This window comes from Antechinus flavipes, chromosome 5 (genome assembly GCF_016432865.1).
Source record: "Antechinus flavipes isolate AdamAnt ecotype Samford, QLD, Australia chromosome 5, AdamAnt_v2, whole genome shotgun sequence".
Taxonomy (NCBI): Eukaryota; Metazoa; Chordata; class Mammalia; order Dasyuromorphia; family Dasyuridae; genus Antechinus; species Antechinus flavipes.
Window position 1 is genome coordinate 53,182,181 of NC_067402.1, and position 144,179 is coordinate 53,326,359.

The following is a 144,179-nucleotide window of genomic DNA, read 5'->3' on the forward strand; positions in this document are numbered from 1 at the left end:
GCGCGAGACGGCCCCGCTTCTGCTTCGCGGCCGCGTGCGCGCCCCGGGACTGCAGCTGCCGTGCAGATTTTGCTGCTGACGGTCGGTATTTTCGGGGACGGTTTTCCAAAGTAAGGAGAAGGCCATTTTAATGAACTCTAAGCTGATGTTTTTGCTCCCGGGAAAACCAAGGGGGAAGCGGGAGCCAAGTCAGGATCGGAAAAGCTCTCTTCCAGCTCAGCCGCCACCGCTGTCTGCGGGAGGCGAGGGCGGGGGAGGGGCGTATTTACACATTCCAATGGTAACGGGGATGTTGAGCTTTCTTTTAAAAAACGAGCGAGGCCGCGGGCAGTGTCTGAGGCCGCCGGCTTCCAGGGCTGCTGGGCTAGTGCTGAGCTGCCCGGCCGCCCCTAAGTTTCTAACATTGAAGAGAAAGGAACACGCAAACCAGGTCCCTTCTGGAGTAAAACCCCTGCGGAGTGAATTTCTTGAACAAAGGGTGTTTGGGGCGACCGGGAGGTCTCTGACAGGGTCTTTGGGGCTTTCTCCACCCAATATGGCCCATGAGGGTGAGTGGAAGTCACACCTTAAGTGGATGGAGATGGAAATGGTCCAGGGACCACCGGGGACAAAATCAGTTGTCATTCCCACCCCCACCCCCAAAAGGAGAGAGGGCTGATAGATAAACTACATACAACTGTGTGTGTGAGTATATGTGTGCATTTATTTGATCATGTCAGTCCTGTCCAACCTTTGTGACCCCATTTGAGGTTTACTGGACAAAGACACTGGAGTGGCTTTCCATTTCCTTCTCCAGCTCATTTAACAAATAAGGAAACTGAGGCAAACAGAGTTAAGTGACTTGGCCAGGTTCGCACTATCAGTCTAAGTGTCTCAGGCCAGATTTTATCTCACAAAGATGAGTCTGACTACTCCAGTGTTCTAGCCCCTGCAAAACCTAAGCGCCCCTCTATATACATACACACTGTGACCCTGTCTAAGAAAAAAATGTTTGGGGAAATGAATCCGTTTTAGATCCCTTTGCCTGTGCAGTGCATTTGTTGATGCATCATGAACAAGGTGTGATGGGATTGAGCATCCACTGGACAACTGATGCCTTTACCAGGAAAGCTTCCACACAATCTCAATTTTATTGGATATACAGGTGTTAGTTACCATGCCATTCCACAAGTTAGGTACATTAACCAATGATGACCAGCAGGGAAGGAGTGAAGTGAGTCAGGAAGAGCAGAACATTCACGGAGGGCGAGGGGACCCTCAGGGAGGTCCTAGGACATCCTCACCGACGCGATACACATCAGTCACAACACAGCACCCCCACATGGAAGCAGTGAGCCGCAGCGGGATAAATAAGCAGCTATCATCGAGTGCACGGAATGTGCTGTCCCAAGCAGAGAGGACACGGAAAAACTAAACAAAACACGCAAAAAGGCCGCTGGAAATCGGCTTCGGACAACGCGGAGCTGTGGGCCACTAAGGAGTCACGGTGGCAGATGGACCAACATGGAATGGAGGGAAATTTACCTCTTTGGGTCTAAAATTAAGAGTTTACAAGCAAGTTCTTTGGATAGCAGGGGCAGATGCCAAATAAGGGACAGTCTTGGGGTGTGCTGCCGTGGAATAATGTTTCCCCATCCCAGCCCTCCTCAATTTGGGCTTATGCTGATTTGGGGATCTTCAGCTACCATCTTATCATTTGGTAACCAAGTGTACACGTGGTGACTGTAATAACAGTAACAGTCATTACTTAAATAATAAGTGATTCTGAAAATTACAAAAAGCCAGTGCAAATCCATTGTGGAACCAAGTCCCAGCCACTTTTACCCTAAAACTCCAAAAAGAAATTTTAAGTTAAAATAGCCACTGCAACCAAATAGGAAAAACTGCAGCCAGCTTTAAAATATTCCAATGTGGTAGTGTTATTTTAAAATAAACTTACATATGCCATTTTCCAAGTTCTTTAGATAATGATTTACTCTAGTGTGTTCTCTTGCTTCAATTATCCCAATTTTAGTGAAGAAAAATTGATGTTCTAGATGGCTAGTAAACATCTTTTGGGAAATGCTTGAGTAAATATACCTTCTTGGGAAAAGAAGGTCTAAATATCTAGGATCTACTCAATCTTCCATCAGCAAAGTAGTCCACCCCATAGAAATACCAGCAGCCGATTTCGAAAAGCACCAACAAAATCAACCAAAAGCAAAATGAAACAAAGCTGGGCTCTTATAAATGAACAGTCTCAGGCACCTCAAAGAGGCAATTAAAGAAAATGAGTTTGATGCAATATGAAGTCATTTTCCTTTTTTTTTTTTTTTTTTTTTTTTTTTTTGTAAAAGCTCATTACTTAAGTGAACTTTATTGGATCACCTCACACAGCTAATGGAGGCTTCTCTTTTGTGCTATAAACGAAAACCCATTTATGTGTCAAAAATACATTAAAATGAAAATAATCAAAAGAGAACCACACAGGCTGTGAACCATGTGAATATGACCAAGCTGAGATTGTGCTTAATCAAAATGAGTCCATCAGAGCTTTTGGAAAAAGGAACTTTTAGTAAGACATAATGGACTGGTTGAGGCTAAAATTTAAAGGTGATATAGATAAATTCAGCATGCTGACTCAGTCCTTTCTTTCCTTAACTACTTCCATTTAAGTAGACAAGGAGATAAGCTAGAGATTGGGGACGTAGATTTGTTTGCTTAATATTTTTAGATATGCTTACAACTTACATAAATAAGTATAATTAGAAAGCAGAACATGAGGTCAGCATTCAAACCAAAAGGCATTTAATGGCCCAACACAAACATAAGCCTTTTTCTCTGTGGCTTTTAAGTTAGTCTCATTTCTGATATAACCACCCATCTTTTCCATAAGGATGTAAACTTTTGCTATCCAAAAGAGATGGTCTCATTTTAATAAAACATTCAAACACGAACAATTCAACTCAGTGACACAGTTAACTCTTCAGGAAAGGAACTACTTCGTGTATTTTGAAGAATGTCCAAATCCTTTGTGTAGCTAATCAAATACAAACGATATCTTGATGTAATGCGGCTTAGTATTCACAAAAACAACATCAAGTCAAACCATGAGTGTTGACACAGAGAAAATCCTCCCATGGAAGTCACCACCTGAAATGGAAGGGAAAAAAAAGTTACTCATACTTCTGAACTTAAAATAGCCAATTTTGCTCTGGCGCCCCTTTCACAATTCCTGGTTTTTGTTTGCACACTTTTAGAAAATGGAATTTATTTAACATCTTGCTCCTGAACTCTTTGTGATATACAACGAGCCTCTTGGCTGGCCATGGCACAGGACCATGTTATAAAATGAGAATTCTAGAATTGGAGAGTTGCCCTCAAGGCTCAAATTGTCCTTTTTGTAACTTCTAACCACTTTCCCTAATTCTGCTCTGCATAATTCCCAAATCTCTGCATAAAGAGAACAAATTTTATCTCTTTTCCACACAACAGGCCTTAAATATAGGAGAACAAAGAACTGGTCCCTCCTGAGTCTTCTCAAGGTTTAACATTTCCACTTCCTTTAAGCAATCTCCAAATATCACAGACTTAAAACCTTCCACCATCTCACTTCCCTTTCTCTGAACACTGTCCAGCTTACCATTTTCCTTCAATTGTGGTGCTCAGAACAGAACACAAGACTCCACCCAATGTCTGATAATGTGAGGTTCTGATAGAGTCCTAATAGGAAACACTTCTCATGAATAAACAAGTTTTCTTTGGTGGAGTCCATGTCCAGCTGGCAATATGTGAGGTCCATGACATACAGTGGCTCCAGGGCTGAGAGGATGAGAAGCTTTTAGAGGATGGGTTTATGTAAGTTAGAGGTGACAATAAAGAAATTTTATGTAGAATATATAAAAATAAATAAAATATTATTCATTATTTACATATGTGCATATATATGTATATATAAAAGAATAAAATATTTCCCTACAACACCAAAAAATTGCCATTCATGACTTTGCTATTCTCAGCAATAGAATGACCAAGACTACTCTGAAAGACTTACGATGAAAAATACTAACCAGAGAAAGAACTGATTGTTTATTTTTCTTGAGGGTTTTTTTTGGGGGGGAGGGGGGAGAATCTTTTGCAACATGACTTTTATGGAAATGTTTTATATAATGTCCTATGCACCTTTTCCATGGAGGATGGGATGGGAAAGAAGGAAGAGAATCTGGAATTCAAGTTTTAAAAAATAAATGTAAAACAATTGTTTTATATGTTACTGGGGAAAATTTTTTAAAATTAAATAAATTGAAAATTGCCATTCATTTACTATTTTAAAGATATTAACATTGGGGCAGTTAGGTGGGCAGTGGATAGAGTACCAATCCTGAAATCAGGAAGACCTGAGTTCAAATCTGGTCTCAGACACTTAAGACTACCTAGCTATGTGACCATGAGCAAGTCACTTAATCCCAATTGCCTCAGGAAAAAAAAGATACTTTTGTGAAAATGCTGAAAAATAAATGTTACTAATACTGTTTTTGAATGTTTTAAAATTCTTCTTCAGAAAACAGGTAAATTCATAAATTAATTTTAGATGCTAAAGTTTTGGTTCTTTTAAAAATCAAACTGAATGTAAAATTGATATATTTAATTAATAAATTAAAATTAATTAAAAGAAAAAAGTATCTCCAAAATAAAAAGAAAAGAAATTGTGACAAGTATGTGATGTAAATTTACTTAAAATTTAGATTTTAGATTAATGATAATATTCAAAAGTCAAGTCAAGGGATCAAAGGAGGAAATAGAATGATTAATAATCACATGAAAATCCATTCTAATTTTTTAAGTAATTGGAAAAACGCAAATCAAAATTTTCATGAGGTATTTTCTGCACCAAAGAGATTAACTAAAACAGCTAAAAATAAAATAATACAAAATAATATAATACATAAAAATAAATTCAATAATGATGGCTCTGAGAAGAATCCATACATATGGTTAATGAAGTTTTAAATCACTAAAAGCTTTTGGAAATACAATCTGGAAATATACAATGTCACAAAACTAACCATGCTGTTAAGTTTAGCTATTACATGTCTGAGATTATATCCCAAGAATATTATTAAAAGAAAAAAAGGACACGTATACAAAAACATAGCAAAAGAATGGGAACAATCTATATGTCCAATAATTGGGGAATAGAAAAAAAAAGTGAAAGAATGTACATTTAGCAGAATGCTATTCTCTATAAAAATGTTTCAAGACTACAAAGAATTGTGTAATGCTTCATATAAAATATCGTTATTGTTGTTTGTCTTTGTTCTAGAAGATGACCATGACATCAGGAGGTGGTGCCATGACATGCAAGTGAATTGGATTTAAGTGAGGGAGGGCCGGGCAAGGCCATTTGCCTCACTCCAGAGCCATCTGAGTCCAATAGGCAAAATACAGATCAAGGCAATTGGAGATGGCCCTGCAAAGTAATGCAAAATGAGGAAGAAAAAGAATACACATTCATCACAACTGTGTTTTAAAAATACCAAACACAAAACTTTTAAGCAGAGAGAAAAGCTATGCTATTGTTCTAATTTTGTTTACAATGTTGTTTTAACCAAAATGTAATTTAAATTTATTCTGTGCAGATTTACTTTTTTAAGATTATTTGTATTTATTGAGAATCTATTTTAGTTTATAATAAAAGAAAAATTAAATTAAAAAATTATTCAATGGGACACTAAATGCATTGTTGGTAGAGTTGTGAAGTGATCCAACATTCTTGAGAGCAATTTGGAACTACGCCCAAAGAACTTTAAAACCATGATCTCGTGATCCAATAAATTACACTGCTAGTTCTATTTCCCAAAGACATCCAAAAAAGGAAAAATGACCCATTTGTACAAAAATATTTATAGAAGCTCTTTTTCTGATGGTAAAGGCCTTTAGAAACAGAGGGGATGCTCAACAATTGGGAAATGGCTGAACAAGCTGCGGTATATGATTGTAAGGAAATATTATTGTGCTATAAGAAATGACAATCAGGATGATTTCAGAAAACCAAATATCTCCAAAATAAAAATAAACTGATGTACAGTGAAGTGAACAGAACCAGGAGAACGTTGTACATGGCAACAGCAATAATTTTTGATGAAAAATTGTGAATGACTTAGCTATTCTTAGCAATAGAATGATCCAAGTTAATCCCAAAGGGCTTTCTACCTCTAGAGAACAAACTGATATTGTTTGAGAACAGTCTGAAGCATGCAATTTTTTACTTCCATTTTTTATTTGAGTCTTCTTGTACAAAATGTTTTAAATAAATGTACATGTATAAGCTATATTTGATTGCTTAACATCAGGGAGGGGAGGAGGGAAATAAAGAAGGGAGGGGTAGAATTTGGAACTCAAAACTTTAAATAAAAATATTTAAAAGTTGTAAAAAATTGCCCCATGTTAATTCAAATCCATCATTTGGGGTTCCTTACCAAAAACTTTGCACTTACCCTATAGTATTAGTAGTAGTAATAATTAGTAAATTACTAGTGATTAGTAAAATGGTCAAAAACATATTGGACATGGTGAGGAGGTTTTTTTTGTGTGTGTGTGTGTAGATATTATCCTAAAAGATCGTGTATGTTAACATTAAAGAAATACTCATTTTCTTTATTTCACAATATTTATGTTTAAATAAGTAAAACAAAATGGGTTGAGTAAATATACTACTACTCAGAATATAATAATGATCAGAGTCTGAAAAAGAAATTTCCCTCAGTGGCTACTTTCGGCTATTGGTGCAATTGTTACTGTACTTCTATCAGATATAAAGCATTATACTAAATATTGAACAATGTTGAATCAGGAAAATTTAGAATAAATTTATTTGAGTACATATGGCTGTTGAGGTAGGGTAGGTAAGCAGTCAGTAGACAGGCACTCATTAAGTGTCAAGCACTGCACTAAATCTAGGACCAGAAACGTATGCCTTGCCTTAGAAAACTGAACCTGTACCCCTGGGGAGATAATACACAGGTCTGGAAAGACAGTGCTCTAGAGGTTCAGTTTGACCAAGGGGATACAGAAGGAGTACGTGGTCCATCTCTTCTCAGTCCACTGGTAGCATTCTGAAGGGTCCTTTCTTCAAACTGCTGTAGCCTGCTCTTGAAATACTATTTTAAGAAAAGAATTCCTCTCACTTCAGAGAAAGACTGTGGAAGCCATACTCACTCCAAAAGGAGAGTATCCAAAAAACATTAGGCAAGGTGCTTAGAGCCATATCCTCTCTGCTGATGTTTTTTTTCATTAAAGGCAATATGTATAAAGGCAATATGAACAACATTTGAAAATTTCATTTTACTTAGGTAGTGATATCCAACTGGATGGTAGGAAATGATATTAAGAGAAAGATCTGGTTCAGATCACCAGCTTAATCTATTACCTTGGTACTACTGATATTGATTGACATCAATAGATATAAATATCTAAATATTTATATGTATATATTAATATATATCTAAATTTTATATTTATATCTACAAATATATAAACATTTATATATAAATATCTACAAATATCAAAATACTTATATTTATATAAATATAATTTAAATATTGAGATATATAAATAATCTAAATATTTATGTATGTATATATCTAAATAGATATATACTATATATCTAAATATTTACATATAAAATCAATTTTTGTATATATATATATATATATATATATATATATATATATATATATATATCAGTAGTACCAAGGTAATAGATTAAGCTGGTGATCTGAACCAGATCTTTCTCTTAATATCATTTCCTACCATCCAGTTGGATATCACTACCTAAGTAAAATGAAATTTTCAAATGTTGTTCATATTTGTGTCCCAAAATAAAATCCTCATCTGTTTCCCAAAACCTATTCTCCATCTAATCTTCCATCATTTAACTGATCCAACTTGGGTAATTTATTTGATGACCTCATTATTCTTCCATCATATTCTTCCAGTCCGTTTGTCCTTTTGTTTTTGAAGAGGACCAATGACATCATGGGGTGAAGAACTGGGTTTAAATGAGTCAGAGAGGCGCAACATCATCAACCTCCCTCTTCCAACTCCAGGGGCAGACCAAAGTCAGGATGACTGGCAATGGCCCCTAACCATGGCATCTTCAGTGTCTGGCCCAGCTCCAAGGGCTCCTGGTGCCTGCTTTATCTGTCTTTATTGCCACTGCATCCCCCTCTCATCATTGGTCACCCTTAGCCCAGGTTAGCCCACTGGCTGAGATGGGCCACAGCTACTTGGAGCCACAAGCCAGAATGGGGAGATGGATGCTGTTCCTGAGCTTTTACCAGATGTAAAACATTATACTAGATGTAGAATAAACTTATCATTAGGAAAATTGGGGATAAATTCATTTGAGTATATATGGGTATTGAGGTAGGGTAGGTAAGCAGTCAGTAGGCTCATTAAGTATCCATGTGCACACCTGCTCCATCTTGCATTATTTATTTATACATTCATTTGTTTATTTTTATTTTTTTGTTTTTATTTTTTTCATCTCGTATTATTTAGCAAATCTAGCTAAGGAACATTAAGAGTTCCCTCATTTTCAGCTTGGTCACCAATCTCATAGTCATTTTTGGTTCCCTCCCTCCTCGCTAACCCTCCACACGTAACCTGACCATTCTACCTCGGCGATGTTTCTCACATGGCAGCCACCTTAATACGGGTGCTCATTACTTCTCCCTCAGGATATTGTCATACCTAACTCATTGATTTTCCTTTTTCTAACCTCTCTCCTCCACAGCCCAATAAATCTTCCTAATGATCCACGTGGATGACTTTACTCTCCTGCTCAAAAAACCTTCACCGATTCCCCTACCAGGCTGGAGGCTAAAAAAATGAACCACTTAAAAGGGCAATTAATTAAGGCTCTCCATCTCCGGATTCCTTAATTTTTTAACCACATCCCATACTTTTCTTTCAAGTACAGGACATTTCAGTTGTACTAGCAGTTGATACCTCCCTATGTCTGCCCTGGGAAGCTTCTGTTCTTCTTCCAAGAGCCAGCTGAGATGCTCTCCACTCCATGACACCTCCTTGGATGCTTCTAGCTTCCTCCTGAAATCTCCACCTTATTCTATCCTCTGATTAATTGTTCCCATATCCTTCAGGGTCGATCCACTGCTCTGGAGAATGGATAACCCTGCTGAAGCACTGCTAGTCTTTGTATCCTGTGGGCAGCATCTCAGGACTGGGAATCTGGCTTGAATTAATCGGATTGCTTAGTCCAGGCTAAGGCTCGATGCGTTTCTATTTCCCAGGGAAAACAAAGGCTGCCTAAAAGCCAGATTTACCTACTGATCACAAGAATAAGAGAGACTTCTTACATTAACACTGACATCAGAGATACCCAGAATGGCTGCAAAGTGGGGGTCTGAAGTCAGTACTTCCTCATTGATAATTCAAATCCCAGGAAGTTTTTCAGACCTTAGTTAAGATTACTTATTCATCTAACTATTATTTAACAGCAAGGAAGTTTGATTCCAGTTGTGATGAAAATGGTGAGCATCTAAGAGTATTTTTGAGAATTAATTCTTTTTAGAAAATTAACACACAATTTTTTATTGCCCAATCTCTTTGGTTTATTAAAATCTGAAAGAATTAGTATACCACAAAATTACTACACCAGAGAAAATTATTTTCCTGCTCATTTTTTTGGCATGATATACTTGCACATACTTAAATCTCTGACCCCCTAGGGTACTGATAGTACTAGGTCCAAATGATGGAAGATGCCCAAAGAGATTATAAACATTGGACACTGGTCCTGGTTCAATTATATCTGTTCCAAATGCTTTCCCAGAAAATGTCACATGGGTAGAATAAATCACTGATTCATAATGTGAAAAAAATTAGAGAATTCACTTATCAAAACACTTTGATCAAAACTCTTTTACAAAGGCCAATTTTTTTTCTTTTCTGGCTTAGCTTTGGGCTACATTGTTAATTTGTCAATTTTAGTCCCATAGTCTGCCTCCAGATTCTCCAGGATTGTAATTTTCAGTTAAAAGACTAATACAGCCTTTCTAAAAAGAATTTTTCTGTGGTTATAATCTCTTGAAATCCCCATTTATCTAGTGAATGCATGTGTGTGTGTGTGTGTGTGTGTGTGTGTGTGTATAAAACTGGTACTTTTCCTCTTCCCCTCCATGAGATCAAAAACTATCTTCTTTCTACATGAAAGTTTTTCTAATCCTTCCAAATGCTAGTCTTCTCTCCCTAACCTATCTTGTTTCTATCTTATAATTAATTGTGTGTATATTGATTTTGTATAGACATATATTTGTACTCATATGAGTAGGATAACCTGATATCCTATCTCTGGCACATACTGGCTATAGAACCCAGACTAAGTGATTGAGCCATTCAGTAACTGTAAATTATGGATTTTAAAAATGTAGTCTAACATCTCAGTCAATGGGTTTCTGATTAACAGCAATAACCACAAAAGTAGTAACTTTTGATAAAGGACTGCTCTGATGCTTCCTGGTGGTGGGGAGGTGACCCTGCATTCTAAAGGGTCATACAAATGAAACACAAGCTTTTGAAGTGAGAATTATTTTTACTGAGGCTTGGCAATGGATTGTGTATAGGTCATCCAAGGAGAGACTCATTAAGAAATAGCGAGTCACACTTCTCAGTTCATTGCCAATTGGTGATAATCAAATTTCGGAGACCACCTTCAATTTATCTGGAGATTACTTCCTATCCCTACCTTTAGGCTGTAGAATTAATACATTTACTAGATTCCTTTAGAATTCAGTTTGCTTAGTAATGGCGTCATGTTACTTTCAATAAACTTTGCCTCTTGACTAGGATAATTAAAAAAAAAAGAAAGAAAAGAAAAAAAAACTTAATCACAAAGTGATGAGGTTTTGCAGGCCATAAAAATTCATGGAACTATCGACCCAGGTATGGGAAGAATATTCACACCAATGAAATCAAGGATATTTACAAGCATTAATAAGCTTTTAAAATTTGTATAGGCTTTAAAATTCACTTTTTGATCAAACAGCTTGTTTTGTTCTCAAAATTTCTTATGGGCTATTTAGAACATGGAAGAGCAGATATGGAGGCTCTGGCCACACTATTAAGTTCAGAGATCCATTTGAGTATTTGAGGGATGTTTCTATAAGGAAGATAGGACAAGTGTTATTATAACTCTATTTCACAGATGAAGAAATGGGAGATAGAGAGGTCACTCTGTAGACAACTTTTATCAAAAATTTCCTAGACGATGAGCACAAATTTAAAATATTCAAAATGAAGCAAAACAAGCATATATCCAAAAGGACAATTTGCAATTTAAAAGATAATTTTTTTTTTCTCTTTTTAAGCATTCCACTTAAGTGGGCGAAATTTCCTTAGTGCGGAAAGAGTGGATCTCACGAGTACAGAGAATGCTCTCACTTAAATATTGACTTGGGTTCGAGCTCTTCCTATCCCAAAGGGGTAGTTGGGTGAGACAGTGGATAAACCTACCTGGCTCAAGCTGCCTCGCATTTACTAAACTGTAGCTTGAGGACGCCTTTCCCATGAAGCTGGAGAATTTCTCTGTACTCTATGGGCATTGCGTGGAAGCCGGGCTTGGGCAACTCATTGTCGTAGTAGTGATGGTTGATGGGCATGTCGTTGGTGGTCTTAGAGAAAGGCCAAAATCCGTACAGCTTCACGTTCTCACACAGCTCGATGGCCGCACTCGTGATCATTAAGCCCGAGGACAGGCGGAAGGCGTGCACACCTTTAGTTCTCCAGAACTGGGCGAGGCTTTTCAGGTACTTGGGGTGAAAAAATATCGCCTTCTGTTTGGCTTTGAATCCATGCAGGGTGTGGTACACATCCAGAGAGATGTCAGTGTTCCTTCTGAAGGAAAAAGCCGGCAGGATGAGGAACGCCTCTCCGTAGGTGGCAATGCTGTTCACAAACGCCGATTTATTCCCATTTAACTCACCATACCTGAGCAAAGTGAAACAAAGCGTGATTGTTAAGACTGGCTATTTAAGTCACACTTTAGACTTTTTTTTTCATCAACTTAGACACTGAACATTTATATTAATGAATAAGAAATGAGGCATATAATAGATTTAAAGAAAATTAATTAGAATCAATTGCCTGCTCACTGTCAAAAGCAAGGATATCATCCGTCCACGCCAGAATTCTTAGGCTTTTCACTCTATTTCCTCAGCTGACTTCTAAGTAATTCTAGGAAAAGCACTTTCTACCTCTTCCCCACTCCCAACTCTCTTACTGTTTCCTACCTGAACGTGGATGAGCCGGACCTGTAATTTCAAAGTACAAGGCACTCCTTGTTAGGTCAGCACCTGGAGAGAGTAGAGGGCCTAGAACCTGGAAGATCCGGGTTCGAATATAGCCTCGACACTTCTTAGTTGTGTGACTCTAGGCAAGTCACTCTAACATCTCAGATTCTTGCTTGTTTCAGAACTCAAGATCCCAGAGAACAAATAGCATAACGTTATTTGTTCCTTTCAGTTCTTGTTCAAACTTAATTAATAAAGGGGATTAAATGAAAAGAAGGACCTCCCAGAAGTCATTGGGTATTACAAGGCTGTAACATTAAAAACCATGAATGATTAAAAAGGGAAGATGGACAGGTAGTGATCCAAGAAGCCTTTTGGTTATACAGATGGAATGGTCAACTACTGAGAGTGAGAAAAAAACAACAGAAAAGTTGTATGTTCCACTGATATCCTTGTCATATCAAGAAAAGGTGAGGTAGGTCCCCATCACATTAGGTGGGTATCCTGTGGCCAAGATTCACACACACAATGTGGAGCCACATCTTTGAAAATAATGTCAACATTCAATTATAGATCCAACAGAGTATTAAATATGGAGAGATAATAGAGAGTAAAAGTTTATTTTACAAAGCTTTCTCTCTACTTTGTATTTTAGTCGATCAATCAACGCTATTTTCCTCATATTTTAGTCAATCAATCAACAACATTTTCTAGCAGTTAAACTCTATAGGAAATCATGGAAATTGTTTCAAAGTATAAACAAATTCAAGAGAAAGCTGGGATTTGTTTTGCCCAGTTCTCCCAAGGCTCATTCTCTGGCTATAAGGTGTTACTATGTTTAGCTTGTGACAGCATCAGTGTGCAACACAGTCTCCTGATGGTCTAAAATCAGAGTTAATGCCATCTCTAAAGGCACCTAATTGATGAGCAAAGAACGGAATTGCCCAGCCACTGGGAGAATTAGCTTGAGTAAGAGGCTCGCGTAATTTTTGATGAATAGCTCACCCTATTTTAGACCCACAATGGTCATTGAAAATAATGGTTCATATGAAGTGTCTGTGTTTTAATTTAAACAGATTTTCTTATTTTTCCAGGTAAAAAAGTAAGGAGCTAATGGGAAAAAATAACAAAATCAGAGGGAAAAGAAGGGAAGAAAAAAGCTTAAAAACATGAACAAAAATTTTAGTAATATAACAATAATAGCATTATTATTATATAATATGTTGTACATTAATATTATTTATAATAATAATATAACATAATAGTATCTAAATATTGTGTCTCAGAACTAAATGAGGCTTTTAAATGAAATTTTGTGAATGGGAGGAGCATTAAAAGGATTTGTCATTTTGGTCAGCCTGTGGATTTCCCATTTATGCCTTTTTTTTTTTCTTTTTTGCTGAGGCAGTTGGAGTTAAGTGACTTGCCCAAGGTCACACAGCCAGGAAGGGTTAAGTGTCTGAGGCCAGATTTGAACTCAGGTCCTCATGACTTCAGGGCTGGTGCTCTATTCATTGTACCAATTAGTTGCCCCTCTATTTTTGTCTTAATGGATCTGTCATGGGGTTGAGACAAGATCTGAGAGAAATAAGGTTAAATGACTTGCTCAAAATTGTATAATTCACAATAGAAATCAGAGGTAGGATATGATCCATGTTCTTCCAACACCAAACCCAGAACTGTATCAGACTGCCTCTAGAGAAAGCGTTTACAAGATAAAAAGTAGTTTAACCTATATTGGATTACTTGCTGTCTAGGGGAGGAGGGGAAGGGGAAAGAAGGGAGAAAAATTGGAACATGAGGTTTTGCAAGGGTGAATATTGAAAAGCATCTTTGTATGTAGTTTGAAAATAAAAAGCTATTATTAAATTTTTTAAAAAGGAAAAGTAGTGCTAAAAGTACATAAAATTCATGACACTAGTATTATACCACCATTATTAAATGAATGAATTAATTTTCATTTGCATAAGCAACCTTTAATCATAAGGTCACATATTTGAGAGTTGGAAGAGGTCTCTTACATTCATTGCCTAGTCCAACTCTGTAATTTTATGGATGAGAAAACTAAGGCCCTGAAAAAGTCAGTGATTTGCCAAATATCACACAAAAAGGATGTGGAAAAAATGACTTTTGAACTCAGGTCCTTTGACTCTCAAATCATCTCTCTCCTTCTTACTCCCCCTAGGCTATAAATATAAAAATGCTTCTAGAACTTTTAAGAAAAAAGTGAATCACATCAAAAAGTCTTAGTTGTTTTTGTCCGTATTCAGAAAGGGCCACTGGGGCATTACCAAAAATTTATGTAAGAGGCCATGAAAAAAATTTTTCTTAAAAAATTACATAACTCTTATGAAGGCTTTGGTGAGAGGGAGAGAAAAGAAATGCTGATAAAAATGATAAAATATTTAAATAGGAAAAAATTGCGTAATTATAATGGTACTTACTTCCGTCCAATGATGCTGGGATTAACAGTAACCAGATTGGTTTTGTTGCCAACGTCTCTGCTAATGTTTCCTGTGATTGGGGGGAGATTACATCTGAAATTTAGGGGGAAAATTATTTTTAAAACATTATAAGATAGGAAATCTATAATAACTTTATTTTTCTCACAAAAGAGTATCTTTCCCTTATGGGGCTCCACCAAACTGTTCTTAAATTAGAAATTCTTTTAAGAGCAATTTTCCATTAGACTATCAAGTGACTTATAAATAGTTATTTTTATTTATAGCAAACATAACGTGTGAAGTAAAAGGAATAAGCAAAATGGAAAGAGATAAGGGTGAAGGGAGAAAAATGGGAATGACTAAAAAAAATGGGGATAACATTCATATGGTGACTATTCCAAACACTGTTTTGGGGAGAATGGATATCCCTGGATGTACGATGACCATTCACAATGTAATCTCACTGCTGGTCATCGCTAAAGCTTTAATTTTCTCCATTTCTGATCAGGGTTAAGCAAGACCTAACCCACGGATGCCAGACTTAATGAGGATAATAAAGTTGACTTTAGTCCCACTTAGAAGTCCTGAATTCAAGAAAGCCACCAGCCTCAGTTTCTCCAGTAACAAGGGTAGAAGTGTACTACTATGTCCTAAGGCTTGAAATACTTTCGTCAGCAATCTTATTTGCTTTCATCAGATTCTTTGTTTTGTTTTTTTCCCTCAAAAAATTAATTCTAAGTCACAATGAACTGGTGCTCTCATTCATATTTCATTGATGTGAATAGATAGGTCCACTCATTGTGTTATTTATAATGAATTGTTCAAGAAGTGGCAGAAAAGAAATGGGCTGATTACAAGTAGAAAATGTGAAAGAAAGAACAGATAGAAAGCCTAAAGATTCTGTTTGTACCTACAGGGTATTAAATAAATCAGAAATGCACTGGATAGATCCTCTCATAAAAAAACAAGGATAAGATTTTCATGAGGAATGGATGAACTGTGGCCTCCATTAACAGAGAGAACATCTACCAGAAACCCACAAAAATTGAAAGAAAAAAATTAAAATTTTTACCTTCCAGTTAATTTTATCTTTTCCACAGTCCAGCTCATGTTTTCAGTTGAGTAAGGGACATTTAATACTGTTTATTGATTTCCAAGTATAACATATCTTGAACTTTTACTTAATGGATACAGAAGGACTTACTAACCTTGGACATTGCTGTTTGAATTTTAAACATCTTTAACCATATTATATTTGAGACTACTATCATCATCCTCCCATATTTATGAAACTCTAGCACAAATGATAGCTAACTTGAATGTAAACTCTTTGAGAGCCAGGACTCTTTCATTTTCTGTTTCTTAGCCTAAGATGAGATACACAGTAGGTGCTTAATAAATGCCCAGTGAATTCTAAGAGGTAAGGATTATTAAAAGCACAAGCCTTTAAGACTTTGCTGCAGGAAGAGTGGACTTCAGGCACACATCTGTTACTCCTCGCTCTTTGTGATTTCAGCAGCTGGCCAGCTCTTGGCAGGTCTGCCTGACAGTGGTACTTCTGGCAACTGTCAAAATGCCACGGCAATAAAATGGGACACCTTAGGGAAAGGGGAGTTTTAGTAATGGATGGCAGGGATGGTAATGGACCTGGCTAGCACATCTCTTGAAGAAAATCTACTACTCACTGCTGGTCCAAATTCTTGTGGAAAGATCAAGACCTGTTTCCAACCTGGTAGAGTGCCAGGATGTTCCAGAAAATCCCTATGCTAGTGATTCATTATGGCACAAAGGTGACCTTGGGTTCCCAGGGGCCATTTATTCAGAATGCAAGCTCTGGCTGGGGAAGTTTTAAGTAGGGATCTAGCAAAAGGAAGCCTGTGTTCTTTAAACCTCATCCAAAAGGAGTGCAGGGAATTTTCTTTCTAGGAGACTTAGCCACTCTGTTATTGTTTGGTCAAAATTACACAGGAAATTGATAAAAACACAAAACACTCAGCTCGGTGTAGACCCTTCCTGCTTTTGTTACAGCAATGGTAAAGTCAATGAAAAGGATAGTAAAAATCACTGAGTTCTTGGACTTTGTACATGCATTAATTTAACTATTGGCAGCCTTCATGTGCAAGTCTGTACAAGAACAAACAGGTTGATACACCACTTGGAGAAACTGGATGATATTCATTTTGGCATTTTTACAATAAACGAAATCAGGAGACACAAATCCATTTCAGCTAGATGAAAGGAAGAGTCATAAGTTCTCTTTGGAGGGGCAAAGAAATGATGAATTCATGGAATTAGTTTCACCTTGGACCCAAAGACACCAAAAAGCAGCAATTTATCAGAGATTTCGTCAAATACACATAATATGTATAAGCAATCTGGCTACCACACACAATCTCAGGATGGTAGCTTATGTTCCAAAAGCTGCTGTAGAGGGTTAAGGAAAGGAAAGCTATTAAAGACTATGATCTAAATGAATGTCACATATACTCTGATACTGAGTGACTTCAAAGCAAAGGTGGGCATCGAGGAGGTGGGCCAAAATATACTAATAGACCAGTTCCAGTGATCTTGTGATGAAGAGAGCCATCTACACAGAGAGAGGGCTGTGGGAACTGAGTGTGGTTCACAACATAGTATTTTCACTCTTGTTGTGGTTGTTTGCTTGCATTTTGTTTTCTTTCTCATTTTTTCCTTTTTGATCTTATTTTCTTGTGCAGCAAAATAATTGTATAAATATGTGTGCATATATTGGATTTAACACATAATTCTACCATGTTTAGCATATATTGGACTACTTGCCATCTAGGGGAGGGGGTGGGGGAAGGAGGAAAATTGGAACACAAGGTTTTGCAAGGGTTAATGTTGAAGAATTATCCATGCATATGTTTTGAAAATTTAAAAAATATACTGATAAATATATTACAGGGTTAAGAGAACCAAGGCTTTCAAACTATTCAGAAGCTTTACTCCCGTAAAACATAAATATTGTAAAAAGAAACAAACAAAATGGTAGACACACAATAAGCAAGAAAAATAAAAATATGGTTGAGTCATTCATTGGTTAGAATGAATATCCAAAGCAACATTAAACTAGAAGAATGAAGAGAAGATGACATTGTGTACAATTACAGTACTGTCTTAAATAAACTGTTAACTCTGAAAAGTGACAGATGAACAATGGACATTGATTATATCACTATTCCTTAAAGACGTTTAAGTGATGCAAAATATTGTACCACAACACAGAGGATAAAAGAATCCAGAAAATATCTTAGCTAGCAAATAGCTGATCTCTTTGAGAAGCAGAGAGACATGGCAGTCAAAGCCCTCACTGGTTCAGAATACAAGCACTTTTGTGGGAGATGGAAAAGGATGAGTACTATTGCTTCAAAAACCATTGGACATTTGTTGAGGAAAAAAGAAGTTTTCAGAGTTTTTGGTCTGAGACTCAGCCAGGCCAAATTAACATAGGAACATTGGTAGATTAATTCCTAAGGAGGCAACAAAGAAAAAGAAATGGAATAGATTTGCTTCCATGACTATTTAGAGAGTGGAACTGAAATACAGTAAGCACTTAATAATAAATATTTGATAAGTTGACTTGGATACCATCATTTCAGTACTATTATATTTAATGAGAAAATATCAATGGCATTTTAAAGAAGATGACTTCAGGAAGAAGATACAGATTAGACCAAGTGCAGTTTTGATCAGTTTTGAAGGAATGTGAGAAAAAAAATTAAGATACATTAATGAAGGGGGCACTCCAAAAGAATAAAAAAGAGTATAAGTGGTATTTTTAGAAAAAAATTATAAAAATATCAGTAATTATTGACACAGCTAACCACTTTTTCGGCTCTCTAAAATATTTTTAAGAATAGTCTATGAATGAATTAAGAAAGTACTAGAAACATATTAAAAGTGGCCTTTTGCAGATGACTTTTACTGTAGGTTACATCTTCATGGTAATATGATTGGCTATGAATTATCGAGGACACAAAATGTGACTATGTTTGCTTTTGAATTCAATAATAATTGACTCAATAAAACAAAGTATGACACAAAACCCTCTTCTCAAAGGATTCATCCATGCATCCATAACATACAAAGCCCCATGACAGATTTAGCCATGTAAATTCTTTGGCCAACAATTTACTGAGCTTTAAGAACAAGTGACAAATAAGGAGTCGCATGTGCTACAAGTTGCTCTTCATTCTTGCACAAATTATGAAGAATCCCTTATTAGTGAATTTAATATTTATAGGTGATATGCTGGCTGCACAATGCCTTATGCACAATAGGCATTTATTTAACAAATGCCTGTTTAATTCAAGTTAATTAAATTCTAGAAAACTGTAAGAAACCTTAAAACTTTCTGAGCTCTATAAAGAGATCAGCTTAGTAACTCACACTAGAAGAACAAAGTGGAATAACAATATGTGTGTGTGTGTGTGTGTAATATGATATATGTATATCCCAGATTGTGACAAAATGTGAATAGGTAGTCCAACTTGGACAGTTACTAGAGATAGACAAGAATGCAGGTATTTAACTGAATGGAAGGCCGAGACAGGACTGGACCACATTTGGAAAACGATGTAAGACTTTCAATGACTGGAATTTATTTCCCAGTGAACACCATAAACACCAATTTTTTCCCAATCATGTAATAAGGCTATGCATAACTGAATACCATTATCTAGGAAGATTCAAAAAGCAGGGGATACTTGGTGAGTATAATTAAACTCTGCATATTACAGATGAAAATTTGCATTTAAGTAATAGTGGAAAGAAGTTTTGTCATGGAATTAGAATGATCTGAATTTATGTCTTGCCCATGACATGCTAACTATATGACCATAGGTATATTTTTTCACCTTTCAATGCCACATGCAATTCTCTGAGACTCCAACTAAAAAAATAAATTGCTCATCTGTTACATTAGGAGTTTCCAAATACCAGAAAATTTCCATATTGATGAAATCATAGATATGAACAAAAAAAGTCAGAAAAGAAACTTATATGCCTGCTTGGAAAAGGAGGCAATTTAGTCATGATGAAAGGGCAAGAGATAACATGGTGCAGTGCCAAGTGCTACAAGGATGTCCCCAAATATCTAAAAAACCATAGAATGGCTTTCAGTATTGGGTAAACCATTTAGGAAGGATATTCAGAAAGACAGACAAAAGTCAAACAGGATTAGCAGGTATGGATGGGGTAAAGCTTCTTAAACTATGAGTTGCAGCCCCATATAGGATCACATACCTGAATGTGAAGATTGCAAATTTGTGATTTATTATCAGCAAATATTTGATTTGTAAATCTATTTTTATGTGCCTACATACTCGGGACTGGGTCAGAATTTCTCAGGTGAAAAGGGGTCACAAGTGGAATAAGTTTAAGAAGCTCTGATCTACATATTAAAGGGATTACAGATCTAATGAATTACTTAAATAATGGTATTCCTGAAGTAAAAGCAAGTAAATTGATAGACAATAGGATAAACTCAATGATTTTGATGGGCAATTAAAGGGGAAAGCTCTACTATAATCTTAGCATCCATCTAACAAGTCCGATTTTCTTATGTTACTGAGGAAACCAAGACCTGGAGAGGCTAATTGATTATCCAAAGATCACTGGACCTAAATAGATTGGTTGGTAGTGCTGAATTGATTCCTAACCACCTGCAATTTGAAATAAAAAGAGGGTAAATAATTTTCAGACTGCTCTATAAATTTATCCTGGGCCAAATTAGATCTTCATATCTCTAATACTTTCAACTGCTGATCTTAAGAGACCTTTCAAAAGAAAAAAAAAAAAAAACTAGCAGAATTTCAGCAGCCTTTATTCTAGTTCTCATTATCACTCCATGGAGCTGTCCAGGGCTCAGAGCCATTGCTAACTTCAAAGAGAGCGGTGTGCTCAGATTGACTTCAGAGGCAGTCTAAGTGGATTAGAGAAACAAGACTCCTTTACCTTTGATTTGTTTTTTAAAAATTGAGAAATGATCATTAACTTTATTCTAAAATGTCTTTATTTCCAAAGTATACTGTAAAATAAAATGAAAATTTTAAAAAGAAGTTTTCCTCAATTATGTCATGAGAATTGTCAAAAAGTCTTCAGTAAGAGTAATTATTTTTCTTTATTATAGGTTTTCTTTCATGTGAAATGTTTTGGGTTAGTAGGGCAAAGCTATGACTGTTCCAGCTGGAGGCTGGAAGAAGAATCCTTGGTTCATTTTAGAGCAGAGCTCTGTTTTTAAAGACTTTCAGTTTTATTGCTGTGTTTTGTTTTCACATTGCATACACTTACAGATTACTCCTGCTTAGTGAGAGGTCTCTTGGAACAAAATAAAACAGTAAAAAAAAAACCTAATAACGTAGTGACCTCAACTAAAAGTTCAGGCAACACAGGGGCAAGTTCAAAGCCCGTTTTTAATGGAGTAACCTGACTAGGAAAGAAGGGCAATGAGGATAAGTTTATTGATGAAGGAGATGCAGAAACTGTCACTAGAAAATACTAGTTGGAGTTCAAGGAATTGAGAGGTTAACAACATATGGCAGCAAGATGTGGAGCTGGCAAGGCCATTCAACGGGAATTAATCATTTGAATAACTGCTGCCTGCAGGTTGTCCTTGTGCCTGGTAACTGCCTGGTGTCTTTTATATTACTGTAAATTCCAAAGAAATGTGGCAGCGGGCCCAGACACCTTCCACCCACCAGGACTGTGCCCTGGTCAGACCACTGTGTCCTGTTTGGCCCATCATATTTCATAAAGAAAATTGACAATCTAGACTGTATCAAGAAGGTGAACAGTATGATGGTAGGAAAGGAGCCTGTGACCCATTGGTATCGACTGCAAAAAATAAGGATGTTTAAGTCTGGAAAAGGTTGAGAGGGGATGTGATAACAGGCTGCAAGTATTTTAAGAGCTATCAAGTGGAAAATACTTGTTTTTCTTAACCTGAGGGGACAGAAACTACAGCTAGGTACAGAAGTTGCAAGGAGACAGGCTGATATAAGGGAAAACTTTTTGACAATTACAGCTATATATAAGGGCTGCTCTGTACAAACTCAATTGATTACTGTTATCCTCCTCAAGTCCAGCCATCTTTTACAAACCTCATTCCTGGATCTTCTCTCTGAACTCCTCCTTGCCTTTCTTTTCTCTTCCCACTTCTTTCCCAAATATCACCTCTTTTGAGCTTTCCTTAATTTGTTGTCTTTCACTCATGGAATATAATAAGCTCTTTGAGGATAGAGATTGTCATGCTTGCTTGCATTTATATTCCCAGAACTTTGAATAGTGCCTGCAGGCACATAATAAGTATTTAATAAGTGTTCTGTCTATCTACCTATCATTTATCCATTTATCCATCCATCCATCTTGTCTGTCTATCTATTTATCTATTCTTTCATCCTATCTATCCATCCTTCCTTCTATCTCTCTATCTATCCATTTGTCCATCCATTTGTCTATCTGCCTATCCATCCATCCTTCTATGTAGTTATCCATTCATCTATCTATCTATCTGTCCATTTGTCCATCTGTTTATCTATTTATCCATCCATCCTTCTATGTAGCTATCCATTCATCTATCTATCTATCTATTTGTCCATTTGTCCTTCTGTTTATCTATTTATCCATCCATCCTTCTATGTAGCTATCCATTCATCTAGCTATCTATCTGTCTGTCTGTCTATCTATCCATCCATCCATCTTTCTATTTATCCATTCATCCATCTATTTATCATCTAATGAGCTGCCTTCAGAAGAAATAGCAGAGAAATGATATAGAGAATGCACAGTTTCACAAACCTAAAAAGTGTTATATCAATGCCAGTTATTACTTAATAAAAATACTAGATTCTTCCTCATTGAAAGTCCTTAAACAGAAGCTGAATGAGCACTTGGAAGACATGTTAAAAAAAAAAAAAAAAAAAGGATTTCTCAGCTACAGAGAGGTTGGACTAGACACCCTAGATCTAACATTTAACATTCTGTGACTTGTATTCCCGTGAGCTGTCCAGTGAAGCAGGGGTGCTGAAAAGGGGAATCTAGGAATAGTCACCAGAGAAAATAAGCCGGACTTCAAATGACAGAAAGAAGAATGCAGTGGAAGAACAAGATGTGCAGTTAGTAGAGGACAGGAAGAAGTAATCACGTTTTGTCTCCATATTCTGTAAATGTTCCCCAAATGTTGTGGATCCAATGATCATGGAGTGAATACCCCTTACTAAGAACTGAGGAGTGAACTCAACTTGAAGAAGTCAGATCAGCAGTCTTTAGACCCAATCTGCTAAAGCTCCCCTTTTTGTCTTGTAATGTGTCTGGGCTCTTGAGAAGATCAAGGGAAACATCCAGGGAACAGCAGACACCCTTTTAATTGCTTCAGATATACCTCTAACAAAGACATGAGAAGAAAGACCCAAAACACTGTCCCTAGGCAGTTGTACCATCCTGGTGTACCTCCATTGGCTTTTGCTGCTAAACCTTTTGTAGCCATAGTTCTAGCTAGTCTCCTTGGTTGCTACTCTTGTGTAGTTACTCTCCCTCATATAGGCTAGATGCAGACATAAGCAGGCTGGGTTCACCTTTGTTGCTAGGCCTCCAGCTATATTTGTCCGCTCCCTCCTCCATCAAGCATTTAGAAATTATAATTACATCATTAATATACTGGCCATTAATCATAAAAAAACTCATTCAGTAATTGTAGGCTGTCAGGTATATCGACAACGCCTTTGGTGCAAGATTTATAAATAAGATTTAAAATCACAGGGGACATGCTTATGGGAAACCATCTAGTTTTCATTTGCTTGAAAGAGGTGTATCAAATTGATAAGCTTACAATAACTCTTATAATACCCTAAAAGTATTCATTTAAAAATGACATGATTGATAAGAAAAATATAGCTTTCTCCTTATTCTAGAAAAAGTTGATAATTTAGTCAAAATAAGGTCTCCCCAGATGGATGAGCTGCCACCTCAACATATGCAGGGAAGTGCAGTATTTTGTAGCATATCCTATCAGAATGATGAGCACATCTTACAGGCTCATTTTGGGTTTTGCAGGAAAATTTTGAGTCTTATGGTTACAGAATCCTCATGTACATTTATCAAGACTGACCTAGTCAGAGAAAGCAAAGGATAATGTCACGTGAGTGCAAAATATCTGGATCTTTTTAGAACTGAAAATTAAAGTATGGTACACACCAAACAAATTTCAGGCTGTATCATATTGATGCTGCCCTGTAGAAAATAAACATTTAAACATACGTGTGTGTATGTACGCACATGGATGTATCTATCGATGGGTGTATGTATACAGATATATATACATACACACACACACATATATGTGCCCATTTTACATATATATATGTGTGTGTCTTATATACATATTTTTTATTCAAAGACTGAGATAAAGAAGCTCTTACCTGAAAACAAAGTCAGATTTATCTATTTCAGCTCCACAGATAGAGTCTCTCAGGATTCCCCCATTTCCAACCACTGCACACTGATTAAAGGGACGCCCCACAAACGGTTGTGACTGTTAAAAGGAAGTTACAAAGAAGAACATTTTTTTCACACATAGACTCACAAATGTCATCAGTTCAGTGCTTGTAGCTTAACTCCATAGGAGGTTAATGGAATATGGTATGCAGAATGAGCTAATGGTTGTGAGAAAATACCAACTAGCTTGGAGAGTTAAGAAGTACCACAGCTTTGGATGAATGGATTTTTCTTGAGAGAAATAAGATTTGGCATTATTTATGACTATGCAAATAGACCAGGAAGGGAGAAAACTTTTTTCCTAAGCTCCAAAAAATGCTAAGAGAGGATAATAAATAAAATATATTAAACAATCTTCTACTTCCAGACAAAAAATTGATTTTCTTATCTAGTAAAAGGTAGGTATAATTCCTGAATGAGGTCTTCAGGCTCAATTACACCATCAGTTATATAAATAAATGCTCATCTTGTAAAAAAAAGTTTCAAGGCTAAAAACAATTACGTGCTGAACTATTTTAAATTAATTTTTCAAGTCCTAATTTTGTTTTTTTTGTATAAACAACTTTCTTTTTTATTCTTTTCTTGGCTCCCCCATCAATTCACCCCAGATTTGCTCCTCCTCTCATCCTGCACCCACACTTAGAAAACAATTCTCTTGGAAAGGAACAGTTCTTCAGTTTCCTTAGAAATAATTTTCCTCTTTGGCAATAAGGAATACCATAGGTCCTCTATTAATGAACCACTCACACTATCTGAAAATGGCTATTTTTATTTATTTGCACATTGAGTGGGAGATAGCTGTTAAGTTCTCTGTTCCTCCTCTCATTTCCTACTTCCCATTTACCAACATGTCATGTGGTCAGGTTTTGGAGCCTTTCCCTAACCCTGAGTTATTTCTGTTTTGGATATTTGCAATATTTTTCTTTTTTCTAAGGAGCAGCAAGTAGGTTCTGAGAAAAATAGAATTTGCTTCAAAGGCTTTGAAGTTGGTAAACTGACTCTTAACTTTCTTGGACTGGCATAAAGTAGCCTCAGACTCGGTTTGCCAAAGATTTGTAGTTTTTGGTACTAGGAAAAAGTGAGATGGATCTCTAGAGTTATGGTGTGTGTGTGTATGCATGTCTCTGCATATTATGTTCATGTTATCCCTTCCAAAAACACATAAGCTCGATCAGGACAGAAATCAATTTTTTATACCTAGGGCAGAGTCGCTGCTAGATAGCTTGTGTGTTTGATTGTGTGTATACTGGCAGTAGAACAGAATGTTTGCTAAAACAAACTTCCTCCCTGTTGAAAAAGATAAGTTTGGATCTAAATCTGAATTTACGGTTTCTTGCAACCTATCGTCTGTGTATGTGTATTGGCAGTAGAACAGAATGTTTGCTAAGACAAACTTCCTCCCTATTGAAAAGATAAGTTTGGGTCTAAATCTGAATTTATAGTTTCTTGTAATCTATTACCTGGGTGTGTGTGTATTGGCAGTAAAACAGGATGCTTTCTAAGACAAACTTCCTCCCTATTGAAAAGATAAGTTTGGGTCTAAATCTGAATTTACATTTTCTTGCAACCTATTATCTGGAAGGACAGCCTGTTAAGAAAGTGATAATTTGATAATCATCCACTGAGAGTGGCCAAGTTTTCCAACTTCACTTTCCAGAATAAAATTACGACAGAGACTAGAAATCTGTAGTTCTCTGGGCAAGGTGTGATTTGCTCCCAGCATAGGAAGTAGGGAGAAGCTCATTTCAGATTTTAAAAGGCCACTTTCAGCATATAAGACAGTGACCCAAAGATCAACGAGTTGTGAGGGAAGTCCCAGCTGATCCATTTTATTCAAGAGTGATGAGGCAGTAAGACTGGAGGTTAGGGGAAACTCAGAATTATTTAAGCTACATAAAAAGTGTTTCCAACCTATCCACAGAACATTAAAAACTGCTTTTAAAAAATGGTCCCTCTCAAATCTAGCAGGCAATACTATTACTCATATAGGATTACTCATTTAGTTTAAGCTCTGACTTAATGTTTTAAAACATTCCATCCTTGTATTATATTGTCCCAAACAACCCATTAACCGACTTCACTTACCACCGGCAGCATTCGAAAAATGCCCTTTTCAATAGGGAAGCTGGCCCTCTCTGCTTCATAACTTATGTTACTCCCAAGTGGAGTGTTATTTTGAGAAATGACAAGGTTGTGTGTAGCATCACAGCAAGAAACAAGTTTTGACCTGCAGAGGATAAAGGAAAAAAAAAACATGAAATAATGGTAGTCCAAAGGGGATAATCATCACGGCGACTTTCAGGAGGGAAAATCGCCTTCCCCCCATTGCCTTTCATCTCCATAGTTCCAATGAGCTCTTGAGGAGGAAACGGTGGACAAAACGGACTAAAGATGGTAACGAGATTAGGGGGTCGGATAGATCCCCTTGTTCCCTGATATACTGAAGCAGGTCCCAGGTAAGTGCTAGCTTGAAGTGGAAGCCACTTTTTCACTGTATTTTCCCTGGTAGCTCCTGTTTTTACATCACCTTCATTTTATTTGTCAAAAAACTTGGGGATGTCTAGCTCGGAGCAGAGAAGACTCTGGGGAGACAAAGCTGTCTTCCAGTATCTGAAGGACTGTCATGTAGAAGGCGAAGAGCCTTCCATTTGACCTCAGAGGACAGAACCAGGAGCAATAGGTTAGAGCTGCACATTTAGACTCCATGTCAGGGAAAAATCACAGCCCCTGCAGTCGTCCAAAAAGAGAATGGCAGCAATTTCTCCCTTTTATGAGTCCTTCATGCCAGGGAAAAAAGGCTGCTTGTCAGGTAGATTATGGTAGGCTTTCATGTATAGGTTGGGGTAGCTAGATAGATAAAAATTATATATAACACGAGGGTTTACAACACTTTATGTTGTTATTTGATCCCCCAAATAGTCCTGGGAGGTGGGTGCTATTATCTCATTTTAGCCTATTTATGTCCCATAAAAGAGCCTATTTTAGAGTTAAGGAAACCAAGCCTGAGTGAGATAAGTGACTCGCCAGTGTCATATAGTGAGTACCTGAGGCAGGATTTGAAGTCAACTCTCTTTCGGAGTCTTAATGTGCCCCTTATATGTCCAGCTAAAAGCTACTGAGGTTCCCTCCATCTCTCAAAATCTTGGATTTTGTAATTCTTAATATACCCCCCCCTCCAAATTACCTATTGAGCCTTCCTTTGTAATAAATATTTGAAGAGAAAGGGGGGGGGAATCCCCATTCAACAAAACCAATTCTTATGATGCCATTGTATTCTATTATATTAAGACCACAATTTATTCTATCATTTTTCAATTGACATCTACTTTGTACACATGATGTTTCTATAACATTATTTTTACTTTAAGGGAAGAGAGAAAATGGAATATTTCTCTTATAATGTAGAAATAGCATTTGAAATCAAATGAGAAATAAGAAAATAACCAAAAGAATATTTAACTATTTAATAACCCCTTGAAAATAAGCCATATTACACATTTTCAAATGGACTATCTTGAATAACTGAAATAGAATTTCAATAAACTATTGGTATTTGGGAACATGTAGTCAATTCAGTATTGTACTGAGATCAATGGGTCCTCGTCTTTGTCTCTGACAGATGAATATATGAACCATCCAAGAGAGACACCTGATATTAAAGGTCAGCAGGACCAAAGACTCCATAACCTTCCTTGGCAATCTATACCTGACAGGTAAGTTTTTCCTTACGTGGCCCTGAAAAGTCTCTTGTTTTAGGTTAGTAGTTTTGTCTGGTTCCAGTTTTGTAGAGAATAGAGAATTGATCAGCAATATATATATATATATATACACCCTTCTATACTCAAAGCCAATAATCAAGTCGCTCCTTAGTCTTCAAACAATTATTCATCCCTCCAATCAACTTTGTTGCCTGCTATTATTTTCACGTCCTTTGAAAGAGTACAGTAAGTAAAATAGGACAAAATAATCTGAGACTGAACAGAGTATGAGAGAGAGAATGAAATACAAGGTGATTTCCTGGCCCTTTTGTTCAAATGTGCCTTTTAACATATTCTATTATCATGTTGACTTTTAAAAAATAATTATACATTGCTAGCTCACAATAAGCTTGTGGTCAGTGACCCTCAGATGCTTTCCTACATATACTACATAGCCAGTTCTCCTGCAACCATTTAGAATCATAGATTAATATGGCTGTGAGGAACTTTATCAACTGAATTCACTTCCTCATTTTAGAGCTGAGGAAATTATCTATTTGTTGGGGAAAAGGTTACACTTAAGTGGGTAACTCTTGTATTCTTTCATAGTTTCATCCCATTTTAAGGGTCCATTTCCAATTTTTAGGGCATTTTGAACTTTACTTCTCTCATAAAGTATCAATAATCATTACAAAATTAATAGACTGTGTTGTGGAGCTCGGGAAAAGTATATTATTTGAATGCAATGGTAGGTGTTTAGAACTTTGGGTATGCTATGATAATGTCAATGTTATCTGGTGAATTGTGATTTGAAGAAAAGTACGTTTTACTCATCAAATATCATCATCTGCTTCATAACATCTTTCCAAATTCTGAACCTAAAATTTCTAAGAGATGGTTTATGGACAATAAAGCAATGTAGATTCCAATTGGCATATTATCTGTTCAAAAGCAATTACCCGAATGCTGTTTTAAAATTATAACATTTAAATTTAATTAGAATCGAGTTGTTAAAAAAAATCTGACATTCTTGATCATTCCTTTTTTGATACTAATTTTCTCTCCAGATTTTCAAAACACTATTTTTTTCTTGGTTCTCCTCTTACCTATCTGACTGCTCCTTTAGAAAGTCTTTCTCCAGATCATGCCCTCAAAATATAAGATGTCCCTCCTTACAACCTTGCAATTCCTGAAGCTCACAGAACAGGTCTAGATATTATCCTTAGCTCCTCGTTCTCATCCTCCATTTCCAATCTATGTGTATGTGTATTACATATAGGCATATGTCATCAGAAAAACCTATTGGCAGAAAACATATTTTCCTGTTCCTTTAAAATGTTACCACAAAAAGACCATTTAGAAGCACCTAACTGCATGTAGTACTAGATGCTATTCAAAGAGAATTACAACAAAAGTAATTTCTGAAATCTGAAATTAATTCTCAAAGTCACTGAACTGCATCTGGGGCAGATGTATAAATTTAGATTAGGAAATGTAAGTAAGATAAAAACAAAATATATAAAAACTTATTTTAAAATAAACCAAAATATGAATCAACTTTTCCCTCTCTATATCTAGTTGCTCCTAAAAGTGTATGTATGTGTATATATATTCTAATAACGCTAATAAGTTCAGTTTAAGATATGTGAAATTTGAGGTGGCAAAGGGCCATCTCAGTGGAGTTACAGCTGAAAAGGAAGGAATTCAGTGAAGAGATTGGAACTGGATGTATATATTTGATTGGGAGTCATTTGTAACATGTTCTAATTAAAGTCCTTGGAATATATGAAGTCCTTATGGCAGAACATGTAGAAGGAGAAGGAATTCCAAGAATAGCAGGTGAAGGAATATAATCCAGAGGAGACGGAAAAGGACTGGGCAGATTAGTTGGAGGAGAATCCCAAAGGTAAATGGTCAAGTATCAAGTAATATGGAAGGGTCCAGCTGGATAACAATTGAGAAAAGGTTTTTGAAAAAGGGTCAAATCAGAAGTTATTGCTGATTTGGAGTTGGAAGTTGCAGTGATAAAGATAATCAATCGACAAGCATTTATTAAGCCTTATTTTGTGGCCAGGTTACTGTGATAAGAGTGGGGAATACAAATACAAGCAGAACAACATGACTCGACCTCAAAAAGTCCACATTTTAGTGGGAAGCAGGGAAGATAATACATAAAAAGAAAATGAAAAACTAGAGGAGGAAGCCAGTGAAAATGGTGGTAGACAAAGTACAGAGCCTGAAGAGGAATTCCTGGAGAGGAATAAAGACATGGCTGCTGGCCCGGATGTCTATTTTGTGGAAGTCCTGGGAGGAATCAGTGTATCAGAGGCAGAAGGTATTCCAGTGGGGAAAGGCCAGAGAAGAAGAGAGCTCTGGGGGTGGATGCTTGTATGGAACAGTAGAGAAAGTCTAGAGGAATTTTCATGGTCGGGAAGTTGAGAAGTACAAAAATGGGAAGAAGGACAGACTACTTCCTATAGAATTTCAATAATGAAAGATAGAAGGGATGACTATAGTGTGAAGGGATGACAAGATATACAAAAATGACCTCTAAATTTATACCTGGCAGAAAACAGCATGAATTTGCATATTTTCTTTATATTTGGAATATAAAAATACATTTAACATTAGGTTATCAATGTTTTGACAAAAATCTTTTAGTACATTTAACAATATTAGAGCTGTAGATACATTATCTTTATTCCCATTTGGCTAGCAAATTTCCATTAAGATATGATTTAATAAGGTTATGGAGTTCATTAGAAATTTCATCATACAGAAAAAAATAGAAAGAACATTTTCAAGATTTCCTGGCTTTTCAAGTGATCCAAATTAGAGGTTTTAAAAAAAAATCTGAATTTAGGAGAATTTATTGAAGTTATCAAATTTTTTCTAAAAGCTCAGGTAATTCAGATAATGAACAGAGTTAATTTTTGCTTAGTGCATACTAGATCATACTGTTTCTTTCACAATTCTCTTATCTGATGGATAAAAACTTAGAATTGTTTCTTCTAACTTTTGATCCAAGTGCAAATAAATGTTCACATGTGATTTCTAGGGCTGGGCAATTCTTCAGTTCAAGGGCTTCCATTTATCTTTTGGATTTTCAATCTTATGTTATTTCTATATTTCTTATTATAATTCTTATTGATTTGATATATTCATTTACTATCTAATGAAATATAAGAATTTCTGAGACATTTTGATAGTCTATGGGAACAAGGGAATGGAATAAATGGAATTGAGCCAATCCTAAAAAATCCAGTAATCCTTGGATACTGTCCCTCCAGAGCCATTTAGGCTGGAATACAGCAGCTTCACTACTTTATGTGATCAACAAAATCACTTGAAAGGGACATAGAAGCACCAATTCATGCTACCAATTGGAAAACACCATACTAGGGTACTTCCAGAGTGAGGGAACTGGGAGAACCCTGTTCACAGTGACAATAATATTGTAATGACAATCAACTATTAAAGACTTAACTACTCTGATTTAACAGTGATCCACGATAATTCCAAAGTTCTCAAGAAGAACGCTATCCTCTCCAGAGAGAGAAGTTATTGAAGCATATTTTCTTTCACTTTCATTATTCTTATTCTTTTCTTTTATAACATTCTAATGTGGACATGTTTTGCATAACTTTGTATGTATAATGGGTACCACATTTCTTGCTTTCTCAGTGAGTAGGGGAGAATGAGAGAGAGAAGAGAGAGAAGAGAGAGAAAGACCTCCAGAAAACCTACAATTGTCTTCTACCCCATGGAAAAATAAGATTCTCCCTCTTCCCTTAGTCTTTCCATATAATAAAAATAAGGAATAGATTGCCTTTTCAGAAATGTTAAGGGACAGTGAGTTCAAGTCAAGCCTGAGATACTAGCTGTGGGACCCTAGGCAAATCACCTAACCTCAATTGCCTTGTAATTTTAAAGAAAAAGAAAAAAAAGTTGTTTAATTTCTGTTTACTTCTTCATTCCATTTTTCATTTCATTTAATTCCAGCATGTAGCAGAGGGCCCTCCATATAGCAGGTGATTGATAAATGCTTACCAGACTGAATAATTCTTAGACTCTCTAAGAACTCCACCTCAAACTTTAGCTTCCTTCTCACATTCTTTGAAAGTCTTTTCTTGGTCTAATACAACTTCCTGGCTATTACAATCATCCCCTGTATGGTCTACTCTGAATGTTTCTGCTATATGCCTATTTATTTACTAGTTGTCTTCCTAATTAGAATGTAGGTTTCTCAAGGTCAAAGAATTATTGCTTTTCTTTGGTTCCTTAGAGCTCAGGCACATAGTAAATATTTAATAAAGCCTTGTTGGTTGATTGTAGAATTCCAAGGTTCTAAAAGTTTTAATGTACTTATCAAAACGCTTAGTTTCATTATCCTTGGGGTCCTTGTCATGTAAACTTAGGAAAATATAGTTTAATATATTTTGCTTTGATTGATGAAAATAAATGTGGAGAATCATATTACACCAAATCAATACTTCATTGGCACTCCTTTTAGAAAGAAATATATTTTCCTATGTCTGAGACAATTTCAAAAAGAAAACCAAACTCTTAACCATACATATTATATATAACATATATAATTAATATATGTATATAATACATGAGTAATATATGTATGCAATATGTAACATAATATAAAACCATATGTATTATTTGTAAATACATATATATTTATATATATATAATGTATATATATGTAACTATATATATATATATATAATAGCTATTTGGTATTTCCTTTTGTTATGGCTATTCATTATAAACCTCAAGTCAAAATTCTTTATTTCTCTTAATGGAATGCTTCCTAGATTTCCATGAAATGTTAATGACTGCTTCAGGTTTGCATTCTACAAGTTAGGGATGGTTGCTTAGAATACTAACAACCTAAATGCTTCATTCTTCGATTCATGGGTATCTCATATATTATCTCCAGCTCTCCAGGAATTCTGAATAAGGTAAATATTTAAGCTGCAGGAATTCTCCTCAGATATATCAGATATTTTCACCTCATACTGAAAATTTTTTCACAAAATTTCAAGGAAAAAGTAGTTTTATATGAAGGGTTTTTGCAGAATATGCTTGAGTTTAATTGGTTCAGGGCCCTGAATAGAACCAAATATTTCATAGTACTTAGTACTATTATTTCTCAGTGTTAATTTTATAGCTACTACTAGACCCGGGCCTCTGTCACTTATAAGCTGAGTATGAGCAAAGTATTTACTTTCTCCCAGATTCAATATCCTGATTTGTAAAAGGAGAATGATAAAAACAAAAACAAAACCAAGAAACCCCACGGCATCTTCCTCTAAGAGGACAGATGAGATAATGCAGGATGTCTCAGGGAATATTTTAGGCTATGTGTTGCAAAATCTTAAAGCACTACATAAATGTCAGCTAATAAAAATACCAATTATAGGTCTTTTTATCAAATATATGTCCCTGCATCTTAGATTAACCACCATACAATTGCTTACATGCTAAGAAAACCATATGCTAGACTCCATCCATATAATTCTGAATAATTATTGTGAGAAGCCCTATTCTTTCCTACCCTTAGGGATAACTGCATATTGTTTGATTTGAATAAGGTATGGACTGGTTGAGTATTGAAAGAACAGAAAAATTACCCACCGAGAAGGTGATTAGTCCACAAGCATTTATTAAGCACTTACTATATGCCAGTAGGGCTAGGGCTTCCAAGCCATTCTGTGTCCCAAATGAAAAGAAATGGGGTTACTTTGCAGACAGGTGCAGACCAGCCATAATTTCTGCTAAATAGAGCTGTTAAACAAGAAGTGCCATCAAAAGAAGCCATAGAATCTCTTTCCCTAGAGTTATTTAAATAGAGGAGACAGACCCAATTGTTAGAGAAGCTTTGGATTTAGCTTTGCATGAATGCGGAAGGATGATTTAGATGACCTTTCAAGGTCCCTTCCAGCACTATGATAGTCCTATGTATTTTCTAAATTGCTAAACTGAAGTGAATTCAGAATTACTTAAGTGAGAAAAAACAAGCTTGAAAAATATGAAATTCAACCATTAAAATGAATTTGGGAGATTTCTGAATATAGATTAGCCTTTGGACAAAAAAAAAAAAATTTCCAGGTCACTGGCTTTATTGTTGCTCGATATATGAACAAACAGTGGAAAGCATTTATCCCCTCTCTTTTGTAACTGGGTTGTTTGTACTTTTATTTAGTTAAATATTCAGTGGAAGAGTGGTAAAGGTAGGAGGGGGTGTGGGCAAGGAGGACCAAAAGCCTTTCTCTGTAGAAACTGGCAGAATGTTTTGGAGCCTGAATTAACTATCTGAAGCCTCTGAAAAGGAATTTTTACAATGAAAGTGCTGAATCAATCTAATCTATAATTACAGCAGCTTATTACCAAAGGAAGTGCTCTCTTGGATAAATGTTCCTGGTACAATTTCTGTTTATGCCATACTTTCTCTTGCAAGAGGAGTCATTATTTCTTAAATCTTCCCTGGAAATACCAAACACTAATTGTGGGCTTCGTTTAAAAACATGAACAAGCAATCTGTGAGTAAACACAGTTAAGGGGGCAATGTTCCGGATGTTTCCTGGAGATGAAGGGACAGCCCCAGATTAAGACACTAATAATAATAATAATGTAGCTACCACTAATATAGTATTTGCTATGTGTAAACTTTATTCGGGGACTTCTAGTATCTGCTACAAGAACCAGGCGAGATCAGTAGCTCTGTTCTTTTTCCCACCTTCTTTGAACATGAAAGTCACAAACTCTACAAAGAGACACTAGTTTTTCTACTGAATAAAGTACATTTGAGAACAGTAACCTAGAAAGATTTAAAGTATATGACTTTCTGGTTCAAGCAGTCTATTTTCAATCATGCAAAGATCAAAGAGAGTGCAAATGGAGCACATTAAAAAGGAAGGATGGTCCCTTCATAAATTCCATGTTACTCTATAAGAGCAGGGATTATGAATGATTATAAAGTCTTTTATGACATTGGACTGGAATCGAAAAAGGACCATCTCATCGTTTCCTCACTGCTGTACTTTATCTGTGATAATAGCTAGCTATTAACAGGTAAATGTTACAGAATTACAGGGTCTTGGGGCTGAGAGGGGCTGTGGAGTCCACCTAGACCGATCCAATCAGATTGAGAGTCTTTTTTCTTATACCTAAGTAATACTGTGCCTCTGTATATAAAAACTCCAGGAAGAAATGATTTTTGGCTACTCAAGGAAGCCCACTCTATTTTTGGATACCTGAAATTATTATGAAGTTTTCCCTTCCATATGTGTCAATCTGTTTCCTTATAAGAGTGATTCTTAATCTAGGTCCATGAACTTTTATTTCATTTTATTTCTGGAAAGCCATCGGGATTAAGTGACTAACCTGGGGTCACACAGCTGTAAGTATCTAAGGATGGATCTGAAGTCAGGACCTCTAGACTCAGGCTGGTACTCTCTCCACTGTGCTACCTAGCTGCTCCTAGCACATGAACTTTTAAAAAAATTATTTAAGTATATTATAATATAGTTAGTTTCCTTATAAATAAATAATATTTATAATAAATAAAAACAAACCAATATATATTTTTTTTTTTAGCTTGGGGCCCAAAGGCCAAAGGGGTCCAAGACACAGAGAGATTTAAAAAGGCCTGCTCTTTTAATTCTGCTCCTTCCAGCCACTGGTCCCAGCTCAAGCAGAAGTTTATTCCTTTTCCAAATGTTCGTACTTGAAAAACAGCAATTATGTGGCCTTCACAGTCTGTTGTCTAAGTCAAATACATTATCTTCAGGCCTGTAAAGCCAGTTTAGGGCAGCTAGCTGGCATAGTAGATAGAGGGCTAGGTTCAGAGTCAAGAAAATGAGTTCAAATCCAGTCGGGCAAGTCTCTTAAACTGTCTGCCTCAGTTTTCTCATCTGTAAAATGAACTGGAGAAGGAAATAGCAAAACACTCCAGTGTCTTTTCCAAGAAAATCCCAAAAGAGTCATGGAGAGTTGGACAAAACTAACAACAACTCAACAACTTATATCGTACCATGATGTCCAGAACTTATTGAATTAAAAGGCAGAATATTATCCCACAGTGTATTTTTCCAAATTGAGGTATAAATGGACAAATGGCCCTTCTGTTTATGCAACACATAAATCTTGCTACCACCAAGGAAAAACCTGGTTCTAGGGTTCTTCAGATCTCTATAAACATTGCTCATCTCCTTGGCTCACCATAAAAGAAACATTAATCTAGATATCGGCAGTTATTTTCAAATCTAAATCTAATAATAATGTTCAACTTATTACAAGTGATGATTGTATTTGTATTTGTATTTGTATTTGTACCAGCACCTAGGACTGTAACTGGCACAGAAAATGCTTGTTGATTGACTAAAATCAACCATGCTGTTGTTCAGTCTCTTTGTGACCCCATTTGGGGTTTTCCTGGCTAAGATACTGGAGTGGTCTGCCATTTCTTTCTACAGCTCATTTAAGGATGGATTTTCCTGACTCCAGACCCAGCACTGTATTCACTATGGAGTCAGCAAGCTATTCAACCCTCTCCAAGTAAGCAGTCCAAGCTATAAGCAAGTTAGTTTCCTCCTTAGACTATCAGTCTCCTCATCTCTAAAATAATGATAGTTTATTCCACAGACTGGTTGTGAGGATGCTGCTGTGTCAATCAGAGTGTGCTCCTAAAGGTGAGTTTGTGCTAGGACTATTATTATTGTACATTAAGATTATCTTGTTCTGATTGTCACCTTGGTTTCCGCATTTCCCACTGTAATTTCAATACAATTTCAGTGGAAGGTATAAATATATATAACTATTGTTATAGAGCTGCAAAGTTAAAATTCTCTATGCTATCGGGCATATCAATAATGGATTCTAGTGCAACCATTTCTCCATATCACACATATTAAGTAGTTTTAAAAGAGGAATGAAGAATAAGACCAAGGTGCTATTCTGAAATACCGTTATTTTGTGTCATCATCTAATACATTATAAAATACTTTGCTGGTGTTTGTCCTTCATTCTTGAAGAACAATGACATTGCCAAAGTGTTATGTTGACTTGTGCATGAAGTAAATTTGAGAAAGTCATCAGCCACACTCTCTCCTTCAAGCCATCAGAGTCCAGTGACAAGATAAAACAACCTTACCCATTCCTATAGCTTGGTATTTATTTTTTTGGGGGGTCCTATTAAAAACCAACAGCAAATCTAAGTTCCAGGTTAGTCTGGTGAGCTTTCTCAGTGTATTTGTTTAATGTGATAGGTTTTGGAGGAGTCCTGATTGCTTAAGAGACTGTGACTCCAAATGCATCTATGTCCATTTGGGATGGGAAATAATTGGTACGATAATGTGGCGTTTGCAGGTGGGATAAGTAAGAAGAGAAAATGTTTGAGTTTATGCCTCTCTCTTTCACCTCTGTGGCTCCCAGGTGTTTGAAAATATTCCTGTTGGAATGTATTTAAAATAAAAGAGACATCCTGTTTATATATAAAGGGGCTATATCTTGGGACAAAGCATTTGACTGCAGATCAAGCAGTGGGATGAAGTGGATGACCTTGGGCTTTCTAAATTAAAATCTTTCAGAGCTGAAACAAAAGATGGCCCACAGGCAACCTCTGCTATTACGAGAACGAAAATCCAAAATTTCCAGTAGCGTACATGGATTCCATTGGCATCAAAATATGCACTGTGCCAGAAAATTCAGGCTCTTTAGTCACCAGCTCCTTTTGAAAGGAACTCTTCCAGAAGTGAATAAAATACATAAGATTGGACTAGCCTAGTAGAATGTAGATTCCTCGAGGGGTTATATCACTTTTTATCTTTGTAGCTCAACTACCTAAAATAGTGAACTGCATTTTAATAAGTATTTAATAAAGGTTTATTGTTGTTAGAACATTGAAAGAAATTGTTTTGACCCTGAAGATACTAACCATTGTGGAATTATATTCAATTAGAGGTTAACGTGATTCTTACTCTTTTTTTTAACCAACTTTATGTGAATTCATGTTTCTATAATCTTTATCGGGAGAGTAACTTCAAATTTTCTGGTTCCCTGCAGGAATTCCAAACATATGTACGTGTTCTTTATTGCAGTTTTTTGTCTGGTCCTGTGACTCTCTGCTAGGGCAACTGAATGGTCTGTATTTGAACGTGGAACTATGTACAGGACAAAAAATAATATTTTATCAGAAAAAAAGAATAATGCTCCAAAAACTTCTCCATGGCTCCATTTTGCCATGATCAACACTGCTTGTTTCCCTTTCAAGTAGGAAGAAGCTCCAAGGTTGCCAGCTCCAAATCCTTCATTCTTCAGATAAGGAAACTGAGGTCCATAAAGGTTGAAATGACTTACCACACTCATGCAAGTAAGAAACAGCAGGCTGGGGATCCAGGGTTTCTGAAATCTAGTTTTCTTAACAGTCATCTGAGCCTCTTGTTCCTGCTGCCCGAGTCTCACTGGGACCCTGGGGCTTCTTAGTTTATATCATACTTGGACCATTGCAATCAGGTCTTCATTTTTCCCTGACTTCCATATCTTCTTCATCCAATCCACATTGTATTCCATCAATAGAACTTCTTAACTTCTTAAAACATTAATTTTATCATGTTCATCATGTCACCCCAAACTTTCTCAGTCATGTCAAGCTCAAGTGATAACAGATTCCAAGGCCTTATGCTGACTTAGAAAGCCACAAATTTACAGGATCTATGTTTGTATTCTATTTCTATTTATTTTATTTTGTTAAATATTTCCCTATTGCTGCTTAATCAGGTTCAGGCTGCACTCAGCTATGAGTTGGATAGTTCTAGACAGGATAAAGTCCAAACTACTTGGCCTGTCATTCAAAATCCCCTACAACTTAACCATATCCCTTCTGCAAAACCCTAGGTTCTAACTATTGTTTCCTAAACACTATCCCATCTTCCTACTTATGGGAATTCAACTCAGCCTTCAAGGATTATTAGCTCCAGTTTCAACTCTACCATGGTTGAGCACCCCAGCCCACAGTGATCACCCCCCCCCAATTCATAGGGTCCATTCAGTTCAATAAACATTTATTAAATGCCTAATCAAATGTGAAAAGCATATAGTAGGTGCCAGGAATAGAAAGATTATAAAAAGGAAGAGCCTTTGTCCTTAAAAATTCATATTCTAGTCAAGAAATATGCTCTCAGACATGTTCACAAAATACAAACTAATTTGAAAAGGGAAAAAACACTAGCAACTCAGTTATCTGGCAAAACTTGACATTAGTGAGGGCACCTGATGATATTTCTGGAGGGCACTTATTCAATGTGATTCATTGATTGTTATTATTGTGTTACTTATAATTATGTTATTATTAATGTCCACATCAGTACCTCTAGCAATATTTAGTTCATAGTCTTCTAGTGTTAATTGACTTAAAAAAATTAATTTGTCTATATTTCCCATCAGGTTATAAGCTCTTTTAAAGCAGAGGCCTTGTCTTATAATTATCTCTCTCTCCTGTGGTGTCCAACAGTGCCTTGGACTTAGTAGGAACCAGACAACTGATTTATTAATTATTTATGGAGTCACTTCAATAAATAATAATTGTGTCCAATAATCATTTATCAGGTGCCAACTATTGTATTGCAAGGCACTGGGCTGGGGATGCAAAAATTAAACAATCAATTCATACCCTCAGGAAAACACATACAGCTTAACTCAAAAAAGTTCATACCAGTCATAACTGGCAACTCTTAGACTAGAATTTTTGGTCCAATGTTCTTTTCACTTAAATGTCAGTTTGTTACAAGACTCCAGTTTTTTTTCTGGCTCTTGTTTTCTTTTTCATAATTTTTTTTTCAATAGCTCTCTAACCAGAGATGCTAGAATCAGCTTGATCCAGAGTCACTGTTAAATTATACCTTTGAAATCAGTAAACCCTAAAAACTGGGTATTGATTTATTATTTCGTTGATTGGCTAGATTTAAGGAAGTGGTGGAAAAATGGGGATTAATTTTTAAATTTTAATAGAGAAATGAAATTTGATTTCAGCATCATGTTAATAATGCATACGAAACTTAAAAGTATGTCCTGAATGTATTTTTCCCAGAGAGCCAATATCAGTATACTGCTGCCTCTAAACCTTACAGTCATATAATACTCCTTCCTGGAGGCATGATGTTATACTAGATACATACAAACACCCTTCCCCAACAGAAGAAAATGGGATTCTTTCTGGTGACAAATTGGGATATATGCGTGTGTATACATATATATTACAATAACATTATTATTTCATAATTAAGCGCAATGGATATATATGTATGTGTACATATATATCCATTGCGCTTAATTATACAGATATAGACATTATATGTAAATATATGCATATATTATATACATAATAAATATACGCATATACACATATTATATATCAATAGACATATATGCATTATAAATAATACATGCATACATTATATATATAAATATACATCTGCATACATAATAAATATATAATATGCATATATATTCATTGTGCTTAATTATATGTAAATATACACACTATATATGTATATATACACACATCATATATGCACATACATTGTACATATAAATATACATATGAGTGCAATGGATATATATGGATATGTATATATGTATATATATATATCAATTGCACTTAATTTTATATATGTATATATACATATATATTATATATAAAATATATACATGCATAATAATATATAAATATACACATAAGCACTATATATATAGTGCTTAATTATAAAATAATAGTTTAGAACGCCAATTAAAATTAACATAGTTTTGTGTATGATAGTAAGACTAAGAAGACTGGGAAAATGGTAGAATGGAGGATCAAGCACAGGTGGAAAAAAAAGAAACGTTATGTAGGTAGAGAAAGAATCTGACCCAGTGGCCATGTTTAATTCCCCCAAAGCTTAGCTCATTTGGTCAGTGTCAGTAAGGTTCCCATACCCTCCCAATTCCATCCTGTCTGAAATTCTAGTACCAGTTTCTTTGATTTGAGTTCAAGAAGTGACCACTCCAATCATCTTCTTTTTAAAAAGGAGATGTTCTGTCAGCTCTCAGCAATCATGCTACCTTGGAAGGAATCAATTTATTAGGTCATTTTCCTATTGAACAGTTGGTTGAAGTCAAGAAGGAAAGAAAGTTTTGATGGAGAGAAAAAGGAGAGAGAATTTTGTAGCATCAAACATTGATTTTCCAGTGAAAGACCTGAGTGGAAAGTGCATTAGGGCACCTTGTCCTATTGAGAAATAAAGAGACAAATAGGAATGTAAAAGGAGCACAAAGACTGCCTCATTTCCTGAAATGATTAAAATGTTTAAGGAGTTTTCCTAATCCCGTTGCCTAATGTGGGCAAATATAATTTTCACTACAAGGGATGAGGAGTTCACAGTGAATGAATAATTGAATGAAAGAGTATTTATAAAATGCTTTCCTAGGCTTACTGTGCCAAGCCCTGAAGATACAAACAAAAAAAGTGACTTCTCCCAAGAAGCTCACGCTAAACAGAAGAATAACACATTTTTTTTAAAAAGTTCTGCTTCAGGGCAGATGGAAAGTCCCCGAATGACTATGGGCAGAGGAATAGAATATTGCCAACAGCATCAACAGATTTCTGTCCCAGCTCTAAGACTCACACATTTCTATATTTCAAAAGTCACTGGAAGCATCCGCTTAGACATGATCTAAGTAGACTATAAGCACTGTAGCAAAAGGGGGATGTTCAGTGAGAAGCAAAGCAAAGTCTACTGAAATGAGACATGGAAGTGAATGAGCAGTGTTGGAAGGCTGGAGAAAGATGCAGATCTTGGGATATTATGGGGGAAAGGGAGCTAGGTAACAATCTATGTGTCGATACTGGGAGCAATAGAATGAACAAATAACAATCTGAATGGAAAAGTATTTATAAAAAGGCTTATCTGACATGAAAGCCCAAACAAAGTAATTAATATTTGAACACAACAACTCGGAAGATAAGTTTGGGAATAAAGCCCAGGAGACTGGTGAATCTCAAGGGAGACAGAGAGCATTATATTCAGCTGGTAAAATCTACACTCTGGAACCCAGGGGGAGAAAACAATGTCTCAAAGAAGCAAGGCCGGTTCCGATTACTAAATGTGGCAGAAGTAATGACACGCTACTGGCCACATCTCTTCAAAATGCAAGGGGGCTCACCACACGGCAGGACAAACAGAAGATGGAATGCAGGATATTTATTAATGATGAAAAATGGTCTTTGGACAGAGGGCACTTGGACAGGAAGCTTTTTCAACCTGAACACTGCTCCCAATGCACATATCGCAAAGTACCCATCTCCTTAAATTATAATAAAAATGAAACATTTATAACCTGAGTCTGCCTCAGAGTCATCCCTTTAGAAATCCCAAACATGATTCACAGAGAATGAAGGGAGACAAAACAGCTAAAAAAAAAAAAAAAAAAAAAAAAGACCCAACAACAGATCCTTGTTCAAGGAAAAGCTGTTTTTTTTTTTTTCTTTTCAAGATATGTGGCTATAGAAAGGAAGAAGGTGATAAATAATACTAGTAAAATGACAAAATACTGCATTTGAAATTCTAACCTTTTTTTTCTTTAAGAGACACATCCTTACACACAAGAAAACTTTGGCAGCTAACTACATTTGGTGCCCAGTTCTATGATCTCTTAGAAGTATCTTAAATTATTAATTATTCAGTGGCTTTGTATTAATGTTATTGAGGTATAAAAATTTTGCATAAGTGATAAGGTAAGCAAATCTAGTTGTTTTTCCCCCAAGATTCCAGATCATATAAAGTAAAAGGAAATATAAAATATAAAACTAAAAGAAAAGCAAAACCCATTAATTTTTTTATTATTAAAAGAGCTAGTGAATTTGCTAGTGCAACATTTGAATTTTTTTCAATGCTTCCAGTATAGGAAAGAAGACAAGGGGATAACTTTTAGGAAAAGCTAAATCACAAAATTCTAAGGGATTACAGTATGGCCTAATTTGGCAATAAAACTTCAATTGCTTCTATGCACTAGTCACAGACATAGAAAAACAGCTGCTAGACCAAGGTACTTTGAAAGACATCTAGTTTCCTCCTGTGCTCTTCAGAAAGCTCCTGTATTTATCTATAATGGCATTGTCTCATGGTGTCAAACATTCCTGGTACTGCTTATCCATTAAGTCTATGATTGATAAGGAACAGGAACCTCCCAGCCTAACGCATATCCATAAAATAGTGAGATTTCAACTAGATGTGTGACAATATTAGAAGGCCCAAAGGGCATTTCAAAGCAATATATTTCTGAAAAGAAATATACCAGTCAAGAGAGAGGAATATTATTGGTCTTGGTCCTGGAAGTGATTGGTTTCTGTAATTTGTTGCCCAAATAGCTACACCTCTTTTAAATTGAAGAACTACTCAAGAATGCTAATGTAATAATTAGTATGCAAGTAACCAAGGGAATCTGGTTAGACTAATTACTGAAGCTCATAGGTCTTCTGCTTGGTATAAAAGCCTACCCACCCCCAAATTTTCAGAGCTTCAAGAAGGGAGCTTTCAAGTGTGAAGGAGAGGAAAAGCAGGTCTTTCAGGCATCTGAATTTAAATTGAACCATCTCTGGGTCATGCTCAAGGAAATAAGTATCACTCAGATTCTGAACATGAGAGATAGGAAATTTGAAGAGCTGTGGTCCTCCCCCCAGCTCTTGAATTCACCCCAGATAAGTTTGGAATAAGCTATTACAACAGCATTTGTCTTTACTGAAAAAACTGCAAAATGGTCCAAGCCTGGAAGGCTGAACTACACATGTGAAAACTATGACAAACTGAATTTTTATGGCTTCAGTCATCCCCCAGCTAGATGTGATTCTGAGAGCACAAAGATTTCAATTTTACAAGAAGTCATCTCTCTAGAAGAGTTTCATAAACAGAACTTTGTCTCATAGTTATCTGGGCCCAGGTAACATGTCTAAATTGGTGAAGACTCAGCCAAAGACCTCAATGAATGTTTAATCCAAACTTCCACTCAGCAAAGTTACTAAAAAAGTCACATCTCCGGGGGAAAAAAATGTCACAGGAAGATACACTTTTAAGTTTAATCTGCATTAACATTCTCTCTTTCCCTTTACTTAGTTCATACAATCAATAGAACAATAAATCAAACCCAGATTTCCAAGATGTCTGGCATTGAAAATTTAATAATCAGGCTTGAATCTATTTGGGCTGCCTCCAGCTTCTTGTTTCAGAAATCTTGGGGTTCTTGTAGGGAGCTACATCCCTCCTACTCTCTATGAGCCGGCTGCCCCAAGTCAGCTCGCAGTCTGCCTCTTTGTCCTAAATACCTGCCTCTTCCTGTACTCCTATAAAAGCTTATTTAAATGGAATTGGGTTTACACGTAGTCAGAGATCAATTGTGTCAACTCTTGGTAACCCTCTTTGGTTTTTCTCTGCAAAGATATTAGAATGGTTTTTTATTGCCATCATTTCTTGTTAGTTTTACAGACAAGGAAACTGAAGCAAACAGGGTGGGTTTGCCCAGGATCACAAAAATAATAAATGATCTGAGTTCCCATTTGAACGCAGTTCTTCCTGAAAACAGTTCTTGCAAGAACTCTCTATTTATTGTGTCATCTGGCTGCTCAGAGTTAGAAGCTCTGAGTTCAAATCTCAGCTCTCCAATAAAACAGTTTAATCTCTTTGGACCTCAATTTCCCCATCTGTAAGTGGAAGGGATTGGCCCAGATGGCTTCTGAGGGCCATTCTAGAACCTATAGTATCATCATAGTTTGACCCAGTGCCTAGAAATGTGACTGGAGCTTAATAAATGCTTACTGAGTGAATGATCTCAAATCACAGAACTTTCTAACAGTGAATATTAGAATTAGAAATTAGAATATTAGAATTAGAAGAGATCTACTAAGTTTTGCTGAATTTTTTCTCCTTCCTTCATGATTCTTTTTTCCCCTTTATTCTCTAAAAAGAAAATCTTTGATTATAAAAATTGGCTTTCTGGAATGGGACAGGAAGGGATAAAAGGAAGAAATTTATAGTTTTCAAAAATAAAAGACAGCAATAAAAAACAAAAAAAGAAGAGATCTTAAACATTATAGCCTGATTTCCTATCCAATACAAAAATTCCCTCTCCATCATCTCTGAAAGATGGTCAGCTGAACTATACAGGATACAGTTTCTGGATGCTTGCTCATATACCAAGCAACTCATCCCACTGCTCAACAATATTAGTTTTAGAAAGTTTTTCTCTTATTAAATCAGACTTTGTCTTTCTGTCACTTCCATTTATTAGCCCATTTCTGGAGCCATATTGAATGAAGTTCATTCCTCTTCCACATGATAAATGTTCAGATATTTGAAGAGAGTTATCATATCCAGTCTAAATTTTCTCTTCTAAGAAGTCCCATTCCCTTACCATTCCTTTAATGACATGGGATCCAGACCCTCATAATCCTGACTGTTCTTTTAATGCATTGTCTTAAAATCTGGCTTGCAAAATTAAACACAAGGATGCAGATACGGGCTGATGAGGCTGGGACATAGTGACCACTACAATAGTGACTCACTAGATACAATTTTAAGCAATGGTATCACAGTGTAACAGACTCATAATGTAGACATCTAAAATCTAGGGCTTTTTCCCACAGAAACTGACTTTTTAAACCTCTATGTAGTTGCTTATACCAATCCCAATTAAATTTTATCTCATGAGATTGGATCATTGGTCCAGCCTATCAAGCAACTTTCTATCATCCAGTGCATTAACTAACCCCTTGCAATGAAGCATTCTTTGGACTCAGCATCCCATACTCCTCATTCCCAGTGCATTAGATGTATACTCCATATTAGATTTAGCTCATGCAGGATCTGATACTAATTTGTCGTCTTTCCTTAAAGTTCAACTTCTATCCTTCTCTAAGACTCAAACTGTACCTTTAAAGGTATCGACTAGAAAGTCTGATAAAACAATCCACATAGGTATTTTTTAAGTAGGTTAGCAGGTCTCCTTTCAACCCTGAGTTACAGGTTTACTTAATAGTAACCTTTTCTTTTTAATAGTAATAACCTTCTTGGGACAATAACCCTGCCTTTATATTAGGAGAATGAATTTAATGATGAGAATTTTTCATCAACAGCGTAGACAGGACCTTATTTAGATGTCCCACTATCAGATGATGGAACCCATCATCTCTTCCTCAAAAGACTTTCCTTCTCGAATCTCCCTATACTGCCAGGATTTATTATCCTAGCCATTCCAGGATCACAAAGACAGTAATATCTGATAACATAAGAGCCATTATGGTTCTAGCCGCCCCAGGCTGGAAATCCCAGTGACATCTTTGACTTTTCCTTAACCTTCAATCACTAAGTCTCATTGATTCTTTTTTTGAAAGGTCTCTTTGATTCCTTTCTTTTCTCTCCTCTCACTATCACTACAGCTCATAACAATAATAGCCGACATTGATTCAACACTAGCTCAAAGCCTCATTATCTCATTATTGGCTTCTTGAAAGAGCCAAACTCCTTGCTTCTTGTCTGTCCCCTCATCAAGGGAAGCAGATAGAGTATTGGGCTTGGACAGAGGAAAATCTATGTTCAGCTCTGCAGGCAGACACTCATGTGACCGTGGAAAAGTCCCCTCACCTGTCTGAATGCTCTCACCTGCTTCACAGGATTGTTAGGTCAGTCTATAAGGTGAGATTCCTCATGGCTCCTTCTTCACAAAATCAAACAAGATAAGAAATGCATACACACTGTAAACCCTAAGTCAATATTACATATAAATCGCTTTTGTTCCACTCTACACTAATGAAGCCAGCATATTCTTTGTATTATTCCAATTTAGTCAAATTATTCCTCTGCTTAAAAAGCTGTAATAGTTCCCTACTACCCAACATGATCAACTTCCAACTTCCAATTCTGGAATGATCTTATCAATCTAACTCATCTTAAGCTTTTCACACCTGGTGAAGGCAAATGGATTTTGGTCTCTCTAAATATGCTGTATTGACTCCTTTAATTCTTTTTCACTTTAAAAAGCCTCTAGACAGACCCTCATGGAGGGTCTCCTGGAGGTTAGAATGGTCTCCAGTCCATGATGTTCTGTCATTTATTTGGGGAATTGGAGTCAGGAGGAAGGATTAAAATCTGTTTACTATCTGTGTGACACTTGGCAAACTCTGTCTCAGTTTTCTCATTTGTAAAATAAGAATAATAATAACACTAGGGAATAAAACCTACCTTGAAGATTTGTTGTGAGGATCAAATGAGATTATATTTGTAAAATAGTTCACATAGTGGATGGCACACAGAAAATGTTCTGTAAATGGTAGCTATTAATATTATTATTATTTTGTTATAATCATCTACTTAACTATTTAATGTGAATATATCAAGTTTCTCCAACTAGACTATAAATTCCTAGAAGGAAAGGGCCTTATCTTACCTATCTTCTGTAAATGTTCAATGCCATTTGTCACAGTACTATAGTAAAGAGGTACTTAATAAAACTTTGAGAATGAATTCAAGATTTACAAGTTTTATTAGCCTGCAGACTTTTAACTTAAAAATAAATGAACTTTTGAATTCCTATATCAAATCATCAATGGCCTTTCAAAATTTTCAAATAGGCCCCAAGAATAAAATTTTGGAATTTTCAGTAACAGGGTTCAGATAAAATCAGTATTTAACTACTTTCCAATATTGTACTATGAAATGATAGCAGTTTCTTTACAGGAGAACAGTTACCTCAGACTAGAGGCAAAGCCAATTATTTTTAAAGTTAACATTTAAAAAGCACACCTGATGATGATCAATGTAAAGTGCTTCCTTATCTCTACTGTCATGCCTTGCCATATATTGTATAATCTGTTACAATAATAGTTCTTCACAATTTCCTTAGTCATTATTTTTTTGCTAAAGGGCCATGGAAATTTTACAGTAAAGATATTCTGATTTAAATTTTTTTTTCATTTTTCAAATGCAAAGTTTTTCACAGTCTGGCAAATGGATGGTTAGAGATTTTGGTATTTTTATTTTATATGTAATTTTAAATCAGGAACATTTCTCAAGCACACACACATACACACACATTGGCTCCCAAAGGGAGAATAATATATAATTTTCCATCTACACAAAGTCATGCGCTATTTTTAAAAAGTAGTCAATCACCCTTTACTTCATGAGTCAAGGTGTGGAAATGATGGCATAAAGGTTGATTTAGAAATTGGTTAACTATATAGATGAAAAAGGAAATATATTGGAAAAAATTAAAAAAAAAAACTTCAAAGATTTCCAATGATGAGAACACACACAAACACACACTCACACACACTTCAAAACAAACAAACAAAAAAGAACCAATAATATTTAAAAAAAAGAAAAAATTCTAATTGATCTTGAAAATTATCATTTTACTGCCAAAAAAGATAAAAAAGTTCAAGTTCTCTCATAATAAAGTTTTTACCTAAACTTCTTATATTCTTCAGGTTGTCGTTGCCATCTGCAGTTCTGTACATTTGTAATAATTTCAAGGTAATAATCTTCTGAATACCTAAAAGTGAGAAATATCAAAGGAGTTGAACATGAAAATCTTGCAAAATTTAAAGTGTTCAAAACATGATTATATAAGGACTGTTATATTAAATTAATTGACTGTGCAACTTAATTCCAAACCTGTAGGTAAAAAGGCAAGTATTCTTTGAAGTAATTATGACATGTTTTGACAACTAGACAGAACAGTGGATAATGCATAGGGATTGGGATCAAGGAGGCTCATCTCATGAAATCAAATACACCCTCAGACACTCATTAACTGTGTGACCCTGGACAAGACACTTAACCTTGCCTGCCTCAGTTTCCTCATCTTTAAAAAGAGCTGGAGAAGGAAATGGCAAACTGCTCCAGTATCTCTGCCAAGAAAACCCCAAATGAGATCAGGAAGAGTCAGATACAACTGAACAATTATGATGTGACTGAGAATTCACAATCGTGTTTTCTGTGAACTTTCTAAGATTAAATATTTAAGAGGATTCTAAATAACCTAAAATATGTCTGCACACACAAGCATATGCATACCTTGAGGTTATTTGGCAATTTAATTTTTGTTTTATTTCAGTGAAAAATAAAAAAAATACTAAATAGAAATTTGCCAGTAATAGATTGGTTAATAATATCTTCTTTCAGAGTTATAATTTATATTGTAATTGTTTCCAAACAATTTCTCAAAATTTGTAATACCAAATTTTCTCAAATTTGTAATATCAAATTTCTCAAATTTGTAATACCAAATTGTTTAATTTTGATCCACAAGATAAAAATCAATAATATATTTTTTAAAATTTGAAATGTCTTAAGCATGAGTTACATATACACCCATTCCCACATACAAACACACACACACATACATACACATTTGCTGAGGCAATTGGGTTTAAGTGATTTGCCCAAGGTCACACAGCTAGGAAGTGTTAGGTGTCAAAGATCATATCTGAACTCAGGTCCTCCTGACTTCAGGACAGGTATTCTTTCCACTGCACCACCTAGCTGCCTCTACTAATATACTTTCAAATAAACTTAGGAACATACCTGATAAAATTTCATCACATTTCCTTAGTCCGATGTTCAAATCTAAATCTAAAATGCTCTTTCAAGGAACAAATGAACAAACTATAAAACATGTAAAGTACACAATACTTCATGAAAGGTATTATATAAATATTAGCTATTATTATTTTAAATTTCAATTAAATTAAATTTTAATTAAGAATTATATTACCATAATACATTAAATAAAACACAGAAAATATAATATGTAATATATAATTAATTAATTAAATTTAGTTTAAATTTTATTTTAATGGAGTATTTCTACTCTGTAGACGTCTAATAATAGCTAACATTTAAACTTTAAAGTTTACTGTTTTTACAAATATTATCTCATTTAATCTTCATGTTAACCTTGAGAAGTAAATAGCATTATCCCCAAATTACAAAAGAGCAAACTGAGGCTCAAAGAGGTCAAGTGACTTATTTGTTCAAAGTCACAGAGCAATAGACGGCTGAGGCTGGATCTGAAATGAGTTCTTCCCAATTCCAGGTCCGGCCTTCTCTCCAGGCTGGCTGCCTCTAATACGGATTGTACAAGTTATACTGTGTAACTTGCTCAGTCACAGAGCCATCAGACGATGGTGTCAAGATTAGAATTTGAGTCTTTTGGTTCCCGGCTCCATTCTAACTTCCTTAGCAAGTTAGAGACAATGACATCAGCTAATTAGACAGCTTTTGTAGAAATGCTTTCACACCTACAGTATTATAACTTTCCTTTGGCACACTTACAAAATAGTACCATTTTCTCTTTAAAACCCAGCAAGTTTCATGTGTAGCCCCCAAATTGCCATCCATCACCAACTGGAAACCCATTGTAGCTAGCTGTCTCCAGTTTAACAGGAACATTTAAGGCCGGAAGCCAATCATTTTGAGACTGTCTAATTTGACTCATTTGCAATTCACATAAAACAGCTTTTGAATATATTGTCATAGAGAAAAAGGAAGCAATCTAGTCACTGCACAATGGGGCAGTCCACCCCAGCGCAGAGGAAGAAGCCCTCCTGCCCAGTCCTTGTGAAGTGAGTTATTCCCCATGGTTAGTGGGATCAAAGCAACGTTTAGCTACTCTGGAAAATTCACACTGGAGACAGCTATAATGAAGGACTTTTAAAAATAGACTAAAAGAAAGAATTTCCCCCCTTCTTTGCCAATTTCTGCTGAAAATAAACCAGAAAATAACTTCATTTGGAAATTAAGATCAAAATTGCATTATTATTAAGTGTGCAGGAAGGCTAGCTTCAGACATGGAAGAAGAGAACTGTTTATCCTTAAAGTTTGTCTTATATTGATACATGCAAGCATAAATGTATGTGTACATGTGTATGTATATGTATGTTGGCCATAAAGTGAATATCTGTAATCTCTGTCCTATCCATGCCATCCACTTCTGTCCCTTCAAGCTGTGAGTATTTATAATAAGATTAGATATGTTTTCCAAAAGAATCAGTTTTTAGGTATAGGACAAGATGCAACATTATAGCAAACTTTAAAAAACCATTTAAGCAAAATGCTAATAAACACTATCAAAATAAAATATAGCATATAAATTCTACTTACTAAAAAAAGGGGTAAAAGTTTTTAAATGTCTCTGAAGAAATATACCTTATTTGTTCAAGATATTTAATTTGTAAATAAAATTATTTGCACACTACAAAGCATCTTACAAACTAATTTTATGAATATTTTCCTACAGGAGAGCTTAACCAAGGCACAAGAACACTGTTTTAGATATCTATCCCCAAACTCTCCAAGGGACAAAAGTTTTGGGAAGAGAAAAGTTTTATTTATAAGGCCTGGAAGTCACAATGATCAAAATGATCAATGATTAAAAATTGCCAAAAAGTAATGTCAATAACTTTAGCTTTAAAATCTTTCTTATAATACTCTTTGATTCAGCAATCTCTATTGGGCCCGTGTCCCAAAAAGATTATAAAAAAGAGAAAAGAACCCATTTGTGCAAAAACATTTGTGGCAGTCCTTATTGTAATGGCAAGAAACTGGAGACTGAATGGGATGCCCATCAGTTGGAGAATGGCTAAATAATTTATGGTATATGAATGTTATGGAATATTATTGTTCTGTAAAAAATGACCAGCAGGAGGATTTCAGAAAATCCTGGAGAGACTTACAGGAACTGATGCTAAGTGAAATGAGCAGAACTAGAAGATCACTGTACATAGCAACAACAATATTATACCACGATCGATTCTAATGGACATGGCTCTTTTCAACAATGAGATGATTCAAGGTAATACCCTTGGATGGAAAGTGCCATCCTTCAAAGAGAGACTGAAAGTAGTTCAAAGTATAGCATTTTCACCTTTTTTGTTATTGTTTGTTTGCTTTTTCCCCCTTTCTCGTGGTTTTCTTCCCCATCTTTGATCTGATTTTTCTTGAACAAAATGACAAATATGGAAATACTTTTAAAAGAATTGCACATATTTAACCTATATCAGATTGCTTACTGTTTTGGAAAAGAGGGAGGTAAAGAAAGAAGGGCGAAAAATTTGGAACACAAAGTTTTACAAAATGAATATTGAAAACTATCTTTTTGTGTATTTGGAAAAATGAAACACTATTTAAAAAATATAAAATCTTTCTCACAAAGGAAAGTTGAGGTTCAAGGGTATCATGAAATGGAAAGGAGGATATGTTTGGAAGTTAATATGTTATTAAAAAATAAAAGGGCATCAACAAAATTAAAATTAGATTATCTTTTTTTTAAAAGAGTGACATGAATATGATTGTTTTGTGTAATAATTACCAGATATAAGTTTATTTTCTAACTCCAGAAAAGATTCTGGAATGTCATTAACACTCTAGAAAACTCCTAGTCACATCATTTAATTTCTCTACCCGTCAGTTTCCTCCTGTATAAAATGTCAGTTTTGTGAAAGACGAGTTTTGCTTGTGACCCCTGGGTTTAGTACATACAGTAAAAACTTAATAATTTTTTTTCCAATTCATTCTAAAGTCTCTTCTAGTACTTGGGTGCAATGTAATGTTCTTTACTCCATTAAATGAGAAAAACCACCTTATTTATCTGAAAAAGTTAAATGTCAGATGCTATAATTTGTTTATTTGGGATCACTTAAAGGCCCAGAAGATAGAATACTAGGATTTGGTCTGGAATCAGGAAAACTTGAGCTCAATCTGACTTCAGACACTTACTACCTGTTTGACTCTAAACAAATCAACCTCAGTTTCCTTGTCTGTAAAATGGGGAGAACAATATCTTTGCAAAGTTGTGATGAGGATCAGTGAGATAATAACTATAAAGTGCTTAGCATGGAACCTGGAACATAATAAGTGCTACAAAACATTAGCTAGTAGGTGAAGAAACAGGATGGGGAGGGGAGAGGAGAAGGAAAAGTAATTTCCATCTCAATGGAAGTATATCAACCACACTGAGTATGATGGATTCTGAATGAAAAAAAATTAAATTAATTTTTTTCTGGTTATACATGTATATTAAATTTTAAAATATACATTTCTTTATGAATCATGTTGGGAGAGAAAAATCAGAACAAATGGGAAAACCCACGAGAAAGGGGGAAAAAAAAACAGAAAAAAGGAATATTGCATGTGTTGATTAACTGAGTGTAAATTCTAAAGCTGTGTTGTAGCATACTATAGAACAATTATTTATTGTTGTTCAGCTCTTTGTGACCCTATTTGAGGTTTTTGTGGCAAAGATACTGAAGTGATTTCCCATCTATTTTCCTCTAGCTCATTTTATAATTAAGGAATCTGAGGGAGACAAGTTAAAGAAGTTAAAGAAAGCTAATGTGTCTGATGCGTTCTTGACTCTGGGCCCAGTATTCTTTCCACTGTACCGCCTCACTACCCAAGTATTATTAGTATTATTTCCATTTTACAGATGAAAAAGTTGAGGCAGACAAAGGTTACATGGCTTAACTAGAGTCATATATTCAGTTAAGTATCTGAGGACATAACTGAATTCAGGCCTTCCCCAGGCCAGACTTGGTGCTCTAGACCAGCAGTCACTTAGCTGCCCAGAACTACTCTCCACTAAGCTAAATTCTAGAAATAAAGACAATGAATATAACTTTTCTCACACAGTGAGCTCGATAATCATTCTTCGGGGATGTAGGAAATGAGATTTGTGCTTGGAAGGGGAGTGGGGGAGGTTGGGTCAAAGTTCCGGTTCTGCAATTCTATGGTTCCAGGTTCTGAGTCAGTCCATGAACTGTCATGTGTAATATGAGAATTAAGGCCGTGTAGTGGGATGGAGGGGTTCTGGTTCTGGAGCCAGAGGCCCTGGATTCCCAACCCACTGATTACCTGGGTCGCACCTGACCTCTCCAGGTTTACCATCTGTAAAATGAGGGAGGCCAGACTAGATGTCTTAGTGCTCTAAATTGATGATCAATTGAAAGCTCATCAAAAAAGTGAGAGCTTGAGACGTGGAGCAGAATTGGGTTAACCATGTGCAGGGTAATCAAACACTTACCCTCCTTCTCCTTTCTTGGCTGATAAAAGAACAGGGATGGACGATGTCTCCCAGAGAGCAGGAGAGATGGGGATCTGATATCTCTATTTTATACACACCGCCCAGCTACTCTATTTTTTAAGCAAAGTCTGTCAGAGATAATTTATTAATACGTAAACATTCTGCTTAGAGAAAGTTCCAAATGGGCAAAGCCAAGTGCTTTCCATATACTACGTATACCCAAGTTATCTGAGTACAGCATATTGAAACAGCTCCAGGGATTCACTCATCAAGATAGCGATACAGATTCTATTCCACGGCTCCAATTGGAGCCAACAAAGTTTAATATTGCATTATCTGAGAAAGCTGCGCATTTATATGGAGTACGAGAACATTAACCCTTTCGTTGTCCGAAAAGTCACCACTGCAAGAGCTAACTGGGGCAAATGCAAGAAAGTACACTTTGGAAAAGTGACAATTGACAAGAAATGATCTCTTAAGTGATGGAGTTGGGAAAGAGAGACAGAGAGATCAAAGATTTGCTCTTGGGGGTTGTGGGGAGAACATGATGGGACGGTTTTGGAGATTACAGGATAATAGAGGATCTTTTTATTTTAACTAATTATCATTGCTAACTTAGTAAAAATCTGTGCTATTTCTAGCTTCAGAAGAGCCTAAAGTTGTTTTGTTTTTTTTTTTTTTTTGGTGGTTGTTGTTATTATTTTTGGTCTTTGTTATTTTAACATCCAAGGGAGTTCTTGATGAAGAAATCCCCTCTACAAAAGCAGATCTGTATTTATAGTGTAAATGACATGAGGCAAGGGGCAATCTTTTATCTCTTTTCGTATTTCTAGTCCTTAGCACATTTCCTAGCACATAGGAAGTAAATCCTATCAATCAATGATAGGCTTTGCAATTTAGATCCTAATAGGTCGAAGGATCTAGGTCACATGTTCTTGACTGATAAAAGAACAGGGATGGTTGATGTCTCCCAGAGAGCGTGAGAGTTGGGGATCTGATATCTCTATTTTATACACATCACCCAGTTACTCTGGGCCAAAATCTGTCAGAGATAATTTATTAATAAACATTCCGCTTAGAAAAAATTCCAATTGGACAAAGCCAAATGCTCTCCATATACTACATATACCCAAATTAGACAATGATTGTGATGTGACTAAAGAATGGCTTAAATCCAGGGCTTTCAGACTTAGAAATAAGTTTTCTATCTGCCCTATCATGGCTGCTTTTCACCAAGGAACCCTTTCAGTTCCATGCCATCTAACTGTGATGGAGCCCTACCCAATTTGGGGCTCAGTATGATGAAATCTATCCAAAACGACACTAAAATCAAACTAGTAGGTTTGATGTTAATGACACTGACATCAAATTTCCTTCCCCTCTTAAAATTTTAAAAATCAATCCTCAATATTTTGTCCTGAAACCAATAAAAAATGATACACTGGTAGGATGGAAAAACAGAAATAATATCAGGAGGTGCCTGTTAGCCTAGATATGGGTCTAGAATTATGGATGACACCTTTTGGGTACATTTCTGAATAACTAAATAGGGCCATATTTTTCTAACAATGGGAACTGTATTCTGTTTGGAGGAAGATAACGGCTCATTGATCTTGCACCATCCATTTTCAGCCATGGGACTCTCATAGTTGCAAGGAGTATAACAAAATAGCAGATATGATATTATATCTTCTTCGAAAAAAAAAGTAGGTTTGTTGAAAGTCACTTATGGTGGTAAAGATCCTGAAGTTGACAATGGGTTTGTGGAGCATCAGGTGAATGATTGTCTGTATATCTTATGTGGATAGTTCCTCCTCAACTTGACCAACAGGAATAAGGGTTGTCATTGTAAATAATGTTAATTCACACCTATTTATCATGTCTTAAAATGCTTTTCTCATAATAGCCCTATGAGGAGGTATGATTGTTCTATTTAGCAGATGAAAGTCTCAGAGAATTTGTCACAAAATAGACATATACAGAAAGTGCATAACATCCCTGAGCCTCAGATCAAGATATTTTGACTTCAAGTCATGCACCCTAAATATTTCAAAGGCTTTTAATATCAAAACTATTCACGGAAATGAGGATATAAAAGCCACCTATGACAATAATGTCATGCTCCTAAGAAAGGAATATGGAGATTACTTAATTAATTTCTACTGTTGATCGCCCAGCTGTTCTTTTGGGAACTGTTGTACAACATACTGCTGCATCAGCAAATACTTTTTAAAGCAGCCTAATTAAAATGTATAAAGAAATAGGAAAAGTGGATTGTGTTTTAAAGCTAGGAGGTTTCTGAAAAGTTTCATGTTCTTAAAATCATGTCATTCTTTTTTTATTAGGTTTATGGCTTATGAATCATGTTCTCACGAAAGCTAAGGGAATAGCAAATGAGTAGTAAATAAACTCTAACTTTATTAAAAAGGCACAGTACAGTTTAAGTTTAACACAAAGAAAAGGGAGAAATTGTTTTTTAATCTCAACTGAAATGGAGACGATTTCTAAATGTTTCTGAAGCATAAGAGGGAAAAACATGTTTTATAAAAATGTGATGCATCCAATGAAGAAAGCCAAAAGCTGAGAGACTCTTCAGAAAACTCAATATATCAAGAATAATTTCTTCAAGAGGACACTGATAAATGTCACAGGCATCAAATGACATCATAGAAAATGTAATTGACTATGACATAACAGAAAGGAAATGACCAATTATAAACATGAACATCATTTTTAATTAGCAGTTTATATACAATCAGGCCATAGGACTGGTTAGAGGAAGAGATCAAAGTAGATATCAGTTTATAAAGCTAAAGGAATAAAATTTCCTGGGACTAATTGCCACAACTCTAATCTTGACTTGCTTAGAGATACAGATGCAAAGACAACATTGATCTGGAGAGCCTTTTAGCTGACAATTTCTGAGGAGGAAGATGAAAGACCACGAACAGGGCTGACTTAGGAAACCATGAGAAGAAAGGGAACCTGCAAAAAACGCTGGATGATATTCAGTATGCAGTCACCCAAGAGTATTTGCATGTCCTGGCCTGGAAACACCTCCTGCCTGCTGGATCCAGCGGGTCCCTGACATTGATGGGGTACCTTCCTTCCCTGTATCTCTGCTCATGGAAGTAGATTTGAAAGGGAGCTGGTGAGCTTCTAAATAGATGGAGGCTAAAAGGACAATGAAAGTAATAAAAAAAGAAACTGTACAGATAATTCAATCACTCGGAAAGATCCAGACAGTAAAGAAAGAAGCCAAAAAAAAAAAAAATTCTCAAGGACCAGCAAGAGGAAAGGATTGGGCTTAAAGTACAAGAATTCAATGCCAGGGGAGAGATGAGGAACTGTGATGGACAAAGAACATGAGTTTGTTTTTTAACATTCAAACATTCCATGAGGGCACATGAGTCTGAAGTTACACCACATACTAATGGGCTCCATGCTCCTGATTTCACAGATCCTTATTAATTTGTGGGTTTCTCATGCTTTCATCATTATTAACCCCCATAAAATTTGTAAGAGAACAGATATAATCGGTCAAATTAAAAGGAAAGGACAACAAATAGACATAAAACAGAACAGATCTGCTGGAATTTCTAGATTGATATGTATCATTGGAGATGATAGGGAATTGTCACATTCCAGTATTGAGGAAATGAGGTTAGCCCTTAAAAAGACAAATTTGAGAAGAGTACCTGACCAAATTCATGTAGAAGGAATTGAAGCTGCAGACACTACACTCTTGGCCACTGACAATCCAATTTCAAAATAATTCAAAAAGAATATCATTTTTACCAAAATGAAAAAGGGAAACTGTGTAGACATTAACAATTAATGAGCCATAAATCTGTTTTCTTATCTCTATTAAATATATATGGGAATTGACCATATTAAGACTATTTATCCATGAATATATGCTGACAGAACAAGTAGGTTTTTGCCAATAACTTTTTAGAGAGATCACAAAACTGACTCAGAGTTTTGAATGAAACAAAATTTTGTTATAGCTGTTGTTTGCCAATAATGTTTAAAAATGACTCCAGAGAATAAAGGGATCTTTTAAAAGCCTTTCTGAAGCATGGTCTATCTATCTATGTATAACACTAACTATATATACATATATAGTTAAAGCTAAAGTTAAATATAGTTAAAGCTAGATTTATGTAACATTCTCTGACATGCAACTTTGGATCAGATTTTGTTCAATGATCTGAAATTTTTTTATCATTGATGTATAAAATAGTGAAACATTTTTACCCAAGATATTTGCCAAGCTCATGGAGGATTTACTTCATAGAAAATATTTCTTATTCATGGTAAAGTTTTTAAAATATTCTATATATTATTAAATTACATGGCACTAATTGCATCAAGTCATAGAATATTTAAAAATCCTATCAGTGAAATCCATAATTCAGAAGAGATCTATTTAGCCATCCACACTATATGAAGAAAGTGAATGACACTGATATTCAGACTTTAATTTGCAAATACAGCACTAAACAATCTATTGCATCTATCTAACTACCTATTTATCATCTGTCTCTGCTATCTTTCACCTATCTTTACTCTCTATTTCTCTATCTTCATCATCCATCATCTATCTCTAGTCTATCTATCTATGAACGTGTATATGTATACATATGTGGAGAATAAAAATGACCTACACACAGAAAGATTGGTCTCAGTGAACTAATGGATCTTAGACAGACAACTGCGGAGAGACACTGGGCTGATTAGGAGAGAGGCATAAAGTTGGATCCAACTTGGAAAACTGTCTAGCACTTTCAATGATCAAAAGCCACTCTTAGCAAGAGCATTAACAAAGTAAAAATAAAATAAAGAAAAGAGGATCAGGAAAACATTTTTAAAAGCAGAGAGGGAAGTCCAGAAGGAAATATTATATAAGGAAGGCAGTTTTGAAAGTTGAGGCAACAGTTGTTTTATATATTGTATGTAATTTATACAATTCTATATAATTGATCATACTGCTTGCTTTCTCAATGGGTGAGGAAGGGGTTAGAGGAAAGGAGAGAATTTGGAATACAAAAAATTTTAAGTCAAAATAAAATATAATTCTAAAAGGAGCAGCTAGGTGGCACCGTGGTTAGAGTACCAGATCTGGAGTCAGGAAGACTCCTCTTTCCAAATCACTTAATCCCATTTGTCTCAGTTTACTCATCTGTAAAATTGAGATGAGGGAAATGGAATATCAGTTTAGTATCTCTGCCAAAAAAACCAACAAACAACAAATCAAAATAGGGTCAAGAAGACTGAGAAATGATTGAACAATAATTATTTTTAAAGTTATATGTTGATTTATATATACATATATATACATATAGAAAAATAAATCACATACAGAAAACATTCATGATTTAATGATTTTGTTAATTCCTCTTCATCTTGAAATTTTAATTTTATTTGGGGTTTGTTAAGTTCAGAATAAAAATATATATCTATTTTAGATATTTCTTGTGTTGCAACTACCCTTGAAACAGGAAAAGTACCCAAGCAAGGATTCTACTATATTGATTAGGTCTTTTATGGAAGAGATATTAAAGGATGAGAGTATTCATCAGAGTAGATTCCTATTTTACCAACCAAGTTTTTCTTTTTTCTTAAGGCTATCGTCTGTTAAGGAATAACTACAAATACTGATTCAAAAGGAAGATATCTGAGTAAGTGTTCTAACATGGAGAAGCCTTAAGATTGAATATTTTAACTATGGGAAACAAGTATTAGTCAACACTAAATTCAGTTTCACTAATGGACAGTCCTATTTAAGTAATGCTCATTTTAGTCTTTAGCGCTGCAGTGAAGATGAACAGAAGCATTCAAACACTTATCACTGAAATGCTGCCATCTGCCCTGCTGCAGGAGCTCCCTCTGAGTGGTGATGGGGGGATATGCCCTTTGTTCTACCAGGTAAGGAACTGGAAATGTGCCCAGACCATTTAGTCATCTACCCTGGACATTTTGCCATCTGCTCTACCCTATTCATTCCATATATCCTTCTTCCAGTCCCCTCTACATTTTTCAACTCTTGTTTGGGGAACAGTAATCAAATCAATGTATTAGATAGCATTTTTGTAGTGCTTTAAGACTGACAAAACAGTTTTCAGATATTATTTCACCCTGACAATATTGATGGGAGGGAGGTATTGCTATTATCCCCATTTTACTGATGAGGAAACTGAGACAGAAAGGGGTTATAAGTGGCCTGCCATCGTTCCTGGAAAAATTATGTCAATCAATTGTTGTAAGATTCCAGTTACTTTCCTAGCATACAAAACCTAAGTACAAAACTCCATTCCTTAGTCACCACTTTTTATCTATGGTGTCTGCTACTATTAGAATGTAAAATTCCCTAAAGACAGGAACTGTCTCATTTTTCTATTTGATTCTCTAGCCTTTAACACTAATTCCTAGTCTATAGATCAGTCAAATCAATAAACATTTATTAAGTACTTACTAGGTTCCAGGCACTGAGCTAAATATTGGGGATAAAAAAGAGGCAAAGGAGACTAAAATCTAGTGGGGGGGAACAACAAGGCAAGCAAATATATTCAAAGTAAGTTATAAATAAGATATAATTTACAGACGGAGACACTAGAATTAAGAAGAGTTGGTAAAGACTTCCAGTAAAAAGTGGGATTTTACCTGGGGCTTGAACCTACACAGTCAATATTTAGAACAGTAAGAGAGAATGTTCAGAACCAAGAGATACCTTGTAACCCAGCCAGAAGGCTGCTGTCACTGGGCCGGATAATACTTGTAGGGGAGTAAGGTGTAAGAAGGCTAGAAAGGGAGGGAGAGGTAAGATTATGAAAGATTTTGAATGCCATATAGCAAAGGGATAATAAATGTTTTTTTTTCCATTCATTCAGTATAATAGGAATTGGAAGTATCCTTAGATTATAATGATCAATGACTAAAAAGCAAAAAATAACTAAAAAAACTGTTTTTGTCTTTCAAGAATTGATCATACCTTTGCCACAATGTGGGCAGCTTCCAGTTTGTCACTCACATCCTTCTCCCTGGAGAGCAGAACTAAAAAGCCTTCATTTTTCTAGGATGACCATTTGAATTTTAAAAAGAAAGCAGCTATGAATCCTCATATCTTATTAGCCACAAAAAAGCTACAGCTACAAAAAAAGATTGAGTGTCTTATGACCTCCATCATGATTGCCAGAGTATTGAGAGCTCTAGTTCTATGAATGGTCAAGAGAATATACTTATTTATATAATTCACCAAACTGAACCTCAGTTCTTTAATCTGGAAAATAAAGAGATGGACTCAATGCCCAAGTTCCTTCTAGTTTGAAAATGTTTTCTGTTCCTGACCCAGCATGAATGAACAGGATTAAATCATGTTTCAGCCAAGTTTGGGTTACTTTTGTTTTATATAAAATAAAGGAAAAAAATTTTTAAATTTGCATCCTGATCTCTAGGTCAGCTTCTGTGATCCATCCTGAGCTTTTCAGAGCAAAAACCAGACAGGTCAGGCTCTCTGGAGAAGCTTGCCATAGTCTTAAGAGTGTTATATGGCTCCCACAAATAGTGACAGCTTGTTAACTTCAATTTTTCTGATTTATTTATTAGTCCTTACCAGTGAAATGGAGAATTGCACAATGAACTAAATTGTGGGAATTTGTCAAATGAAGTCATGCTAAGGATGCCATGAGAAATTATCAAACTGGAGTTCGTATCTAGCAGCACTCTATTTCATTGAGAAACACTTCATCCTCAAAAGTTGGCCCCAGAGGGCAGCTGGCAGCTCTTATTGAAGAAGAGATTAAAAAAAAGGACACGTGCTACGTTGAGGAGCCATTAGGGCATCTAACAGGTACTCAAGGGAGGCAAGCCAAAGCTATATATTACTGTTTGCCAGAGAAATCCTACACAGGATCAAAAGTCTTTGTTGACAGACAACGAAAATTGAGGAATTCTTGCTTTGTCTGCAGGCTGTCAAGTGATATACAAGCTTTATAGCTTTTGGGGGGAAGTTTCAGCCACTATAATTTATGCCTCCTCTTTTCAAATAGTATTTCAGGCCATGTTGCATTCTTCTAGGCTCTGATAAATATTGAAGAACATTTAAAAGCCAGTATTCAGTCTACACTGTGGTCAATTGAGCAATTCAATTTAATTCAACAGATCTTTATTAAAGACCTACTGGGTGCACAGTGGTGTGCTAGTCCCTGGGGAGAAGAAGATGAACAAATATGATCTAGTCCCTACTAGTTCACAACCTACTGGGGTGATTCAATATGTGTGCAAAAAAGCATCACTCTCAGGTAGAATGTAATAAGGGCAAAGGAGAGATCCAGAAAAAATATTCCAGGAGAATTTGAGGAGAGTATGATTATTTTCAACTGGAGGGATCAAGGAATATGACACCTGAGCAAGGAAGAGAAGGATTTCAAGAGATGGAAGGGATACTAAATATTACTAATGAGAGTAATGAGAATTTTTCCAGCTGTATCATTAAGAAGCTATCAGCTACCAGCAAGCCTTTATCAAGTACTCCATATGTGCCAGGGAATGTGCTGAGCACTGGAGGTTCAAAGGAAAAGGGGGAAAATTTTCCTGTTTTAGGAACATTTTAATGAGAGAGAATGGTACAATATAAAAAGCAGTGACTGTGGAGTAGGACCGGTTTCAAACTCTATTTCTAATATTTAATACTATTTGATATTATGTAAGTCATTTAACAGATCTCTTCTAGCTCTAGGGTTGGGAATGGATATAGGATATATGTAAAATAGATGGAAAGTAACCACTTGGATATACATTTGCTACATTACATAAAAAGAGTTTATGTTTTGATCATTTTCAGTTATAGTCAATATAAATGAATATATTCAATATATAGATAATGTTGTCTATATAGATAATATAATCAATATAACTGAATATAATCAATATATTCACAATATAGTCAACATATAGATAATATAGTCAATATAGACAACATAGTCAATCAATATATATAGATAATACAGTCAATATAGACAATATAGTCAATATAAAGCCAAAGAACTGGCCAAAAATGTAGGTACATGTTTTCAGGAGACAAATACTCTGACCTAGGCAGAAGTCCCCATTTCATCCCATAAATTTGGGCATTTCCATAAACTAATGACCACAAATGGAAGAAGTGAACCTCCATGTTTTCTTCCAACTACATCTGAAGATTTAAAGTAGCCATTTATATAGTAAGGGAATGATCAATGTGTGTTGTATTGAGTTGGATTGGCTTGGATTGAATTAGAGAGCAACTCTACCAAGTACTTCATTTTGGGACATATGGCGTCGATTATAAAAAGGAAGGCAGTCACCAATCTTGCTAGCTTAAGTGCCGCAAGAGATGCTGTGATGGCCATTGTGCTTGTTCCTTGCCGCCATCATGGGTTACCATAGCAATGAGGGGCACCCAAAAGAGCTTCGGTCCCCGGCGTGGCCACGAGGGTCAATCTAATTATACATGCAAACAGTGAGAGGGAGGAAATTGCAAAAAGTGCATCTTCCTGAGACCCCAGTTCACTGTGTAAATTGAAAAAGAGAAAAGAGACAATAATGGGCCAAAGGAGAAAAAAAAAAGTGAAATGAGAAAAAAGCTGCCAAGTGGAAGAAAAAGAACTTATCACTAGAGGGTCAGCCCTTCTGTGCTATCTGCCTTGAGAGAAGTTAATTCATTGTCTGGAACAATGAGAGTCAAAATGGACAGCTTGAACACTGTAACTTTAAAAGCAGAGAGAAAAGAATTACATCTTTGAAAGGTGGAAAAGGAAAAAAACAGAGAAAAATGACTTGATATTATATTTTATTTAATAAGTAGAAAAGATTGGGTTGAGATATAGAATAACACTGCTGGTGTTCAGTCATTTTTCAGTCATATCTGACTCTTTGTGATCCCATTTAGGGTTTACTTATGTTTAGTCATATCCAATCTCATTTGGGATTTTCTTGGCAGAGAAACTGGAGTGGTTTGCCATCTCCAGCTTGTCTTACAGATGAGGAAACTGAGGCAATAGGCCAAAGTGACTTGCCAAAGGTCAAACAGCCAGTAAGTATCTGAAGCCAAACATTTACTCAGGAGGATTAGTTAGTGTTCTTGTCTCCAGACCTGGCCTCTATCCATCTAATTGTCCACATTGAGGGGAATTGGTAAAAACAGTAAGAAAATTGCAGAAGTCTAAGAAGAGAAGGAAAAGGTAATAGTAGAACAATCATAATCGTTTTATAATAAATGAAGTTTATAAAGTGTTTTCCTTACAGCAATCCTGTGAGTTAGGAGACACAAAATATTTTTACAGACAAGAAAACTGAGGCTCGTGGAAGCCATACCAACTGCTCGTGATCATATAGCCAATAAGTGATGGAACCAGGTTATACGAACCCTTGTCTGCTAATGCTAGTTCTCGAATTCCAGCACGGAATGAAACAAGAGGATGCTGGAGAGTTCACTGGTTACATTACAAAAATATCACCACTACTCTGAATTTTAGAGGTAGGTGAAAAGTGCCTTCAATACTGGAGAAACACCTACCCAAAAAGAGAATGTAGATTATTGGGTTTGGGGGGCAGCTAATTGGTGCAGTAGATAAGAGTGCTGCTCTGAAGTCAAGATAATCTCCACTGAATATGAGTCTAATGATCAAGCTTTTCATTATAACTTTGAGGGGCAAAGTAAAAATGATTTTAGTTTTGGTAAATGTAGGAAAATATATGTTGCCTCTTGGAAAGGGACATGTTAATATAAGAAAGAGAAAATATGAAAACTTTAAAAGAGCACACAAAATAGATAAATTATTGTTTTTTAAGAAAATAAAATTATTCCTTATCAGTATACAATGAAGGGCCTGTGCTGCTGGGCTCTACAACCTCTTGGTAGTCTTGGTCACAGCATGCATAATTTCTGACAACAGAAAATGAAACTGAAAAATTAGTCTCTTGTGTGCCAAATAACACTTTCATAGCAATCAGCAATTCATGTGAGCTCCACGTAGACCTTTGCTAAGCAGACAACCAGCAAAGGCTAATTATACAAGCTAGTTGAAAATCAGGACTGTAATGGAAAGGCATCCCCCCAAAGAATAGCCGGGGAAAGGCTTTTTCATCAAACATATCACAATAGAAAAAAAAAAACAATAGTGAGGGAAACTGAAGAGAGAACACGAGAGACTGAGCACATACACTCTGATCATCTCATTGTGGTTGAGCATTTTTGTTCAAGATGGGAATTTTAAGTTTGTAAAATCCCTGCCTTTAATATTTCTCCTAGTATTAGCTTTTCTGTCTCACATATTGAAGTCTGACTCAAAGCCATTTGATCTGTACAAAAGTTTAGCATTCTGATCCTCAGGACACAAGTCACCTTTGGTGTGTAATGTAATGGAAATGTGAGTAGGGAATAACAATAAACATTAATATTTATATATATATATATATAATTATATGTATATCATTAGATATTATATGTGTAGAGGTAGATGTACATGTGTGTTATATTTATGTACAATCTTATTTGTGAATTTGTGTGTGAATTATGTGTGAATTTGTGAATATGGGGTCAATCTTATATTACTGTTGGTATTCAATCATGTCAGACTTTGTAACCCTATTTGAGGTTTTCTTGGCAAAGATACTAGGATAGTTTACTATTTTCTTCTCTGACTCATTTTACAGATGAGGAAACTGAGGCAGAAAGGGTAAAGTGACTTGCCTGGGGTCACACTGCAAGTAAGTGTCTGAGCTCAGGACTTCTTAACTCCAAGCCCAGCACTCTTTAAGTACTATTATTCCCATTTTATAGATGAGGAAACTGAAGTTAAAGAGAAGTCAAGTTGCCTTGTCCAGTGTCATAGAGTTAAGTAGCCTCCAATTTAATATTAGAAATCTCACTTTCCTGAATCTGTCCAGTGCTCTAGCCATCTAACTATATCCTTATATCCCAGTGTATAGTCAGGTGCCAGGGAAATGTTTTAACAAAGATTTTTAAAGGCTAATGACTGATGTGGATTCCAAAAAAAATTCTAGACATGATAATTTTAAAAACATTTAGAAAATAAAGATATGAAATAAGAAAAAAATCATTTACATTTAAAAGTACATATTCAATTATTGTTCTGTAAGGAATGACCAGCAGGATGAATACAGAGAGGACTGGCGAGACTTACATGAACTGATGCTAAGTGAAATGAGCAGAACCAGGAGATCATTATATACCTCAACAATGATACTATATGAGGATGTATTCTGATGGAAGTGGATTTCTTCGATAAAGAGAGCTAATTCAGTTTCAATTGATCAAGAATGGACAGAAGCAGCTACCAAAGAAAGAACACTGGGAAACAAATGTGAACTATTTGCATTTTTGTTTTTCTTCCCGGGTTATTTTTACTTCTGAATCCAATTCTCCCTGTGCAACAAGAAAACTGTTCGGTTCTGTACACGTATATTGTATCTAGGATATACTGTAACCTATTCAACATGTAAAGGACTGCTTGCCATCTGGGGGAGGGGGTGGAGGGAGGGAGGGGAAAAGTCGGAACAGAAGTGAGTGCAAGGGATAATGCTGTAAAAAATTATCCTGGCATGGGTTCTGTCAATAAAAAGTTATTTTTTAAAAAAGTATATATTCATTGTTGGTGGAGTTGTAAATTATCCTAGAAAATTATTAGTATAATACAGAATATCACTGAATTGTACATATCTTTGATTCACTAATATCACTACTATGCACACAACCCAAGGAAGGTCCAAAAAAAAAAAAAAAAGAAGGGAAGGAGATACAGTTAAATCCATATATGAATAATACAGCATATTTTACATAGCTATATAATAGATTCCATAGCTATACATTTATATGTTTTGTGCTTACATGCCCATATACATTTTAATACATAATGATAAAATATGCAAAGTAGAAACTTACCTTTTTTTTTTCATAAATGAAGATAAAAGCGTGTCTTGTAGGCTTTTGCATTCTGGTGGCAGATGGAGTGGCTTTTTTATACCCAGATTTGTGCTGCTTCATAAAAGAAATAAAGGATGGAAAACAACAAAATTAAAAATTAGAAAGCTTTTCCTCAATGTTATGTTCTTTGTTAATGAAATAGGATTTAATTTTTGAAATCACGACCAAATAAAGCCTCTTTTCACTTTCAAGATTGCTTTCTCCATTTAAAAAAAAGGATAGTGATATAACCACTATGGCATTCTAACTTCTAGATAAATTCACTTCACATTACAAACTAAATTATACAGACATGTAAATTAGAAAAGCAATTTATAAAAGAAAGAGGCTTTGAAATATTGGATTTGTTAAAGTATATTTACATATTTTGATAAGTACCAAATATTTTTTATTAGCAAGTAAAAAAAGTAATTTAACACATTATATATTATACCATTCCTTTGGGCATGGACAATGAGCAGGGCCCAGAAGAAAATGGGAGGAGGGCAAACTAGATTGCCTTTGGAGAACTGTGTGGGGTACTTTTAATGATTCCGAACTTCTCTCTGAAAAAAATCCATTTTTTAACCACTAAATCCTTACTATGATTCAGGACAGCTCCAAGGCACAAATTCCAGTATCTCTGAAGAATTATCCAAGGGTCCTTATCCAAGGGTCATTCAAAGAGTGTTGCAGATGATAGGTTTCATCACCAAAGAACTGACCACTAGGTGATGGATTTTTTTCAGCCCAACAACTCTTTAAAATGGCCCATTAGAGTTGCTCTCAGCATAGACGAAGAATTCATGAGGCATTTTATTTCTTTGCTTTGAAAGATGATGCTTTGGATTATAAACTATGAACACTTACACAGGTGAGGCTGGAGAGTCCAAAAGTCTTTTCTGTACTTAAAAAAAAATTAAATATTATTTTCCTGGTCTAGAATTTTCAATGAGGAAATATCAATGAAGATGGATTTCTGCTTTGCAACTTCTAGATGTCTGGGACCCCAAGACCTGCCTAGGACCATCTAGTCAAAGTATGTCAGAGAAACGATAGGAATCCAGGTCTCCCTGACCACGAAGTTACTCCTCTGCCTATTTTACCATGCCATTCTCTCTCTACTTAGCAAAAATAAGTTTTGTCCTTTGCCTAATTATCATGGGAAATGTTTGTTTCTTTTTTGCAGCACTGTCTCCTAAATTCTGTGGCTGTTGATTAAAATTCACGTTCATTTATACACACACACACTCATCTATATACAAATATATATAATTCATATTTACCTAGTGCTTCAAAGTTTTTTAAGTATTTTGCTTATACCCTTCCTGAGAGGTAAATTGTAGAAAATACTGTGTCACATTTGATCCAAGAAGAAACCGAAGTCCAAGGGGATGATATAGTTTACTCAGGGTATTAGAGAGAAATCTAATGCCCTTTGCTCTATATTGCATGGCCCTTCCACACAAAATGAACAAATACCGTCATTCCTATCATTTTATTTAAATAACGATTTACAAGATGTTAACATCAAAAATTATTTTTAAAAAACAATCAGAAATGGGAGATGACATGTTTCATAATTCCTAAGAATGAAAAGCTAGTGGTTAGAGCATTTAGGAAAACCATTTAGCACCTATGTGCCTCAGTTTCCTCAAATGTAAAATTAGAAGAAAATTGCAAACCACTCCAATATCTTTGCCAAGAAAACCTCAAAATGGGTCTCAGACATGACTGAAAACAATGCATTTTATATTGTCTGAAGATCTTCTCAACTTTGCTTTCTGGAGACCCAGAAAGAAGGGCCTGGTGTCTCCCCTTTCAAGACATGAATAACTCCATTTTATGATTATCCTCCAAGTCAGGCAGAAAATCAACAGTCACATCTACTTCTTGGAATTTGTGGGAAATTTTTCCAATTTTGAAAATTACTCTTTCTATACCATTGTGGAAGCATATTTAAAACCTGTTTTTGTTCAACTAAAAATATTTTCAATAAAAAGGATATATTTATTTGAAAAATATTTTGTAATACTAATATTTATAATATATAAAATAATCATGGTCATAATATTAATATGATTTTTGCTGTTCAGTCATGTCTAACTCTTAGTGATCCCATTTTGAGATTCTCTTGGCAAAGACACTGGAGTGGTTTCCCACTTCCTCCTCCAGTCCACTTCACAGATGAGGAAACTGAGACTAAACAGGTCCAAATGGGTTACAGAAGATGTCTAAAGCCTGACTTGAACCCAACAAGATGAGTCCTTCTTCCATCCACTGCCACTGCACCAATCTAACTATCCCCATCAGTATGATGAGTAGACACATTTTATTAACTAAAAATACTATTTTCTCCCACTTAAAACACTTTCCATAGTTTTCCCTTTAGGGAAATATATAAGAAGCCAAGAATAAGGTAGAAGAATAAACATCTCTTTATCTTTTAAGAGTACTGCCTTCTCTGTCCCCCGAAGCGATGGCAATGATTTCCCCTTTCTCCACTGAGGAAGGACTATGAGGGTGATCAAAAGAGAGAAATCCTTTAAGTCTCTGAGGAGCTGAGACAAGAAAGGAATTGAGTAGTTTTAGTTAAAGATGGATTATCATTCTGCAACATTAACCCCAAACTATATTTTTTAAACATATTATGACATTTTTTTTTCTTTTTCAAGATTCTTTTAAATGTTACCTCAAATTTTCTCACACCAAGGACATGACAGTTGGAATATTTCCCCCATAAGCTAGAAATGCTCAGATTTAGATTAATGTTAAATGAAACAAAATTGTTTCTGGCAGACTTGTGCCCAAAACACCGAGTGTAGCATTAATATTTTTATTTTTTGACACCAGAGAAAAGTCGTACAGGGCATTCTGCTCTGGAATTGGAACACTTGCCCAATTCCTTTAAACCATAGAGTAAATCAGGCCACTCTCCTGCACTGGCAAAGCTCACCAAGGCAAAAAACCAATGAAAGTATGATCAGATGGGAAGGATTTCTCCATCTGAATTCCCTAGTGCTATGTGTTCATGCATAAATCTCCTGATCTGTACTTTTAGCTGTGGCTTCCTCCCAATCTTTATTCTCTTCTCCTTCCCTACATCTCCTTCACTGATCTGATGGCCTGTCACACTCACACACACAGAGGCCAGAGAATACTTTCATAAACTTCTTTGGGAATTGAGCTTTCTAATCCACTATGTATTTCAAAAGCACCAAAAACGTTTTTGTTTTTTGTTTTGTTTTGTTTTTTGCTGAAGCAATTGAGGTTAAGTGACTTGTCTAGGATCACAGAGCTAGGAAGTCAAAAACGTTATGTTTTAATAAAGCTGAGACAATTTTTTTGTATTATTTGTGAAGTTGTTGCATACAGACACCAAGAGTACCTAGCATCCTCTCACTCTGATTCAAAGTCAGAGCACAACCTGGAAAATTGATGAGTTTCTGGAAACCTGTCTAACCTCCCGAAGGGGACAGAAGGCCTTCCAGTGGCTGCTGATGAGAGTTTCCTCCATCTCTCCCTCATTCTTCCCTTCCCCAAGGTCTATGGCAATATGGTGGGAGTGCTCCCCCAAACAGCTTTAGGCTAGCAGTGTGGGGACCACTTCCTTCTCACCCAGACCTGTGAGCTGTGATAATAATAATAAAGTCTTTTTTGTTGCCTATTTCTTTTGAATGTCCCATTTCCCTATCCTAACTTCCTTCTCTTCTCCCATCCCTCTCTCATCCTCCCCAAGTAAGTCCCTCTAGGCCATTTCCCTTGATATTACTACAGAGTTATATCATTGTAAACTAGGTAAAGAATTAATCATCAAAAAAGTCCAAAATTAAGACATTTAAATCCATTAAGTTCTCAGAACACTGGATGAGGATTCCTTTTCACTGAAAGTCCTATTTGATACCTTGGAAATTGGAAAGGTTGGATTGTAATTTCATCAAAAGGCTATATCTATTTTCTGAGGACCAGCCCAAGCATAAAGTAACATCACAACAGGATGGCCACCTGTCTTTGGCCATGAAAATCAATGAAAAAAAGTAGTTTATAGTGAAGAATATTATGGATCCTTGTAACAAACAAACAAGAAGCTCCAAAGGGGGAGCTACAAGCATTATTATTCCCATTTTATAAGGTGAGGACTCGTGGGCTCACCCCACTAGAAAGAGCCAGTCATTTTCACTATACCCTGCTGGAAATAGGCTAAGTGAATAAGCAAACATCTGGAGATAGATTACTGCTTGCTATTAACTTGCCATTGTACACGACTTTAATCTACTTTAATCTCCTTATTTATAGCATTTGTTAAGTAAATGTGTTAGCAATATCAGGGAAAGCAAGAAGTTCACCTGGCTCTCAGGCCTACAGGGATATAATTAATGAACTTATTTACAGGAAGGCAGAGTAGTGAGGAACTATTGGTGCTTCTGAACCCCCATTCTGCAAATTCAGGGTGAAAAACCAAGCAGGAAGAAGAATGGGCAAGGTTGCAGGTGGCAAGCTCCTTCTGGCTCTTTCCCTATAACTGTTTCCCAGCCAAGGGAAGTATCTAGTAGATTCTTAAATATGTCTTAAATATGTAAATAAATTGGGAACTCAGAATACTGAACGCTATTGTTGCTGAGGGACTCTTCATGATCCCATTTGGGATTTTTTTGGCAGAGATACTGGAGTGTTTTGCCATATCCTTCTCCAGCTCATTTTACAGATGAGGAAACTGAGGCAGACAAAATTAAGTGATAGCCATGCCAGCTAGGAAGTATATATGCTGGACATGAACTCAAGAATATGAATGTCCCCGAAAGCAGGAATGTTGCTGTATGTACTGCTTACCTAGCTGGCCATGGGCAGCTTATCACGTCACAAGCCCTTAATAAAACTCGTTGCCTTGCCTTGCCTTGAAGTATCAAGGGGTCCCAGAGTGGAGTTCAATGCTTGGTACAATTTAATTATAATCTTTATGGATGATCATTTTAAAAAACATTATCTTCATTTGTTATTCTTACATCAAAAAGCCTATTTTATATGAGGTTTAAAAATCTGGCTTTGGTTAATACACTAGATTAATCACAGCTGAGAACAAAATTATTAATAATTTAATGACTAAGGCATAGTTATTGGTAGGGCTAGAAACTCCTGTTAGTAACTCCTTTTACTAAGTCAGATTTCTATTGTGTTATTATCTTTGGAAAGAGAGACTGATAAAAAATCTGGTATATGATGTCTGTAATTCAGACATAATATCCTTCTTAAAGAGAGGAGGCAGAGAGGGATTGTCCAAGCACAGATGTCCGAAATAAGGTGGAACTCGAATCTCCTGAAACATGGAGTGGGGCCCTAAAGATCTATTTATATTTTATTGATGAATCTGTTTTATTCTGGCTTCTTGGAAGCCTTATATTACCTTGTTACCTGCCCTATATTACCTGGGCTAATTAGCTAGGTGTGCATGTGCTGGACCGGGAGTCGGGAGGACGTGAGCCTCGGGGATGCTGAATAAGATGTAGCTGGTCCTGTTTTGGGGAGCACCTGCTCCTGAGTACTTAGACTTATCTACTTCAAACATTGCCAGTCAAGTGGTTTGTTAACCTTAAAGCTCTCTATAAATATTATTAGCCACAGATATTAAATGTCTCTCTTTCTTTATTACACCCCATAATGTCATCCCTAATAGTCATTAGCCACAGAAACTCCCTCCCAGGGACAGAATGTCACCAACTAAATTCCCGGAGAGTTTTCTAAATTGAATGAAAACGTTCAAGCTCCCAGCCAATAAATAATAAATGGTTTGTCGGTTAAACATTATCCCAAGACCCATGAAGTCTCATGGATCAAGTAGTTCTGCCTTATCCAGCCATGATAGCTATTTCATGTTGTCAGCCTAGAGTTATGCTTCAAAGGCAATAAAGCTATAGCGCTCTTGGAAACCAAAGCATCACTGGAAAAACCAAGGAAGCAATTTGCAAAATTAATCATCAGAGAAAAAACAACAGCCCCCAGACCAGATGGCTTTCACCTGAGAACTCCTTCAGACCACGGACAAAATCAGCAGAATTTCTAGCAAATGTTTCACAAAGAATTTTTAGGATGAAAAGCTCATTTAAGAAAATGGCATGAGTCTGCCCCTCTGTAAATGTATTAAAACATAATAACATCATTGTTGGGGAAGGCAGATTAAGTCCCTGGGCACATTGGCTATTAGCATTCACTTATATAAATGTGGTATTCTACCACCCCATTGAATATGAGCTCCTTGAGGTCAAGGGCTGTTTTGTTTTTGTCCTGTGTTTAATAAATGATGAACTTTTAGAATTTGGTGTTTGAGTAGTTGGTGGTTGGACAGTTGTGTCCAATTTTTGTGACCCCATGGACCATGGTATACCAATATTGTCCAGTTTGAGGGTTTTCTTGGAGAAGATCCCGGTGTGGTGGGCCATTTGCTTCTCCAGTAGATCAAGGCAGACAAAAGCTGCCCAAAGTCACCCAGCTACTAAGTGTTTGTGGCTGGATTTTAATTTAAGTCTTTTGAATTCAGACCCAGTGATTTATCCACTGAACCACCTAGTAGCACTATAAAATATTTTGTGGTTTGGGATAATAGCTATCATTCAATCTCAACCCCTGAGTAAGTCCTTGGTACCTATGGATGTGTCTGCCAGGGGATGTATGAATTGATTGATATCTGAAATGAATAGGTACAAGCCCAACCCTCATGATAGAATGTGTATACCTGTTATAGTCTAGCTAACTTCTGAAAAACGATGACTTTTTTGGCCATAACATTTGTCAAAGAGAGAATTTCAACCTGTACCAATGGAGAGATTGTGTGTATACTATGAGGTACAGATCCTTAGTATTAGTTAAATTTAAACCTCTTCTGACAAATCTACTAAACAATAAACATTATTATTCTTTCAGAAAAGATCCTTTGACAAGTGCAATGGCTAGTGTTCTATCTGTTTTTTAAAAATCTGAATGGATCTAAGAGACCACAAAGCTCTCAACCTCTTGACTACTAAGATGATGTCAACATCAGAACATTGTGAAGAAGGTGGGATTTTCTTTGGAACTTGAAGAACTCAGGGAAGCCAGAAGCCAGAGATAAAGAGGGAGAGAATTAGCTAAGGAAAATATCTCCAACGAAGGAGATGGAGTATTGCCTATGAGGAGCAGCAAGGAGTCCAGGAGGTCTGGATTAATTACCAAAGAGCTCCTGGAAGGAGTAAGATGCAAGAAGAATGGAAAGGAAAAGGAGCCGTTGTCATTAAGGGCTTTAAAAGCTAAACAGAGAACTTTCTATTTGGTCCTGGAGTTAAATGGGGAGCCATGGGAGTTTACTGAATGACACAGCCAGACCTGCACTTCGGGAAGATCACTTTAGCACCTGAGCAGGGGCTAGACTAAAGTAAGAAGGGAGACCCACCACATGTATCAACAGACTAGGTGAGAGATAATAAAGAATACCAGAAGAATGAAAACTCTTTTATGTCAAGGACTCTTATTTTGTCTTTGCATTTCCATTGTTTTACATAGTTCCACTTAACTTAGTAAGTATTAAGTAAATATTAAGCTTGAATTTATTTAGGTCAAATACGGCTTTAAAAATGGAAGAATGAAAGAACAGATGAACAATCCAAGATTTGTGCTAAGAGCAAGAGGAAAGTCTTCAACATGTTGCATGCATGCTTTATAGGATGATCTACAGGAAAACACAAGCGGGAATTATGTAGCTGATGTTCCAGAGGGATTGGGATCTACTTGAGTGGAGATGGGATCCATAGCAAACAAGCCACTAAAGCATCAGGGAATTCTAGATCCAGGTTCTAGAGCTGGAAGTTTCTCAGAGACCATCTGGTTAAATCTCTTAATTTGTCATAATTGGAAACTGATAATTGTGAGAGAGACAAACTTGAACCCAAGTCTTCTGCCATCCAGCTCTGTGTTCTCTTCAGTGTATCAGGTCATCCTTCTAGTGCCTCAGATTACTTATTAGTTAGACAAATATCTGGAAATCTGGACCATAAGTTCTTAGAAACCTTTCATATTCTTACTGAAGTAAAACTAAGCCTTAGGCTAAGGATATTTTTAGTTGATTATAGTTCAGATCAGGTTTTTCTCAATGTAAGTTACAAAAACATGCTTTGGATTTATGTTTTGTAATAAAGTTCTCATTATCATGATAAGTAGTAATGGACGAAATACTCTGGAAATCATGCCTGTCATTTTAGGACATTTTAAATGTGTACTAAAATAGTAAAAATGATCAAATAAAAATGGAGAGTGTATAGTTAGAAACTTCAGGACTAGGAAAGGTCCAACAATTCACTCACCATTTTTTTCTAACATAACTTTACTACATTTACCTAATGAACTCAATTTACAAGCGTGAGAGAGATGAATCAAAGGTTCTTTCATAGGATAAAAATGAAATTCAAACAACTGAGATAAGGGAAAAGTACTTCAAGAAAGACTCAATTCAAAGGACCCTATTAATCAGTGAACTACTTTTTTCTACAATCAATTTTTAAGGAACAGTAAAAATCAAGTAGAGCACCAAAATATAGGGGATTTATTTTGAAGAGAATTTTCCATAACATATTCCTGGAGACTTTTGTAGATTCATTACAATTGCTTAAACTTTTCACACTTGCTTTTACTTAAAAATAATCACTGATGATATCACTGATGACCCCATTGATGACACTGGAAAATTCTAGATAATAAAATAATTGTTTTTAAATTATGGAGTCTACTATACAAGAGAAGGCACAACAACAGTTTGAGGGGAAAAGTTCTCAGATCAATTCAGTTAACTATAAAATTTAATTAGCCAGAAAGTCTTATTTATTCTCTAAGGATTCCACTTAATTGAGCTCTGATATATTTGAAATATTCTTACTAATCCTGAATGGAATCTTAGGAAAATATATGGGTGCACATAAACTATACTTAGTTTGATTGGAACAATGAAGGGTTATGAGAGAGTCCATAAAAACGTAACAATTAAATAACTGAGCATGATAATTACTGATGGAATTCAACAAAAGATAGATAGAAAGCAATACACCTTGAAAAGAGTGAGTAAAACTAGTGAGATGTGATATTGGGTTCTGCTAACTACATCCTATCAAAAGAACACTATCTTCACAAATGACTAAAAAGCTTCTTTAGCTAAACCAAATTCTTGATTATAACCTTATTCAGATTATATATGTTTATTCAAAATCCACCATCTGAAGAGCTATCCCCTTAGTATTATTTTTTTCTAAAGAGAGAATCTGAAACTGATTAATTCAAATGTATCCTCCTCTCGAGGTGCTGGCAATGAAGTTGATAAAATGATAGTAAGTTCTATCACAAATTCACAAAACAGTGAATTTGAAAATTCAATTGAACAAAATGTTTATTAAGTTCCTACTGCTTACAAAGCACTGTTAAAGCACTTTAGAATAAGAAGTTTGTTTCTAGCAGTCTTTTTTTTCAATTAAATTTTCTCTAATTTACTTTTGATCTCTTTTCCTCCCACAATCTCTCCTCCCACCCCTACCCCCACCCAGCATCCCAACACTAAGGTGCTGCTTCATACTTTGGCATTTCCCCATCACCCCTTCTTGCATCAAAATTGAACTCTCCTGCATTCCCATTTTCACCTAATCTGGAAAATGGATGCCAAAGGGTTTCTAACATATTACTGTTCTGAAGTAATATATTTCCACTCCAGTGGATTAAGTGGATTTCCATTCCAATGGGTTAAATGATTTCCCCAGCATCTCAGAACCATTAAGTATCAGAACCAGCCAAGATTTGAATCTAGGTCCCCTGACTCCAAAGTGAGTGCTCTCTTCACTAATTCATAAGACTACAAATTAAATACCATAATATTAGGAATCCCAAATATTATGACTGGACAAGAGAAAGATATTTTTGGTAGGGCAGGTGTAGGCAAGAACTCCTCAGATCATAGTATATATAATCAGCTTTCCATGTTCAAGAGTTTAGTGATCTAAAAAAGTGAATGTTGAATTTGAAAATTAATTAGATTTTGAATGATATGATTTTTTTCGATCTTTTCTTTCCCATATAATTCCAGGAAAAAGAAACTGAGAATAAGTGATATAAATTCACATATTGGACTCCCTTGTGAAGACCAATGGGAAATAGACTATCCCTATCTGTCAGTACAACTGAGAAAGGAACATAAAGGTATACACATACTGTCTTAACAAGGATCACTATGCTCGTACACATGGATCAGTCCCATCACTTGATCATAGATTAGCAGCAGAAACGACCTTTACAATTCATTTAGAAGAATCCTCTCAATTTAAAAATGAGCCTCAAACTTCTGAAGCTCAGAGGAAGGAACCTTGCTCAGAATGCCACAGGATGGTGAGCGGCAAACCACCTTTTAATCAGCATATAGCACAAGGATTCGCAATTTCTTGCTTATTGAGTGAATAAAATGGAATGTGCTTCTGACTTCCATAGTCATTCATTTTTCCACTCATTTATTGCAGGTCAGCTCTTTACCCCCAACCAAATAAACAAACAGCCATTAGCATCAGTCCATCAAACTACGAAGTTCTTGCCAGAAAGCAAGAAACATGTCTAGGTTGTTAACTGTGCGGTTGCATTTACCTTTTTTCCTGAACTGAATTCAACACCAGCAACTATTTATAAAGGACCTACTGTGTGCAAAACATTGGGAAAGATGCAAAATGTTCTCTATATAGAGAAGACCAGCCCAGAATCATGATAGATAATATTCAATGATAGCTGCACTAAACTACCTCCCAATTGAGCAGTGACTTAGGGTGGCAGGGGAGAGACTTCATGAAAGGGATGATGTTGAATTTGATTTTAAAGGTCTCTCCTCACTTTCAGTAGCACAGGAGGCACTGAAGACAGATGATCTCTGCATCAGTAGTGATGTATTCTGGTCCCAGCGAACCCACTGTAAGTGGGAAGATGAGTAGGAGCTCCTTCCTACTATACAACCATATGACCTGGAATTTTTTTAGGTGTCTCTGCTTTTTCTTGTATATCAGGACCATCATGTTTTATTATATTCGCAGAAATGATTATCCCTCAAGAGATAGGCCTCTGATCTTATACCTATTCTTCTAAGCAGACACAAAGTTCTTAATTTAAATAGCCAACAGTTCATGAAGAAAAATGGGTAAAAGAGCCTACCAGAGGATTTTCTCTGTGCTCTCAAAGAGGGACAATACACTTTTACAATAATAATGAAGATAATTGAATTTCTCACATTATCTTAGCTTTAAATATCAGCAAAAAAAGTCAATATTGGTCTCCTCAAGGTTGAATTTCAATAAATAACCAACTTTTTTGATATTCTGCACAAACAACATGCCATTTCTCAACTGTCTCCTGTGTTTGGAACAGTCTCTCTCTTCACCTCTGCCTTCTGGCTAACTTGAAGACTCAAATATCATTTTCTGCAAGAAGGCTTTCCTTCATCCATTTGGGCAAAAATGTTTGCGGCAGCCCTTTTTGTGATGGCAAGGATTGGAAACTGAATGGATGCCCATTAGTTGGAGAATGACTGAATAAGTTAGGGTCTATGAATGCTATGAAATATTATTATTCCATAAGAAACAACCAGCAGGATGATTTCAGAGAGGCCTTGAGAGACTTATATGAACTGATGCTGAGTGAAATGAGCAGGACCAGGAGGTCATTGGACATGGCAACAAGATTATGTGATGATCAATTCTGAGGGACATGGCTCTTTTCAACAATGAGATGATTCAGGACTGAGCCAATAGACTTGTGGTGGAGAGAGCCATCTGTACCCAGAGAGAGATCTATGGAGTGAATGTGGACCAAAGCATAGTATTTTCACCTTGTCTTATTGTTGCTATTATTTGTTTGGTTTCTTTTTTTCTCATGTTTTTCCCCTTTTGATCTGATTTTTCTCAGCATGACAAATGTGGAAATATGTTTAGGAAAATTGCACATGTTTAACCTATATTGGATTACTTGCTGTCTAACAAAAAGGGAAAAGGGAAAGGAGGGAAGAAAATTTGGAACACAAGGTTTTGCAAAAGTGAATGTTAAAAACTATCTTTGCATATATTTTGGAAAATAAAAGGCTATTTTAAAAAAAGAATAAAAAGCCTTTCTTCTGGGTGCTCTCCCTTACTACCGTTCCTCTGAGTTTACCAAGTATTTTACTATGTGTCTTTTATTTGCATGTTATTCTCCTCAATAGAATGATACCTTCTTGAGGGTAAGGATCATGTTTTTCACCTTGGTATTCTCCACTGCTTAGCACAGTTTCTGGTAAATGATGAATTTAATAAATGCTAGTTGAATGACCAACTTATCTAGAGTAATGCTACTGTCATTTCTGTCACTTGAATATCCCATTCAATTTTTGCCTTGGAAGCTTCCTAGCTTTTAACCTGTCTCAATTTCCCCATTTGTAAAAGGAGATTAATAATAGCATCTACCCCAAAATGGTTGTTGTGAGAATCAAATTTACAATTTATTTATTATTTTATAACATTACATTTATTATAAACATATATACACATATGTCTATACACACATGTACACACATATGTACACATTCATAGTTGTATATGTGTGTATGTATATGTATTTGTGCACGCACATGTATGTGTTTATGTGTATATAGTGCTTTATTGTCATTTCTGTCACTTGAATATCCCATTCAATTTTTGCTTGGAAGCTTCCTAGCTTTTAGGTGTGTAAAGCACTATATACAAATCTTAAAGTACTATGTAAACACTAGCTATGATGATAATTACAATTATATCATTACCACCACTGAAATTCTAGATCTGGTTGGAACCTTGGTCTACTCCATCCTAAAAGTGGGATAAAGAAAGAAGGGAAATCTGAGCATAGTCTGACTTATATTCTAAATTTCGTAAAAGCATATTTCAGAGAGTTCAGAAGAAAAATAGGTATGTTTCCATGTAATAAAATGCTTCAGGGAAATTCAGCCAGGAAAGATGGTAGATACTCAAGAATAAAATTCTGAAGGAAGAGATCCAATGAGGCAGAAAAAATGGGATTTGTCATATGAAGCAGTCCTGAGAATGATCTGAGGCTGGCAAAAAAATCAAGAACAAACAAAAAGGACTGCTTTTTTGTAAGTTATCTTGAAAGAAAATGGAGGATCAACAAAGTGACATGGAATGGACAGGATGATGATAAATGACAATAGAAAGATCTACTCAATTCTTTCTGTTTTCTCCCTCCAAAAGAAAATGATATTTCCACTTGAAATAACAAAAATGACTCTCAAAGAATTGGTACTTCCCCAAATTAAAATGATAGAGAGGGACAGCTAGGTAGCGCAGTGTATAGAGCCCCAGCCCAGAAGTCAGGAGGAAATGAGTTCAAATCTGACCTTAGACACTTAACACTTCCTGGCTGTGTGACTCTGGGCAAGTCATTTAACTCCAATTGCCTGAGGGAAAAAAACCAGAAAGGATTAGGTTATGCTTGATGATTTCAAGACATTTAGGTCAGATATTCTCAGGTCCTAAAGGAAGTTGTGGATGTTATGGCTGAGTCATCACTTGAAATATCCATTGTAAGTAATAACTAGAAAAGATTGTGGAAAGCAGAAAGACACAGTGAAGAACACATGCCCCAGTTTTCAAAAAAGAGAAAAGAATGGTCTAAAAACCATAGGCCAGTGATTTTTACTTCAATTCCTAAGAAAAACTTCCAGTACCAATCATTAAAGAGATAGTTGGTAAACCAGAAAAGGAAGAGCCAGCATGGTTCCATCAAGAACAAGTTATGACAAATTAACATAATTGCCTTTTTTGACTAGGAGAAGAGAAAAATACTGTGTATATAGTATATAGAGGATAGAGTATATATTCTGTATGTATCTTGTTTAGTCATTTTTTATTTTGTGCCCAACTCTTTGCGATCCCAATTAAGGTTTTTTTGGCAAAGATATTAGAGTGATTTGCCATTTCCTTTTCCAACTCATTTGACAGATAAGGAAACTGAGGAAACAGGATTTGAGGGAAATATTTGTACCAACCACTCTAATCATAGCATCTCAGCAAACACTTTTGATATAGCTAATTAAATCTATTTGCTGATTGCTAATGAGAAGTACAAGGGTAGAGGTTCTTGAACTATTGTCATATATGAATTACCATCAACAACACAACTCTCTTAAGACAGAAGGCAACTGCAGCTTCTCTAGAGAACCGACTAGTTACTGTGAATACAAGTTAAAGGAATAGCACCAGAAAGGGCTGCTGTCTTAGAAATGTGTTCTGCTTCTGTTGTGCATGAAAAAAAAAGGATATAAACTGAATCTCCAATTAATGAACTTTTCCAGCAGAACTTGTATTGGAAATATGAGGGATCAGGGAAAAAAATCTACACGGGAACACAAAGTTAGGATGTTGTAGCTGAAGAATATTTTATTGAAATTTGAATTCTTCAGTACAGCATTTTCCCACATGAACACATTCCCCAAATTATACTGGGAACAAAAGAGAAAACAGAACTTTTCCATGTCACTTTCAATTTAAGTACACTTTTTTCAAAAGTGATGCACTTGATTATGAAACTTGTCCCCTTCAACTCACAAAGGACCCTGTATATGCATGCAAATCATTACTATCTCAAATTGATTTAAACAGAATATTGTCAACTAAGCTACTACTTTTTAAATTTCTTTTATCCAAATCATCAAGTAACTTTAGTACAACAGAATATTCCCAGAGCTAATATGCAAGAAGAAATCTCATATCTTAAACAAGTACAAAACCCAATAGGGGAAGACTCATTTAAGAGAGAAAAATGCTAGACATTTTATAAAACATGATTTTTTTTTTCTCTAATATTCCAGTACCTGTCATGGGTCAACTTTCTTGTTAACACAACTCCCTAAAAGTCATGGGGTTTCTTGGGCAAAATTTGTTTCTAAATGTTGGCCCCTCTGTTAGATTCATTCTAATTCAGCTCACATTGATTAAACAGTTATATTCCAAGCACCAAGCTAGATTCTAGGGATACAAAGTAAATTAAACAAAGCCTACCTTCAAGGAGTTTGATGTTAAATGCAACTTTTATAAATCAGAGCAAAGCCTATGTATTCTATTTTTGTCTTTCCACAATATTTTCCATAACCTAGATATACATTTTTTTAACCAGGGCTTCCTTATTGGCAACTAACAATAAATCAATTTCTCCATGATAAACATGGCCGTGAGTATCTCTGAACCTTTTCTGGTACGTTAAAGTCATTTAACAGTGAAAGTATATTGATGCTATGGTTGATGACACCTTGATTAATCAGGTAATATGCACTCCTCATAGTTGGTGAAATGGACTATATAACAACCACCATTTTATTGAATCTCAATGGCCATGATTTATCTCCAGCATTAATGACAATATAGTATCTGTGTCTTTACACTTGATGACACTTTGACATTATTTCTAGCCCTCGTATTTCATTTGTTCAATGGTATATTTAACTCAACTAAATGTGGTTTGAGAATTTGAAACTTAAACAGTAAATACCAGATCATATTCAGTATTCCACAGACCAGAGGATTATAACAAAATGAAAATACCGAAATAGTATAACAATATCTATGAGACAGAATGATGGACAGCAGTAATTTCACTCTGAATAAGGCAGATTGGAAGAGCCTGAAAAATTCCCTTCAACACAACTGAAAACAAATGTGTCTGGCATCGTTTCTTAATAGAATACCATATTTATTCATTCATTCAGCACTAGTAACCCCATCTAGACACACTCAGAGGGTGTGCTGTAAATATATGCCTGGTACATCATGCAGCAAAACAGGCAAGTAATTAGGGAAAAAATATTAAGAGAGCACCAGAATTAGCAGACTTCCCACACGGGCTAATCAATGTAAAGGAAATCATGCTAATGAAATAGATGAAAAGCTAAGAGTAGTTTGCCATTTCTGAAGAACAAGTTCACTCATTTCTTTTCATTTCTAAAATTAAAAAATTGCACCCATATATCATAACCCTGTATCACTGTAATTTCCTTGACCACTGTAATTTCCTTCATTATCTAGGTCACCCTCTCCAACATTTTATTTTGCTTCCATTGAAAATAGAATCAAATATCTTCTCTTATCAATATGATCGCGTTACTCCCCTTGAATCAATTTTATTGGATTTCTAAGTCTGCTCATTTCTAATAATCTCTTCGACACCAAGCGTTCAGCTTCCTTTTTCGGATGCTACCTGCATTGTCCTTCCCTTCCTTCTTCCTTTTCATCTCTTCTGATGAAATGAGTGATGGGCCCAGAATGACTTGTCATTTACAGGTGGGGGAAACATCCTTTTGCGCCTTGCGTACTTACTGCCTTTCATTGCAATAGTCCCCTCACACAAACACATATGGGCATCTCTAAATGACCCTAATTAGTCAGATGTTCATCTCAGAGAGTGTCTTACAACTTAACCTGAAAGACTTTTCCGATTACATTTAGAATCTTCTTAGATCTTTTGCACATAAGAAATCTAAGGCACAAGAAAACAAGATGGCATCTGTTTGTTCCTTAAAGAAACATTTTAGGAACTCACTGTGTAGAGGACATGGTACCCAGGGTACCATGTGCTGTGGAAAACAATCTCCAAATGGAATCTTCTAAGGGACAAGAGATCATCCAGTGGGAACTAACTGTCAAATATCAGAGGGGTCAGGGAGGAAAAGCTATTGGATTAGATGATGGAAAGGTCATTGGTGATCAGCCAGTGGGAAGAACTAACTGGGCAGTTATGTCAAGAGTATTAGAGGGGTCAGGGAGAATGAGAACTTGAAACAAAAAGCTACTGAATTGGATGATGGAAAGGTCATTGATGAGCATCCAGTGGGAGGAACTAACTGGTCAGTTGTGTCAAGAATATCAGAGGTCATGGAGGAAAAGAAAAGCTATTGGACTGAATGATGGAAAGGTCATTGGTGACCTTTAAAAGGGCAGTTTCAAAAGAATGATGGAGGTAGAAGCCAGATTCCAAGAAGTAAGGTGACACTGGGTAGCAAGGAAGTAGAGACATCAAGAATAATTTTTTCAAGAAATTTACAATTAAGAGGAAAAGAAAGATGAGACAGTATCTAGATTGCTTTGCATTGACTTGGAATCAGGAAAATCTGAGCTTAAACCCTGCCCTGGACACTTATTAGCTCTGTGATCCCAGTAAAGGCATTTAATTAGCTTCCTAAATCCCAGTTGGGTAATCTGGAAAATGGGGATAATAATATTAGCTACTTCACAGAGTGTTTGTGGATCAAATGGGACAATATACATAAAGTGTTTTGCACATATTAAAGTGCTATATAAATACCAGTTATTACTATTAGAATTTGAAGATGCTTAAGGGAGATGAGAAGGGAAGGAAACTAGGCTTTAATCATTAGCTTTTTGGAAGTGGATTTGGTTCTTCTATGACTGAAAAAGAGAAAGAATTATAATACAGACAAGTGTTAAGGAATGAAAGAGGGGGTTCACATTAGCTAGTTTAGTCCTTCACTGAAGAAACAGGTTTCATCTACAATGGGGAATGAGATGGCTGAATTCATATAAATCTGTACTGGGTGAGATCAGCTCAGCTTTGACTACTTCTGCATTATTTATTGAATATGTCTCAGGTTTTTTATTTAATTTTTTATTGAGGGTCTCAAAATATCTTCTAGTAGTTATTATCATACATTCATTTCTATATATATGAACTTTTTCCTATATTGCAGCCTAGTGCTTCATATTCACAAACATTCACATCTCAAACAAGAAAACAGATTTTAATAACATTTTAATAACAATGATTCTGACATGACTGTGATCTTACATGTAGAAATCCATTTTACCCCTCATGTCTTTCAGAGATGATCCCCAAATCCCTCCCAGTCCCATTCAGAGATACTGTTTCAGTCAATCCCTCTTCTCCCATCTAACTCAATCTGTTTTCTTGCCATCTCCAGAATGTCATGCTCCTTGAAATTCATGGAACCCATCCCAGTTCTGCCATCTTTCAGGGATCACACAAAAACATGGAACTTTTTTAAAGCTGCCCTAGAAAGGAGCATGACACCTAATAACTGTACCTAAAACCAGCTGGAGATTACAATCCTACCACATCTCTATCTAATGTCTAGATGTGTTAGGATCTCTATCTAATTTAGAATGGAAGTTCATCCCATTTCTAGCCTCTCTTCAGGTTTACCCAGAGCTTTATAAATAAATCTGTATCATCTGTGAGTTTGATCATCTTAAAATTTCACCCCTGTGGTCAGTCACCAAAAAAAAAAAAAAAAAAAAAAGGGGATGAACAACAGGAAACTTTAGGTGATATCAGGAATTTCAGTGGGCTGGCAGGAAGTATTTTTGCTTCACATAATCACACATTCCCATTATTGGTTCAGCAATCCCAGTATACTTTGGACAGAAAATGCCATCTACATCCAGAAAAAGAACTAAGGAGACTGAATATAAATCAACACATGCTATGTTCATTTCTTTTTTTTCGGTATTTTTAAAAATCTCTCATGGTTTTTCTCTTTTGCTCTGATTTTTCTCCCCCAACATGATTCATAAAGCTATGTGTGTTAAAAACAAAAAAAATTAGAAATTAAAAAAGCTACACTCCCTCTATCTTCTTCCACTTATCACTGAGTAAATTTTCTACACAAAATTTTTTTATTCATGTTTGGAAAAAAGTCTGTGAAATTACTGGCTATTTTAGACTCCAAAATGGAGTAACAGGAATGCTTATAAAAATGAAAATGTATTTGATACTCTGACCTTTATCTACCACATCTTAGCTATTCCAGTATTTGTGTATTCAGCATATAGGCTTCTTAACGAGCAGGAGAGAAGTCAGCTTGTTGCAAAATATGGATGCGCAAATGATAAATGTAAAAGAAATAGCTCATTATATCAAAATCTCCATACCACCCATTTCTTCCTTTCTCTATGAAAATAGACATAAGCATGTGCTCTGTCTCTAACTTTCAAAATTAAAAAAAAAAAAACAATTATGCTTTGACATAATACAATCAAACCATATCTATTTAGCCCTCAGCCATTTATAACTTGAGATTATCTGATCCCTTTTGAACAGGGAAGGGCCAGAAGTAAAATTTCCTTAACTGTATAAGCATCTTGGCTTGTTTCTACTCCCCTCCTTTGCTCATGGCCCCCCAGCATTCCTTTTTTTGAGGTATTTGGGGTTAAGTGACTTGCCTAGAGTTTAAGGCTGGATTTGAATTTAGGCTCTTCTGATTTGGGAGCAGGTCCTTTGTTTGCTATATCACTTAGTTGGCCCCCACATTGCATTCTTAATCCACTCTCAACGATGTCTGGGGATCTAGCACCAATTGCAACCTTTTTTGCAGTCTCCATCCTTACTTGGTTTCAACCAATTGGTTCCATATTCCCTGAATTTAATTAGAATAAAACTATCCCCTAAGGTCCCTTCTAATTTTGAAATGTCATAATTCTCCTATATTCTCTCTGCCACCCATGTCTTGGATGGCTTTCCTACATTATTCTTAGGCTATTTCCCAACCCTTTCTTTCAATGACCCATTTCCCAGCCCAACATGGGCCCAAGAAGGAAGACAACTCAAGTTGACCATTTAAAATAAGTCTTTTAAAATCGAGGAGAACTAAGTACAGCAAATTCAATGGAAAACAGAGTGAGCTAGACTGGGAACATTCATGAAAATCCTGATTTATATTTACTTTGACAGCAAAGGGACTCCTCAGTGACTGTAACCTGTCCAATCTACTGATAATTCCATTTTCCATAATCTGTATTCTAGCAAAACCAGACTTCTGAACTCGGCACACATCTCTCACTTCTCTGCTTTCTCCTGTTACCTCCCGCGTTGCCTCCTTCCCACATTTCAGAATTCTTAGCACCTTTCTCAGAATCTATCTTCATGTGCCTTCATGGACGGCCCTCATCAGTTGTCATCTCCTTCAAGCCTTCAGTGATTTATCACTCTCTCCTCTCCCTTCTCTTTTTTTTCTACTTCCTTTTCTTTCCCTCTCCTCTCACTCTTCCTCTTCTTCCCCCTTTTTCTTTCTTCTCATCCTCTTTCTTTCTCTTTCTTCTTTTTCTTGCTTTCCCTCTTTTCTTCTCTCTCTCTCCCTTCCCCCTCTTTTTCTCCTTCCTTTTCTTTTCTCCTCCTCCTCTTCTTCTTTTCTCTTCTCTTCTCTTCTCTTCTCTTCTCTTCTCTTCTCTTCTCTTCTCTCTCTCTCTCTCTCTCTCTGTCTCTCTCTCTCTCTCACCTCTGCCCCAAAACTATGTTAGATTTTCTCATCTATATACTTTTGCAAGGAATAATCTCCTGGATGCTTTAGCTTTGCTCTTGGTATCCCAAATGCCCAACTCAGGACTTGACCCAGAGGTGCTAAATGGGTGTGTGTTGATTATCTGTCTATATTGTAAATTCCTTAAAGTCGGAGTCTGTTTTTTGCTTTCTCTTTCTATCCTAGCACTTAGCAAAATAACTAAGTACTTAACAAATACCTACAGATCAATTGATTGCTTTTAAGAATAGAACTGAAGTTGAAGTTGGAATTATTTTTTAGTAATTTACTCTGTAGGACAATAGATATGAGCAAACATAAAGAAAACATAAATACTATTTTCAAATCCTCTAGAACAACAGTCAATAAACTGAAGAAATGTTATACTGAAGAGTGTAGCCTAAAAAATATCCATAGCAAGGAAGGAAAATAAACAATTTCATTAATTACTGTCCCGTTAATTCTACAAGGGCTACTCAACTGTTCATTTTACATAATATGGTTCAACAGTCCCTCTGATCACATACTTTATGGCCTCTCTAAAGCTATTATTCCTTAGTAATGAGTTGTAGCTGCAACTCACCTTTCCAGTGTCCTTCAGCTGAACTGCTGATTTAATTTTCAGAGACTTGAGTGATTTACCCATCTAGAAAATATCTGGGGTAGGATTTGAACCCACTGCTCTACCCACTATGCCCCATAGCTGGTAGGTGGGACTGGTTTAAAGAAAATAAGCGGATAGTTTGGGCATGTGAAGGTGGACTGGATGATTATACATGTGAAGATGAGAATGTAGGGCAAAGAGGAAGAATTAAGGAAAGGTTTTTGGAAAAGGAGGAACTACATAATAGGGAGTGAAGTTGCTTATAAAGAAAACAATATTTAGAAATGGAGTCAAAATTAAGACTTTCCCAGAGGCAGCGGGCCATAAGTTTTTGTTTTATTCCATTTTGTTTTGGGAGAAGCACTCTGTCCTTGAAAATGTCATGGGAAATCTGACATCGTGGGAATTCACTGAACTCCTTTGGTGGAAAGTCAAACACAAACTGAATCTTTATCTTTTTTGACCCTGAACTCAAGAAGCTATTAGTAGATAAATTAATCTTTATTAAGAAAGAGGCAAAATACTGAAATCACATTATCTAGTGACAAAGTTCATCATTATAGTTTCAATTGAGTTTGTGATGGGCCATTCACTTTCATTACTGTGTGCAAAGTCACTGTTTACAGATACGGGGGTTAAGAAAAAATTTCTTTTTCAGCTATTGAATAAAGTATTTGCTTCCAAGCATGACCACAGAGCCGGTGGATGGGATTTAGTCTCCCCAGAGCTCCAGGGCCTAGTTTCTAAACCCATTCATGCGTGGAGAGCCTGCTTTATTACTTTATGCAGCAGCAATTTCTCAGGACCTACTGTGTGTCACAGTGTACTAGGTAGGCATTGTGCATGAAGCTGAAGCATATTTAGGATGATTTAAGGGCCACTGGGACCACATGATTATCCATGCTGTTCAGAGAAAAGCATATGTGAGAGAATATATAACCTGGGATCCACCTCCTCCCAAGAGGTCTGTGGAGGAATATTAGGGGTTCTATGAAAAGCTATAAGGCAGGATTTATGAACTTGGATAAGAAGAAAAAAATTACATTTTTACTTTCACTAACCCCCAACTTAAATTTAGAATTTCCTTCATTTATGATTTTAAAAAATCATTTTTATGAGTCCTTAAAGTTGGCCAGACTATCAATGGAGTCTCTAATTTTAAAAAGAATAAGAAAAAATAGTGATTTTTAAAAAAAATTATTCTAATAAAGCTGAAAACATAAGTAAAAGTTATTTTTCTATAAAAACAACAGGATAGAACAAATTCCCAGGACTGATGTTTGAGGTATGCTTTTGCAAAACTATCGGTGAGTTCTTGAAACAAGAAAATATTCCCTAGAAAGAAAATATTCCAATCAAAAACTAACTGAATTGTGGGTTCACAGATGGTGATAAAAAAATTTTCCCCACAGTATTTTCCTTTGTTGGATCAGATTGCAGAAAACAGATCTTGAAATGGATTGTTGATTAGGGGTATATTTGTTAGTACTGAGAAAAAGCTGGAAAAACTTTATTTTGTTCTCTGGGAGCATCAGAGAATTAACCACAGAATGGAAAGGATTAATCAATCTTGTAGTCTTTGTTTCTCAAATCCAATTTCTGGGTTACCTTTAAATTTAGTGAACATCAGTTGTTTTTCTCCCATGAGACAAATATATTGAAGTTTTAAGAGAGAAATTAATTTCCAAAAGTATCTTAAGCAGGTTTCTCTAAAGCTAAGGGAACCAAAAGAAGGACAGGTATAAATAGAGGTGATAGCCAATCAATCACTATTTAATGCTAAAAAAATAAAATTTTAAACATAACTGACTCAACAAAAGCCAAGTTTGTTTTTAGTTTCTTGGTACCACAAAAAGAGCTGCTCTAAATATTTTTATACATGAAGAAACTTTTTTTCCTCTTTCTTTTATCTAAAGAAACTAAGGGGGTACTCATCAATCGAGGAGTGAGTATATCTGTAAGAAATGAAAAAATAGATGATTTCAAAAAATATCAAAAGATATTTGTGAATTGACGCAGTGTGAAGTCAGCAGCACAAGAACAATTTATGCCGTAACATCAGGAATACAAAAATGGGTCATTTTGAAGACTTTTATAAAATGATGAAAAAGGAAGAGAGAAGAACCAGAACAATTTACAAAATAAAAATAACACTAAAAACAAACAACTTTGAAAGCCAGAAGAATTATGATCAATATATATTGATCATTCATGAATAGAGAGAATCAATAATAAAGTATGTTCTCCATGACAGTGAATGATGCATTTGAAAAGCAGTGTGAGACAATTTTTAATACAGTCATAGAGGCAATTTGTTTTGTTTGGCTTTGCATATTTGTTATAAGAAATTTGGAGTTTTGTTCTTTTTTTTTTTTCAATAGGATAGCGTTAGAAAACAAATTTCTATTCTTTTGGGTTTTTTTTTTTTTTTTTTTGCTTTACAAAGAGAGATGGGGTATTACAGATATGAACTATTAGTTTTAAACATATTACTTTGTTACAAGAGATTTCTCAAGAAAGTGTAATAATCTATAAATATCTGTAAAGTAAAAACAAAATATATTAATAAAACTCAGAAAAATAAAATAAAAATCAGGATTGTTGAAGTACATTTGATCCTATAGATTAAAAGACAAACCCACAATGAAGTCCTAATTTTACAGAGATTCCAGCCCAGAAAGGGTTTCTTCTGTCTTTTGAAAGACTTGAGTTCATGGAATAAAAAGAAAGATATAGTTAAGTCTTCATCAGATGTATTACCTTTCACCCTTTCCTCCCCAATCAAATTAAATTCTTTTTGAAAGTAATGATGTTGATAGAAGCAGAGGACTGACTAGAGGGTACAGAATGAATTCTCATAAGAAAGCTGTTGATGGAAACAAATCTCTGTATGTGAAATTTTGAAAAAAAAAATTCCTGAGTGTGCACGTGTGTTAGGTATGTGTATGTGCAAGTTTTCAAATTAATTAATTTTTATGTTTAGTTCCATGTTCTTTCCCTCCCTTACCCACTGAGAAATATAATACCCATTATACATATAAGTCATGCAAAATATATTTCCATATTAGCCATGTTACGGGGGTGGTGAATTAAACATAAAGTGAAAAAGATTACATTCAAATTTTACAATGGGATCATTGTGTGGTCTATTCACAGAATTTGGTCACTTTTAAAGTATGGCTAGGTGGTATGTAGATGGAACATTGGGCCTGGAGTCAGAAATTTCTCAGGTCAAATCCAGCTTCAGATACTGCCTAACTATATGACCCTAGATATGTCTTTTAAACTGTTTGCCTTAGTTTCCTCAATTGTAAAATGGAGGTAATAGCTCTCAGGGTGACTATTTGTAAAGCTGCATAATACATAGTAGGTGTTTAGTGAGTCCTTATTTCCTTCATTACTTACCATAAGAAAATATGTAAGTACTCTTAGGGAAGTTATTTAATGAAGTGAAGTGATTTAATGATGCGATAACATTTTGAGCTAATTAAACCCCAATAAAACTGTTCAGGTTGTTAAGCACATAGTCCAAAAATACAAAGAAAAACTCTTTATCCCAATTCAAATTTTTCTTTTTTTTTATATTCTATAAGCAATTGTTCCATTATTGTCATAATCCTAATTCTAAAATCATCATTCTGCAAATTGTGTGTGTATGTAAAAGAGAGAGAAATAGAGACAGAGACAGAGAGACAGAAAGTGAGAGACAGAGAGGGGAAGATGGGTTTAAACAAGTAAAAGATTGTTCTTTATAGATAATGAATAAATTGCTCAAATTATAAAGACACAAATACACACACACATTTATATATATATATACACACATATATATGCATCCATATATCTATCTCAATATCAATAGCTATCTACATCTCTATCTATATTGATATCAATATCCATATATAAATATCTCTCTATATATCTATTTATATCTACATCTATTTACCTATATCTATCTATATCCATACCTATCTATATATCTATCTCTATCTATATCCATATCTACCTATATATCTATATCTGTCTATAATATCTATATTAATCTATCTCTATCTGTACCTATCTGTATTGCCTATATAGCTATATCTATATCCATATCTATATCTCTATATCTGTCTATATATGTCTTTCTATATCTAGCTGTATCTATGTATCTATATGTATCTATACCTCCATATATCTACCTATCTATATATCTATATCTATCTGTAGCTATCTATATCTATTTCTATATCTAAATATATATCTATATTTATCTGTATCTGCATCTATTTCTATATCTATCTATGTCTATAACGATGTTTCTATTCCTATAACTATCTATATTTATCTGTACCTATTTATGTCTATATCTACCTATCTATATATCTATTTCTATATCTATATCTCTATATCTATCTATAATTATATCTATTTATATATCTAGCTATATATTTATCTGTATCTGCATCTATATCTATCCATATATTTCTATTTCTATATCTATGTCTATCTATATTTATCTGCATCTATCTATATTTATCTACCCATATTTATCTGTATCTATGTCTATATCTATCTATCTCTATAGTTATCTATCTATATCTATATTTATCTGTATCTATCTATGTCTAATCTATTTCTATCTATTTCTATCTATGTCTATCTGTATCTATCTACCTCTACCTACCGAATCCTGCCTGACATTACGCCCGCGTGCTCCTGCCCACACTGAGCCCTAAGATCCCCTCTCGGAAGGGCCCCTCTGCCAGGCGTGTGGGCACTCACGGTGCCCACTTTGCCTCAGGCTGGCACTCCCAATCTGAAGACTGCCTCTCCTAAATGGTCTCCTGTCACCCAGCTGAGAGCCTGAGACTCTTTCTTGCGGTCACCCTCCAATGGGAGGCCCTCGCATTAAAACTAGAACTGCCAAGTATGGCAAGTCGAGGCCTTAGAGCAGTGGTTCTTAAACTTTTGTTTTCAGTATCTTTATCCTATTAAAAGTTATTGAGGATCTCTCCAAAGTGTTTTTGTTGATCTGGATTATATTTATAGACATTCACCATATTGGAAATAAAAACTATTTTTGAATTTTTAGACCCTCTAAAAGGGTTTCAGAGATCCCCAGGATTCTCTAGACCACACTTTGAGAACCACTGCCTTAGAGGCAGGGTGAGACTTCCCTGTCAGATGCCAGACACCTCTCAGAACTGTTACCTGAATCAGCGGGTGGATGCTTTTCCCAAGATTCGCTCTGACTCTTACAAAACTGCGGGGGTGAGTTACCCTATTCAGCTTAGTGATTTATCTCCTCCCCCCCCCCCATCACAACCTGTCCGTCTGCAAGGATCTTGCATACACATAGTGCATAGTCTGACAAACATTTATTAACTACATCTGTCATGCAATTCATTAGAATCGAATGCCCTAAACCAAACTTTAACTACAGAAGGGCAGCCAGGGTTTGGCCCAGGACACGGATATTTAGAGGATAGCAACAAACCCTGTATCTCAGTGCCCACATTCAAGATTAGCTTCCTCTCCAACTTTGTGCCAAGCATACTCATATGTATTAATAAAAATTTAATACACACAACAGTCATTACTTTCTTGATTTATCTTCTCAGAAGGAAAACTCGCTTTGACAAATAGATTTGGATAAAATTCTTTAGATGAAAACTTCCTTTTCTTGGGGAAGTTAATATAAACGTAGTGACTGTAGTCATTCACTGGACTAAATATAAACTGGAGTGAAAACCTTGTAAACTTGGACAAATTGGGGTGGGGAGCAATGGACATGAATCATTAAACTGAATAGGGAGAAAATTGCAGCTCAGCAAAGCGGAACATTTGAGTATACCCACTCCATTGATTCAGGGAACAGAATTGCTGAGAGGCGGATCATTCTAATTTTTTGGAGTTCAGTAACAAGGCTTTAGGGACAGCCAGGAGGTGCCGTGGATAAAGCACTGTCCCTGGTGTCAGGAAAACCCGAGTTCAAATCCAGCCTCAGACAGTATGAGCTGCATGACCTTGGGCAAGTCACTTAACTCTGTTTGCTTCAGTTTCCTCATTTGTAAAATGAGCTGGAGAAGGAAATAGCAAAACAAACAAACAAACAAAAAAACAAATAGGGTTACAGTTGGACCCAACTTATTGACCAAAAAACACCAACTATCTAATAAAACCGTACCGTTGGCAGCTTGAGTTGGCAGTTTTATTTTGTAGTAGCTGCAGACTGCAAACTTCAGAATTCTGATTTGCCCACAGCGAGCAGGAATGCTAAGTTCTCTGCTGTGATATTTCAGGGCAAGAACAAAGCTTGCTGGCTCTGTAAGTAAATGGAAGGCTAAGAGAGGGTTATTTCTGTGTGCTCTCATGGTGAGTGCAGTGGAGTGTGGGGATTACTGTGAGGCAGTTAAATTATATACACATCTATGTACTTGTGTCTGTATCATTTGAGCAATTTATTCTTTATCTCTGAGGAATAACACTGCTCCTTTCCAGCTCTTACTAAAAACAAAAACAAACCAAGCTCTTTTTAATAATTGTTGAGAAAAAAAATGTTTTTGGCAGGTTTACAGATCTAGATTTTCCTGAAAAATTTTCCTTGTGTGTACATGTGGATTTTTTTTATTTTGGTTTTTTTATTTGTTTATTTTTGATCCTTGCATCTCCAGAATAACCTGAATTGTTTCTACTGGGAATTCATTATCTCAGCTTGTTGCCACATCATTAAACAAATCTCCTAAGAGAAATTTCACATTTTGTTGCCCTTTAGAAATGTCTGAATCAATTCTTTCAATTTAACGAACACTTATTAAGCATCTACTGTGTACAAGACATTGTATATTTCAGTGATAAAATTTTATATATACAGATCAATACCCTCTTTTTCAGAAGATACTCACATATACACATACAAATTTAGAGCTTTTTATAATATATGTATAATAACATACATATATATTTCAATACTACATTTCTAAGTTGTTTGTTTGCTTTTTGTTTTGTTCCATTAAAGCAATGTGGTATAATGGACAGGGGGCCAGTGTCCAAATCTGAAGAACTGAGTTCTAGTCTCGCCCCTGAAACATAATGACTGTCTGACTTTAATAAAGTCACTTAAAATTTTTGCATCCATACAATTGTCTATGAATATACATTGCAGAAAAATAGCTCAAACACATTTGTAAAGTTTTTTCTCCAGGAGTTAGTTCTTATAACCAGTGGAATCATTGGTCCAGTTAAAAAGAAAAAGTAACCTTGGATATAATCACATAAAAGAACCAACTTTATGGAAGACTCACCTCTGAAATACTCTCAAATACTTCTCAGAATCAAACAATCTCAGAGCTGTGAGGGAATTCTCTGCATCTTGGAATTCTCCTAGTCCAACATATAATAAACCCTCCAAATGTGGTCACCTACAGTCGTGGAAAGCTCCCAGCCTCCCATGAGATCCCATTCCTCTGCTAGGTAGAGTGTGCTAAGAAATACTAAGAAAGTGAACTTTTCAATTTTTTTCAACATAAAGGGGGATTGTTTTTTATCAAAAGCTTTCTCTGTATCTACTGATATAACCAAATGATTGATTTTATTGTTTTAATATTAATATGGTTGATTATGATTATGATTGTCCTAATACTGAATCCACCCACCCATTCCATTTTTGAACAGCTCTCCTTGTTAAGTTGTTCTTCCTTATAGCCAGTCTGGATCTACTTTGCCACTTCTAATTATTGGTCCTACTCCTGCCCTTTTGAGATAAGAAAAACAATCATTCCTCCACAATATAGATATTCAAATACTTTAAAAGGCAGTTTTCTCTACTTCTCTTCTTTAGCTAAATACCTCCCCAAATAAAGAAATTGTGGTTGGGCATGAAACTAAACCCCACCAATGATTCTACACATTTTTCTCTGGTCTGATTTCAAATTTGTCTAAGTCAATGTCTTATCATATGCTATGACAAATACAATGAACCTACCAACTGCCCCATCCAAAACTGTAATTCTATCAGTACTTCTCTAGACTGCTATTGTTTCCAAATAAAGACAAGATAAAATATATTTTTTGAATTTAATGCATGAACTTCCTGCAAAGATACTATTTTCTTTGAGAATTGGCTAGACCCACTGGGAAGTTAAGTGACTTAACCAGGATGACAGTCAGCAGAGTCAAAGGCAGTGAACACTCAACTAACATTTAAAAGCTTAATTACTGCATTACTGGCACTGTACTAAGTGCTAGAAAGACAAAGGCTGACCAAAGACACTCTCATTCAACTGTTAATAATTAGATACAATCAAAACATCCATTGAATCCACACTCAAGTCTTCCAGCCAGCTCTCTACCCACTATATCCAAAAATGTAAAAGCACTCAAGTGCACTGAAAGATCTTGCTTTGAATTCTTAACATGTTGCTTTTTTATCAAGGGGGAAAAATCTTAATGGGTATCTTGTGAAATTGCATTGCCTATATCTCCCTCCCTCTCAGAGTTATTCCATGTAACAGAAGTTTTTCTTAAAGGAAAATAAAGAGAAAAAAATCAGTAAAACTAATCAATATTTTTTAAAAACCTGAAAAATATATGCCACATACTTACCAGTCTCCAACCAATGCAAAGAAGTGGAGAAAGATATTTTCTCAAATCTTATCTTTGAAGACATACTTGTTCTTTTATATTTAGTTTTAAGATATGATTTTTATATTCTATTTTTAATCCATCTTTCACCAACCAAACACTAAGCTACATTATATTAAATTATGTATGGACATGCATTTTAAAACTGTGGAATCATAAATTATTTTAAATTATTTTATTATCCTGAGTAAAATCCACCACAAGAATTAACTAATTACATTCTCAAATCTCACCATGGATAGAACCTTTGCAGAGAAGGTTAAGTACTACATTTCAGGTAAGCATGTCCTGAATATATCAATAATGACAAATCAGAAAATGACAGGGTTTCATTTGAGCCCCCAAATCATAAAATGTGGTCATTTGGTATATCCCAGTAAAGGTAGTCAGGAAGCAGAAATAGTCTTAAAACTTGAAATTCAGAAGTACTAAGGTGAACCTCCAAATCACAAAATGTGGAGACATATGCACAATGTAAAGGGTTGGACCAAAGTACAAAAAGTGAGATGGATAGATCATTTCCTGAATAATCAGAGACATAGTGAAGAAATGACCCCTAAAACAGAGACTGCTGCAAACAAAGGAGTGCAAAGAGTTAACAAATGGAGGGGTGCAGAGTGGATGGCCAATAGAATAAATAAATTTTAGGAAAAATAACAAAATGTAGACAGAGTAAATATAACATCAAATAAAAATTTGTTGTAGGTAGGCTTTAAAATCAGGAGCTTCCAAATGTACCCTGGTTCCACAGAGAATGGCTTCACAACCACCCCTAAATCGTGGAGCAAAAGAAAAAATGGCAATTCCATCTTAAAATTTGTGACAGAGAGGTGAAAATCTGGCACAGTCTGAAATGCAGCCTGGACTGTGAGATGGCAAATGCTTAAGAAGGATAGAATATAAGCTCACTGAAGGCAAGGACTTAAAAAAATATGCCTTTGTATCCCTAGGGTCTGATGTTAACAGCTGCTTACTAAATGCTTCTTGATTAATTGATTTATTCGCAGGATCTTGTGGACTAAAAGAATAAAGATTTTCATACTCATTAAGCTTGTTTGTTTTTTTCCCTGCTAATGAGAATGAATGACCTTTGGACTAGAAAGAGTAAAATGTGAAGTTGGAGGGAGCTATTTGTTACTGTATATAAACAAATAAATTATACTCTCAAAAATTAAATTTTGAAGACACAAAGAAAAGCAATTTCAATAGGATGGAAAAATCGAGTCTCTTAGGAAAAGACCAATATGGCTACATAGAAAGCTCAGCAATTAATTTAGATTCTTTTAAGTTATATGTAGAATAGAATAGAAAATGAACAAAAAGTAACAACAATTTTAGGACCATACTTGCTCCTAAAGAAGCAATACAAAAATGACCTTCCCCCCTTTTTGGAGGGGTAGAAGCCTATAAATGTATATTGTTTTGATAGTTTTGCTTAACTTTCTCTTCCCTTTCAAAGGAAGACTGAATGGAGAGAGGGAACATATTCAGAAATAAAGTTGATATAAAATGTTAATAAAATTGTGGGTTTTTAAAAAAAAAAACAATACTGGAAGGAGTGCTAAAGGCTTTGAAGAATGTTAAAGAATGAAAAAAAAAAGAGTTTATTGCTTTTTAGATTTTTCTGAGGGAAAAAGGAAGACCAAAGTAGGGCTAAGACTGCAAAGGAGGGTAGGTGGGATGATGATAACTAGCAAGAGAAAAAAGACTTTCATACTTATTCTGCTTAGTTTTTTTTTTCCTGCTAATGAGAATGAATGACCTTTGGACTAAAAAGAATAAAATGGTGAAGTGTGTGTGTGTGGGGGGGTGTTTATTACTGTATATAAAAATAAATACTGTAAATAGGTATTTGTTTTTTAAGTAGTACTACTGAATTTAACTTACTCAGCCCCCCACATATTTTCAGAAACTAAAAAAATTTGTCTGATTTTTCTTCTACAACATGATCAAGGTGGGAATATGTTTAATATGACTGTACATGTATAACCTATATCAGATTGCTTGATGTCTTAGAGAAGGGAAAGGGGAAGGTAGGAGGAGAGAATAAAAGAAATGGAACTCAGAATCTTATTAAAAATGAATGTTAAAAACTATCTTCATATATAATTAAGAAAAAATATTAAGTAGGGAAATTTTTTAAAATAAAAAAGAATATAGGCCTGAAACTCAGGCAAAGCCTATATTCAAACCCTATCCATGGTATTTAGTCAACAAATTCCAATGATTTCTTTCAAAAAATGGGAGGAAGAAAATTCCAAATGGGATTCCAACTGAAATGACTCAACAAGATCAACCATATTTAAAAGATCTTAGGAGATGAAATAAGTATTACGCTACTGCCAAAGGGCAAGTAAATACACTAATTCCCCCCCCCCCCAAAAAAAGAGAGAACAAAGACACTAAATTCTAAACCAAGGGATTCAACTTTTATTCCTAGCAAAAATTCTAGAAGGAACTATTAAAAATGCAAAGGAGGCAATAAAGCTTGCTCACAAAGAACCAAAAAGGCTTCACCAAGAACAAATAATGACAAACTAACCCTTTTTCTGCCCCTCTTTTTTGACAGCGAAACTGGCAAATGAGAGCACAATTTGTCTAGATTTTAGCAATGTGTTGGATAAAGTTTCCCATGCTATTCTTGTGAATAAGATGAATAAATGTGAGCTAGACTAGATGAGCTCAAACTAACAGAATGGACAGATAGAATAGCCATTAATGAACAATTTAGCAGGAGGTCTCCAGAGAAGCACCTCAGGGACGTGCATTTGGTTAGCAATATGATGTTTAAAATTTTTGTCAATGGGGATGACATATTTATCATATTTGAAGATGATACAAAGCTTTCAAGAAAAGTAATCCATTTTTTGATAGGAACAGAATCCCAAAACATGGCAGCCTAAAACATTGGGCTGAATTTATTTAGTTGAGATTTAATAGGTATAAATGTAAAGTTTTATGACTAGGATCAAAAATATAGGATGAGAGGGGAATCTTTAGCTGAAAGTTTGAAAAAAGAAGCTAAGTTTTTAATGAATGGCAAAGTTAATATGAAACAAACATGTGAGGGAAAAAAGGGACTATTTCATTTTCTTTTTGTATCCCCAGCAGTTAACACTGCCTGGCAAGCCCTTAATAAATGCTTTTTGATTAATTGATTGATTGACTCCTGTAGCAGCCAAAAAAGCTAATGGGATCTTGGCTGCATTAAGAGAGATCGAGCTTCCAGGAGCAGTGAGATGATAGTCCTATCATATTCTGTCCTGATGTCAAGGAGGTCTGGGCAATACCACCAAATAGAGGGCCTGGGGATTATTGACTCATAAATGAAAAAAACCTGGCCAGGGATTAGGGTTCGGGAATAAACTGACAGCAGCTTGTAAGTATCTGAAGGGATTCATATAAAAGAGAGGTTGGTCCCCAGAAAGCAAAAACAGGAGCAATGAGTGGAAATAGCAGTTGGAAATTTAAACTGGATGTCAGGAAAGACTTAATAATTAGAACTATCCAGGGTGTGGGGAGCCTGCTCTAACCAGCTGGTAGCAGACTTAAATTTTCAGCTAATTTGGAAATCAGCAAATTTGACACAACAGGAGTTCACGTATTTGTTTATTTGTTTGTTTATTTATTTTGCTGAGTAAGTGACTTGTCCAGGTCACACAACCAGATGTGACTGAGACCAGATTTGAACTCAGATCCTCCTGACTTCCGGGCTAGTGCTCTATCCACCATTGCACTACCTAGCTGCCCCCATTTACTTATATTTTAATTGTCTAGATTTTTTTTTAAAAAGTAATTAGAAACTGTTAATAATGCAGATTAAACTTTGTTTGGAGAGATGATTGTTAAACATTTACCAGTCTACCCATGCAACTTTTGTTGCTATTTGTTTTCCAAGAGGACCATGTTGTCAGAGAGGTGAGACTGGATTTCAGTGAGGGAGGGCTGGGCAAGGGCATCGACCTCCTTTTCCCCTCCAGAGCCATCGAGGTCCAGTGGCAGGATACAGATCAATTTCGCTGGAGATGGCCCTGGATGAAATGGGAGACCGTGGCCTTTTTGGGCAGCTGCCTGGAAGTTGAATGGTTTCCCTTTTATGTCTTCTAGAGACTGAATAATCACCTGTCAGGTATGTTACAGTAAGCACTCATTCTTTGTCCAGCACAGATTGAGCTAGATGGCTGCTGAGTATCCTTCTAAGAAACTCTACAGTTCTGTGATTCCGGCAAACCAAATAGACGAATAACATAAACAGGCAGAGATATATGTATTCTCAAACATATTCTTGGGGGTGGCAGACTTGAGGCAATAAGAACATTTTTTTCCCAAAGTTTATTCTAACCCATCAGTGATTTCTTTAAAATTTCTTCCTTCTTGCCCTAAACTGAGACGTCTATATAATCTTTGAGCTCTTGTATTTATTACATAGTAGCTAAAGTCTCCACACTCTGAAAAGAAATGTTATATCTGGCAATTCAGGAGATATTTTTATCTCATTCCTTGTTTCCTCTCCATATCCCGTCTGTTCCATGTCCAAGCCTCTTTGCCTCATTCTTCCTTTCTGTGCTGTCCCTTATCTTTGAATGTTTTCTGCTGCCAAATAAACTCTGAGACAATTTCCTCCTTCCCACCCACCAGGCATCCTTTCTCCCTTCATATCCCTCCACATTCAGAGAAACCATTAACGGAGAGTGCAGCACAAGAGATATCAGCCCAGACAACCCCCAAATAACCTTGATTCTTGAGGATTTAGCCATCTCCATTCACATCTGCTGCACTTATGAACTCTATTGTCTACTTAGCATACATTTAGAGAGAGAGAGAGACAAAAGGATTGAAGGAGAAAGAGAGAAATAAATAGGGAGATGGAGGGAGAGAAATGGAAGGAGAAAGGGAGAAGAAAGGGATGAGAGAGGGAGGGAGAGAAAGGGAGGAGAAAGGAATAGAGGAAGAAAAAAGAGATGGAGGGAGAGAGGAATGGAGAGTGAGATAGAGGGAGAAAAGGATTGAGGGAGAAAGAGAGAGGGGGATGGAGGGAGAAAAGGATTGAGGGAGAAAGAGAGAGGGAGATGGAGAGAAGAGGTATGGAGGAAGAAGGAGGGAAAAGAGGGAGGGAGGAAGAAAGGGAAGATGAGAAAAAAGAATCAGAGAGAGATGGAGGGAGAGAGAGATGAAGGGAGAAGAGGGGTAGGGAAGAAAGAAGGAAAGAGAGGGAGGAGAGTGGGATAGAGGGAGAGAGTAAGAGGGAGGAAAAACAATGAGAGAGATGGAGGGAGAAAAGGAAGGAGGGAGAAGGGGAGAGGAGAGAAAAGAAAGGGGAGGAAGGGAAGGAGAGGAAAAGAGAGGGAGGGAAAGAGAAAGAGAGAAATGGAGGGAGAGAAAAAGAATGAAAGATGAAAAGACAGAAGGGAGAGAGATGGAGAGAGAAAGGAAGAGAGAATGAGAGACAGAGGGGGAAGAGACAGACACAGACAGACAGAGGAAGGAGAGAGAATGAGAGACAGAGCGGGAAGAGACAGACAGACAGAGGAAGGAAGAGAGGAAGAGAGAATGAGAAACAGGGAGGAGACAGACAGAGGAAAGGAGAGAGAATGAGAGACAGAGCGGGAAGAGACAGACAGACAGAGGAAGGGAGAGAGGAAGAGAGAACGAGACGCAGGGGGTGAGAGGGACTTCTCTAGAAAAGCAAGCCCTGAACCAACTTCCGAATCATTCCTGGTGTCTGAGTGCCCAAGAAAGGAGCTTCTCTTTAAGCTCAGTTCCCGCAGATGGACAGCAGGGGCAGGATTCCTTCCCAGATCCCTTCTCCCCGTTCCCTGTTCACCCCCGAATGGCAAGGGCGCAGACCCGGAGCTGCCCCGCTCTCTCCCCCCGGCGGCTCCCCTCGGCTCCGCCGCCAATGTGTGCGGGCAGAGCGGAGCCGGCCGCCAGCCCCCTCTCCCAAGTGCACGCTGCCAACACTTCCAGGCCATGTTTTTCTGCAGCTTTCCCACAGATCACAGTAGCTAGACAAACATATCATGGGAGAGCCGGGGAAGAGAGATGGAAACCACAAACCTGAGACAAGCAGGAATGAGAGGGCCGGAACGCCGTCCTGACCCGGGGGAGCAACAAGGCAAGGGCTAAGCACGGGGAGGAGAAGCTGGACAGGGGCGGGCAAGGATCCCGGGGCCCCGGGAAGAAGAGGGGGTGCTTGAGAATCCGCAGAAAGACGGGCAAGAATTTAGGTGTAATTTCCAACGATTCCAGAAACCAGGCTTTCAAGGTGCCTTTAAAAGTGTTCTGAGCATAGAAAAATGGGGATTTCTCTGATCCTACTAGTTCTAGATGGAAAATGAAAGCAGAAAAGCAAATATTTTTAAAAAGTTGTACAGGTTACATTCCTGGGTGGGAGAAGATTGGCGATGGCCGTTTGCCGTGTGTGTGTGTGTGTGTGTGTGTGTGGCCCCAACACCAACACCATCCAACTGTAGCTGGATTTTCCCATCTACTCATACACTCATTTTCAAAAGCAGGAGCCCACACTCACCTTGAGCCGCTCGGGAACCGAGGGCTCCAGGGTGTCAACGTGAGCGTTTCTAATACGAACAATCAGGAAAACGAATCCGTCGCCTGTCGGTGGCTACTCACACACACAGCAAAGGACGAGGGGCGTTTAAAAACCTGCTCTCTACTTGGGCTACTCACCCACACAAACCACAAGGGCCCTAGGAAAACCTGGTTTCTACTTTATCAGAGAACAGACGTCCTTTACGAATTAACTGGGGACTCCACCATTACATCTATGCCCAAAGCAGCCGCATCGTTAGTTATAGGAGTCAAAGGTGTAAAACCCCAAACCATTAATGGATACTCCCCGGGTCTGGTTTTCTCGCTCACTGTCCACAAGCAGCCCATCGGGGCGTTCCGGACGACCGAGGCGGGTTTGTTCGGGTCTACCCCTAGACGAGAAAGGTCCCTGAGCGAGGTGGGGGCGGCATCCCGAGCAGCCCCACAAGGGGCCGCGTGCCCCGGCCCCCCGCGGGGGCGTGTCCCGGGCGCTGGATGGCAGCCCCCGCTTTCTCGCGACCTGCCCTCCCCGCCGCCGGTACCTGTTCGTGGCGAGCGCGGCCGGCTCCAAGGGGAAACTGAGCTTCCTGGGCACTCCCGGGGTGAAGTTGACCGCTTTCCGGGCTTCGCCTCTCCAGTCCCTGGGGAAGAAGGAAACTAACTTGTCAGACACTCGGCTCGGCGGCTTCTGAGGAGCATCTGCGGGCTGGCCAGGGACTGCGGGGAGCGCTGGGGAAGCCTAGGGGACTGCGAAGAGCGCCGAGCTCTGCGGGGAACGCCGGAATCTACGGGGTGCCCCGGAGCGTGCGGGGAGCGCCGGGGGAACTTAGAGGACTGCGAGGAGCGTCGAGGGTCTACGGGGAGCGCCCGGGGAGCCAGGAGTATGCGGGACCGCCGGGACCTGCGGGGAGCGCCGGGGACTGAGGGGTACCCCAAGATCTGCGAGGAGCGCCGAGAATCTGCGGGGTGCCCCGGGGTCTGCGGGGAGCGCCGAAGGTCTGAGAGGTGCCCCGGGGCCTTCGGGGAGCGCCCATGATCTGCGGGGTGTCCCGGGGGTCTGCTAGCTGCTCGGGGTCTGAGGGAACCGAAAAGATGGACAAGGGAAAGGCGAGCGTCCCTCCCGCCCGAGCGCGCTCGGGTCCCCGCCTTCGCCCCCTCCGTCCCCCCGGGGGCCGTCGGCAGCCCGAGGGTCCCGAAGGCTCAGCTGGGGTGGGCTCCGGGCTCCGAGGGCGGGAGCCGCGCGCTCTGCGCCCATCTTACCTGGAGCTCAGGGGCCCGTCAGCCGTGAGCCACAGGAGATAGAGGCAGAGGAGCAGGCTGGCGAGCACGGTGAGCAGAGCGACGGCAGCCCTCATCCTGAGTAGCCGCCGCCGCCGCCCGCACCCAGCAGCCCGAGCCCTGCCCAGCCCACAGCCGCCGCCAGCGCAGCAGTGGCGACGCCGAGCCGGAGCCTTTAAAGGCGGCGGCGACATCGAGGGGCGGCGACAGCGCAGCAGCGACGGCTCCCGGCGAGCTAGAGAGCGCGCGACCCGCCCCGCCGACCCCCAGGGCGCCTCGCCGCTGGCGGCCCCTGGCGTGCGGGCCCCGGGGGTTGCCTCGCGCCCGCCTCCCTGCCCCCGGCAGAGCCGCCCGCGGGACCCCCCGCGGGGCGCCCGCCTCTTCTGCGTGGGAGTGCGGGCCGGGCGGGGCTGCGGGAACTTGTGCGGAGGGCCGCCCCTCCTTCTCTTCTCTACCTCCTTTCTCAAACTGAAGAATTTCCAAGGTGTGGGGTCAACTCCAGAAGCACTTTTAAAGCCAGGCGCCAAACTTTGCTCTGCCGGGGAAGAGCGGGGGGAAGGGGGGCGGAAAAATATCCCCCGCCCTCCTGGCGCTTTCATTCTAATAGGCTGAGACCCAGCTTCTTAAAACGAGGGTCTTCCCTGAAAGTCAGTCTCGAACTTATGATTTATCATCAGGACATGTTTTATTTAAATACCCATTTCATATGCTGATATGAAATAATTTCTTGGGCAAAAAAGGGGGGGGTGGAGGTGGGAAAAGTTAAAGAAGCCCTGGATAAGACAACCCTTAAAAAAAAAAAAAGAAACCCTTAAAAACTGAAAAGTCGGAGGCGAGAGGAGATAGAGGTATCAGGGACTGTTCGCGGTAGAGGAAGTCAAGGGGAGAATAAGAATGCTGTCAGGAAGAGAAGAAAGGAGAGGATCAGAAGGAGGGCTCCTTCTGAGAATGGAGGGTCTTCGGGAGGGACTCAGTCAAATTGAGACCCGAATCCAGGGCCATCTCCAGTCATCCTGATGAATATCTTGTCACTGAACCCAGATGCTGGGAGGAGAAAGTGAGGCAGGTGACTTTGCACAGCCCTTCCCCACTTAAATCCAAGTCACTTGCATGTCAGGATGTCACCTCCCTGACGTCATGGTCCTCCTCCCCTACAAGACAAAACAATAAGCAACAACTGGGAAGAGCCAGTCAATCAGAGGGAGAAGCGGCTGGGGCAGAGAGCTCTGCCAGCTTAAGGAGTCCTAGGTCCAGTTTTTTGGAAGGAATTTCCAGAGTGACTATGATTCTTCTAACACAAGGTGGACCATCTATCAACTTTACAACTTTATGGGTCATAGGAAGAGGGAACTGCAACAGGAAACATTAAATACTTAAAAAGTCAAGTGTTGGTATATTCAGCCATACACATATTATTTGTCTACTATTACCTTAAACATATCTGTTATGCAGTTAAAGATAGTGCTCATAGGAATGTAGGTCCAGAGCTAGATAGGACATTTTTGAGGTCATTTCACTCAGTCCACTCATTTTGTCATTCTTCAGGTTACTTTAGTTATGCTGGAGTGTTTGTGATACTGTTTGAGGTTTTCTTAGCTAAAATGGTTTGCCATTTCATCTCTAGCTCATTTTACATATTTTAGGCAAATAGGGTTACACAGTCCCAAGGTCACACAGCTAGTAAGTGTCTGAGGCCAGATATGAACTCAGGAAGTTGAGTCTTCCTGCTTCCAGGCTTGGTGCTCCATCCCCTTTGCCATCTAACTGCCCTACTCTCATTTTACCAATAAACAAACAAATGCCAAGAGAAATTGTGTGTCCGATGTCACACAGTTGCAGAGTTAAATCTAGGTCCTCTGGTTCCAAATTCAGTATTCTCATAACACCAGGTAGTTTTGGAATTCTTATAAACAAGCATATCCAATCCAATTTTTCTCACATATTTGAAAGGTTATGTTGTCTGTTGTATCACATATAGTATTGTTATCTATACCATGGAAAGGCAGGCTGAATTAGAGATATATTTTGGCAGTTTTATTTCTGCTATGAGCCGAATTGCTTAGACATTTCATGCCAAAGATGGTTGCAACCAAGAAAACAAGGCATTATTGTCTAAGACAGGAGATTTCAATTTTAGCTGATTTACTGAAGTTTACCCTCTCGGCCCTGCTAGATGCAAGACATCAGCAGACTCTGCCACAAATGAAGTCTCATTTTTATTAAACCAATGGCTAGCAGTAAGAGATTTTTAAACGGTCATCTTCATTGGTAAGTTGATTATAAATATTAGATGGGAATTCTGAACTCACTGTTAAAATTTGCTTTTGAATCTTAGCCTTTAAAAAACCAGGGATTTTAAGTATTAAGAATTGTTTCACATGCTCCTGATGGACACAAGTCCCTGACACATAATAGAGTTCTTTAAATACTTACTGTCATTCATCTTCTGTGATAGCACAAACTGAGATGCCAAATGATGTATATAGGAATATGCTATCTGATGACCATTGGGTTAATGGGAAAAACAATCCTTTATATATATATATAGATAGCATCCTCATCTCCTCAAGAAGAAAACATGATCTCTGGTGATTTCCAAGTTGTTTGGTTTGGTATAAAAATCCGCAGTTTCAGCTACCATTAACTAGCAGGAGAATTGCACATTCACAATGCTAAATTACTCAGTTGTGGAGGAGAAGGCAGATTTATAAAAGCAACAGGAGAGTTGGAGAGATAGCATAACACAGTGGAAAGAGAGATCTTTAAAATCTGAGAAAGAACATTGAAACGCCACCTCTGATGATTACTTACCTATGTAACAATGGGCAAGTTATTCAACTTTCCCAAGCCTTGATTTTCTCATGTGGAAAAAGACTGGTCTATGATCCTATGATCATATGAAAATATGTTAAATCTTTGAGTTCATAAAGACAATAGAACCAAGACAGCTGTATGTTCAAACATAAAGGATGCTGCAATTTTAGGAAGCTGACAATGCTATATTGGAAAATGTTATCAGAGTCTGTGTCAAGAAGGTTTAACTGCTGATTTTTTTCTTTTCTTACATTGTTAATTGAACATACTACCATATTCACAATGCCAAATTGTGAGAACTGCCTAGTGTAATTAAGCTCTAAGCTGGGAGACTAGATTCGGGTTCCAGCTCTGTCACTCAGCAGCACCTTAGATTGCTAAAATTTAATTTTTTCCAATTGAAAATATTTTTCTTCCTCCTATCCCCCCCATTTGTAAGAAACATATATAGTCAAGCAAAACAAATTCCCGAATTGGCCATGTCAAAAAAACATATGTCACATTTTCACCCTGAGTTAATCACTTGTCAGTCAAGAGGTGGATAGCATATTTCATAATGGGTCCTCTGGGAACTGTGGTTGGCCATTGTGTTATGGATCAGAGTTCTTAAGTTTTTCAAAGTTATTTGTCTTTTAAATGATGAAGTTACTGTAGAAATTGTTGTCCTGGTTCTTCTTGCTTCACTCTGCATCAGTTTATGCAACTCTACTCAGGTTTCTCTTTTTAAAAAATGTGATGATGAGAGAACTGTGGGAACAGAGGGTAGATTCAACATAGCATTTCACTCTTTTTATTGTGGTTTGCTTGCATTTTATTTTCTTTCTCATTTTTTGATCTGCTTTTTCTTTTGCAGCAAGATAATTGTATAAATAAGTATGCCTATTTTGGATTTAACCTATATTTTTACCATGTTTAACATATGTTTGATTACATGCCATTTAGGGGAGGAGATGAGGGGAGGGAAATTGGAACACAAGGTTTTTCAAGGGTGAATGTTGAAAAAATCATCCTTGCACATGTTTTGAAAATAAAAAACTCCAATAAAAATATCCTTTTCATTATTTCTTACTGTACAATAATAATATTCCATTTCATGCACATTCCAGAATTTGTTCAGACATTCTCAGTTGACAGTTTCTTCTCTATCCCTTTAGTTTCTAGTCATTTGGCACCACAAAAAAGAGGTGCTATAAATATTGTTATGCATATCAGTCTTTTTCTTTCTTGATATCTTCAAATTATAGGAATAGTAATTGTATCCTGGAGTCACAAGATACATACAATTTAGTAACTTTGGGAGTAAATATTTGCAAAATTAAGAGTCTGAATTAGAAATTCTTCATGAATTGTAGTTTTACCTCAACAATCATTAGCTATATGATTCTGGGCAAGTCACTTAACCCTGTTGAGCTGAAGAAAAAGATAACAAACCATTCTGATATCTTTGCAAAGAATATCCAAAGTGAGGTCACAAAGAGTCATACACTACTGAAAAGACTCCCTGACGATTCTGAACTGATTTTTTAAAATGATTTTGACTTAAATATTTCTGCCTAGAAGAATTGAGTGTCTACCTTGATTTGAAATAAGAATTTAGAATACATTGGGCAATTAAACAGATTTAGAATTTTTTCTATTCCCTAGTTACATTTCACTTCAAAGGGATTTTCTAAAGTTGAAATTACAAAATCAAATAATTTAGATTATTAGTTTAAGAGGCATTATGGTGGAGAGTTGGCCTCTAATTTAGGAAAACTTGAGTTCAAATTCTGACTGAGGCCATGTGACCCGAAGCTATTTACTTAATCTCTCAATACTGGGGCAGACTACAGAAACAGCAGAATAGTTGTTCTGTATTGAAAGACAGAATGCTCCCAATGAGAGCCCCTAAAAACAATAAATCAACACATCCAGACTCCCCCAAGATTATTTTGTACAAGTTTTTTTTCCCTTTAAAAATGATTCCTTCCTTGTAGGTTTCCTTTAAATTGGCATCTTTCTGCTATATTCAAAATGTGATCTTTAAAAATTGATTTAATCTACATGGAATCTTTAGGAATAAATTTACTGCATAAAAATGTAACATACATGCAATTATGCAGGGACACAAATATTACACAAAAAGAAGTGAATGAAAGATTCCCAGCCTTGACTTCCTTAGTTTCCTTCAAGACTTAATTCAGACCACTCCTTCTGCAAAGGTCTTTCTTCTTTACTCTTCATTTCTCTTTCCCCCTGTGCCTTCTCTATGATATTACCTTCTATTATACTGTATGTATCTTGGATATATTGAATGATTTTTCTGTGGTCTACCCCATTAGAATGTCACCTTATTAAGGGCAGAAACTGAATTTTTGCCTTTCTTTATGGCTTGGGCACTTAACACAATACCAGTAAGTAAGTTATAATAGTAAGGTTGTTGGTTGCAGGTTGTTCAATGCAGGTTGTTGATTGACATTTGAAAGGAACCATCTCCCATAATCAAATCTCTTTATTTATGAATTAAACAATTGAAATTTAGGGGGAGTTAAATAATTTACTCATCATTATCAGTGTTCAGGTCTAAACTAGCTGTATGTCCTTTGGAAATGGGCCAGAGTACAAGCCCATTCTCACATATACTTCATGGGATAACCCCTCTCTTCTGTATACTAGTACTCCTGTGTCCTAATCAATCAATTAATCAGCAAACATTTATTAAGCACTTACCGTTTATGCTAAACAATGTCCTAAATCCTAAAGATGCAAAGACAAAGCAAAAACAGATGCTGCTCTCAAGGAGTTGCCATTCTCAAAGTAGAGACAACAGAAATGGATGGAAGGTGACTTTTGAGGAAATGACAACTGAAGCTTTTCATTCTTTTCATAAACTGAGGTTCCTCCATTACCCCAGCTGAACTCCAAATTTCTCACTACTTTAATAAAATTTAAATTTTTAAAAATTGAATTTTAAAAAATGTAAACTTTTTACTGTAAAATAACTTGTTCATTGTTATTGTTCATTCATCTTAGTAGTGTCTTCCTCTTTGTGACCTCTTTTGAGATTTTCTTGGCAAAGATTCTGGAGAGATTTGACAATTCCTCCCCCAGTTCATTTTACAGATGAGGAAACTGAGGCAAACAGGGGAAAGTGACTTGTCCAGGGTCACACAGCTAGTGTCTAAGGCCAGATCTTAACTCAGGAAGAAGAATCTTCCTAACTCCAGGCCTGGCATTCAATCACAGCACCAACTACCTGCCAGATATGTCATGTGACAATTTTTTTTCTAGAAAAAATGAGAAAATAATATAATGGGGAAACATGTATTTTCATTTTTATAATAACTTTTTATTTTTCAAAATACATGTAAAGATAATTTTCAACATTCACCTTGCAAAAACTTGTGTTCCAATTTTTTCTCCCTCCACCCCATCTCTCACCTCCCCTAAACAGCAAGCAATCCAATATAGATTAAACACATACAATTCTTCTATATATATTTCCACAATTATCTTGCTGCACAAGAAAAAAAAAACAGATCAAAAAGGGAAAAGTGAGAAAGAAAAAAAAAAATAAGCAAACAACAAAAAAAGTGAAAATACTTTGTTGTGAATCATCTTCAGTTCCCATAGTCCTCTCTCTGCATGCAAATGGCTCTCTCCATTACAAGTCTAATGGAATTGACTTGAACCATCTCATTGGGAAACGTACTTTTACAGGGAATTTTAGTGGTACAGTGAATGAATTGTTAAATGTAGAGTTAAAAAAACCAGAATTGAATCTTATCTAAGATATTTATTAGCCTTATGACTGGGTAAGTCAATCTCAGTCTTGGTTTCTTCGTCTATTAAATGGATATATAATGGGCATCTATTTCACAAGTTATTATATATATATATTATTATGAAGCTTAAATGAGATTATATGTGTAAAATGCTTTCTAACTCTTAAAATTTTGTATGTATTAGCTTTTGTTATTTAAAAAAATCAAAAGTGGTCAGAAATATTATCATAACTGACTGAATTGCATATACATTTGAGTTCATATGCAAATTTATGCACATATAAGGTATTCCACAGTCTGGTATTAAAAGCTTGAAATTGAACTAAGATTTCTGGGACAATGTATATATATCTTATGTATATGTATATTAGTATGTATGTACACGTAGATATAGACGTACACATAGATACATATATATTTTCATACATATATATGCTCACAAAAGGACCTTCATTTTGAGATTATAATAATTATAATACATGTGTATATATTATTATAATTAATATAGATTATTGTAATTGTAGTTATAATAATCATTTATAATTAATAGAGTATGATTATAATTAATTATATTTAGTGGAACAAATTATATTTATATGTTTATAATCATAAATAATTTGAAATAAATTTTGTCTAATTTCTAAAGTCTAAAGCCATACATTATTAACTAAGTATATCATAGAACAGCTTCAAATGTCACCAAAGCTAGGGACAACATTATGAACTATTCTTTGTATGCTGTTATGGTGATGGTTGTTGTTGAGTTGTATCTGACTCTTTATGATCCCATTTGGGGCGTTCCTTTTCCAGTCCATTTCACACATTAGAAAACTGAGGCAAAGGGGATGGGCTACTAAAGCTATAAGTACCTGAATTCAGATTTGAACTCAGGCCCACTGTGCTAAACGCTGTGGCGGCACCTAGCTGCACGTGGTCTAAGAATATGAAACTCCCTACCTACAGATGAAACTCCCCAGCCCTAAGAGCTTACAACATTTTATAAACATTTCAGCTTAGTCTTCTCCTCCCATCTTTAGAAGAATAGTAGTAACCATAGCAGTGAAAGCCTTTGAGACATTCCCTACATCACATAGGAGCCGTAGCACGCAGAATATTCCTGGATCTGCCATTCCAGAATTATTAGGCAGTGTGGGCTGTTAATAAACCGCGTGGTTCTGCAACCTGCTATAAAAATCGATTTCCAACAATGACCAAACTGTGAACCAGAGTGGAAAAATATCATCAAAATACTTAAAACTTTCATCCACAGTTTATGGACTGGTTATAATTAGCAGTTTTGAATTCCTCCATATCCTGAATTTTTTTTACAGCTCAACATTAGTATTCTTATTATGGCTGAAAAGAAACAGAGAGAGTTAGATTTCTATAAGCTCAAAGCAATGAACTCAACACAACACTATTCTTTCCTCATATGAGCATTATTCATATGTCCACCAAGATGGGTATGATTCAGAATTAGTGCATCTATATTGGCTTAACAAAATCAGTATTCAAGACAAATTGTTTTCTCTCCATCATTTCAGAATTTATGTGATCATAGGACAGAGCAGAAAGAATTTTAGAAATGATCTAACCTAGTGTCCTAATCTTTCCAATGAGAAATTGAGGAATAGATTGTAAATTTCTGAACCGGGTTTCTAATCAGTCTTATTCAAAATCCAGAGCTTTTTTCCATTCTATATCTTAGTCTCAGTTTCCTTATTGGTAAAATGGAACTAATAATAGCATCTACTTCAAAGGCTACCATAATGCTTAGAAGAGAGAAAATATTTAAAGCACTATGTAAATATTTTTGTTGCTCAGTCTTTGTGACCCTAGTTGGGGTTTTCTTGGCAGAGATACTAGAGTGGTCTGCCATCTCCTTTTCCAACTCATTTTACAGATGAGGAAACTGAGGCAAATTGGGTTAAGTGACTTGCCCAGGGTCACACAGCTAATAAGGGTCAAGCATCTGAGACTAATGTCCAGTGCTCTATCCACCAAGCGACCTAACTGCCCATGTAAATATTTGCCTTTATGTTACATTGTTTTTAAACAAAAAGTATATTTCTCCTGCTGGTAACGCTATGACTTGATCTTACTTTTCTAAGGTTAAGGAAAATTACTGAAAAGCTATTTTGCTATCTATACTAACAAATAGTCTTCTCCCCACATTAATTCAGGGTGGTAGTAAGAGACAAGAGGAAGCAAGCGGCTACAAGCTGTTGGCAGTTCTGCCTTTAAATTATATCTTGTATTTTCGTGACCTGTTCAAACTAATATGAAAAGAATTAGTAGATCTTGGAAAAGAGAAACAAAACTTTAACTACCAGTATGAATAGATTAGAAATATAAGCTTAAAATAAACATGAAATTTTATTTTGACACAAGTGCTTTAGACAATTTACAATGTAGAGACAAACATTTTTTCTAGTAATAATAGAACTATTTGTTTTTATCTGAAAGAAGCCAATGGCTATCATAAAGGCTGCTTATAATAGTTTAGATGTGAATGGAAACTTCAATCACTAAAGACAGCAGGAAAAAGCACAATAAAAGGAAGAAGTAAAAAAAATTAAGGTTGGTATCGAGGTAAAAAGCTATTTTTTAGCAGCATATAGCTCCTTGGCCTTATTATTCCCTCTACTTTCTTAAATTTTAATTGGGGATTTTAAAAAATTTTAAACTTAAATACAAAATGAGAAAAGGGAAAAAATGTCATGTATGCAACAGACCAGAAGATGCAATATAAAACAATTAATTTCCATTTCAAGAAAACCGATAGTAATAAATACCATACATTGTTGTCAAACTAGCTCAGTTTTGCTTCCGTGTTGATTATATAATACACATATACAAACATACACACAGTGATATCACTATCTGTATACACACATGCACATATAAGTAAGACCATACTATGCTTATTTCCTCCTATCATCTGTTTCTTTAAAAGTAGATAGTATCTTCCTTTATATGTCCAAGTATTTTATTAAATCAAATAGTTCATTTCCTAGTCCACAACAATTTTCCAACCTGAGAGATTATCTATGAATTACACACACACACACACACACACACACACACACACACACACACAATTTTCTTCATTCTTTCTGGTTTTGGATTATATAGGTTTCATTTATATAAGAAAATGTAATTAAAATAATTGAAATTATACTTTTTACACTTCAACAATGTTCTCATTTCATAATATATTTTAAGAAGGATTCTTTTGCATCTACTTCCTTTACATGTTTTTTTCCTTGGTTTCTTTGAAGTTCCTGATCACTAGCTCTATAAAATGAACTGTTATTTTTTCTAATGCACTAAAATGATATTTTATTAATTTAATTGGGATGACATTGAATGAATAGATTAGTTAGATAAAATTGTCATTTAAAAATTTGTTGGCTTTACCTACCCATGAACAATAACTTCATTTATTTATTTCAGTTATTCAATTAACTTCAATTATTTAGGTCTGAGTTTGTATAAAAAAAAGTATTTTATGTTTATGTTATATGGTTCCTATGTCTATTTGGGTAAGCATATACTCAACTATTTTATACTGTCTAGGTATTTTAAATGGTATAAAACAATCTTGAATAATATTGTTGACAGCATCACTTTTCTTTTTTTCACTTTTGATTAAATCTATTTTAATTTTAACTTTGTCTTAGATCATGATTTAAGATCATGGTTCCTGCTTTTTTTACATTCTAAATTCTACTCCTACCCTTTATTTTATTTTTGTGTATATTTCTCACATGGTTAAATTCAAATTTTTAATCTATTATCCATTTCTGTTCTATGGATAAATTTATCTCATTTACATTCTAAGCTACAATTACTTGTACTTGTTCCTCCTTCCTATTTTTCCTCACTCTGATTCTCACCCTAGTTCCCCTATCCCTCCTCATCCCTCTGCTTTACTTCTGCCCTCTCTCCCACCTTATCCCCTTGCCCTGTTACTTCTTTCTGAATTTTATCTTTCTAGATATATATGTTATCCTCTCTTGACCCATTCAGTGAGAGTAAGGTTCCAGCATAATATGTTCTTCCCCAGTAACTTCTTCTGTATTTATTTTTTTATGCCTCATTCATATTAAATAATTACTCCTTTTTATCTCTCCCAACAGTTTTATTTTAGAATAACTCTATCATACTCAGCTCAGCCTTTGACTCTCTTTCAAACTATCCAAATAATTATAACAATCATAAGAATTATGCTAATATTTTTATATTTATAAAGGAAACAATTTGACATTATTGGATGCCTTATAATTGTTCTTTAATGTTTATCTTATATTTCTTCTGAATATTATGGGTCAAATTTTCTCATAAGTTTTGAGACAAAAAATTGAAGTCTTTGAGTATGCTAAATATGCATTTTTTTTCATTCAGGATTATACTTAATCTTTCTGGGTAAGTTATCTTTGATTGTAACCCTAGCTCTTTTGCTTTGTGGAATATAGAATTCTAAGCCCTATGGTACTTCAATGTAGTAGCTGCTAGGTCTTTTGTAACCTTATTGTAGTGACATGATATTAAAATTGTTTTTTTCCTTGTCATTTCCTATATTTTGTCTTTAATTTGGGAGCTTTGAAACTTTGGTATGATATTCCTGTGGGATTGCTTTCATATGGTGAACAATAGATTTTTTCTATTTCTACTTTTCCTTCTCATTGTATAACTTTAGGTCAATTTTCCTTGATAATTTCTTGTAATATTGTATCCAAAAAAAGTAGTCCAACTATTCTTATATTACTAATTATATGTTACATATTATTATGTTATATGTCATTATATTGTGTTAATAAACATAACATTATATGTTATTATACACTATAAATAAAATATATACTTATATTACTTCTTAAACCTGTTTTCCAGCTTGGTTGTTTTTCTGATGAAATGTTTCACCTTCTCTTCAATTTTTTCATTCTTTTGATTTGGTTTTATGATTTTGGTATTTTAGAATGCTATTACTTTCCCTTACTCAATTCTAGTTTTCAAGGAATTATTTTCATCCTTAAGTTTTTGATTCTCTATTTCCAGTTGGTTGCTTTTTCATAATTTTCTTGGATTGTGCTTATTTTTTTCTGAATCTCTGATTTGATTTTTTAAAAATCCTTTTAAAGTTCTTCCAAGAATTCTTTTTGTGCTGAGGACTATTCGACATTTCTTATTGAAAAAGGAATGGCTTTTTTTTTAATCCATTATTTTCCTCTAAATATGAGCACAAATTTTCTCTATCCCTATAGTAACTATTTATAGTTGGGTTCTTTCTCATTTGCTTATCCATATTTACTTATTTATTTGTGTTTTCTTTTATTTTTAGCAGCTATCAGCATAATCAAGTTGTAGTCCTGCGGAATGGAGAATGCTGTCCCAAGCCTCAGGTCTTTCTACTGTGATTCTCTGAGATCTGTCTCAGATCCAACTTTGGATCCTTCTCTCCACTTCTAAGCCATGCTAAGGGCCCCCAGCCATATTGTTCAGCAAAGGACTTTATTTCCTGCAGTCCCTTTACAAATTATAGCTATTTTTTCTGCTCCAGAACTGAAACCAGGGACTCTGCTCTCCTGCAAGTGGAGAGAGCCCCGTCTCCTTTCACTACTGCACTCACCAAGTGTGGGCTAACTCCTCCCCTTGGCCACAGCTGGCATGGTACTGTGGAAAGTTTATTGGACCAAAGCCAGAGAACCTGTGTTTGGATCCTGGCTCTGCTACCTATTAACTATATGACTTTCAGCTAGTCTTGACTTTAGTGCCCTCATTTGAAAATAAGACTTTCTCTAAGATTCCTTCTGGCTCCAAATCTATACTCTTGATTCAGTTATTAAGTATTTTCTTCATTCCAGATAATGCAAAGACAGAGAATGAAACAATCTCTATTCTTGAAGTCCTCAGATTCCAACAGGAGAAATACACTTTCTTATTTATGTATACTTATGTAACTATTTGTTGGCTGTCCATTTCAGTCATGTTTTACTATGATTTTATCTGGGCTTCTATTGGCAAAAACATCCTTTCCTTTTCCATTTTATTTTACAGATAAGGAAACTGTAGGAAATAGAGTCAAGTGACTCACCAGGATTATACAGCTCTTAAGTATCTGAGGCTAGATTTGAACTCATGAAAATGTTTTCTTGATTCCAAGTCCAAAGCTCATTCTATCCACTGTGCTACCTAGCCATTCCAAATAGACTAAATTTTAAGGTAGTTAAATAAGCCAATTTGAAAGGGCGCTAGTACTTGGGGAAATCAAGAAAGATTGACTATTAAAGGGTGCTTGAACTGGGTCTTAAAAGAATAAGGGCATTTGATGGAATCAGAATTAATGAATGAGACCTATTTTTAATGGAAAGAGTTAATGTAGATAACGACCTATAGTAAATGCATAAATTACCATTCAGACTTTCTGATGATCTATTATTAATCTATAAAGTACAATCACTTAAAAATTGCTTTGCTTTTTGACATTTAAGGGTCCAGAAATGTTTTCCATTAATCTATTTGGTTATATTTGGTCATGTGAAAACAATTATGCTTTGTATAAGAAACCACACATAAGCACAGATATAACAGGTGTGAACTTCTGCCCAAAGAATGCATTTTTTGCATCACAATGCTTTTTTGAATTAATATTGAATAAAAGAGGAAGATAGTGAGAGAGAGGTAGAGCTATAACCATGCTATGGCAGAGGAAAATATCTGGCACCCATCTGGAAGTACTACTCTTTCTCCCACCCTACATTTTTATAGGTTCCTGGAAACTATTTCTGAGACCTGAAACAGAGCTCAGCGAAAGAGGTGAAAGGTAGTAAAAACAAAGTTCTTCTATTTTGAAATGTTTTTGCCTGGAGCAACCATGAAAGCGGATGCTGTCTGGGGTGGGGAGGTGGGGGGAGATAGTATCTTATAACCTTTATAGCATATTCCTGGACCTAATGATCTTTTTTCAGAGAGGCAGCGAGGGACATGGAGTGAAGTTGGAAAAAGATTGCTATAGATCATTCTCTCCCCTGATGTATTTAAAATGAAGATTCAGCACCAGCCCTGAAGTCGGAGGAACTAAGTTCAAATCTGGCCTCAGACACTTAACATTTCCTAGCTGTATGACCCTGAACAAGTCACTTAATTTCTTTCCTCACCAAAAAAAAAAATAAATAAATAAATAAAATAAAATCAAGATTCATTTTTGGTAATAAACTCCTTTTACAAAATATAAACAAATGGTCCTGAGAAAGTTAAGTCCATCAGTTCCTCAGAATCAAATCATCATAATGCTAATGCCTTCTTAGTATGCATTCCAAGAAACCTAGTATCCAGAATAAGGGAAAGGATTGTCCCATTCTACTATGTCCTAGTTAGACCACATCTACTGTATAAATGTCTAAAAGTTTTTTTTTTTTAGGAAAGACTGATAAACTGTAACATACTCAGAGGAAGATAACCAAGATGGTGAGAGTATTGGTCACCATATCATCCTAGAATAGACTGAAGTAACTAGGGATCTTCAGCTTGAAGAAGAGAAGAATTAAAGTAGACATGAAAGTTAATTTCCAACGTTTGGAGGACTTTCAGGTGAAAAAAGAAATTATATTTGATTCTAGAAGATGGAACTGAGAAATCTAGGTGGAAAATAAAGGTTCATTGAAATACAATGTCTTTGAAGACAAAGTGTATTCTCTTTTTCTTGTCTTCAAACAAAGACTGAAGGACCAATAACTGGAGTTGCTGTAGACATGATTTGTGCTCAGATTCAGGTCGTGCTTCTACCTCATCTCTTAAGGCCTTTTCATTTCTGAATTTCTGTGGTTTGATGACAAGAAAAAGGATAGGTTTAGAAAAACTGGTTAGAAGGCACCCTAAACAACTTTATCTACAGCCTTGATGTCAGCAACAGCAGCATTCTGATTCAGAAAATACTTTTGTGGATTGATTGTATACTAAGCATTCACCCTAGATCATATTGTTTCATATATATCATATAAGAAGAAACATTGCTCATAATGTAAAAAACATGTCACAGATTGAACTGGAATAATCATATCTGACTTTATATTCAATCACTGTTCCATTCTTCACAAAGAAAGAGCTTTTAGTAGAGATGCAGATTCTTGATCATAGTGTATGATCATGACTGTCTTATTTTTAATGGGTGTGAAGAAGTCAAAGCAAACAGTGCAATCTCTCAAAGGTGTTCAAAATGAACATACTGAGATGCCAGTTCAAGCTCCTCTAATCTCTACCTGTGGCAGTTTCTTTATCCCGTTTTCCATGACCCACTGGCAGTCAGTAATGTAATTCTCCACACTTATTCCTGAGAGGCTAATTTACAAACCCAGTCTTCAAATCAGTTCCAGGACATTGGTCCACTTGCCCTTTCTCAATTCCTCAAGAGGGAAGGAAGAACTCATAATGCAGTAGAAGGCATTAGTTTGCAATCAGTTTTAAAAAAAAATGTCTTAAACTAAAATAAAATGTATATACGGGTATGACAAGGAAATGACGAATTTGGAGGCCATGGAAGCTTATGAACACCATCCATATTACAAGCCATGGGGGTACATGTTGAGATCTGGGTCAACAGAGGGAGCACCCATCTAAATAAATCAGAGATCCTTGAAATATTGAATTGGTGTGTGTGTGTGTGTGTATGTATGTGTGTGTGTGTGTGTGTGTGTGTGTGTGTGTGAGAGAGAGAGAGAGAGAGAGAGAGAGAGAGAGAGAGAGAGAGAGAGAGAGAGAGAAAATCCACTGGCCCAATGGTCTATCAAGTATTTATTGTACTTTTCTAAATATAGATATGTATTATTTACTCCATAGGGCATGAAATATTTACTTAGTGTTTTTCCTTAAAAAGATATAGTAAATTATTCAGTGTCCACTCTATTTCACTGGTTTCCTGACACAGGTAAAAAAAGAAATAAGTTTCTTGGATCTTTAACAAAGCTTCAAGAATGAATATCTGAGTTCCCACCAAAAAACACACTTCAGAATAACCAAACATTCCCATGAGAGTCCCAATTATGTCTGAAGTCAAACAAGGGAAAATATGACAGGCTGGAAATGTAGAAAGTAAACAGTTCAGGGTAAGAAGTTGAACCCCAGTGGATGAGGATACAAAAAGTAGATTTTTCATTTCACTATAACATCCTAGGGATACTAATAGAAAAACAGATGGCAACCAGCTCTCTAAACTTTTGCAGAGTTTCATGACCAGGGATTTAAAGATTTTCATTCAGATCAGGACTCTTAGAATAAATTCAACTGTCAGATGAACATAGAAAGTTCATTTATTGTCTGCATTGGTTCTGATAATAGAGGGGAAAAAAAATCCTTGGTGACTAATAAGGCACTTAATTTTAGGCCCTTTATCTAGTAGCATGGCCTCCCCCCCCTCCATTTCTTATTATAAGGGTATATAAATAATACTTTTCTAGAGAGTCATTGAGAATTGAATGTTTAGAATTTCAGCCCTGATTCCACATACTTTAAGAGGGCATTTATAAGTGTTACCTCTACTAACTTACTTAGCAGGGTGTCTTAGCAAACTCATTGATCAAAGCAATGTTCCAATTTGCTTATACCAGTAGCAAGAGAGTTATAATTCTCTCCATGTCTACATGATATGCAAAGAGTGATTTTTCTTTTGCACCATGAGATAACCACATGTTTACATATCTTAATTAGTTTTCTCTGGGATACACAGTTTGATGAATGAGGATTGGCACTATTGAATGATGCCCTTATTCTACCTGTATTCAATAGTAACTGGTTCTATTGAACTGAAAATTTATCTTAGAGCAAATAAACTACTTAACATGTTATGATAATATGTGTGAACTGATACCAAGTTTAAAAAAGCAGATCCAAAAAATGATATGCAAATAATATCTGTGGTTCAATCATTTTTCAGTCATGTCCTACTCTTCATGACCCCATTTGGGGTTTTCTTGGCAAAAATATTATAATAGTTTGCCATTTTCTTCTCTAGTTCATTTTATCAATAAGGATACTGAGTCAAAGAGGGTTAAGGGACTTACCTAGCTAGTATGGGTTTGAGGTTGGACTTGAACTGAGGTGTTCCTGATTTCAAGTTCAATATTCTATCCACTCTACCATCTAACTGCCCCTGCACAATGACTATACCAATGTAAATAGAAACCTTACATACACACACACACACACACACACACACACACACACATACACACACACAAAATCAAAAGTGAATGTACCATATTTTTAAAAGATCCAACAGAATTTGACGGGAAAGAAAAACCATGAGAATACACCCCAAATGAACCCCTTCATGAGGGTAGGAGGTTCACAATGTTTTAAGACTTTTTCAATATATAGATCAATAGTAGAGGTTTTTCCCCTCTCTTTTAAATACTATCATATAATATGCTTCTCTGGGAAGAAGAGGGACACTTGGACTAACCATGATGATGCAAAAAAAAAAAGGAAGATAAACTTTAACTTATTTAAATATTAAATAAAAACTTATTTGCAAAAAAAGCATATGCTGTATATTTCCTTTTAATACCTTGATATGTAATGTTTGTAATGTAGTACTCTGTTCTTATTCGATCTACTTTATTCAAAAGTTATGATAAAATTATCCTCTTGTAGTTACCAAATAAAAACTGAATGCTTTAGAGATTCAGTAATATTTAACACAAAGAAAATTATTATTTTAAAATTTTAAGTCCAATTTTACTCATAATTATCTTTATGGTTTCTATGAGAGCATCACCTCACCTATTATTTCTCACTCTAAGCCTTTGTGATTCTATTTTTGGTCAGGGCAGAATGACCTATCATTCATTCTGTTTTCATGTAGTATTTTTTTGTTTGTTTGTTTCACACCTGTATTCTAGAGGGGAACACCTCCTCCAACCAGGATGAGCCAAAAAATGATAGATAAAAGATCCTGGGGCATTATGGCATAACAGAGAAAATGCTGGATTTGCAATCAGGAACACCTACCTAGTTTGGAATCCTTCTTTAGACATTTATTAGCAGTGTATCCTCGACAAATCACTTAATCTCATAGCCTCAGTTTCCTCATCTATAAAACAGAGATAATAATAGAACCTCTTTCATGGTGTAGTTGTAATGATAAAATGAGATGCTTGTAAAGTGCTTTGTAAATCTTTATGCACTCGATCTATACCTGAGCTATTTTTATGATTTGAATTCTGCCAATGTATTGTGAACTAGAATCATAAACTTATCAAAAAGTGCAACAGAAGGCAAGGGCTTTAAATAAGATGGAAGAGTCAAATCTGCAGAGATTAGCATGGGAGACTCAGGCTCAAGGATAATAGTGGTCCAGAACCTCCATGCTTATTCTTCAGAGGCCAGTCCAGAGCAAGAATAGAGAAGCCATTCTCTCCTAAAGGGTAGCATCAGAAGTAGTAAGTATCTAATGAAATTATTGCCTGAAAATCAACTACAGGAGAGAGGAATATTTGGCAAGTGAATTATAATTCCTAAAACATGAGTTGGTGAAACCTCCAATAAGGATCCCAGATATGGCTATTCTTTGGGGAAACTATAGTAGCATGGTGGTCTTTGGGATGTAGGTCCTGCCCTAGAAGCAGAGAATTGTGGAAAGAGGGCACATATATTTCTGGAATGCAAAAATTAAAAGTTTCCAGGAAACAGCTGCTCCCTCCTTGATTTCAAGTTCCCCAAGCTCTAGCAGAGTCCTTCAACTTTAGATTCTGATTAAATACCAGTTAAACCTTCTGATATCCTGGATATTGGTGTCCAACACTTCCTCCACTAGTTCTTTGTGACTTTCTTTCTGCTGTTTTGTTTGTGTGTTTGGTTGGTGCTGTTGTTTTTCTGGCAGGGAAACGTGTTTTGTAGGATAAGGAGCTACAGACTTGGAACCTGAAGGGCTGGAATTGAGATCCAACTCTTCCTGACATTTACTAGCTGTGTAATCTAGGAGAAGTAATTTCACTTCTCAGGAGCTCACTTTCATTTTATGAGAGACTTGGATTAGTTTTTCCTTAAAGTCCCAGCTCTAATCTCCTTTAATTCTGTAATTGCTCCAATGATTCAAGCCAAAAATCATGGAAGTTTGACTGGAATTATTAGAATAACTCAGGCAGAGCCAGAGTTTTCTGTCTATCTTATCCAAACAACTCCTTAATTATCCTCTACTCTCCAGCTGTGAGGTCTTGGCCAGTGGGAGGTGAAAGGATTTTTCCATGGTCCCAAAGTAGGTTATTAGCAGTTGAGGACCCAGGAATCTTGACTGTCTCCATAGGAACCCATCAAATCCTTCCCCATGGTTTCCACAGAGTTGGCCAGAGAGGTTATTTTTTCCCCCTTTCTCTTCCTACAAACAGCTGCATGCTGTTGCTGTCACCAAATGATTATTACCTTCTGCCTAGGAGTTGCTGCATTTCCTACTATATAATTTGGAGCAGGGCATGGGGGGAGGGAGTTTGTTGCATGAAAGCATTTAAATAAGCATATTAATATTATAACTACTACCAGGGTTCACATTTTCAATTAATTCCATATTTTCAATTCAACTCAACTAACATTTATCAAGTACATGCCAGGTGCAAGGGTCATAAAGATAAAGTTTTTGGTTGTGAGTTTAGGGCATTTTCTTTTTCCTTCCCAATTGTGTAAAAAATTGGAACTATAAGAGAGAAATAGGTCTTGCTTAAGAGAAAAAAATTTTTTTAGACATTTGACTAATAGCAGGGATGTTCTGAAGACCAAAATTTAACATTATTATGAAGTCTAAAGTTATAGTCAGAAAATGAGTTGCCATTTTAAGAAAGAATCTTTTTTTTAATCACGCCAACCATCAAATCTAATTAAGCAGATCCAAAATGGAAGGAATATTATCAGACATAGGTAAGAAGGATTACTGCAGTGTGAAACAGAACAAACCACTTGATAGCATCCCAGAGAAAAAGAAATCCTTTGTGCAGTTTCAGTTAGGTTTTTTCTTTTTAAGTAAGAGATCATTTTTTAAGAGAAATGTCAGGTATCTACAGGATCAGGAAGGTTTTATCTAAACTGTCTCACCGAAAAAGGACAACATTCAATTTAGAAGAAGAAGAATGGCCATCAGTTTGGATTTATTATCCAAGAAGTTTTAGTTACTGCAAGTAACCATTTGGCCATTATAATCAAAATTGTCCCTGTTATTTTTACAGAGGTAACACAATCACCCACAAAGTGATCTTTGTCCTCTTCTGGTCATCCCGACTGGACAATGGACTTAAGATTTCTTTTTAATATTTATTGCTGAGATCTGCGCTGGAGGGTCATACCTAAATCTACTGTGCCTCTGATATGTTCTATCTTACAATTGACAGTCCTGTTCTAATCATTGAAATGTCCTAGCTGGGAGATAATGATTGGAAGATGCCTAAGATAGATAGAAAGGCAAATGCAGATGCATATTCTGAATATATGAAGAGGAGGTCCTCTCTCAATAGGAGGAGCCAAGAAGAAGCAGAGTCACAGGTAGAGAAATAATAGACAGGAATAATGTTGAGGGTCAAATACTGGGAATAACACCTCAACATCCGAAACAGAGATGAATCCATGCAATTCTATATGACTAGAATCTTGAGAACCTAGCTGAGTCATGTAACTTTCCAGTTAGAGGCTGTAATTGCAACAGAGGCATTACAATGAAGTATAACAACAACAACAATAATAATAATGACTAGTATTTATTTGAGGTTTGGCAGGTTATATAATTTATCTGATTTGATTTTCACAAGAAACCTGGGATACAAGTGCTATTATCATCCCTATTTTATACATGAGGAAACTAAGGTGAATTGTTCAGCTAATAAGTGCCTCAGGCCTTCCTAACCTCACATCCACTGCCCTACTACCTAGATGCTTTTAGAGCTGGCAGAGCTCAAATTGTACTTTTCCTTACTGTCTATGGAATCATGGGTCTCTGGGTCTCAGTTTGCTGGCATATAAAGTGAAATGGGGCGGATAGGTGGTACAGTGGATAGGTACCAGGCCTGGGGTGGGAAGATCTGAGTTCAAATCCAATTCGGATATTAATTAGCTATGTGATTCTGGGTAAGTCACTTAACTCCTATTTCCTCAGTTCCACATATGTAAAATGGAACACACTGGAGAAGGAAATAGTGAATTACTGACTTTGGCAAATTCTTGCAAATTTAATTATTTCCAATTTTTAAGTCCTATGCGCTTATGAACAATAATGCCTCCAAGAGCACTTCTCAAAGGGCATCCCTTTTCAGGGTACATTTTTGATTATGTTTGATCATATACTTTGTATGCATATTCTATATGCTATATATAGAGTATGTACATATATTCTATATACTATAACTTCTTAAACTGTGGGGGAACTGAATGTAGGGATTGCAAAACTATGATTTATCATTATTGAATATTTGATTTGTTTATCTACTTTATAGACCTGGGGTCTTGTAAAAATTTCTTAGGTGAAAAGGGGTAGTAAGTAAAAAAAAAGTTTAAGAAATCCTGTATTATGATAGATAGATAGATAGACAGATATAGGTGTGTGTATGTATATGTATGTATATATGTGCGTATAAATATGTATACGACATATTTTAGTTATACATCTGGTAAAGTGATTAAGACTTTGTGAGAAATAAACTTAGGATGCTAGCCCTGGCGACCACCTCACCTTCCCAACTATATACCTTTAATTGATCTGGAAAGGTGTTTCAGATTCTGTCTCTAAATTCAAGCTGACAATCTCTGCCTAGATCTGCCTTGCCAGTAGCACAAAGGAAAAGTGAGATTCACACATCTCGTGACATTTACACTCCAAATGTCCAAATGGACTATTTGTGCCCAAACTGTAGTAGAGCCTTCCAAGCTCATACTGGACAGATCAGCCACAGTTGAACACGTTGTACCTTAACTGTAACATCATGATGTCAGCGGTCCTCTTGGAGTACAAAGGATGAACAACAACAGATCTACCTTGTAGTAATGAATATATTACCATGTTTACGGAAACATTTTGCAAACTTCTTTAGAAGGTACCTTATGCTGCCAAGATGTTAAATTGGCCTTTCTTGCTGTAGCCAAGCTGAAAAGGACTTTTATTAAAACACTTTTATTTCATTTATTTTCAATAAGCACCCTGAATTCATACACATTCCCTGTAGCAAATCCATAACCAAGGACATAATTTTATAAAGAAAGCAAGTGAACCCTGCCAAAACACAGCTGCGTTTTTTAAAGTGTGGTCCTTTTAAGTTAAATGTATTTAACTATTTTTAGGAATATTAAACTACAAAGTGCTTCTGTGAGAAAAATGAATACAGTATAACATTAATCAAGCAATAAACATTTACTACTTATCTACTATATACAAGCTACTTTACATAAAAAGTTCAGTTAAATCCTTGCCTTCATTAAGCTTATAGTCTTTTAGGAGAATAGGACACAAATGCAGATAATTATGATGCACAATATTACATAATATATGCATTAGAGTGTTAGAATAAAATGGTAGTTAAGATCTGAGAGGTTAGGCCATTATTGAGTAGAAAGACAAGGAAGGCCAATGGAGATAGCCATATGCAACATTTAATTTAAGGTGGATAGACATCTGACCTTAGAATTAGGATGATGGATTCAAAGCCTATTTCTGACACATTTTGATTGTGTGACCTTGGGCAAGCTACAACTGCAAGTCACTTAATCTGTTGGTACTCTAGGCAACATTGCAAAGAAGGTACATTTGTGAAGGGAATATCCTCATCTGGGAATTCCAATTGCCAATGAAATCACAGGTACAATCCTTGTCTTAAGTTCATTGCTGGTTTTAAACTATTTTGCCTAATCTGTTCCTCTTCTGTTTTCTTCTTCCAACTATACTTGATGCATTTGTTTCACTATTCAAGAAGTCGGCCCCTTATAGAGACAAATTAAAACGGTGGGCAATTTCAGGTGCAGCCAATTAATTGTAGAGGCAGAAACTCCACAGTAAGAGGCAAAGCTGAACTTTCCCACCATGCATTCTAATTTAGGCACTTCAGTTTTATTGAGAGAAAACTCTCTTTGTTCCTTTGGTTTTTCTTCTGGGGAAAAAAAAAAAAGATTATACTTCTGAGTTGTCGAAAGTAGCTCATCTTCAGTGTTCTGTCCTGGGCCCTCTCCTTTATTGTATAGTTTTCTATTTGAAGTTTTCCTTTTCCTGACCTGAACATCACCCCCCTTTTCCCCACCTCCCCAATTCCCTGAGCTTCTCTAGTCAGTGTCTCATTCACTGGAAATGAACCATTCTATATCTCTGCCTGTCAGCAAATGGGCGATCTGTGACTTCCAAAGTGACAGCTAGTCTGATAAAATAGCCTACAATAATGTTCTAATTTGAAAAGGCCTACCTTTCAATTCAGTTCAACTAAATTCAACAAATATCTATTAAATGTTTACTAGGTACAAGGCATAGGGGAATGCATAGATTGAGAAGACACAAAAGCTTGTTTCTGTTCTCACAGAGTTTCCAATCTAATAAGGATTTTGAAAGCTTCGTATACAGGTGAGTGTGACATTAGAATGAGTCAGGTGACAGCAAAGGAACTGTCCAGGTAGAGTTGTATGAGAAACTGAAGGAGGGAGAAGGAGATACCTGAGTAGGACCTAGAAGGAAGATACAGACTCCAGCAAAAATTGGAAGAAGGGAGCTATCGTCCTGAGTAAGACATGCTTTAGCAATGGACTTCTGGAAACCATATATTTCACCTTTGTTTATCTCTAACTAGAAGTTCTACTGGTAGGAGTTTCAGGGGATGTAGAAAGGAAGGCATTTAATACAGGTGGCAGTTTGTTATCCCCCATATTGATCCTACTGCAGTCTGATCCAATGAGACAAGGTCTAGAAGAAATTTCATTGCATCCACACTGCTCTTCTCAAGTATGGCAGGTTCATATTTTGGCATCTCCTGGGAATAACATAACTAAATATCACTTTTTCCTGAGATGTTAAGTGGAACAAGTGTTTTGTTCTACTGAAACCTCATAAAAAGTTATAAAGGATATAAAAATATAAGTGACTGGATTGGGGAGTCCTGGTTTTAACTGGAGCCTCTGTTTTAAGTGAGCAATAGCTATGCATGTCCAAATATAACTATGGCCCTGAATTAAAGTCATTTTTTGTTAAAATATTCTTTCTATTTGGATTATTTCTGTTTGGTGAGATCATTCATAGGAGACTAAGAAAAGTTGCATCACATAGTGTTGCTCAATATTTTGACTGAAAATTTTTAATATTTTAAAAATAAGACCATTTAAAAATTTTCCCAGTTTAAAAACGTATCCCAGTGCCCAAAGGAAAACCATCTATATGTATGATAAATTTTATGGATACAGGAAAGGGGAATACATGAGTTAAAATCCTTTACAAGAAAATTAATAAACTTATTTAAATTCTGCCATCTCAAAAGTTGACCTTTTTGAGTTGTGAGGGAGAGATATAGGGAGGCCTAGTTGAGGCAACTAAGTGTCACAGTAGACAAAGTGTTTGGAATTGAGAAGACCTGAGTTCAATCTTATCTCAATCTCTAATTAGCAGTGTGAGCCTTGAAAAGTCATTTAACCTCCATTAGTCTCAGTTTCTCAGTTTTCAGGGTTGTTTTAAGGATTAAATTAGATAGATAGATAGATAGATAGATAGATAGATAGATAGATGGATAGATAGATGTAAAGAGATGTGAGATATGTTTGACATATACATATACATATATGAGATAACATATACATATATATGTATGTAGATATATATACACATATATATATGTATGTATATATGAAGTATTTTGAAGATTTTAGAATTAGCTAGCTAGCTAAATGGTGGTGATGGTGGTGGTGGTGGTGGTGGTGCTAGTAGTGATAGCAGTAATAGTAATTAGCAATAATAATGGAAGAAGGAAGAAGAAAAGAAAAAGAAGAAGAAAAGAAGAAGAATAGGAAAGGAAGAAGAGAAGAAAGAAGCTGTAGTAGTAGTAGCAAAAACCAGAGAGCAGATTCTATAAACCTTTAGCTACCAAGCCAATCTGCATATGTTGGCTACTCTGGAAATTGTCCTTCATTCATAACCTTTATGATCCATTTCTAAGACCCAATATGAATCATATCATCTACCCATATGGCTAGTATGAGCCATCAGTATTAATTAAAAGTGAATGTTAATGTAAAGGAGAATTTATAACTTCCTTTGCCTGACAATTGTGTCCTAAGCCAAAGAGGATGAATGGCCTGGGTTATTACTTGTGAATTATAATACATTCCTCCAAATTTGCATTAACTTTTTCAAGTGTCTTTTTGGGACCTTGCCACACAAGCTTCCTTTCCCCTCTCTACTTCACCCCAATCATAGAAGGGGAAATATATTTATAGAAATGTATGAAATCTATTTGTTTTAATCTTTTAAAAGTAGAAACACAAGGCCAAAAATGTTGAATTGCAATGAAAGATATTTTCATCAAGAATACTTCTTTGATTCATAATTACATTTAGTTACCTTTAACATTTCTTTGTACCCTCCCCAGCTCCATTCACTCTATTTTTACCAGTATAAGATTACTGCCTCCATTGGGTCCCACTTAATGTCTCATGAGGTCATGGAGATGAAATCTGTGCTCTCAAAGAGCAATAGAACACAAGCTCTGAGGGGTTCTATCATGTCAGAAAGTCTTTCAAGTTATCTAGAACAGACTGAGTCTGCTGTTTGAGGATCAAACCAGGTAATTATGGAAAGAATTCTCACCAGTACCACTAGATGGTAAATTCTTTGGTCATGGTAAGCCATGGAGCAAAGAAAAATAAAATGTGGTCTTTAAACATTTTATATTTTCAGCAATAGCAATGGAGAAGGGAAAAGAGAGAATAGAGGTTAAGAATTATAGTTTTTAGATAGCTTGTGTACATTAGCTTAATTGTTGGTACTCTAAATGAAAAATCTTTGTCCAGTGACCAATGAATTAACATACACCATTAACATGCAATAAGCATTTATTAAGCCTTTATTGTATAATAGGCACTGTGCTAAGCACATACATGTATAAAGTATACATGCAAGTATAAAATACCTGCCTTCTAGGAGCTTACAGTTTATTGAGGGAAAACAAAGTATAAAAGAAAACTGAAAAGGATTGGGGAGGGGGAAATGTTTCTATGTGAAGGCATGGAACAGTGGGTAAAAGACTAGATTTGAAATTAGCCAACCTAGGCTTGGAGCTCAATTTCCTACTTACTATCTGTACGACTTTGGATAAGTCCCATAATCCCTCTGGGCCTCATTTAGGTTATTTAGTCTCTGAGTTTGATTCCAGCTCCAAGCCTGATTCCATAACACCAGGAATTAGTCAGCATCAACATCAGTGGGCTTAGGTACTTGAAACCTGAATGCAAAATGAAGTTGCTGCCAAATAGGAGGGCTCCAAGGTTCTCAAGAGATAGGCAAACAATGAAATTGGCAAAATCCACCGTATTATTGTGTGTCCAGGGGAAATGACCCACTTCCTAGGACACTTAGATATCTCATCTTGCCATGTTCATGTGATCATTAGCAAAAAGAGCAACCTCAAAATAATAGTGTCCTTCAGACCAAGACATGCTGTGGGGGAGGCAAAAAAATTAGAAAATTTCAAAGAATTGGCAAGATCCTCCAAACTAAATGACAATATATGTTAACAACTGTTTATTTTAATGCAAATGGGGACAAGGAAAAGTGGGTGAAAAGTATGGCGGAAATATAGCCTGTGGCCAGATCCCCCAGCTCTGAAATTAAGCCCCCAATTATAGTAATGAATCCTTATCATAAATCTATTTAAATTTTTTGGCTTCCCACAATGTAGCTTTCCTGGATGATACCAGGAAAAAAACATTAAATCTCAGTAAAAACAAAAGAACACCACCAAAAAAACCCCATCAAAAATGCTTCTCACAATGTAGCCTTGCTGGATACCAGAAAAAAAACATGAAATATAAGTAAAAAACAAAAGAACACCATCAAAAAACCCCACAGAAAAACCATGCTCCCCCACAAATCATGCTTTGACTTTTTGAGCTAAATAGTCTAGCAGACTGGTCACCCCACAGCTGTTTGTTCCTTTTGATCATCCTATTTAATCTTTAATCTTTGTTAGCTTTCTACTTTTGAATCCCTCCATCTCTAGACATTTTGCCTGGTTTCCCAATTGAAAACTGTAATGGGCTGAGGCTTGAGTTGATGCACTGAGGTCCCAAGCACATGAGGCTAAATAGTATTTGGACCATACTCTATTAATATATATGCCTGGAGAAAGAATGGCCCCCACCCACTCTTTGTGAAAGTGCTGATGTGTTGTATAGGAAATGACATAATTGGCGATGGATTCTTGAAGAAAAAGTTTCTGGTTCCTTTTAAAGGACCAACTATCTTTACAGATGCATCCAAACACAATATTTGTGCTGTATTCTCTCATGACTTAACTATAAAGAGAGTAGTCAGAACTCCTTTTCAATCCATTCAGCAGAATGAATTATATGCAATCATGTTAGCTCTCATTTATTACCCAGGAGACATAAATATAATATCTGATTCAGCCTATTCAGTAGGTGTGGTACAAAGAATTGCCACAGCCCAAATAAAACTTGCAGCTTCTAATATATATCAGCTCTTTAAGGAACTTCAGGAGCAAATGAGAAAGCATCCAGGAAAGATTTATATCTTGAATGTCCACTCACATACTGGACTTCCAGGTCCTATTTTTGATGGGAATCCAAAGGCAGATAGCCTTTTAACTATGTTAGCCAGTACACCTTTATTTCAGGAGGCCCAGGAATCCCATTCTAAATACTATCAGGCTGCTCAAGCTTTGCGTTTACAATTTGGGATAACAAAAGAGGAAGCTAGGAGCATAGTAAAAAGCTGTACAGCTTGCCTTCCTTTCCACGCTCCTACACTCCCTCCAGGGAAGAACCCTCGTGGTTTGAGACCCAGTGAAATCTGGCAAATGGATGTGACCCATTATAAATCTTTTGGTCGCCTGTCTTTTACCCACGTTGTAATAGACACCTTTTCAGGATTCACTTTTGCAATACCAGCAACAAAAGAGACAGCCCGAGTGGTCACTGAATTCCTCACACAAGCATTTACCATTATGGGTGTGCCACAAGCAATAAAAACAGACAATGGTCCTGCATACACCTCCAAACATTTTGCATACTTTTGTGCACAGTATAAGATTTTACACACCACTGGCATACCCTTTAATCCTCAAGGACAGGCAAGAGTAGAGAGGAGAACAGAGACATTAAGACGCTGCTCCAAAAACAAAAGAAAAGGGGAGCCACAGGTAACCCTAGAGAACTACTAAATCTAACCCTTTATACTATTAACTTCTTGATTTTTGACAAAGATGCACTGGCTTCAGCAGACAGGTTTTATAACCTACCGGAAGGGCAGCATCCAGTGCGAGCATCTCCACTATCTTTAGATAATCGCCAGATGATGTGGAAAGACCTAGAAAGTGGTGAATGGAAGGGACCAGATAGGCTAACTGCTTGGGGGAGAGGGTTTGCTTGTGTCTCTACAGGTGGAGAATGAAACAGATGGGTGCCAATGAGCCGTATTCACCTTGTCCATCGCAGAGAGACAGAGCAGACCCTTGAAACGAAGGAGAAGACCCAAGAAATATCGGGTGGTTCTGTTGCTGATTGTGCTCACCATTAAAAGAGCATGGCAGTTATGGCTTTTGACTCATGGACATAGAAAATTGTTGGACTTCAAAACCCTCAGCAATCATTGGATTCTCTGAGACATAAGACTTGAAAGCCCTCGGGAATCATTGGATTCTCTGAGACATCATAAGAATGTTGTAGGACTTGAAAACCTTCAGGAATCATTGGATTCTCTGAGATATAAGACTTGAAAGCCCTCAGGAATCATTGGATTTTCTGAGAAATGATAAGACTCTTACAGGACTTCAAAATCTGCTGGAATCATTGGATTCCCTAACACATAAAAAGACTTTTGCAGGACTTCAAAAACTTGGGGGCATCATTGGATTCTCTGATATGTGAAGCAATGGACAATAGATTGGTTTTGGACTATCTCTTGGCTGCTGAAGAAGGCGTACGTGTGACTGCTGTTTACATACTCTCCTTCTAGGACTTCTGGCAATATTTTACAACACCATATTGATTTATATTGTTTGTTATACCGTTACTTGTGTGTACAATTCATGTTTGTTACACCATATCAAGCCTGCACTGACTGTGGGGAGAGTCATCACTAATAGCCTCTGCGTTATTGCTATGTGCTTGTGTAATACCTCCCATGCTGATGGGTTTGTGCGTAATAAGACCCTTGAGCCCAGAAACCTGCTAGCAACTCCCACTTCCCTTTGGTGCTTTTCATCTCCTTTCCTGAGAAGTCAGGGAGGGTGTGATCACCTCCCTTTGGGGGCTCTGACCTCCCTGAGGAGTCAGGGATGGCATGACCACCTGTGTTCAAAACAAAAGAAAGCGGGAGATGTAATGGGCTGAGGCTCGAGTTGATGCACTGAGGTCCCAAGCACATGAAGCTAAACAGTAATTGGACCATACTCTATTAATATATATGCTTGGAGAAAGAATGGCCCCCGCCCATCTTTGTGCAAGTCCTGATGTGTTGTATAGGAAATGATGTTTTTGGTGGGTGGAGGCAAGGGAGTGGAAAGGGAAGCGGAAGGAGAGACTGCTGGCTGGCATCTTGACAGAGCTGCTCACATTGCCATTGCGATGGCCCTTCAGCTCTGATCTCCCTCTATTAGCTGGCTTCCTGTCACAGCTGTCCATATTGCTATCGCAATCCCCCCTCACCTCTACTGAGAATAAAAATTGAAGATTTTTCCCTTAACCTAAATTCCTGACTCTGGCTGATTTTAAATACGCGGCGATCACAGAAAACTGTATCATTAATACATAACTGTTACTCATCCCTAGATACCTGTGAATATCAGAGCTGAGGACACAACTGCTACCTTCCCTTGTCTTTTTTCCCAGTTATACAGACTCCTCACAGTTAGCTCATGTCAGTCCCATGAGACTTTATCTTCCCTTTAAACTTCCATGAACTGAAGATGTATCTTCCCAAGCAGAGTCAGGTAGTTGATGCCCTGGATAGAGCACTGGGCTTGGAGTCAGAAAAATTCATCTTCCTCATCTGACCTCAGACACTTACTAGCTGTGTGACTCTGGGCAAATCACTTCATCCTGTTTGCCTCAGTTTCCTCATCTGTAAAATGAGCTGGGGAAGGAAATGTCTCCACCAAGAAAACCCCAAATGGGATCACAAAGAGTCAGAAAAAAACTCAGCAAGTTTGGTGAAACTGATGAACAATCTAATGGGAAATGCTGTGCAAAGAGAACATGAGGTCCAAGCAGGGAAATATTCCCTACTTATTAGGAATATGGCTCCAATTTCTGAAAGAAAGAATTTATGCTCAGTAATCTGGGGCATATATCTATCTCAAGACCCCTTTCTTCAGGAAGAGAGTCAGTTACTGTTTCACATTTTGTGATGCTGTTTAATGCTCACTTGAACATTAAACAGCATCACAAAATGTGAAAAAGTAACTGATTAAAAAAAAAAAGACTAGCAAGTTATGTGAGAGTCCTCAGAATTAGCTAGCATATGCAATCAAAACATTGTTTCTTTAAAGGCCAGAACCAATATCAAATTAGAAGGAAAAATGATGATAAGATGCTATTGCCGATGTAAAATGATACAATCTGTCAATGCCCCAAATAAGGAAATGGAAGAAGACAAAGATGTGAACTGTGAGCATCAATAATTCTAAAGTTTAAATTATAAAAAGCAGTTACCACAGCAAGGAAACCATTTTAAAAAGCAATTAGAAACTACCTTAACCAGCACATTTTTCACGTTTTTCTCTTGAAGAGAGGCAGTATTGCATGGTATATAAAGGGTTCACCTTAGTCAGGAAAACCTAGATTCAGGATCTATTTCCAACACATTAGGTGTATGACCGCTGTTAAGTCACTCCAACTCTGCAACTAGACAATTAAAGTTATTACACATTATAAACCAGTGACCAGTGTTCACTAGTTGAAGTACTTCCCATTCTGAAGACTTCTCCACATTAATGAAATTGCGGTTCCAATCCAAAAATTAATTCTATTAAGTTTCAAATATAATTACTCCAATTATAATTACTACTATTATAGCACCACAATTATAATTAGCCACGACTGCTGGCATGGCATCTAGCAGCAGTCAGTTACACAACAGTAGCAGCAGACAGGTAATGGATAAATCCTACTGACCCACTATTTCATGACAGTCAGTTAATTGGAAGAATTTTGTTGTTGTTGGCCAAATAGTTCAGATAGACCTCACCTGAGGGGATAAATGTGCTATAATTGGCCATGAAGTGCATCTTGGACATCTAGACCAAACGGAAAATGAAAGAAACAAAAAAGTTCCTTAGGAAGTGATAATCATAATGAAATTTTATCAACAATTGTTAAATATAGTTATATTTCATTTTTTCAGGAGGATATGGCTTGTAGTTGTTCAGTCTTTTTCAGTCCTGTCCAACTCTTCATGATCACATTTGGGGTTTTCTTGCAAAGATTCTAGAATGGTTTACCATTTCCTTTTCCAGTTCATTTTACAGATAAGGAAATTGAGGCAAACAGGGTTAAGTCACTTGAACAGGATCACACAGCTAGTGTCTAAGGACTGATTTGAACTCAGATCTTCCTGACTCCAGACCTGGCATACTATCCACTGTGCCATACTAAAGGCAGCATGGAAGAGCAGACAGATAACTGTCAGGTAGACCTGGATTTGAATTCCATCATTGTTAGTAACTAGCTATGTGATCATGGATGAAACTGAACTTCAGGTTCCCCATTATAAAATGGGAATAATAATAATAATTATAGTACATACCTCATAGAGTTGTGGTGAGAATCAAATAATAATGTAGGTAATTCACTTTGCAAATCTTAAAGCACTATAAAAATGTCAGTTATTAATATAAAAGCCAAGTATAAATGATTTTATGATTATTTTCTATTTGAAATTATTTTATGTGGTCTACCTTTGTTAGCATTTATATAGCACTTTAACTTCTGCAAAGAATTTTAACTCATTGCATCTTCTCAACCACTCTGAGAGACAGATGCTATGATTGTCCAAATCTTACAGATGAGGAAGCTCATTTCCTTCTGTCATTTGAAGTTGTGACGTGTCCAGGGCCAAAAACTAGAAAGTACATTGAACTCAGGTCTTACTGATTCCAAATCTAATACTTTCTCCAGAGAGCCACTCAGCTGCTACTTTTATGTAGATAATTAGTCTTTTTCATTAATACAGACATAGAATAATTTGTGGAATAATAGGAAAGGAATACTTTATAAGGATTAAAAGCAAACATTTTAAGGCATTGCCACTGGGCAGCTATTTTTAAAGGACACAGATCATACCAGTTTAGCTTTTTTCAAGATTCAAACTTTCTCTAAGAACTTTTCTTATGAAGAAAAAATACACATAAAAAAACCAGCAACAAAGTTGCAATTAAAGATTCCATCATCCTAATATACTGATTTCTCATTAATCACTTTAAGGAAAAGTCTGCTGATCTAGTCATTAGAGAGTAGCAAATTATTCAATAACAGGAGACACAACTTGGAGGTGAGATTGACTTTGAAAATTTACAAGTTCTGTTCATATTAAATTCAGTAGGAGAAGCTAAATGTTTGATTTCTGAAAGCTTCCATATGGAAAAACCCAAGACAGAAGGTCTCATAGGCATCAAAATATTTTCGGCAGCACTTTTTATAGCTGTAAAAACCAGAAGCAAAGGGGGAGGAATGGTTGAACACATTGAGGTATGTGAAGTTAATGAAATATTATTGTGCCACAAGAAAAGACAAACATGAGGAATTCAGATGACTTGTATGAACTGCAATGCAAGAGAGCAAGCCAATCAAGAGATAATAGACACAACATACACAACATGTACACATACATGTATACACAATATACACAAAAATAACACACACACAAATAAACTGAACTAAGATTAATTATAATGATTTATCTTGATCTAAAAGAATCAATCAATAAATATTTATTTAAGGCCTACTGTACCAAGCACTGTTTACGTGCTGAATGAAATATATTTCCTTCTTCTTGATAGAGAAGAAAGAAAGCCCAAAAGCTTAATATTGCCTATGCTGTCAGTCAGTCAATAAAGCTCCTATTATGTGCCAGTCACCATACTAAGCACTAAGGATATAAAAAGAAGCCAAAAAAAGTCTCTTCCTACAAGGAGGACACTAACACTTTAATGTAGGAGACCACAAGCAAACAAATATGTACAAAGAAGAACTAAAAATGAGAGGGAAGGCACTAGAACTAAGAGGACTTGGGAAAGGTTTCCTGTAGAAGATGGGATTTTAGGTGTGATTTTAAGGAAGCTAGGGAAGCCATTAGGTTAAAGTGAGGAGGAAGAACATTTCTGGCTTGGGGAATAGCCAGAAAAAAAATGCCTGGTATTAAAAGGATGGACTTTCATGTTCATAGACCAACCAAGGACTAAAACTTATATGATGAATGGTAAAGTGTAAAAAGACTGTATTAGGAAAAGGAGGGTAGGTTATGAAAGGCTTTGAATAGATGATTTAGTATTTAATCATAGAGGCAATAGGAAGCCACTGGAGTTTAGTGAATGGAAGTGGGAGGTGATGAGATCGGGCTTTGAATATTGGTCATTGAATATAGAATGTATATTGCAGTGGGGAGAGACTTATAACAGGCAAACTTGTCAGTAGGATATAACAATAACCCAGGTGTGAAATGATCAAGCCTATGCCAGAATAGTGGGTGACAGTATCAGAAGAGAGACCTTGCAATAAACTACATAAGGGGGAATGGAAGATAGAGGTAAGAATGACTCTTGGATTGCACACCTGAGGGCCTGGAGTCATTTCATAGGCTGGTTTTATTAACTATTTTCTTTGTAATAAGGAAGGATTTAATGTATGAAAATGGAAATATATCACGAAATTACTGCTATGTAGGCAAAGAACTAGAAACTAAGGAAATAGCTATTAAATAGGAAATAACTGAGCAAACTATGGTTTGTGAAGCTGATGGAATATAGTTGTCCCTTCCATGTTGCAGGGATTAAGGACATGACAACCTGTGATCTGGAAAATCCACATAAAATTTTTGGCCTTCCCTTTGTCCCAGAGAAGTTTACATTTTTTCTTTTTCTTTTATGGGATGTTTACAATTCATTATTGTCAAATTTGGGTTAATTATTTGGTCGCAGATTCTGTCATGTGTCATTTATGACTTTCACAAAACTCTAGCTAAATTCCCATTTGATTTCCTATGCTGACCTGCAATATGTAGAAACCATGATGGGGAAAGTTGTGATGTGGAAGATATAACTAAATTGTATATTATTGTTCAGTAAAAAAGTGATGAAAGACAGTTTCATAGAGGCCAGTAAGAACTAATGCAGAATAAAGTGAAAGAATCAGAATAATTTATACAATAACAACAAAATCATGAAGATGGAAAACTTTGAGAAACTTAAGTACTCTCATTAACCCAATGACCATCGATGATTCCAGAGGATCCATAAACATGCTAACCATGTTAGACAGAGAAGTGAGGGGTAAAGAGTAAGACATATTTTTGAATATGATCAATTTGAACTTTTATTTTGCTTGACTGCATATTTGTTATAATATTTTTATTTTATTTTCCTAACAAATGAGTGAGTGGGAGAGAAATTTTTGTTTATTGAGAAAAAATTACTGATATGTTAAAAAAACCATAGGTATCAATACTTTTTTTAAAAGAAAAGAAAAATACTTCTCAGCATTAGTTTGGCTCATAAAAGATATGTGTGTATTTTTTTTTCTTTCTGGAATCTCACCAATAAAGGCAATATATTTTTTTTCTGATGGGTCTTGTTATTTTCCATTTCCTATTTGATGATATGTCATGGTATTTTTGAGCTTCCTTCCTTTATATCATCAGTTATGCCATAAAAATACACCAGCTACATATATTAGCTGATTTTTTTAAATCACCTTATTTTCCAGTTTAATTCCATTCATTTGTTATGGACACTCGGATATAAAGATGAAACTAGTCTCACTTCCTCAAGGGGTTTAAATTCTGTTTAGGTGTACAATATATAAACAGTTAAGCAAATACTAGATAATCTAACAGGGAGAATATTCCAACAAAGTTGAGGATAAAATAATCTTTTTTTGTATTTGGGGGGAATAAATTCACAATATTAATCTTGCTTTAACCTCCCAAATAGGTGACTTGTTTCCTTCTCTACATTAGTCAGTTCATTCATCTACAATGAACATATTTGCTCAATTTCTTAGGTTAGGAGTTCAGTTTAGTTAAAGAACAAATCATAAGTTTGGCAATCTCCCCTCTTGTGGTACATCATTTGTCAATGAATCCCAATAAACACTAGGTGGCATAGAGATTGCTTTCATTGAAGAGGCAAAAGAGATAATGGATGGCACCACTCTCTGGTGACATGAATACTATGATCTATTTGTACTGTATGGCATTGGAATATCATTTTCCAAAATATACTGTTTCTCAGCAGATGAACACTGCCATTTTTTTATTTGAAAATTGCCATTATGTCCCAGAAGACACAGTGTTCATCCAGGAAAGATTTATTAACGCCATTATTTACATTTTAATTTTTATTCTTGTTTTCTCATCACTTTGGTTTAGTTTGTTTTGAAAGGATAGCATTCTCTGGAGAGGAAATAGAAAAGAAACTTCCAAGATTCTTTCAGGAAAGGATTGTTGACATCTCAGATGGGATTATCTTCCTATTCTCAGTGAAAAGTTACCTATATGGGTGCTACAAACACACACATGAAATAATCTCATATCCCTTCTTGGACAACAGCATATTGTTTCTAACTTTTTTTGACTGCCTGACATAGCAGCAGAACTTTTTTGGCTATCACAATGGCACTGCAAATTATTTTTATTCTTAAGTTACTGCTATTTTGATTGTTTTTTTATTTTTTAAAATGTCTTTTTTATTTTTTTCTAATGCACAATTTTGGAAAATATTGATTAAAGTTTTCAGCTTCCAAAGACGCATTATTTTTTAACATGGAATCTCTTTCTATGAAGTAAAAACTGAAAAGCTACTAATGTTTTTTTTATTTGCCACACCTTTAAACTTTGTTTCAAAGTGCTTTAATATATGTATGTGTATGTATGTATACATATATATATATATATATAATTTTATAACCCACCTGCCATGGAGCAGGAATTATATTATCCCCATGAGAAAACAGAAAGGTTATGAGCCCAGGGTAAGGTTAACTAAAAGGTTAGTAGCATAGCTACTTAGAATCCCTAGTTTTCCTCAAAGCTCAGTTCACGTTCCACTTTCTACATGAGGTAAGTTCCTGATGCTTCCCTTAAAAATTATCTTATATTCATTTTGTATATATATAGATGTATATATATATATATATATATATATATATACACACACACATATATACATATATTTACATACATATACATTATATATATATCATATATATATATAATACATATATATATATGGCATTTATCCATGTGGGAAGTCTTTTTTTTTTTCAGAGTTTACAAAATGATGCTAGATGTTTATCAGTTAGTGACCTATCGAATAGAAATGGCCAGCAAATACCGACACTTTTTTGTCTGTCTATATACATATAAATACATAACCACAATTATGCATGTATACACCTATATGAGCAGATGCATTTCTATATACAAGTACACATATATGTATGGTTCATTAAGGGAGGCCATGTGTCCGCTGGTGACAGGCTCATTATGCAATGCTCTGGAACCTTTTCGGTTCTTTGTGGTAAATTTTAGGAAAGATGGCTATATATATACATATCTCCACACACACATACACAGATGCCTATATGTCACATTCTCTGATAGAATGTAAGCTCTTTGAGACATCAGTGGCTGTCTTTTTGTATTTGTATCCCAAGTGCTTAGCGCAGCGCCTGACATATTGTAAGTGTTTAATAAACACTTAGTAAATGACTAGAATCCTAGTCTTCCTCCTTCAGTTACAAAATTAGAAAATCATAGCTTTAGAACTGAAAGCAAACTTACAGCTCATCTAGACCTTCCCCTTCACTGTAGAGAGAAGATCCAGAATGGTCATGTACTGTTTTTGTTTTCCTTTGAACAAGGAAGAATTTATCTTCATGGGTTGCTTGAAGGTGGATTGGGGACTTTTACAAAAATGCTTCTTTTTATAACTTAGAGTGTGTGTGTATGTGGGGATGGGGGTAGGGCTGGGCTTTATTTTTTCCTCATTCAAACAGATCAGTTTTTCACTGAAGCCATTTATCTACATACTAAGTCTTCTGTTCACAGTTTCCGAGGTTATGGATGTCCTGTCAGTCACTGACCTATTAGAAGAAATGGCCAGTAAATGTTTTTAATCATTTTTATGCACACCTTTGTCGCCTCTCTGTCATTCTTTCATTACCTTGGATTTGTTGAGCTTGAGTTCTCTTCACAAGCTATTTTTCAAGAAATCAGTAAAGCTTTCAGTAGAAATTATCTCAAACAAATGAAATTCTTCAAACATAGTCACACTGCCCAAACCCCTGTGCTTATCTTCTTTCATAAATGAAAAAAAAAGGCAAGGTCATGCTTTGTCAACCTGGTTACTTATAGATCACCAAGGAAAAGCTAGTGTGTACTTAAAATAGCAATAGATATTCAGAAATTCCTCCTCTAGGTCAGTCTAAATGTATCCCTGCTATGTGCCTCACACATACATTTTTGTGAGTAATTTCATTGACTGCTTTCTCTGAGTCATTATTCTAAGACAGTTACGATTCTGACCTTGCCATTTCTCTAAGGTCATAGTTATCATAAGCTTATGGACTTGGATTCAAGAAATCGACTTCAAATTGTAAAGTAGAGGAGATGGTGAGGTCAGATACTAAATTCATATCAAAAATATAGAGGGGGTTTAATAGACCTTGAAATCATTGAGGGTCACCTGTGCAAACAGGGAAGCCAAAATATATTACAGGTTTCATTAAGAGAGGCTACATATAGTCACTAGTAACAAATCCACTGTATCCTGCTCTGGTCAAATAATATCTGGAGCTTTGTTTTCAGTTCCTGGTGCCATATTTTATGGAGGACGATTATAATATAAAACAGGGCTTCTTAAACCTTTTCTACTTGTACCCCCTTTTTACATGAGAAATTGTTATATGCCCTCTGGTATATAGATATATAAGACTGATATACAAATCAAATATTTGCTGATAATGAATCATAATTTTGTGACCTTCACATTCGGTTACAAAACCCCATGTGGAGTTGTGACTCACAGTTTAAGAAGCTTTCTAGAGAAAGTCCAGAGAAATGCAGCAAGAATGGTGAAGGACCTTAAGACCAGGCCATGGATTGACGGAAAGAACTGGGGATATTTAATTTGAAGAAGAAAATATGAGAGATAGGACTTGTATTACTTAACCTAGATGGCAGAAGTTGGAAGAAAGAATGGAAATTTCAGAGAAGTCACGAAGACTTCATGAGGGGAAAAGACTTCATTCCGATAATTAGGCTACTTAAAAATATAGTGGGTTGCCTCAGTGTATATTAGAATATAACTAGAGATCTCAGATGAAATCCAAATGGGACTTCCTATTGTATGATGTTGAGAAATTCTTATTCAGGGATGGGCTATACCATAGCAGATGGTCTTGATGTCTTTAACATATAAGGGATTCTGTGATTGCCTGGCTCTTGATAGATTGCAGGCTGTAAGAAAACATAGATAGGATATGTGAGTTTCTGGTGGAGACTTCTTGGCAGGACAAGAAGAAAAAGGAAAAGTTAGGGTAGGAAATTTACTGAGTGACTTTATTACTGGAAATTTACCAATTACATCTGGAAAGCAGTGAAAAGACTAATTTTTTTCCTCTGAAAAACTGAAGACTATTGTTCTTAAAGAAAAAGGCCCATAAGATAAGTATTTTCTAAGTCCAGAGAAGTATTTCATAAAAATAGAAATATCACCACAAGTATTCCAGACTAATTCTGGGAAAAAACTATGCCCCAGCTATTTTTGGTGATTAGGAAAAAAGCTTTTGACTCAGTAGAAAACAGAAATTGATCACATAACTCTCCCTGTGGTAGGCTTTAAAGGGTCACTGAACAGAGGTTTGTTTATGAGTGCATTTATCAAAGAATCTTTCATGATCTTAAAAATGCATTTGAAATTCCTCTTTGGAATAGATTTTTAAATAAAATCTTATTTTCAGTCCTAATAATTTGCATGGCATTGTTATGTCAAAATATATTATTTCTCTGTAGATAAACATTCCTCTTCACCACATTTCACATTCTCTTTTCATTTAAAAATGACTATTCTATTTATGAAGTCATAATGGTCACTTGAGGTAGATTTATTAAAACTATCATTTACATGTTAAGGTTTTCTACCTTTAAGTCCAAAAATAATAAGGGTAGAGGAGTAAAGAGGGTTGGTATATAAATTCTTAAAAAGTTATTTTTAAAATGCCAACTGTCACAAAACTACTAGGGTTACATTAAATAAGTAAATTATATGGCAAAACTATTTTTGGAAATATTCATACAATGTCAGGGCAATGGATAATGAAATAGTCTGTTTCTGATGAAACGGTACATTTTTTTGTTGGGAATGTAATATCTCCTCTAGAAGAGTAAAAGATTTGGAGTTTTTTCTGCTCATCTCCTGAAGCAAAAAAAAAAAAAAAAAAGCATAATTTGAAACGGGTTAGTTCTAAAAGGAGATTCCACACACAAAAAAAAAAAACCCCACCACAAACAAACCTTCAATTCCCCAGAGTTTATGCAGGTCAAGGTCATTCTTCCCCTCTCAGGAGAAGACATTACAAGAAAAACGCCAAAGATGCCTATAAATGAAAAAGTAGAAAATTCAATAAGACTTATTGATCCAGGTTCATTTTACCTTTCTAGATGGTGAAAAAATGAGGGTCCTTCAAAGTCTATATTGCAGAGGGAAGAATGCCTATTCCCTAGAAACTGAGGCA

At 36.1% G+C, this 144,179-nt stretch overlaps 1 protein-coding gene across 2 annotated transcripts; it reads right to left on the reverse strand.

Moving 5' to 3' along the window:
- Window positions 1-1,111: 1,111 nt before the first annotated feature.
- Window positions 1,112-104,623, reverse strand: ST8SIA6 (ST8 alpha-N-acetyl-neuraminide alpha-2,8-sialyltransferase 6). 2 transcript variants are annotated; one of them, XM_052000670.1, is made up of 9 exons: window positions 104,404-104,623; window positions 103,686-103,784; window positions 67,013-67,105; window positions 48,451-48,537; window positions 26,333-26,474; window positions 24,172-24,284; window positions 14,735-14,827; window positions 11,515-11,988; window positions 1,112-3,132 (listed from the first exon to the last, which is right to left on the reverse strand). In XM_052000670.1, the coding sequence occupies exons 1-8, from the start codon at window positions 104,613-104,615 to the stop codon at window positions 11,520-11,522; spliced, it is 1,308 nt and encodes a 435-aa protein (XP_051856630.1). In that variant the 5' UTR covers window positions 104,616-104,623; the 3' UTR covers window positions 1,112-3,132; window positions 11,515-11,519. The 2 variants fall into 2 exon arrangements, with proteins under 2 accessions (XP_051856630.1, XP_051856629.1); XM_052000669.1 differs by having other exon boundaries at window positions 67,013-67,108.
- Window positions 104,624-144,179: the final 39,556 nt, after the last annotated feature.

What these genes read in the sequence shown, in the direction of transcription:
- ST8SIA6 (XM_052000669.1), bottom strand. Translation starts at nt 104,615, where the DNA reads ATGTCGCCGCCGCCTTTAAAGGCTCCGGCTCGGCGTCGCCACTGCTGC. An exon ending in GACGGGCCCCTGAGCTCCAG is followed by an intron (nt 103,785 to 104,403) that starts GTAAGATGGGCG and finishes CTTCTTCCCCAG; the next exon opens with GGACTGGAGAGGCGAAGCCC. An exon ending in CCCAGCATCATTGGACGGAA is followed by an intron (nt 11,989 to 14,734) that starts GTAAGTACCATT and finishes CACTTTGCTCAG; the next exon opens with GTATGGTGAGTTAAATGGGA.